This window comes from Lagopus leucura, unplaced genomic scaffold (assembly GCF_019238085.1).
Source record: "Lagopus leucura isolate 7727_CA_CO unplaced genomic scaffold, USGS_WTPT01 Super-Scaffold_100004, whole genome shotgun sequence".
Taxonomy (NCBI): Eukaryota; Metazoa; Chordata; class Aves; order Galliformes; family Phasianidae; genus Lagopus; species Lagopus leucura.
Window position 1 is genome coordinate 1 of NW_024962264.1, and position 144,179 is coordinate 144,179.

Genomic DNA, 144,179 nt, shown 5'->3' on the forward strand with positions numbered 1-144,179 from the left:
GCTAATTTGTCGGATAATGGTTTTGTTCTTTTGGGGTACAAGCACGTGCAGCTTGGCGAAATGTATGATTAAAGGTCAGGGTGTCTTGGAAAGGAATTAAGTCCTAGGATTTGTTAATTGACAAAAAAGTAGCCATTTCTTTAATGTACTTCAGTGTCACTGAAGGCAAGTATGGATTCATATTTCTGAAATCCTTTTGCATGTTTATTTGCAAGTAGTTTTGATTAGTTTTTCGGGTTTTTTTTGTTTGTTTGTTTTTTGTTTTTTGTTTTTTTTTTTTCTGCAAGAGCAATAAAATGATTATATACATTTAAGGCTTAATGTGGCCATAGCTGCAGATAAATGCACTGGCTACTTCATCTTCATCCTGTCATCTCTCTGCTGCTTTATGGGGAAAGCAGGCTGATATGGTCATTAAATCTGGCAGCTGTGTTGTATGCGCATGGGAAGCAAGCAGAGCACAGCATGTAGAAAATGAGTAGCTTTCAGATATCAGCCTTCCTTTCATTGCTACGAGACTTGAAAGGCAGACTGAAAAACTCTCCTTTTTGTAATCACCAGTTGCTGGAACGGTGTGCAAGTATTAAAAATACTGAGGCAAATGTAAGTATTCATTTCCTGTGCAGTGCTTTGATTGCTAATTGGGATTTCTACCTTTGTGTTCAGCTTGGAAAAGCAGAGGGATGAAAGCTGAAAACATCGTGAGAGTGAACGCTTCTCTGCAGTATTGTTTTGGCTTTCAGTGGAGAATCTGCTGAGAAAAAGGGATGTATGAAAGCTTTCCGGAAGAAACAGTTTGCAGTTGTGTTTGTTGATCTGGGGGAGTCTGCTTGCCACTTTGTGAGTGGAGAAGCCTCGTAAATATTATATTAGGTAATACTAGATACGCAGTGAGAAAGAAACTTCAACATTAACAAGCTTCTTGTGAACATGCAGGAGAGAAATCTACGATGGTATTTTTCACATTGAATCATTAAAAATTCATACATGCAGAACCAGACTTCTTATTAGGAATCTCAGCAGTACCTCATTATTGGAAACGCAAACAAATAATCATCGTAAGGGGCACAAATCTGACCTGCTAAGAACAATGAGCATACCGCGCTGAGCTGTGCATGTTTTTAACCCATTTTACTCTGTTTACACGTGAAGAGAACGTTTATCTGAGGTGGTTGGGAAGGAACGGAGTTGCAGGTTTCTTAGTGCTATGGCAATACCATAATGAAAAGAATCAGCATTTGGGTTTTTTTTGTTTTTTTTTTGTTTTTTTTTTGATCTCTTGCTAAGGAAGAAACAGTATCATGTTTCTTAACTTCCTTTCTGATTCAAAATTTCTGTGGTACCGTTGTCCCATGGAGTTTACGAGTAATGAATTCTTAAGCTGTGAATTAAATCTGCTTATTGAAAACAAGCATACAAGTATGCATATCAGGTAATTGCATGAGAATTACAGGATGCAGCTTTGTTCATGTTGCCATGTTGTGTTTCTTGCTTTGTTTACATGATTTGTTATTTCTTAGGCATACTGTAGGCTTTTTGTGAGCCTTGTGAAAAATGCGTTGTAACAGATAACAGGTGACATTAAGCAACTAGAGAGAGAATTGTTCTTTGTAAGGAAAGGACTAAATGTATTCACAGTACTAGTACTGTGTCCCTAATGCTGTTGTAACACAGGTTACATGTTTTGCTTACCTGTTGTCTTGAAGCTATACTTCAGCTTCATTTTGCAGACGTATACCTAGAAATGCTTATCTTCATTGTCACAACTGAAAAGAGGTTTTGGAACTTCTCTTCCTCTCGTCTCCCTTTTTCCTCATACACAGGAGAAAAAAAAAAATCAGAAATTCATATTTTCTATGAAACTAAGCTGTGTAAATGGTAATTTCTGATGACAGCTGTGGAGCTGGTTTTCCTGAGCCTGAGTGGCAGCTAGCCAACTGCTGAGGCACGCGGTGACCTTTCAGGACAATGTCTCTCACAGAAATATCAAAATGTTAAAATGGCAGACGTCAAATGCCATGTGCGTAGGAAAAGGCTTGTCAGCTGGAAGGCTTCAGCTGAAGGCAGTTAATCTACTTCTTGCCTGGATTAAACATTGAAAGCTGCCTCCTAAATCTGTACACAGGAAAGAATTCATATGTGTCCTGAACAATTTCAAAAGTTCTTCTGTAAAGATCTGGGGATGGATACACATTTTCAGAGCTGTTTCATTGAAGATCTGCTCTGGAGTGTCCAGACAGATGTCCAAAAAAGCAGCATCTTTGCCTTTTCTTCTGCACTTTGCATCAAATACTAGCTTTCCTCCCAAATCTCTCATCCACAATGTAAATTGATTTTGATCAAAACTAATCATTGCTCGTTGATGGGCAGCAGGATGCTGAAATTCTGATAGCATGTGCAGTGACTTTTAGGCATGTGCATACTGAATATTAAACAGTCTCCTGCAGTGCTTGGTGCTACAGCCCTGAGCTGAAACCTCATTTGTAATTGCATGCACTGATGCTTTGTAGCTTACTTTGAAGGCACTGAAGTCTGACCGTTCCCATGCTCGGTTGTGTCTCAGCTTCTCGCTCTGTAAACAGTACAGAATTAGATCAGTGATGCTTATTGCCAGCACTATTGGTTCTCTCCCTGCCAAATATTTCTGAGAGGTGTGAAACTGCTTCGTCCTTTACCTCAGTGTGTATCAAAACAGTATGTGTGGCTGATCAGGAAACTAACCTGTTTACCTTTTGGTTCACCTCAGAGAGTAAGAAAGGGCATACCTGTGGCCAGCCTTGTCTGGGCAGTTTGCAACTGGCTACAGTTCAAAAAATTCTTAGTGTTCTCCAACCAAGGCAGAGGGTGCACTGCTAGCACAGGTCAGAACAGTCAAACTGACTGCAAAACAGTCAACAGCCAGACCTCATGGCACAAATTCATTGATTTTCCAGTGTTCCTTTATTTCTCCTTTATTTTCAAAACAGTTTTATTGTCTCTCCGTGTTTTCTCTCTTGCTACAAGTGAACAGTTTTCCATCTGTATTTTAATGCTCTTCACATCTACTTTTAGAGGAAGCCCCCTCACTCACTACCTGTTTAAAACTCAGAGCATTGCATTCTCTGAGCACCTTCTTGTTTTGGAAAGGCTGTCTCCATATTGTTTTTTTTCTTTACAGTCAGTATTCTGTGATCACTTCTTCTTCTATTTCCCTACAGAAATTATGTAGCACATGAGGTAGGTAACGATACATTCTCTTAAACGTATTACAGAAATTAAACTTTCATCCTCTTCTTTTCCTCTTCTCTCCCTTCTTACTTCCCTCCTGTCTTTTAATTGCTGTCTGCTTTCACACAAGCATATCTGTGATGTGGGACTTAGCAAGATGTAGAAATTTTTTGGCCTTCCAAACAGAGCATTATGCAGACCTAGCTGAGGAATAAAACAGTAATTATGTCTGAATTAACGTGACCAATTACAATAAAGCTACCTAGCAAGAGTTTGGGATTTTAATATTCAAACAACAAGTCATATGTAGTTGTAATCTTTTTTTTATTATACGTGATGTGAAAGAACAAATAAAATAAAGATGCTGCTACTTCTCTGTGGACTTTGTGTGAAGAAGAAAACCAAGAAAAATAACTGTGTATATCCTGCGTCCAGTTCTGGGCTCCCCAGTACAAAAAAGACAGGGATCTCTTGGAAAGAGTCCAGCGGAGGGCCACGAAGATGGTGAAGGGCCTGGAGCATCTCCCCTATGAGGAAAGGCTGAGTGAACTGGGTCTGTTCAGCCTTGAGAAAAGGAGACTGAGAGGGGACCTGATCCAGGTCTATAAATATCTAAGGTGTGGGGGGCAGAATGGCAAGGCCGGACTCTTTTCAGTGGTGAGTGGAGACAGGACAAGGGGAAACGGCTGGAAACTGCAGCATAGGAAGTTCTGCACAAACATGCGCAAGAACTTCTTTACAGCGAGGTGACGGAGCACTGGAACAGGCTGCCCAGGGAGGTGGTGGAGTCTCCTTCTCTGGAGATGTTCAAGACCTGCCTGGATGCCGACCTGTGCAACCTGGTGTAGGGAACTGCTTTGGCAGGGGGTTGGACTCGATGATCTCTGGAGGTCCCTTCCAACCCCTCCAATTCTGTGATTCTGTGATTCATGAACCGTTATAATTTGTTTTAAGCCTAATTATACAGAGCCTGGTTGTTTAAAAACAACAACAACAACCAACCATGCAGTGTCAGATCAGCTCAGTAAACATTACACCTGATATGAAATTCTGACTGCAGCAATGGCATTATCACTTTATTCTGCATATGACATTATTATTACTCTTTACTGTTGCAGTACCAATGAACACTCTTACTGGAACAGCACTGTACAAAAAGGTGTCTATAGGTACTGTACAGAAACTTAAGATAATCTTTGGACTCAAATAATTTAGAAGCTGCTTTAAAAATAAAGCAAGAACTTAGCCATGAGGGAAAGAAGCAAGTATTTTAAACATGACCCAGATGTAAGAACCCTTATCATACAACTAGTTTTCTCATTTATTTTTTTTATCTGAAGTCAGAATACAGAACGTTATAACCAAAGTGATTCTTAGGATACCAGATATTGAGAGAATGCCTAGATGAAATTTAAAATTGTAATTAAAATAAGCAAATGACATAGACTTACTGTTACTTTATTCTAACGCTATCTTACAGGTTCACATGGGATAGCTCCCTTGGGCTGTAACTGCTTAGCTATGAAGTTAACAAAACGTATTAATTGAAATTAACTCCACTGACCAAAGCATGCTACGATTACAAGTTGTTGTGGAGTACTGATGAAGATTCCCCATAAAATATTGTCTTAATGATTTTATTATTAACTTTGTCACTGTCAATTACCGGATTAAGAAGGTTCATGATACTCTTGATCACTGGGGCAATAATATGCATTATTAGGTTCAATGAAGAATGTTTACCCAAGTTACTTACATGTTCTAAATTTCAGTGTTAATTATTGGAATGAAACAGCAGCAGTGACACTTGGCTGACAGACAGTAATGGATTTGTCAGGGGTCATGTGCTGTGACTCAGCCAGGTGAGCAGTGGGCATTACAACATCTGTGTTTTCTGTGTGGCACACTTTCCTCATTTCTCTGCTCCTTACCCATCTTGCAAGTAGATTTCAGAAGAAGTCACATGTCTATTAACATCACCTTTTCTGCTACATTTTGTTTGTTAGTATATAGTGAGCTAGGCAGTGTTTTTTATATATGTAAAGTAGGACTGAATCTGCCACCTGCCATCAGTCAGAAGTACCCTGTGATTAACAGTGCTGTATTATAATAATATTATATTTCATTCTGAACATATTTCATTTATTCAGTTCACACGATTTTTAGATCATCCTTCATAAGCAGTATTGTAGCATGTGAATACAAGCTATAACCTAACTGAGCAATGTAACTTGCATAACTAAGCAAAATTGAGTAATCAGTCTTTCTGAATATTTATATTTTGCAAACCACTATGACTTCTTAGTTCCAGTTCTAGTCTGAGGGCATAAACCTAGCTGTATATGCGGGAGTGATGCTAAAGAATCCCAGAGGATCAAGGTGCAGTTGGAAAGATACAATACCTTGAACTTCCAGGTTTTTTCTTTGAGGTTGAAACTATGCTTTGCAATAATTGTATAACTTGTAAACTTGTATAACTATGACAACGTATGCAAAACTAGCAGTGGGCATTGGTATGAATAAAAATTTAAATGTATTCTGACAGCAGCACAGTTGCCAGTTCTATAAAGCAATCATAAGAATCTAAATGAACAGAAGCTGCTGAACATGAAGTCTTATTGTACTCATTAAATGCATTATTTGTCCTTCCATACCGGGAGCAATAAATAAGTGTTCTGAAAGATAATTTGCAACCATGCAATTAATCATAAATCTAGCTTGATCTGGTTGTATAAAGCAGTGTTTTATCAATCTGGTTAGCCAGCACTTTGAATGGATTTTGTGGATCTCCCTAGTTCAGGAATATTAGGGCAGGTGCCTCATTTTATTTTATTTTTTTAAGAGAAGTTACCATGATCCCCAAATGGATAAGCTGGAAGGTCAAAGGCAAAATGATTTATCCCGAGGAGCTGTATGTATTACTGTTAAAAAGGTTCTGAAATCCTATCCTACAATTCATTCCTGAAAGAAATGACCGGATTTTGAAGATGGTAAATCAGAAGCAACCAAACCACTGCAGCTTGTTTGTCTCTTAGAAGGAAGATTAATCTTAATGTAAAGACTTCTGGACTTTTGAGCTGTTTTTACTTACCTGAGGGAGTCATTCCAAAACAATAAGCATTCTTTCTGTTCTGTTTCTGTTTGGCTTGTTTGTTTGTTTGCTTGTTTTCTGTTCTGTTTTTTTTTTTTTTGTTTGTTTGTTCTTCATCCTGATTCACTGTGAATTCACTCAGGGGGCTTCTTTAGGAACCAAGTGATCTTCCTCTGCTAAATGCATCATTAGGAACTAGCTTCTTTTCTTCTTTGGATTGAAATAAGTTCACTGAAGTATGTCTTCAGTTCAGCCTCAGCAGACACAGAAATTACTCCTCTGGGTTAGCAAGGCTGGGGTTTTTCTTTTTGAAAGAGGAGGTTGATGTGACTCCCTTGATATTCTGAGTGCTGCCGGGCTAACACATCTGAATCCATAGGCTGTTCTGCTTTGTTACATCATGTGTAACTCTCAAAGAGATTTTAGATTTGTCATTAGTTCATGCTGAGGCATTAGGTAATTGCTATGTGAATGTGAAACAATGAGGCTTAAAAACTATTGAAGAATTAAATAAACTAAAACTCCAATTATTTTAGTATGCTTGAGGTTGCTGGGACAGTAAAAATATTAGTCTTGAGACAAGATGAAGCCAACCTACAAGTGAATGTAACTCATTGCGTATTCTCATGGTAAAGTTTTACCCTAAAGAGGCTTCTAGCAACTGTCAAGTTTTATCCACAGAATGGCACAACAGTGTTTTTCTTTCCAGAATGAAGACTGTGCAGTTTGAAATGGGAAACAAATAATGTGTTCCATTTATTTTTGTTTTTAAGAGCATGCTCAGAGTTAGCAGAATGAAGTTTACAACTTTGAGGACTTTGTATCGTGCTTATAGTGAACACTGCAGCATGGACATCAGAGACCTTCGAGAAATCAATAGTTATCGATGAGGAAAGGCATTATGCTCATGGCAATTACTAGGAGGCTTGTGATGGCTTGTTTTGATTCTGACCTTGATTCTACATGTGGGAAGATGATGGCAGTTAATTCTGGTTTCTAGAAACGTTATTGTTTAGTGTCAGTACAGAACAGAGAGGGCTACATTGCAAAGAGCTTGTTGTGCTTGTATCTCAAGAATTAGAAGTTTACATTGTTGGGGCAATTAAAGGCAATGTTTTTAACAAAACAATTCTGTCCTTTAAAAGTTTTCTGAAGAGTTTTGCACTGCTTTATCTGTGAATATACAAGGGTAGTCAAATGCAGAGAGGATCTCACCTGATTCCAAATGCTGTGGAAAGCAGAGAGAAGAAAGCTTTGTGATGCTCCTTGGTCCTTAGCCAGCAAGCCCTAGGAGAAGTTAGCATGGGTGTTAAGTAGCCCTCATTTATGGAACTGGGAAAAGGTTACTCAGATGTTTCAGCATCAGAGGTCCCACATTAACCTGATCCTATCTTCTGAAATACCTTTTCCTTTAAGTGTACTTCCTCTCTATTTGTCACTGAGGCAGGTTTGAGGATGGTTAGAGCAAGAAGTAGCACATCACTGTGTTGTCATTTGTGCTCCTGGTGAGCTATCCAAATAAAGGCATTTACGAAGGAGAGCTCTAAGGAGCTCTTTAGAGAGCTTGATCTAATTGAATGTGGAAATTAAAAGTAGGTGCATGGCTGCCCGCCACACTATGGTTCCCCAGGTCGGTGAACTGTGGTCTCTTTACTGAACTGTCTGTGAGTGGCTGTGTGTACAAAGAAGTTCTTAGTAGTTTGTTTGTTTCCTGAATCAGAGCAGTTGCTCAAATAGCCCAACTTTCACGAGGGAAGATTTGATGAAGAGTGCAGCTGGGATGTGGTTTGTTCAAAAAACTCCATCCATCATTTCCCAAAAGGCACAATGAATAGCTTAATTGTTATTGCTAATGATTGTTAGCACTTTATTTGCTATAGACAAAGTACGAGCCAACTCAGAGCAATACTGTGATAGGCATTTTTCCACGTCTTGTCTACCAGGAGCTGTCAAACATAATTCTGAGCAAGGAAAGGAACACTAAGGGAATACTGTTAGTACAATATGCAAAATAAAATAAATAGTATTCTGTGCTGGGGAAAATTTACAAGGGAAATAAGTAAAGACGCTGCTTTTTGAGAGAGCCACCCATAGGAATACTTATCCTCAGATCAAAGTGTCTCTTTCCTTAGTGTCTTGCTGGTTTAGTTTGGCTGCTTCTGCTGAAGTGGATTCGGTGAGCACTGTTTAGTTTCCTTCTCTGCTGCAAGGCTTACACTGAAGGCCATTTACGGTGTAACCCTGTATAAATTTCAATGCAGTTCTAACATCTCTAGAGGACTTCAGAGAATGACAGGGTTTGTTTTTCTTTTTGGATCAAATTTTCTACCTGAATGGGATTTATATTTTATATATTTACATATATCAGTCTCCTCTTACTATCTGATTGACTCATCCTTTTTTGCTATCTTTAACCTATCCTTAAAATTACAAAGAAATATAGGTTTAAAATAATTACATTAATTCAAACAGTTGCTTAGTTTTAGCAATAATCAATGCCTCTTTCTGTGAGTCTCTTGTTTGCTTGAATCAGTGAGCCACTAAGAGCAAACAGTAATCGGTTCAGAGCAAGAATCCTCCTTTAACTATGCCACATGGCTGATCTTGACAAGCATGCAGAAAAGTACAAGAGAAATTGTCAAGACCTGCTGTTTGCCCAGACACTCAGAACCAGGCAATATTGCCTCACCACAGATTTTGTTCCTTGCGTGCATACAGACTGCAGTGTGCAAACTACAATCTAATCCATGTCATAGACAGAGACACAAAAGCCCTAGCAGGGCACTGGTCTGCCATTAGATGAAACTGTTTTAGGAGAAATCAGGGAGTCCACGCTCAAGGAATGCAGCAGAACAATCATTACTAATAGAGCAATAAGGCAACCAAATGTTGAAAGAAGTATTTTATTAACATGCTTTTCTAATGGCAGGTTAAAAAAAACCACAGAACTACAAGCAGATTCAGGTAACTGTGATTTCATATTACTATAAAATTATCATAATGACGCTGAATCTATACTACAGAGACTTTTAGTCTTTTTCTGCTTTCAGAAAACCTTTTCTTAGATAGCATTGGTATTGTTCTAGCATAGTTGTTTTTCTTTTAGTTGCTAAAGGTAGAACACATAATATCCCCAACTACTTTGCTGGTCAGCCAATAATTCAAAACGCTTTAAGTTCCTTCCCCCAAATAACATTAGCAAGAAATCTGTGTAGATATATTTCTTTGCAAACAAAAGCTACTAAGCTGATTTTATAATCATACTGAATGAAAAGTTGAATATCATCATGTTTAATTCTCAGACATGTTCTCTGTACTTCCATAGTAATTACAAGTATGTTCCTATTTGGATTTTTCCCCCTAACTTATGGTTGCTTTATCCAGATGCATTTTCATACAACCATTTTCTTAAGGCGATTGTTTTAAATGCTTGCAGAATTCTAACACAATATGTATTTCTGGAGCATTATATCATTCCGTGGATTTCTCTTCTTGTGAAATCAGTGAGTCTGTATGAAATGGGTGTTCTTCCAGTATGTGTTAGTTCGGCAGTTCTGGTTGAATCTTTCCAACCATATGGGAATTATTGATAGCATTGGTGCTTTCGTTCTGCAGTTATCCATTTGTCTCTAGACTTTTTTGTTACTTTTGTCTTTAATAAGAGCCTTTATATACTCAGTTTGCTAATGTTGTCTGCTATCTGTTTTCACCGTGGTTCTTACGTGTGTGATTGACAAAGCTCTCTTGGAGTATTTTGATTTTCACTTTTTTTTTTTTTATTAGGCTGCTGCAGTTATTATACGGTATAATTAAATCCAGACATGAGGGCAGCTTGATCATGACTGCATGACAGCTTTAGCCATATGCTACTTGGATCAGGGACTTTTATGTTTTAACTGAATTCTCTTGCCTGGATGAAGTGTTTAATGTCTCCTGATATTAAGCTCTTCCCTATTCCTGCTGTTCAAACCCCTGTAACAGAGATCTGCTTGCAGACTAGTATGGCTCTGTTTTTATAAGGAACAGGGTGATCACAAGGAATCTGACTTGAAAACACCTGGAAGTCATCAAAAATTCCCTCTTACTGTCCATTTATATGAGGATGCTTTTGTGCTTGCTTACAGTCTTCTGTAGGTGTAAACTGCCACCTTTTGAAGCTATCTTTAAAAGCATTTGTTCATTCATATGGATGATTCTGACTTTTGTTGTGCCTCTGCAGTTCCATTCCAAATATTTAATTATTAAATTGTTTCCACATGCTAAGTAACTAACACTTTCTCTAGGCTTGCTAGGTAGAAAAGCAATGCAGATGTAAACTGGGTGTCACATTTTCTTGGTATCTCACTCACGATTCAGTACCTTGACAGCTTGCATAAAACAGAGGGGTAGAGTCTTTCATTCAAGGAGAGAGAAACTGCTGATTTATGCTGAGAGTGGGAAGGGATGAGGGGGACATGTCACTTCTGCACTGTGAGGTGCAGAACACTCTGGCCATTATTCACAGTGCGTGTGAGGGGAGTTAATTCTTTTTAGTTCCTGGCTAAATCCCTGACTGACCTCACTGATGTGAGACCAAAATCAGCAGGAGTTCTCATATGCTTGAAAGGAAGGCACATATTAAAGCACTTTCCTTGAAACAAGATCACTGATTGCTAATTGAGAATTTTTCCTGTGATGGGCAAATATCTCCTTTTCTCTGAGCATTCTTTGGACTTGTTTGCAAAGGTTTGGTCCTGTGCCAAACAAGTGAGTGGAATATTTATGGCTAAGCTCACAGTGAACAGGAAGACACTGCTTTCTTGAATCTTCTAATTTTTTGTATCTACTTGTTGTTCACTAGCAAAGATTTCACAGAGAGTGCTTCTGAATATTTTCCCCAAGTTTCCCTAAGTAAGCAGGGACATCTCTACCCAGAAAAGCATGAGGAAAAAGTTCACGTTATAAAGGCCATATCTAGTAAGGGAGATGGCATATTTCTTCAAATCGCTTTTTCTGTTCCAAAGATACTGGTTGAAATGTTTATCCTGTTATCCGGAAAAGCATTTCTTGGAGATAAATTTTCTTGTGTTATTTTAAATTAGGGTGGATGTATGTGCTGCTAGTGTTAGTGGCTCCTTTTGGAAGTACCTGACACTCCGAATGTAGGTCTGACCCAAAGGCAAAGCATTTGTCCTTATGGAGTACATTTGTGAACTCTAACGCTAATCATAGCTACGGGTTGTTTCAGCAGCCTTTGAAAAATCCCACTAGAAGTAGATGTATTGTGCTGTGTCGAGATTCATTCAGAGAATTTAACAGAGAAATGGCTGTAGTGTAGTACAGCACGGCTCAAAGGAGTTCCTAGCCACCTGGGGTACAGGAGAGGTTCCTTTAGGGCACCATGGTCTCCGAGTCAGGCTAATTTACTTTGCATGTTCGATAAAAGTAGATTTTATTCGCGATTGCAATGGCGGCGTCCCGCAAGCAGGAGCGCCTATGGACACAACATGGCAGCCTTTATACCCTGTTTTCTCCCCTTGCCTCCCCCCTCCCGTTTCCCCACTGGCTGGGTACTCCAGGTTCACAATCTGGTTTACATTTGCTATTTACTTGTTAATTTGTCTTTGTTACCTGGTGTCACTCGGCAGCCGTCCTGTTGTTTCCAAGCTGTCTCGGTGCTCTCCTTGCCGTATTGATATGGTGATTTTCTTTAAAGTCTTCGTTAAACAAAGAGCACTGGGGATGATGCCAGGCCTTCCTATGTCTCTTCAGGCGCTTCCTCGGGCAGGCTCTCGTTTTGCTCTCTGGTTTGCTCTCGTGCAGGATATTCTTGCAGTATGTACAACAATACATACATCTATACACCTATATACAGAGTGTGCGTGCCTGGGAAGGTTCGTCTGGAGGATCAGTGATGTAGACTATCAGAGAGCTTCCCCGGGTTAAGTAGAAGGACTCCCAAAAAGAACTATGATAGCGGAGATCATGAAATTAATAAAATATTATCCAATTCTAATGCAGAAACAACATTTGATTCCCACACTACTAGTCACAGTGAAGTCTAGACATGACTTGAGGCTAAAAAACTCTGATTAGCAGACTACTAGGTGAGATGGGAAACTGAGGACCATGCCCTGCAAGTAGGATAGAACACATCTGAATGGCAAATAAAAGGCCCACACTAACAGTAGTTAGTATTCAAAATGCCTTCTCCAAGCTCTGTGAACCACCTCTTGAATTCAGGGAGAGAAAACACGGTGCTTTATGTCCCCAGAGTTAATCATTATCCCCACTGCATGTATTTTTGGATTTTTTTTTTTTTTTTTTTTTTTTTTTTTTTTTTTTTTTTTTTGTGTGTGTGTGTGTGTGTGTGTGTGTGTTATGTTTGGAAGGAGTGACCTCAGATGTGTCAGGAAAGTAGAAACAAAATTTACAGAAAAACTGCTTCAATTAAACTGAATGGAGGAAAAAAAAAATCCTGGCTCACTCTCCCTTCTTCTTTCTCTGCACCTTGTATCCAACAGTATTTAATTGGCTTTCCAGTCAATCGAAGTCCACATTGAAAGTGTTCTATTTTCCAGCCTACTCCTTTTGGAAATAAAACCTTGCTTACCTAGTTGCCTGTGCTTATCAGCTCTACAAAGACGACTTTCCTAAATCAGTATTGGAAACAGTAACAGTTCGTATGTCCAAAACACCTTCAATGAGTGTTTCAAAGGGCTGTAAATGTATCCACAAAGTAGTTCCATTAAATAGGTAAGACATAATATTGCCACTTCACATAGGGGTATAAAAGTTACATCCCTAGTCCACACCTAGCTATGACACCAGGGATAGTCAAATAGGATAGAAATTATCAGGCAGCTGTTGTACTTCAACTATTTTACCTTGTTTCTCTCCACACTGCTTCTACTGCTATGGTATTTTTTTCCTAACATTATAGTTTTATAGTAGTATGCTGCATTTTTGCTGCTGCAGTGGAGATAAGCAGGTCTCTGAGTGCAGTGCACCATTGTTTCCACTATTAAGTTCTGGATGGTTATCTCTAACTTGATCCTTGGTGTGGCATTACTGATGAGCATGGAGGATGCATGACAAGCCTTGAAGATATACAGACTCTGAATGGGAAGCTGGCAGAATAGGGGACGTCCCATTAAGACCTCAGTGGTCTAGGAAGGAGAGTAGTTGCAAGTCTGATCTTTCTGGGTAGAGAGCCATGAAGAGAGAGGTGCACACAGCAGTTGATTCACCAAAGCATTTGGAGCACAAGGATATTTCCTGTAGTGAGACGTCACCTCCAGGGGCTAGACAAATCTGGAGATTCTTTTCTGGTATTTGCTTGTGCAACGGGGTATTTGTGTGCACGAGGCACCACAGAAGGGTTAAAGAGCTCCGCAGTTTGTCCCTTGCTCTCTAATTAGAAAATGGTCCAGGAGCATAAAGTTCAACACACACGTGATCTGAGCTGGGACTAAACCCAAGTTCTCAATTGATTGCAGCCTTGTGTGTTAGTGTGCTGCATTTGCACACCATCTCTTCTCCTTGCCATTTCTACAATTCCTTTTCCTTTTTGTAAAAGAAAAAATGGAACAATTCGTGTACAGAGTTTCACTTTTGTCACTATCTAAAGTATTCTGTTGCTTCAGCTTGTGTGCTTTCTGGGAATAGCTTGTTGACCCACTTTATGATTGAAACCAGGCCAGTAAAACATGACAAAAAATCTTCTTGCTCCACTCTATTCTGTAGTGTCTTGGCTACTGCTGGGTAAACTTGAGAAGTCTGCTTCCAGAGGAGGCATGCAAACTGGCCAGCCTGAGCCTCAGGGGAGCTGAAGTTTCTGGTTGGCCTCCCAGAGGCCAAGAGGGGCAGGCAAAATGATGTCCAGCTGGGATGGTGTTTGGAGAAGAAAGACAGAGGGTGAGATTAGGGAAAGTGAAATAAAATAGTTTTACTGAGCAAAGTATGTGCAGTAGAAGCCAGATGCAAAGATAGCCAGAGAAAAGGTGACAAATTCAGAATGTTACTCTGTGCAGCCTGTAACATAGGGAGTGGGCAAAGTTCAGTTCTGATGATTCATAATCCAAGTGCTTTGCTTTCAGATGCAGAAAACTTACATATTTTCCTTTTTGGCCCATTGGAATCTTCCTTCTATTTTTTTTTTTTTTTTTCCTACAAAATTAATTTTTTTTTTTTTATGTTTTCAGAAACTTGCATTTAACTAAAATAGAACCTCTATTTGAAAACATTTTGCTAAAAGATTTTAGTGCTCGCTGGAGAACAAGCAAGTGTTCTCAAGAGCTTTGGGATCTTGTGTTCAAGAGTGCCGTGATGTTGCAGCTCATAGTTTTAGGTCCCACCCCAAAATGTTTCTGGGGAGAATAGCCAGGTTTCTGCTAGTAGAAAAAGAAAATGGAGATTCTATCTCCAGCTCTTCACTTCTCCTGCTTCCAGCTACAGGATGATTTCTTTCATCTGCAGGATCTCACGCTATTTGACATGGCGGACATGAGTCAGATCACTAATCTGTTTGAAAAATATATCCAGCAAGTAGAATTGTTTCTGTGAGCTGTCACACTGCTCCTGGAGAGGTACGGGAGGGAGGGGACAGGCCTGTGCAGCTGGGAACTGTGATGGTTGCCTCCAGAAGCCTCAGCCATAGCTGGCACTTGGGCTTACTCCCTTGGCAGTGCTGGTAACAATTTTCCTGTGTCGTATAAGGACAAAGAAGCAGTTTCATCCTTAGCATAATTAAATGAGTGGAGTGACAGGAGTTATGCCCAGAGTGACTTTGTTTAAATGTGCCTTTTCAACAAAGTTCACTAAATCAGCTCATTCTTGTTGTCTCTTTTGTTTCTTTATTTGTGGCTACACTGAATTAGCATCTTAAATAAATTGCCATGGGAATCAGAGATGCAATAGCTAGCTTTCTTTCTCTTGTCCATCTACAAACAGCCTTTTCATAGCAGTCTTTTCACAATTTCATGTACTCTGTTTGAGCACTTGATCTATTTCCATCAAGGCTTTTGGTACCCATTCTCTCGGTTAAAAATCAAGCAGCAAAAGATATGTGAAATATGGCATACAATTGATTGAAAATTTCTAGCACATATAATTTACATGTACTGATGGAACATCTTTCTGAAGTGACGTGTAAAACATTTATTGTTCCCGACGTTCATTCTGATACGTTACTTCTATGTTTTGTGAGATGTGGATTGTAGAAAAGAAAGATACCTTGATTTGAACAAGGAAGGTGTTCTGTGCATAGAAGACAAGTTGAGAAAAGGGAGCTTTGTAGGAAGGAAGAAGGCTGAAAAGGCAGGCCTTGTGATAAGGGGAGCAGTAGGAGCGGGTCAGTAAGAAAGGAGAAACTCTGAAAAGGCCTTGAAGCTCTGGATGAGAAAGCTTTGCTTTCATGGGGTTGTAGGTAATGTGGATGGGATATGAAACAAAAGATGACCTCATGCTGAATTTTCGAGGGACAACAATGCAGGTGCATTGGGAACAAGATCAAATCCCAGTAATCAAGGTGACTGAAGTAATCAAACACTGTGATCACACAGTGGATCTGGGCAGAGATCTATGCACTGAAAATGTGAGCAGAAAAGAGCTCTAATAAAATAATACTGTCAATGTGGATAGCTTAGGGTTAACTAAGCAGTGGATCTGGATAACAGTACCCGCGCTGTAGATTGTATGACAGCTGGTGGAGCCATGCAAGTGCACTAGAATCTCAGCTATCATTGAGGAACAGGCCTCACTGTGAAGAAAAACTTGCAACTGTGACCCAAGCACATTGTGACATGACGATATGTGCCAGAACTCACGCACAGGCTGTCAGCAGGAGCCTGAGAGCTGCGATATGCCTTCCCATCCAAACAAGGTGCAAACTTCAGCATCTGCTTTTGCAAGGGTTCAGATCCTAGACTAAATTAGAGGGGAAGGGAAATGACTATAAAGACGGTAATTAATGTAACAGCCTGACTTAATTTGCTCCCTGAAAAGGAAATCAAAATTAGGAGCTGTTAAAGCAGTTATTACAATATGCCTAGAACACATAGTAAGGACCAAATAGAAGCAGAAAGCTGAAAAATAGAATTGCACATTTACAAATTGTTACTATAAAAGTGAAATGGGAGCCTGCGCAGGTAAATAGTAAAAGCTGGATAAAAAAAAAATAACAGAAAGTAGCATGCCTTGGGAGTGCAAGAGAAGAATTAACCAGAAGGGTCAGGGAGAAAACAGTGAAAGCCAAGGAAGTGACATGGTATTTAAGAAGGATTTTAACTATTTCCACAGCAGGAAAATTGCTCAAAGAGACAAAGGCTGAAGTACAAAGAACGATATTAATCCAGGAAGCTATTACAAGAGAGTTGATGAGACAGATTTTAGTAGCAGACAGGGCTCACAGCCAAATTAGAGGCATAAGAAAGTAGGACAGGGCAGGGATGAAATGAGATCAGCAGCTGTAAGCAGAGTATTCAATTAAACAGGAACAATTCAATTCAAGCAACAAAGGAGATAGGAGCTTGGAGAGACAGGTGGGTTCAGAAATGGCTGATTAAAGATCTGAAGGAGCTTGTTTCAGAGTGCTCGCTTATGCAATAACTCTTCTGTCTCTTTGTTAAGTTCATCAAACTGACACAGAAAACTTTGCTTCTGTGCTGCGTTACCGTCCTTGAAATGATAGTGGGAGCATGAAGAGAGGAGACAGTAAATTGCTCAATCAGCTTAACTGTTTCACAAAATCTTGTGCTAATGTGCCCGGGTTGTGACTGTGCTCTCTGGGGGAGAACAGGAGTGAAAGATCAAGCAGGTAAGGCAGAGAGGAAAAGAAGCATCAGTGGGTATCAGTAAGGGCTGGGAGGTGAGGTCCAGAGAGAGAGTCAGAGTAAGACTTGTGACAGACAACTGAGAAATGACAGCATCAGCAAACTAAGTGTGTTAGGAAGGATGAGAATACGAAAAGGGTGAAAAGAAGAAAAATCAGGGACTTCTGAAGTTAAACTTCTCTACGGTGAATGTGAGCTGGACTTGTGAATTCACAAGGTTTGTTTGTTTGACCTAAAAGAAACAATGCACGGGGATGCTTGTGGATTATCTAAAGGCAGTGGGCAGTAGTATAAATACACAGCAAATGTGTGGTTTTTTTCCTGAAATTCTTCGTCCTTCCGCCTTTGGCATTTTACTGCCCGACAGTAAGCTGTCGAGCACCAGTCCTTCTTAGCAGCCCCTTTTGTTCCTCCGCTTAAGAATGAAACACAGTATCTCGAACGCCCAGAGGGTGAAGGAGCTAATCATTGGCGCGAATTGCGGCCGGCAGGGCAGACCCGCCTCTTTGCCTTGCGCTGACAAGCTGTTTGTGTCTGTGCAAGGCCGCCCTCCAACGCGGCGGCCGGATGGCCGTGATGGGACTGGCTGAGCGCTGCTCCTGCCTACGCTCTGTGGGATTGCAGTAAGTAGCCTGCTGACTCGCCGAGGCTTTTCTCATAGGACAGATGTTTTAGCAAGGCAGACAGGTGCTGTCATACAGAGAGGCAGCGATTGAAGTGCTTTCTCTGGTCTGAAGTAAGAGTGACTGCTTTGTATGCAGTGTCATGGCTACATTTCAGCCTCAAAGGAGACCTTCCGGAGAGGCAAGAGGGGAAAAGTCAATAAGGACACAACCCATTTAAACTTATATATACATATACACAAGATTTTAGTTCTTTAGCATGTTATTCTCCTTTATAGTGGTGTTTCCAGTACTTAATCATCCAGCTGTGTCTTGAAGAGTAGCAGTCTTCGCAAGGTCATAAATGACATTGCATGAAATGGCTAGATGTGAGATACAGTGAAATGAACGTTGTCCATAATGCTGATAGGTGCTGTTGAATTTGAAGATATGCTTAGCTGTAGAAAAGTCCTGTTCAGACTTTTCTGAAAAGTCCAAGTCCTGTTCAGAGATTTCAGTCTACTTTACTGGCTGTCACAGCTCTATAGAACAAAAGACTGCAGAGATGGAATGAGCTCGACTCTTGCCTCTAGTGCCGTTTTTGATGTTCAAAATTTTATGAACAGTAATCTGTTTGGATGTATGCTTCAACTTAATCCTGCATATCAAATACTGATGGACTTTTCAGACTTTCTCTCTCATCCTTTCCACCAGCCAAAGAAAATCATCACGTCTCTATCAGAGCTGAGCACCATGCAGAATCTCAGACGTTCTCTGCCCCTAAAGCTTTGATCAATCTAAATTTAATGTGTTAGCTGCAGTGCTCATCTTTAAATCTCCATTTTTAAATGAAGAAAATGAAAATATGACAGAGTAAGTGACTTTGCTGTGACAATAGAGCATAGTAAGTATCATCACTCAGCAGTCTATGGCAGCTGGACTACGGTATTTATTTTTCTTCATTTCATATGTTTTACAAAATCCTACTGCATAGTGCTAATAGTAATTTCTGGGAATGTCTCTGTGTATCTCCTGCGGTTCACATTGGCTAAGAAAGATACCTTATACTTTGGCTGCTTATCTAAACTGCTTTGAGCTTGAAACTGAGTGGAAAGCACCAAACAGACCAAGCTGCATTGTTGGTTCTGCTTCCCTTTTCTGGCACAGCTGGAATTGCCCCATATGGCACAACAACAGCAATTCAATATTGTTTCCTTTCTTGAGGACCATCCTAGTAATGTTGAATTGCTATTCTGGTCTATTTCTTCAGCTGTCATTCAGTAATACAGCCGTTGATGGAGGCTATTAATTCAGGGGTGACCAAAACCCTGACCTCTTACTAATATACTCGTGGTTACCAGGTTATGAAGCCCATGAAGTTGAATATAATAGTCTAGTTTTCTACTTCTTTGCCCTTGACAATGTCAGCTGAGCTCCTGAAACTGATGGATCTCGTGGGAAAGAACAGCTCCCTAGATTAATACAAGTTTTGAGTTGTAATTTATGACACTGAGCATTCAAATTCTTAGTGAAAACAGGAGGCTTTAAGGGCGCTTTTCCTCTGAGGGCTTCATCTTATTAATGTGTACTCTACTGATGCATCCTATATGCTTGACATTTAACAGCTAGTGTTACCGTAAGAGAGAGACATCAGCTGTTTGGGTCTGACCAGAAAAGTGAACTGTCATGTAAAAGAAAAAATATCAAAGTGCTTGAAAGAAGCAGTAGCAGCTTTCTGCCAGGTGTGGGTAGATTTCCACATAAAATCCCTCACCATCAATACTCGGGTATCTCTATCCACTGGGATAGAGGCAGGGGTCTGCAAACAGTTCCTCCTCAGCTTCTATGGATAGATTGTCCTCTCACTTAAATCTAAACCGTCTGACTAATATTCTTCTTGCTAACATGGAGGATATTAGCAGCCCTGAGGAGGAGGGTTTGGGGGAGTAGACTCACCATGAGCTGGCAATGTCCAGAAGGCCAAATGTATTATCCTGGACTGCACCAAGAAAAGTGTGACCAGCAGGTTGAAGGAAGTGATTCTGCCCCTCTGTTATGCTCATGTGAGACCCCACCTGGAGTAGTGCTTCCAGTTCTGGGGCCCCCAGCACAAGGAGAGACAGAGCTGTTGGAGAGGGTCCAGGGGAGGGCCATGAAGATGATCAGAGGGCTGGAGCACCTCCCATGCGAGGACAGACTGAGAGAGCAGGGGCTCATTGGCCTGGAGAAGGTTTTGGGGAGACCTTACAGTGGCCTTCCAGTAACTGAAGGGGGCCTACAGGAAAGCTGTGGAGGGACTTTTTACAAGGGCATGTAGTAATGTGGTGAGGGGAAATGGCTTTAAACTGAAAAAGAGTACGTTTAGACTAGATGTTAGGAAGAAATTCTTGCCTGTGAGGGTGGTGAGACACTGAAACAGGTTGCCTAGGGAGGTTGTGGATGCCTCCTTCCTGGAAGCATTCAAGTTCAGGATGGATGGGGCTGTGATCCATCTCAACCTGCATCTACACCTGTGAAAGCTTTTAATATTTTTAATTGTATATATATTTTTTTCAAACTGTTTTCCTAGGTATTGGATCCATTTCTAGGTAAGGAATGTTGTTGCTGCTAAAGAGCATCATGCTACTTGGTCATATAAAATGAAAACTATGGCAGGCATGCAGCCTTTTATGTTTAAAATAAGAAAAATAGAAAAGATTGTTGCAGTCAGATATCTCTTGAAAATCAAGAGCAGAGGATCTCTTGCTGTCAAAGTTTTTTGTTGTTGTTGTTGTTGTTTGTTTTTTTTGTTTGTTTGTTTTTGTTTTTGGTGGCATTACTCAAAGTACTGCATTTAGGAAAGAGAACAATTTTGAACCTATAACCTGCCTCAAAATTCACCTCAAAGGAAGAGCAGAAGTTTTTCAACCAAGAAGCTGCTACAAGGAAACACGGGTCAAGGCAGAAAGAAAAGGGACTGCTGTGTACTCTCCTTGCATATGGCAGAGGGAATTGCAGGGACTAAGCTGCTTTCAGGCCTATGCTGCTTTAAATGTGTTTAACAGGCTCCACTGGTCTCTTTGACTTTTCTCCCTCCTGTTCTGTGTGTATCAGGCCTTTAAGCTGGCAGAGAATGCTGAAGGAAACAGGCATCAGCAATATACAGATACTTGTACTGGCTCTGCTGTGTTCTCATGCTGGGAAGATGATCCTTTGACCTCCGCAGGCAAGCTCTGTGCTTTCTCCTTACTAGAATCGCTGGTTTACAGGACAGAGCTGTCTGCATTGTGCATTGTTTTGATAGTGTGGGAAAGGCACATCTAGCTAACCAGCTTCTTTTAGGGTACATACAGAAGTGGTATAAAATGAATCGCAGTCACCAGATGGCCTGCCCAGATTCCTCTCTTTAGCTCGCCTTTCTCAGACCTAGAAAACCAAGTGTGTCCCAGGATCTGCTCCAGTAGGCAGAAAATAATATAGATGCCACTATTCCTTCATCCACAAAGGAGCTTTTAAATAATTCAGTTTCCTTCCTTTTTGCCTGTCTAGTTGGGTCAGAGGTTTAAGAAAGCAGCAATTTGAGCTTGTAGAATAAAAAGACCTTAATTGAGTGGGCAGCATGCTGTGTTCTGTCCTGGTTGCCGCTGTCTTAAAAAATTATCATAGCTGTCGTTAGCCCTTCCCTCTTATTGCTGGTTGTTCACAGCATGAGAAACTGAGAAGCACAGTACCCATTAAGCTTCAAGGCTGGCACTGCAGTTTCCCTGATCAGTTCCTACTGGGGCTTGCTTTCCTCCTGACCTCCTTTTCCTTGCACGGTGTCTTCAGTGCACAATTTACCTAATGCTCCCGAAGGTATAGTATAATGCCCTAAATCTACTCTAATTCAGATGTTATAGCCATATAATGGCATGGAATTCTGCAGATCTTACTCTGGCAGAACTCCTGCTAATTCTATGATTCCATAATGGCAGCAGCAGACCTGGTTACTTCAGGGCTGAAAACGGACTGTGAGAATCACAATATATTATTTTGTGTGTGTGGTTTAATTTCTGCTTCTAATTGGGATGCTTAATACCCGAGCAGTACCTTTGGCCTTCTTTTCAATTAGTTTTTGAACGTGTAAGAATAAGTTGACAGCTATTTGATATTGTTAATGTGAACTCTCAGCACTGTAGTATCTGAACTCTCAGCACATGACAGTTGTTTAGACATTGCATTCTTGAGACTCGGTGTCTAAAGAGATTTTCCTCTTTTCCTCCATTTTCCTCATCATTTCTTCCTGATACTCTCTCTTAGGCTCTTTGAAATCTATGCTTGCTTCTCATATACATTTTGGGATCCAGAGCTACACCAAAACATTTTCTTGGTTTCCAGTAGCTATAGAAAATGTAATGATTTTATACTCCAATATGCAGATTAGAATATGTGAGCCAGAATTACTGTGGCTCTGGCAATAAGACTAGGAAGACTTGCTTGTGTGGGTAGGAAGATCGGGGAAACATTCTCAAATACATGCTCAAGTAAATACTGAAATACTTCGCTTAGGATAACCTCAGCTGAGATTACACCTGCTTCAAAGCCCTGCACCCCATGCTGGGCTTGCACTCTAGATTTTTGTGTCTCCTAGCCTAAAGGCCCTCACTGTTTGCCCCAGTTTCCAGTTCATTCTAGTTCAGAGCATCTAGATCTATGCTTTCTACAGCTCATGCCCCTCTACATCAACCACATAGTTCACAGCCTCTGCAGCTTTTTGCCACAACTCTTCCCACCAAAGAGCTTCATTTTTCCCCAGGCATCCCAGATCCTCTCCTCCTGCATCTCTTCACTCCATGCCGGTTAAAATGCTTATTCTGCTCACCTCACAGTCCTTAAAAGCTCCTTCAAAGCCTTCTGCTCCCTAAAGCCTCCTCCTGTCCTCAAGTCTTTCCCACTACATTCCAGTGTTTGCAGCTGGAGATACAGGAGGCTGTTTCTCCTCCCCTAGAATTTCAGGTTCCTCAGTGCAGGGATCTCAACATACCTCCCTTTTTCCTCTTGTACTTGAAGGCAGAAAAGCAAGGTAAGTTAGGGCATATAGCCCTTTCTATGCTGTAAGAATGGACGTCTCCAGGCAAGGTCTGGAGAAAGACTAAGCCAGGAAATGTTTTAGCGTGGTATGTTTTTTAGAAGAGTAGCCCTCCTTATTTCTCTTTCTAAATAAACTGTCCGGTATTCAACACTTGTCTTGTGAAGGAACTTCATCCCCCCAGGGGCTTTTAAGCTGTTCTATGTGGTTCTCTATGTGCTCGTTTCTTTTGTACTTCTGGTCACATGTTAACATTTCTGATTCTTCTGATTTTCAAACAAAAAGGATTTGGACACATTACTTGTGGTTCAGAACTTTTTATGAATGCAGCCACGTGAAAATATTTCTTGACGCTTTTGAAAGAAAGCTTACTTCTGTAAATGAAAGTTTGTGAAAAACAGCGATACTGAGACATGATGGTTTAGTAGGAGTCTGGACTGACAGTGTGCCCCAGGCGGACCCAGATCCCTGCCATCACAGATGTCAGTGAGAGTCGTGAAGAAGTGGCTTAGTGCTGTGCTTATTCTCCCTTTTTCCTGGGGACAGCCAGGGGCTACTGCAGCCTGTAGTGAAAATATCACCAGCCTTGGGGCTTCTATGATTACGACATCAAGGTTGTCATTGTCTGAGCTGTTTGTTTGCTTTATGTGAAAGAGGAGTGATACTGCATTATAAAGCAAAATACCAACAGCGGTGAAGCAGCCTACTCTGGACATAGCACTAGGAGCAGGCTGCGAAAGATTACCACAACACATTTGCTTTTCAGATCATCACCTGACAATCGGGTGCCTTTCTAGAGCTTTTCAGGCTTTTGCCAAACTCAAGTCTCTGGACAACAAGCAGAAATGCTAAAAAGAAATCCACATTAAGTGAGGTCACTGTAAATTGATACCAACTCAGCACCTGAACCTAGATCCAAGGTATTTCATGTGCTGGTTTTAAAATGCTGGTGGTAATACAATTTATAATATAATTAGTAATTCTTCTGTAAGAAGAATTGGTTATTGGTTATTGACAGTGCCGAAATCTACATTATTATAATTGATCAGCAGTAAGTGAATTGAAGCTGTACCTTAAACTTCTTCAAGGGTAGATTTGTCTCAGGTTATCTGACTTATGATTTTTCTATCTGTACAAAGCATGCCAGCTTGTTTGCATCAGAAGATTCATCTACAACTTAAACTGTGACTGATTTGAAATCTATGTAAAGCCCTACACCGAGTAGTTTACTATTAGAATGAAAGGTGAGCACACAGCTGTGGCGCATTGCTGGCTTGTTAATCTGCTATCCTGAGTTCCCATCATTTTGGCAATTTCATAGATTAAAATTTTAAGGGAAGATGCTTCCTCCACTGAATTCAGACCTTTTGTGTATCAATTTCTTGGTATTTAAACTTCAAAACAACAAGACACAGAATAAATTGCTTTTGTCTATATCTTTACAGTACAGAAATTCCAGCACAGCCTCACTATGGACTCAATGGGAGCAGAATCCAACTTGAAAGAGGCATTTTCTACCATCTCCCATGCATCATAACCAGTGTCAGTTGCTGAGGAGGGACAACTTTCCTTGCTTTAACAAGCATACGGTGTCATTTAAAAAAAATCTTTCAAAAATTAAAAAAAAAAAAGCTGAGTATTATCAGTATAGTCAAGGTTCAAGCTGCATCCTTCTCCTTATTTTGAGAAAGCAGACATATTGAAGGTTACCCAGGAGATAAGTGTAAATTAATGTCTTTATTCTACAGGGAAATAAAATGCTGTCTGCACCAGCATCACAAACCGACAGTTGTAATTTGACTCTCCACTTCAGTACCACATCTGACCAAAAATGAATTTTTATTCCGAAGATAACAGCCATTCAATCTGTCATGTGCTTTATCAGTGTGAATGGAAAGAGAGCCTGTATGTCCGTAAGGCCACACAATGGCTTCTCTGTTGCACCCTCGTGAAACATTTTTGTCCCCAGGTCTGAACTCTGCTCTTCCAGAGAAAAGAATCATAGAACCCTCAGAGTTGGACAGGACAATCCTGGAGGTCTTTTCCAACTGTAACCAGTGTCAAGTCCTTTTATTTTTGGAAAATATCAGTCCTGATAAAAAACAAGAAGTAGTGGGTTCACTTCATTTGATCACTCGGTGAGAGAAAAATAACTCATCTCTTAACAAACCCTGTTTACTGACATATCAAAAAGATATCATCTTCACTTTAGCCGATGTCTTTGCATTTCAAGTGCTTCAAATTGACGGTCTCATTAGCTTTGTGGAGCAACTCTGATAAAACAGTGAAAAGTTTTAAGCGCATATGGGAATCTTTGTATGGCTGAAGACACGTTTTAAGAATGAGAATGAAGTCATGGAGAGATGAACCCTATGACAGGATCTGAAAGTAGCAGGTCCAACTCCAAGTGTTAGCAGTGGAGGAACAGAACAAAAGAAAAGGGAAAAATGCTAGAATGCAGGCCAAAGATGTGGTATCATTTGAGTTTTAGGACACATGAAATCTGTTCTCGTGTACTTTTTGTATGTCGAATAATATGGCTGAGCTCATGTGTAGCCTTTCACATTGGATAACAGGGTTGTATTTCACTTATCTTGGATTGCTGCCTGTTTTCACAAAAGCTAAGGGGATATAATATCTTTGAGAGTTCTGGCCCTCTATCAAATTCGATTGAAATTATTCAATGACTTGTACAGCTATTGGAAAGAATTGTAACAACACAAGCAAAAATACACAAAAAGAAAATTAGATCATAGTTTTCTCTTTTTTTTTTCTTCTTTTTTTTTTTGAGGATCAATCCAATCTAGTTGTATCAATCCCAGAACCAGGTAGAGGATCATAATCATGTAAAGATGAGAAATTGAGCACATGACGAGAACTTGGGATTTTGAGGCAGACTGTTTACAATGGTTTTTATTTTGTTAATGACTCCGTGCTCTGATTCATGCTTTAATGAAAGCTGCCTCATTTAGAGATTCTCAGTGTTTAGCTGAGTGAGATTATTCCTGGCAGAAAAGGTTGCAAAAGTCCTCTGGTGAAACTGACGGCTAAATAAAACGATATTTTAAAGTAAAAGAGTGCAAAAATAACATTAATTCAGTAATGTGAAACTTCTTTATCTGACAATGAAGAAGACGAGAGGGAAATAGAGGGCAGAGATTTATAGACGAGAGGGAAATTGTTTCCCCAGTTTTTTTGTTAGGAAAAAAATGCAGTTTAGTACTGACCTTCAGCTATCAAAAAAAAAAAAAGTGTATGCGCACTTAAGCCTTTGGAACTTGAATTTAATCAGGGCAGTAGACCTTTGAATAGCTGAAAACAGTATCTCTGATAATAGCAGATTATATTTGCAATTGCAATGGTTGGTGTCCTGCAAGCAGGAGTGCCTGCAGAAAACAGCGTTGCATTTTTTATGCCCTATTACCTGATGATTATCTTTTCCTCCCGATTTCTCATTGGCTGAGTACTTCAGGTTCACAAATCTTCCCGACTAAACAAACATAAATTACTTCTACCTAAACACATATATTGCTGATTATTTAACCTCTAACATTTGCTTCCATTATTTCTGGACATCTGCTCACCCTTGGTTAGAGATAAGTTTGGGAGGAGGATAAAGGGTCTTGATGCCTGTCTGTTGCATCCCAACCTACCTGTAGAGCAAGGCAGTCTGGCCTTGTCTGGAGGCCCTGGCTTCTTTGATGTTTGTTAAGTCTGTTTTTCTTTTGCTGAGGGTCTCTTATCGAAACAGAACAGCCTTACAACCTGCTTTCTAGTCCATAGTACTATAACCATACTATTTGCAACATTTAAAAACTACTGCAGTTTAATTACATAATTCAGCAGTTATATTTCTAAAGTATGCTACTAAAATATGTGGTATTTGTACTTTCTCACATCAGCTGTTCCTAAGGGCAAATTAGAAAATACAAACACATTGTGCTCTACTTCTTCAGCTCAGTTTCCCCTTTTTCATATCTAATGCAGAAACAACATTCCGTTCCTACAGGAGCTTTAAGCCACCAGCTTTTTCTAGGTGCTTTTAGAGATTTTGTTTGTGACGCTTTTGATTAAAATGCTCGTTGTAATTAATGGAGAGGATCACCTCAGAGGCTTTCCATCAGGCAGCTCTTTACTAATTTTCGTGAGAGGAAATTACAGCTAAGAAACCCTTCCCACCTGGAAGTGTTTAAAGTATGCGAGTCAGCATTCTGTTCGCTGTTAATAAAAACCAGGTTGTTCTAAATGGCTTGCTAAACTATTGAACTGTTTTAAGCAATGTGCAGTTTATCTTGTATTTACAAGCACATGCATTTATTTTAAATTCCTGTTCCAGAAAGGCTGTTCATGCTGGGAGGGATGCTGCAGGCTCACTTTGCTTCCCTGGGGGGGGAGCGCTGCAAGCACCTCCCTGGGCAGTGTGCTTCTTGCAGGGCCTGGGGGCTGCTGGGGGACTATTAGCTAGCCAGCCAGCCCAGCCACATGCTTGATAGAGAGCAGATCAGTGTGTAGCTGGCTGTTTATTTTCAAATCCTTTGTACCTCAGGTTACTTGTAAGGCTGGTGCCTGGGAGTTCAGCATAAACCAGGCTGTGTTTGTTGCCTGCTTTGCTTGTAATTTGCAATTTGTGAAAACCTGATGGATGACTCCGTGCTCTGCAAGTTAGTGTGGAGATGGGAGCTTCTAACATAAGAGCAGCTTTTACAGAAAACACTGAGTTAAGAAGATTCAGGCTCAAGCTAGGTTGCTTCTTCCCTCCCCCTCTTTTGTCTATTTTTACTGCAATGTTGGTATGTGTCCAAGGAGAGTCAGCCATGTCACTCAGAAATACGAGGAGATAAACTTTCAACTGTTGGCTTTCTTCATGCTGAGTGACTCCAGAGAAAACGAACAGGGAGAGAAACAAGAGAGATCTCTTTAGGTGTACTTTTTTGACTGTCTTCTCTGCCAACGCCAGTGTAGAATACTGAAGAAACCGCAGCAGTCCTTTCCCAGCATTTCTCTAAGCAACGTAAGTTACCCTTTCACACGTGTCTCTAACTGTCCTTGTGCTTTTTGTGCTCTCGAGTGCTTTGGGAGTGTAGGGGTTGAGCAGCGAACCCTTGCCAGGTGCTCTGCTGTGCAGAGTAGTGAGTGCTTTGTCTTCATGTCTCTTCGCACATCCAGGGAGGCGGAGGATAAGTGCCTTGACACCACCTTTCCTTAGCAGTCATGCTAGCTTGACTTTGGGTGCCTGTCAGAACCTTTAAACCTTCTCAGAACGTGCGCAGAAATTCGTTTGTAGTTGGCAAATACAATAGCAAATGTTTTGATTGAACTGCGTGTCGAGCTTGCTGTAGGTGCCAGAGTTTCAAAGGGAACTGTGTGACACTGTGTAAAGAGGACAGGATGTGACAGGGGAAATGTTTCCTGCTCTTTAATATTTAAAAGAAATAATTGAAACAGAGCCAAGCAGCTTGCCTAGGAAGGAAATAGTGATGTTTATTCAAAGCAAAATAATGACTCTGTTAAGCTGAGAGGACAGTGTTGAGGTATAATTAGGAGGGAGAGTTTTACTTCTCACAGGTGTTAGATTTTTTGAAGGTGGCAGCTGATGCTAAAGCTGCCATGTTCTGTCGTTCTGCTTTTGTGAAGAACAAGTAAAGCTATTTCCTGACGCTTATCTCCCTTGCTAAGCATCCTTCCCCACACCCCCTCCTTCTCCATGCTACTTTAATTTTATTGCACTATTTTCAAAATGTATTCCAGGCAGACCGTCAGGCAGATTGACAGGTTTAAGTAAGAACAAAAAATTATAACATACCAATATACCAAGAATAAGGCAATAATCACCCTGAAGTTAAATATCATCAGGCCAAAACAGTTATATAAATGTCTGCTTGTATGTGTGTAACAAAACTATGGCAAAAGCACAGTGACTAAGTATTCATCAAGTAAGGATGTGATATGAGAGAAGCTGCCTCCTGTTGCAGCCTCAGACCATTTGAGGGCATTTGTTACCTGGCTAACAGTTTTGAGACCAACTATTGTGATACAATCATTAGAAGCTCTTTCCTTAAAATTTCACACTTCTCATGTAAGAGCTGAACAAGAATTGACTGGTGATGCTAACAAGAGCTTCAGGGTAATGTATATGTTTAATGCCTTTATTGCATCAGGTAAGTGGTGTTGGGTCTCAACTGTTTGTCTTCTTTGTGGAAGTTATTTTCTAGTAGAAGTTCAGCGGAATCTTGGTTTTGAGGCAAGGTATGAGACAAACAATGTCCATGGCCTGATAGCACACACTGAATTCTGCTATATCCCACAGTATGCACTGCGTTTGGAAACTCAGGTCTTGTTTGCACCAAGATGGCAATCAGCTGGGGGATTTCCCAAACTCATGATAGTATTTTTCTCTGGCAGTCTTACTCTGGAGGTCACTCTGTTTCCTGGAAAAGCCTAGATAATTGATGCTTGAAGCCATCAACATCTTAGGCTTGTCTTTGACTGATAATGGAATTTCATCAATTCATAATAAAACTAGGATTTGGACAGCTTATATAAACACAGTTTATATAGTTTATATATATATATGTATGTGTGTGTATATATATATGCATATACGTATACATATGATTCCTTTGAGGAAAATTAGATAATTAAATGAACTGGAAAGATCTGGGTGTTCTAATTCAGAGAACAAGGAGATGTACGTTGCTGTAGTAAAGCAAAAATGGAATAATCTGCATAAAATATTGAATATGCAGTTTTAGAGAAATGTAATACTGTGACACATCAATTCGTACAAAAACAAAGGCACAATGTACATTGGTATGTTGGGAGAGATCTTTGAGCCAAATGTGAAAATTTGATTTGATCAGTTGGCAAGCAAATTACCTCATCAAAATTAAGTATGCCTGAGGACATGAATACAGCTGGTTTGAACTGCATGTGAACATATAGCAGCAAACACATCTTTACTCCAGATAATAACTTCCAGTTCATAAGTTATAATCCTTAATACTGTAGAAGAACTGTAGAAAATAATCTTTCAATTTTTTTATTTTTTTATTTTTTGTTAAGGACAGTGCAGTGTTCTGTGTTAGAAAAATCCGTCAATTCTGAATCTACAAATGTTTCTTGAGGTTTTCTTTCTTCTCCTTATACCTAAAACCCCCAAAACTTTCTCCTGGACATCCACCCACCCGTAATTTGCTGGATAACATATATGAACTTGCTTCTTACGTCAGGTTTCAGGAACCGTGTTGAATAAGTCCTGTGAATCTCACAATAGAATGCACAATCTCTGATGTTATGTTTGGCTGACACCTTCAGCCAAAATTAGATATGTTGTTTCCAGAGAATGTAGGTTGTGGTTTAAGGAAAAAAAAAGCAGCTGTCCATGTGTCATGAACAACAGAAAACAAAAGGCTCCAAAACAAAAGAAGAAAATAGAAATTGCCTGGAAGTTACTCAAGTATCTACATACTGGTAGGAGAAGAACAGGGTCTATGATTCATATAAGTAGGTTTTCATCTTTGTTCCTCTATTTTTGATGGCTCATTTTTTTTTAAGATCTACTGCTTCTGTTTGGGCCTGCTGTTGTGTTTGGATGACCCCACTGGGGGTGGTCTGTTGGTGTGCTGTAAGGTCACTTGTGCCTGCAATAGCAGCAGCTGCTTGGCATTTGTCAACCTTTCTGAGCCATTTTATTTATATGAAGACCAGGTTTCATTTATGCGATTTAAATAACTGAATATTTATGGTATAAATTGTAGTATTAAAGTCAGTTGTTTACTATTTTCTGGCATGTTTTCTCCACCCCTGGAGTTTTTCAAGAAAAAGATAGGTGACACACTGATACACATGGGTTAGTGGTGATGGGCTGACGATTGTACTAGATGATCTCAGTGGTTTCTTCCGACCTTTTATGAAAAACATTGTGAACCTTTTCTGTCACAGAATCTGTACGCATATCCTGACATTGCATCTCACTTCTCTTAATAATTGGGGTGTTCTGCTGTATTTGGATTAGGAATTGCTTATTTTAAAAGGTGAAAGTAGAAATACGGTTTGAACTGGAATAGTATGAAGTGAAATAAATGACATAGCATGCCATTCTAATGGGAAGAACAGGGAATTGAGTCAGCTGAGAGGTCTGCTGGCCACCAGGCAACCTTCCTGCTTGCCAGGTGGGCGTTAGGGCACAAACTCACAAGTAAATTACATTATTTAGCTACAGTAAGGTTAAAAAAGGCACAGCTAAATTAAGAAGGTTGCTAATCACGGATATGTGCAAGATGTTAACAGCATGTATCCTGGCATCTCATGTGTTACATGTAGATCTGGTTGACACAAACATCAAAATATATCCTGTATAACCGGACTGCTAGTAGTTTACAAACAAACTGCTGCAGAAATGACTCTATGACACTTTACTGTTAGATCTAAAATCCAGTCTATAGTAACTTTAAGAATGTGCCTTGCACCCTGGAGAAGACAAATGACACAAAAATGAGCCATAATTGTCTACAGCCTAAAAGGCCCCCTGGAAGTACTGGACAACTCAGCTTTTTCTGGTCAGCACTTTTGCTCAGGTGTGACAATATTATTTATTCTCTCTCACTGTTATACTGCTGAATATTTTCAGTCTTGGATGCACGGTGTTTGTAGGTGCATCATTGTGCCTCAAGTCAGAATGGATTCTTTCTGCAAAAGAGACATAAAGATTGGAATAGATGCAGTTTCATTTTTAAACCATTCTAAATGTTTCAAATGCATGTTTCAAATGAATGTTCAGCAATCTGGTCCTAATCCAGTATGTATTTATTTGCTTTAATGGTATTAGCCTAAACATGTGTATGATCAGTTTATTTCTGGATGACTTTCTGTTTTTGTCATGTAAAGCCACTCTGACTGTTTGGTTTTTTTCTTTCCATTCTGAAAATGTAGAGTGAAGATCCTTTCTATTTATTTATTCTTTTTTTTTTTTTTTTTTTTTTTTTTAATGTGTTGAATGCTAGCTGTCCCTTTGTTGAACTCATGATTTGAAAAACTATCACGTGGAGTGATGCCATGAAGGAAAAGTATAAATTTCAGACTCTGCAAAGGTTTCTACTGTATTTGCCTCCTCCAATGCAAAGTTTAGTTGATCTGGATTATTTTGAGGTCAGAGGTACCTGCTATTCTCCGGTATGTTTTGAGGAGTGCTCAGAAGTTTATTTAGTGAGGAAAGAGCTATGGTTTAATTTTTCAGAACTGCTTAACTCTGAGTAATATGAATATGCTCCTGCCACTTCTGCAGAAGAATAAGCCCTCAAAAAAGAGGTGGAATGTTAAAGAAAAAATGCTCTTGACAGAGTAACTTACAGACCCCTTCTGGAGGGGGAGGGAAAAAAAAAAAAAAGCAAAAAGAAGAAAAGATTGCATTCAAAAGATTTTGCTGAACTTGGAAATACTCTTGCAAAGATTCCAACAATTATGTTTAAGGCCTCTAAATGCCTTAAATTCTACAGTAGTCCTTGGAGAAACTTAATACGTGTACCATGTTTAACTCATGGACTCATGGTCTATATTATTAGAGAATTTGCCTGCCCTTTAAGAAACACATCTTCCAAGAGCAGATGCTCTTTTTTTTCTCCAGTTCTTCTGAGAACAGTTTTATGTTGTACTTACTGTAAAAAGATGTTTAGAAGTTCCTCAGGAACTAGAACGACCACTAGGGATAAGAACTCAGAACTGAAGAATGAGCCTTTGCAACACACATAGACTGGAGGAAAAGAAAAAGGAGGAAAAGTGAATCTAGTTTGTGTGCATTTACACCATGATTTTTTTCCTCCTCTTCCAATGGGGAAACAGAATTAATGAAATACACTGTTACAACTTTCTCTCCTTTAATACTCATGTTGGCAGAAGAGATAATGTAAACATTCAGGGATTAACTCTCAGGAGATAAATCTCTGTAGGTGTTTCTTGTTATATTTAGAGCTTAAGTAGTTGCACTCTGTCAGAGCTGAAAAACCTAGGACCCAAGAAATCAGAACCTGAATGTTGCTGAGCCAATACTATCGTACAGCTTAGTGTGTGGTTTTCCCAAAGTACTTGGAGGGAAACAGGAAAAAAAAAAGAAGTGAATATTTTTATAAAAAATTTCTTGTGTTTGTTTCATCAGAAGATGCATGTTGCACAGCCTTGATTCCATGTAAGAATAGCAGGAAGGCTTCTTCCCACATTGAGCTTCCAGGATGCATATCTGAGGTGTGCAATGGTTGCCTTCACCTTGTGAGCAACCATCATTATTTTGCCCCAAAGTGTGTACTTCAGAAGGCATGCTCTGTGCTGTGCGCCCTCTGTGCAGCAGCTTCTGTTGGGGAAGGTGGACAACTTTGAAATGAGAAAGGGCAGCAATAAAAGCCTAGTTTCCTCCAGATCTATTGCACTGCATTTAGAATAATGCAGAATACTTCTGCAGAAAAGCAGAACAAACGTCAGTCTTAAGGAAGTACTACTCTTTTTTTTTTCTTATGGATGAGCTATGTTTGAAAAGGAGGAGGTGAGGGGAAATGCTGGGTTAGTATTAATTTACCATAAAAATGCTCTGTCTTTGAGGTGATGACCAGTCAGTCTCATTGTTGGTGCCTTGTTCATATGACTCAGAAACTTGCTGAAGATGTACTGTGGCCCTCAGTGACGTTTTCCATAAACAGTAGTGTATTAAGGCAACTGTCTGATGGTTTAATTTCATCTGCTAATCATAAATGTCAGGGCTCTGCTAAGCAATAGGAACAGCAATAAGAACAGCCCTGTAGCTCCATTATTATCCATTTGCTTTGCCAAAATGGAGTGGCTGCTATGGCAACTCGTGTGATATCTACACCAAGTATTTTGAAGCTGTGTCTGGGTCAAGTCAGAAGTAAAGCTAGCTCAGCCTTGTAATTTGAGTGGTGGCTGATGGTAGATGCCTGCAGAAGAGCATAAGAATAGATCAGACAAATAATGGTACTCCCCAGAGCGCTCTTTCATCTTCAGTGATTTGTGCTTCCAGCTCTGCTTCTGGTAGAGGTGGTTTCTCTGTAGTTAAAATTCTTTAATCAGTTTATCCTTCATGAGTTTGTCATTCTTGCCCGGAATGAATGTAGTATATTAAAAGCTGTATCATCCTGGGGCAGTAAGTTGCATAGATCACAGGATGGAGTAGTATCCAGTACCTTACTGGTAGCCTTAAAGGAGCTTCTCTTCTGTGGCCAGTAAAAAGAAAGAGTGAAATGCAACAAGATACTGATTGTGAATAAGAATTAAATTGTGAATTAAATTTAACTCGGTATACAAGAGTGTTTTTTTGGAATGTATCATAACAGTCCCTCACTGTGGTACTTGAGCTGGACAAGAAGAACAGCTGAAATAGTGCAGAGGCTCTATGCTGTATCTGTAGCTCATTTCCCACAAAGATTTCTCTATTACTTCTGATAATGGTGCCTACAGCTGGTTACTTCACATACTTCTCTATCTATATTGATGTTTTGATGATAAGGTGTATCACCTGTCTCAAAAACAGCACAGTACATCTTGTCAGAGTCATCGTGAGCATTGCTTCTAAATTCTCAGGCAGCACTTACAGCTCTTCATGGCATCCGCAGAGAGAAGCTGCAAAGGTCTGATCCTATTTTCTGACTCCAAAATATTTGAGCTGCATGTGCTACTGTCTTGCATCTCTTTCCTTACAAAAATAGCCCTCATCCAAACTAATGGCTTCCTACAAAAACTTATTTCATAGCATAGAAAGGTACTTGGTCAGTTTGTGCTACTGTGGTTAAACAGCAGTACCTGAACTGTAAACTCATGGACTAAGCTATGCGTGCACAGGCTGTGTTCTGTTGTAGCTGTGGGATTCTGGTACTTGAGTGAGACTGCCGGGTGCTGTCATAATCCAGATGATATCACAACTAATTTAAGACAATACTGCTCTTGTCCTGAGACCAGTGTTTTTTCCAAGTGCATTTCTAATTTAAAAATACACCTGTATTCACATGGTTAATGTTTGTGAATCTTTCTTCTAACTTCTGCTTCCAGTATTTTTAAAGGTACTGGATTTCCCAGAAAATAATAAGGATGTATTTTGATATAGGAATGTATATACCATGTATTGTATCTCAGCTTGAGAATCTTAAAAACAATGTCATGTGAGTTGTACTACTTTCCTCGTATTTCGTTAGCTATTTGTAAGTTAGGAGGAGTAAGTCAGTTTTAAGAGACTAATATAAATGGAGAAAGGTACGTATGAGGGTCTTTTATGAATGTAGTTTTTGCAGAAGTCTGGCATATTGTCAAGTGTTGGGAATTTGCTTTTGATCAACCTTTCAGTGCCCCTGTAGGAGGCTTGGACATGGCAGCATCTACTGTGGCTGTAGTGAAACTGCCATGGCAATGCACATTGAGAATTGGTGCGTTTCTTTAGATAAGGCACAAGACCTGAGGAACACATCGTCTGTGCTGTAGGGAAGTTTCTGCTTTTTCCCATAACAACAGTTCTTTAAATAGAGCGCTGAAGTGCCATCAGCAAACCAGTGTCCTTGCTACAGGCTTGTTTACTAGGTGTAGTTCAGCCACTGGGTGTTCCCAAGTCACGAAGTGCTGGAGCTGACTAATGCTAAGTCAAGTGGAGTGACCTGTGAGTGTGAAGGAGGAGACGGCAGCTGACAGGCTCGGAATCTGTGTCTTTGGAGCTCCCCGGGGGGAGCCATTGATTGCTTTTTGTTATTGTGGTTTGGTCGGTTTAGCTTCCGTGTATACAGCCATTGTTATAAGGAGGGAGCTCCTCCTGCCAAGGTTATTCTGACACTGCTGTACTGTATCTGGTGCTGCCGGAATACCTGTGTGTGCAGCTGCGTGCTTACCCAGTGCTGGGAAAGTTCAGTTGTGTTATTACAGGCATAAGGATCCTGCCTGGGCAAACCTCTGCCTGCCACTTCATGCTTGACTGAGGGCTTCCCCGAATGCAAGGACAGTACGTGTGCTTAAATGTACCACTGTGTGTTTGAAAGACATCTTGGTTCAGAAGACTTGGCAGACATAGAAGGTAACACTGCTGTTGGGCTCCAAACAAGAAAATGAGGTGAACATTGTGCAAAAGTTCAGGTATATGCAGAGATGCAGACAGCAGTATTTTATCCTTAAAACAAGCACTGCGGGGTATGTGAGCCTGTGCAGGGGTTGGAGAGGGGCTCTTTTTGCCCCCATCCTTCCCAGTCCCTCTCCCATATGTGCAGAAACCTATCTGCTCAGGCAGCTTATTTTCCCAAACTGTGCGCTATGGAGAAACTGTGTGCTTTCTGCTTCTGTTGTTTACTTTTTGAATGTTAATATTCTATCCACTGTTTCTTGCTGTGAAAGATCTAATTTTTCTCCCGATTTATTTTCCATACTCTGTTTCTGCTGAGGTGTGACATTCTGAAGGTTTCAAAGGAAAAACAAATAAACAAAACAACAAAAGGGCTGGGAGTATCTGTCTTAATTTAGTGTACAGGTTGTGTGGCATATGATGAGAGCTGGGTGCTGTCCTGTCCCTTGCTAATTTGAACTTTGTGCTAGACCACCCAAATCCAGCAGAGGTAAAAGGAAACGGAAGAAGAGGAGAGGTCAGCAGGGAATTATGTGACTGAATTCGGGTACCTGGTGGGTGTCATCTCTCCTGGAGGGAGAAACTGCAGAATGGTATGATTAAGCAGAGATGCAGTGTGGGTTAGGTCCAGACCAGTGCTTCAGGACAGATTGGAGTGGGTGGCCTTTGAGCAGTTCAACCTTCACTGCTCAGGTATCAAACGAATCAAGCATTTGCATCTACCTTTTACTTTTCTGGCCATTGCTTAGCAGCTCTGAAGAAAATGCCTACAGCATTTTCCAATGTACATTATATCTAACAGTATGTAGAAAAGTCCATGGATTTCTTCCCAAAGTGATTCCTGCTCTGCCTCTTGCTTTTTGTTTGTATTGCCTGATGTCCTGTGCCTGGAAGTGGTTAATAGTGATTAATATGGAGTCTCCACGCAGCAGTTTTATTTCAAGTAGCATTTCAGAGCAGCTGCTTATGGAAGCGGCAGTGATTTGAGGAAAAGTTTTTTTTGCCAGCTTAGCTTTTTTTTTTTTTTTTTCTTTTCCCCCCCAACTTGCATGCATATAGCATATATGCTCTATCTGCTCTGGGTGTCGAGTGTAGAATTTAAGATCTTTTTACTTAGACCATCACAACCTTTAGTCCCTCAAAGAATTACTTCAACCTGCCTTACTGTGGATTTTTACTTTTAAAAATAGCTCACCTGAGAATATGATGTTTTACAACCCTTTCTATGTTTAATAAACAAAATATCTGAGGTTGACATTTGACCTGACGTGATAGTATTTCTTGACTTGCCTTTTTCCCCTCATTTCTTGTCCCTTCTGTCTGAAATATTTGGAATAACTGGTCATTTGGTTGGGGACTCCTGGACTTCCACTCCATGCACTCGGATCGTCCTTGCAGGCATAGTAAACCCTGGTGTACTGCTGTGGGAATTGATTGTGCTAGGCCCTATCCTACAGTGAGGTATGAAGAGCTCAAACAGTCAGATTGCCTCGAAGTTAAGTACCACATCTCAGCTGTGTGATTAACGTGTGATGGCATGACTCTTAACTTGCCATGTTCCTGGATGTGTGCACAGCAGCTACCAGAAAGTCTCTTAGATCATCTAAATTTGGGTAGTGGGAACACCAGGTCTGTAGGGATGGAAGCAGAACTGCCAAAGGGCTATAGGGGTACTGTAAAAGGAGGCAGAGGTTCTGGGTGGGGGGGGAGAACAAAAGGAAAGGGGTCTTTAAATGCCAGCTGTTACGCTTCCCTTCTCTACACAGGAGGGTATTTTTGTATGTTGGAAATATCCAAGTAATGTTTGTCAGGACGGTATCTCTGATAAAAGCAGATTTTATTCGCGATTGCAATGGCGCAAGCAGGAGCGCCTATGGACACAACATGACAGCCTTTCTCCCCCTTGCCCCCCTCCTCCCCTGTTTCCCCACTGGCTGGGTACTCCAGGTTCACAATCTGGTTTACATTTGCTATTTACTTGTTAATTTGTCTTTTACCTGGTGTCAGTCAGCAGCCGTCCTGTTGTTTCCAAGCTGTCTCGGTGCTCTCCTTGCCGTATTGATATGGTGATTTTCTTTTAAAGTCTTCCTTAAACAAAGAGCACTGGGGATGATGCCAGGCCTTCCTATGTCTCTCCAGGCGCTTCCTCGGGCAGGCCATCCCTTGTTCTCTGGTTTGCTCACGTGCAGGATATTCCTGCAGTGTGTATGACAAAATATACATCTATACACCTATATACAGAGTGTGCGTGCCTGGGAAGGTTCGTCTGGAGGATCAGTGATGTAGACTATCAGAGAGCTTCCCCGGGTTAAGTAGAAGGACTCCCAAAAAGAACTATGATAGCGGAGATCATGAAATTAATAAAATATTATCCAATTCTAATGCAGAAACAACATTTGATTCCCACACATAGGAGGCCTACTCAGTTATTTCAGGCTTGCACCCTATTACAGACTTTGATTATAAATTCAGGAAAGTAAGGAGGAAAAAGCATTAGAACAGTAAAACTGTCAAGCTTTTGTTTATAGCAGTGGCTTCTATTCTTGTTATTCTGGTCTTTAGCAGCTGAGAGCTTTTAAAGAAACCTAATTAATGGCATTGACTTGTGATAGTACTCAAGGTAAGCCCATTGCTGTGGCTGGCACTCCCATCTCAATGGCAAATACCCAAAAGGGGAAAGAGAATAACACAAAGAGGGGAAAAGCAGTTTGTGCTCAGTGCAGCTCTTCTTGTGACATCAGTGTCAGAAACAGGCAGGGAGTGCTGTTGTGTGAGTCAAGTTTGCATTGGCAGAGAGGGGAAACCAGGCTGTTTCAGCCACTGCTCTGAGCAGCCTGCAAGCCTTGGCAGGCTGAGCTGTGCATGAGCAGAAGATAGGAAGAAACAGAATAAGGTGGCAAAGGCAGTAGCGAACATGCAGTGGGGCTGTGGGTCTGTGAAGGTCTCCAGTAACCCAGCATTACATCCCTGGAAAACCTTTCAAGTTCTTTTCCTCCTCAGTTGTGACGAGCCATGTGCTGGGTCACGAGCTTTGAGGAAGAGCATCTGCTGTACTAGATCACGAGATGGGGGAGTGATCGTGGCTCGAGGCTATGGCTGGGGACAAGCATCTGAAACAGTCGCCCTCTAGTTGGGGGGAGCTTACAGTGGAAGGAAGCCCTGGCTTTTCTTGCCAGTGTGAACTACAGCCTGGGCTGGTTGATTGTGTGAGTTCAGGCTGCAGGCTGTGCTTGCTCTGTGGGAGCTTCTGGGTCTGCATGCATGCACAGCTCCAATAGAAAAAGGTGAAGGTGACTCTGCCACCACCATCCCATCAAGATGACTAAGGCCCCATGATTCCCGGTGTGGCCACAGTCCCACAATGACAGAGCTTGGTTGTTTCACCCTACCTGCTTTCCTGGCGCCAGGGTCAAATTAGCGATGTGGAGCCAGATGAGGGTTGGAGCAGCCCATTCTCTCCTGTATTTGTATTCCCAAGCTAGCCCCTGTTCCTAGCAGGATGACTTTGTGTAATTGATTTCTGGTCTGTCCCGTCTCATATTTTCCAGTCAGGCTTACTTCCTAGAACTGTACTATTTAGCCATTTAGTCTGGGCTAACCCAATCATTTTTTTTTTTTTTTTTCCTGCTGACTTCAAAATCCTCTGTACAACAGACTTGAGTTAGACTGCTTTTCCCTCAGTTAATTTAAAGTAGAGACTAGAGTTCAGACCATTAATCTTAAACTACAGTGTTTGGATGACTTATTTAATAGTAGGGGGAGCATACAGCAATCTATAGAATGCTCTGTAAAATAGTTGTGGGTGGGGTTTGGTGTTTTTTCTTTATAACCTGCCAATTATGAGATCTCTCAGAATGTAAATTCAGGTTATGCTTAGAAAATGAAAAAGAAGAAATTATTTAAAAGACAGAACAATTAAAGGAGATGCTAGCAGGAGCTAAAACACTAATTTCTGCATCATTATAAAGATGGCATATGCCATATATTTTCTTCTGAACTTACTTCCAATGAGTGCTGTAAACTTCTGTGGTTGGGTGGCATTTCCTCCCTTACTCCCTCCCTCCTCACAGATTTCCCTTTCTCCCTTCCTTCTTTTTCTTTCTTTCTCTTTCTTTCAAAAAAAAAAAAAAAAAAAAAAAAAAAAAAAAAAAACCAACCAAACAAACAAAAAAAAAACCCAAGCCCTTCCCCCAACTCAAAACACACACACAATAAACCTATTTGAAACAGGCTGGTAATAACTGTTATGGGGTAAAGTGCAAGATTGTTCACTGAGCCACAAATCCATTTCCTCTTCACAAGGGAGAAGAAACCCACATGTTAACATTAAACATGCAAGAACAAAAATCTCAAGGGAAATGAGATCTTGTTTTCTTATTTTTTGGTTGTTTCATTTTCCTTGCCACAGTCCCATGGTTTTGTTTTGTTTTGTTGAAGAAGCAGAATAATTTCCAGCATTTAAGATCAGTGTCAGCAGGCAGCTTCCTTGGAGACAATTGTATAAGAATTGCACTTTGAAGCAATCTCTCATTTGGAGCTGCAGCTCCCTGTGAGTGGATGCAGTTCTGACTCCTGCAGTCTTCTTTGGCCATGAGGTACGTTATGGGGTCGGCTCCGATTTGAGGGGTATGTAGTCCTTGGGACGGACTGTAAAGAGAAATGGTAGGTTGAGCAACACTTGTCATTTTGCTTCAGTGTATGTAAATAGGATGCTAGAAATAGCAAGGAAAAGCAAGAAGCTGAGTGATGCCGGTATGCTTCTGTCTGAGAGTCTTCCACCTTGGATTTGGGAGTTGCAACTTGGTCTCAATTTTTTGTTTAAAATGTGGCTTTGTTCAAGTGGCAGGAACAAAAGACTTTGGTTCTTCTGGCTGTGGGAGTTAAAAAAAAGAATTTTTTTGCTTGTTCTTTGGAGTGAGGTTCTCTAGGCAGTTTAAAGGAAAAAGGAAAAAAAAAAACAACCTGAAGAAACAACAGTAAAACCCCACCCCCTTTTCTCCAAAAATGTGTCTGAAACTCTCTGGCCTTTTTTTAAACTGTGAATCCTGCTGTGCAGGTTCCTGCTTCTTTCAGCGTGCTAAAACATGGAGCTAAAATGAAGCATGCTACGTTCTCTTTGACAGAGTCGAAGGGAGTGAGAGGAGCAGTATTTTGGCACAAGTACCCCAAATCCTAACACAGGCATGCATGCTGCCTGATGTTTCATTTCAGGTTATAAACTGGATTACAGCATGCTTTTGCCCTGTGCGCATTACCCAGGGAAACCAGGCCGGATCTGCGTGATGTATGAGCAAATCTGGTGAAAGGATTGCCAAATGGGAAATAAATGACATGCAGAGATTCTCTATTTTTAACAAGAATTTAAATTTCATTCATGATAAATGACTATCAGTACTGTTTACCTGGTCAGTCAGTCCAAGATTCAAAAAGTACATTCGGGAGCCTGCATTTTAAGAGTGTTGAACAATATTTTAAACTGTGATTTTAAAAATAACTATATCTGTTCTAACTAAGAGTAGCGCAGACCAACATTAAAACCAACATTTGTTTATTCCTGATGTAAATGGGCTTTTGTGCCTTTTTATTTGTGGGAAGCTTTGTTGGACTCACTGAACTGAAATACTTGCATATGATTTGTGTTTTTCGTTTTGTTTTCCAAAAGAAAAGATTCACTGTATTTAGGGACGCAAATAGTACCTTGTCTGCAAAACCCACCAGCTGTAATACTGGAGGACAAAGCTAATTCTATGTTGCTTAGCTTCAGTAGCATCTGTGTGTTCAGAATTGCATAGCTGAGAGTAAGCACTGACACCAAGGATCTGTTTATTTCCTTCGGTAGTAGTCTGGTAAAATCTAAACCAATCTCTGATTTGTTATTTGAAGAGAGTAGATAAAAGGAATGCAGCTCTGTATTAATGCTTGTACGAACGTTCAGCAAGTGGCCAGCTTGGTCTCTCTTGGTCCCTCAGCATGAGGTCACCCATTTTGCTGTGAAGCTTTGAGCTGGTCTGGGTTAAACACGCTGTTCCGTGGCATGAGGCAATGCTGCTGGTTTGTGTGTCAGTAGCGCAGCTTTCTGAGGGGACTCCTTGGCTCTGCTTGAAACATCTGCACAGACAAAGGGCGCTTGTTGGGTCTGTTGTTGCTGCTGGAAGTTGAAGCAGGGGAGCGCTGCTCTGGGAAATGCTGTGACTCCTGGAAAAATCAGAAGGCGCTCATTAAATGCTGGGCTTTATCTGCCTCTCTCAATGAAAGTGCTTTAGTTCCGCCTGTGGCGATGGTTCCCATAGCAGGGTTGCGTAAGAGCCGCCCTCCCCGTGGGAGTTAACCCCCCCTTCCAATTTGCGAGTAATATTTGCATATGTATTTCTCAGCTGCATTGCCATGCCAGATGCACAGTGGTGGCTGTCTCTGCCAGCTAATCCTGTAATAACATTCTGGTGACCGAATTCAGTGGCCCTGTGTGGAGCCTCCAAACAGCTGATTGCTGAGTAGGGAGGGAGAAAAAATCACCCAGCGAATCTCGTCGCAGCTCTCTACTGCATCCCTATCCCACAATCCCTTGCACGATTTGCTGCAGTCTTTCCATACAGGCTGAGTGAGAAAAAGATGTGCTAAATAAAGATTGATTGGTCTGAATCCTGAAGGGGTCTCCCACTTGTAAATGACCTGGGGGAAAAGAATTCATGACGACTTCACTGGGCCTCCTCTCATTCTTCCCTTTTTCTTTCCACCTGTCCTCTTCGTGGGATGAAGCATCATTCCTCAGAGCACAAAATACCTTGTGCCTCTCATACTGACCGTGCTGTGATAGGGATCCTTTACCAGTTTTACGTGTGAGCCTTGAGATACTGACAGATGATGTTTTATCCGTTTGGACTCCTGCGGAACTGCAGCTCCATCCCTGCAAGGATTTTGTCCTCAGCACTGCACTGATTGAGCAGTTTTTCGACAAAGATGGGTAGGTCTAAAACGCTCAAGTTTGCTCAGTGTTGTTCCTGGTGGCTGCTGCTGGGTTGCTCCTTCTGTTTTGGCCCCGAATGTTTGTTGTGTTTCTGCATGCTGTAAGAGTGAAGAGGGTTGCTGTATTTTAAACAAGGCACCAAACTGGTTGCAAGAGTGTGAGAGAGAGGAATGCAAATGTAGCTTATCGAGCCTTCTCCACCAGTCGTCTGTGTGGAAATTCTGATTATTAATTTACACAATGTGTTCTGTACTGGCTGATTTCGGTGTGCTGCTATAAATGCCTCGTACCTGTCCACAAAAGCGTGGACAGGCACTGTATCTGTTTTAAGCAGTTTTAAACCCCAGCATTTCAAGCGACATTATTGAGGTTCCCCACCCTTTCTTACAGCTCCCAGGCCTGACTTCCTTTGCAAACGTTGCCAAGGGAAACCTGTCCATTCATAATGCATGAATAGACCCTCTGGGTTGTGAATACCATTGATAAGAGGAGGATGAACAGGCTGCAAGCTATTTGTTCTCCTCAGGCTAGACTTTCAGGCTTGTTGCAGTTCTGGCTGGGTGGAGTTCAGTGATAGCAGTGTATTGGCAGCAGAGGGTTCTGCTCTTTTAGACAAAAATCCTGTGAGATATAGAGTTAGAAGTTTTCCAAGAGTCTCCCTCTTGGTTGGGCCACAAAAACTGAGAATTCGGTAATGGCTCAAAAATTGTAGAGCTAATTCAAAGAGACTTGTAGATAAGGGGCATTTCTCTGTTACATGACTCAGTTAATATGAAGCAGCTCTTCTGGAACTGTTACTTGCTGTTCCTGAACGTTTTCCTCCCTTTCTCGTATTGTATATTATGGTGTTCTTTCACAGATGCCTCGGGCCACACCCTGACTTCAGCTCCTGAAGGCATGCATGCGTAGCAGGGCCAGGCTTTATGCTAGCTTGGAGATCCATTGTTTCCTCCTTTCTTTGCCGTATAGCTTATTTTGAATGGAAATTAACAGTGAAGGAAAAAAGAATAATGTCAGTGTTGGGGTGGCTGGAAAAATGATGCTCCTTGAGCTCAACAGAGTGACAAAGGGGACACTTTTCCCAACCCCTTTTTGCACTAGATTTGGCAAACCTGATGTAGGTTTCCAGTGTGTTTTTCTTAAAGATAAATGGGTGGGGTTCTATGTCTGGTGTGATGCAAGGTTTCAAAAGCCTTTAGCTTTCCATTTTACATTCTGAAGTGTAAATATAATGAAAAGTGATTCTCAAAGTTATTTTCAAAGGTCGTCTTTTGGCTGTGTTTTTGGACTGTGTTTTTGGATGTGTGGCAAAGGAACCCCTGAAAATCAACTGTGGCAGGTCCCAAATCCAGAAGATGCTACTAAAAAAATATGTTTGTCCTGTTAAAATAGCAGTCATACTTGATAAAAGCTCCCATTGCCATCTGAAACTTACGTTCTATTTTTGAGGCATTCCAGTTAATTATAATAAATGCTGCCATTGTCTAAATTCAAATGGATCATCTAAAATGTGCAACCTTTCCTCAAAGAGTCTTTGGTTATATGATTTTTTTCATTGAAACAATAAGTAACATCGTCATTTCCATAACTGCATCACATTTAGCAAAACTGCATCAAAGGTGAAGTTGGCTCAGGGAGGCTGCAGCATCAGATGTTCAATCCTGGCAATAATGTACTTAAGAAACTTTGTAAAATGAACTACTTGTATAGTTATTGTACCATACAGAGGCCACAGCTTGAAATGTGCTGATGAAATTCTGTTTTCAGGTGCACGATTGAAGCTTGGTTCATGTCAGTGTAGGGGGTAAATGACAATGATGGCCTACTGTGATCCAGACAAAATAACAAATATTAAAAATGTTTATTTCTGAACTCATGCTAATGCTCTTACACTGGTAGTGTGAACATCTGAAAATCAAGGTGGCTGCAATCAGGCTTACAGACGAAAATGCTATGAATTACCTGATTATGCAGTGAGACTGGGGGAATTTAGAAAACAAGGATGAAGATCAGATGAAATGCGCATGAAATTTTACAGGCAAAAGCGAGTTCTCATGTAAACATTTTTTGCTGGTGTAGCTGTATTTGATAGCTGAAAAAGAAATTACAGAAAGTCATATTTGTTTGCTAGAGAACTGCTATTAATGATAGGCAGCTACACGGAGAGCTTTCATATCTTAGGTACATTTTTTTTTTTTAAATAGTCTGTACTCAATGCATAACAAAGAGAAGCTGCACTGTTCATAACTTACTGGTGACTGGTTTGGAAACTGTGCTTCTGATGAGAAGTCCTCCTGATTCTGATTATCTTGCCTGTCGTGTTTGGGTTCCCACCCCTCTCCCTCTTGATAAGGAAAGTGCAGCTGCATCAATAGTGAAAACATTTATATTTAGAAACACATCGCTGCAGATCCAGCTGAATGCATTAACACATATTGGATAGTGTTCTCTTTCTACTCCCATCTGTGAAAGCTGAGCATTTTCATTCGTATTCTTGTAAAGCCTTTTTTAACTCCCGCTTTTAAAATGTAGCGTGGGTTCATAACTGACACCTCAAGGTTTAACATGTGTCATTTATGGCACTTAGATAGCTAAATTAATTTGTGTTTATACAATATTCATATTTTTATCTTAGTGTGAGATAAGAAATGGAGAAAAGGAAAACAAAGGATCAATTCTGAAGTTCCATGTTTTTAGGTCATGAACAAACATTGCATTGCAGGAATATTATAGCTTTTTTTTTTATTATTATTATTTTTTTAAGCTCTCCGGTTTCACCATTTTTCAGGGGGAAGTAAAATGGCACATAAGGGCCTCCCATCAATTTTGTGCATGGAGTTTCACATTGGATACTGCTTTAGGGTAGTTTAACTGTGATTAACTTTGTGCTGCTAGCTGAGAGGTAGATCTCCAGGGCTCTGTTAGCAGGAGGTCAGTAGAAACTGCTCCTTGGTCACCTCTGTTTTCCTAGAAATAGTCACTGGTGTCTTGCAATAAGCAAGTTGTACCTGCCCTGCTAAATACACAGCTCAGGGAGAGCAGCTTAGCCCTGGCAGAAGAGCAGGCTGTGTGTTCAAGCACTGGAAGATCACATGTGTCACTGCTGATAAATGTCATGGGCCACAGAAACCTTTGCAGAATCAAGTGATCTTTAAATGAGCGTGATCAGCACCTGCAACAGAGGGCTTGTCACTTCTGCGTTGGAAAGCCTGAGCTGCTTAGAGACCAAGTATTGACTTGAGCCTCCTTATATTCAAACCTGCTGTATCTTTGGCACAAGGGGCACTTATAAGTGGGGAAAAGTGTTAGGTGAACCATTTTTAAACTCTGTGTTGCAGCCATTTGGCTTGTGCAGTTTCATATTAAACATTTTGCCAGCAGTACTGTAGATGTAAGAAATCCGGTGTTTGTTAGTACTGGCTTCGCCTTCTGGCACAAAACCATTTTTGTTGTGGTATGTCTTTAAAACCAGACAGCTCTGTAACTGTTAGAGTTCAGAGGCAACATGCCTTTCCAGAATGCCTACTCTGACAGAGGTGGTATAGGTTGTTTCCCACGCTCTCATCAGCAGTAAGATGTTTTAGAAGTTGAATTCTCCCTTGCATCCATCTTATATGGAAATATAAATTCCTGCATCAGGATGAAATATGGGTGAATTTATTGTTGATTATGTTATTTCATGGAGACTGTAAGACATCTTTCTTCTTGTTTTTTTTTTTTTTTTTTTCCTGCCACCAACTGCAGCAGTGCGCAGGGTAGAAGGGAACAGGACCCATATGTCAGTGGTCTAGGATGGCCAGTGAAGGCTCCAACATCCCAAGTCCTGTGGTCCGTCAGATTGACAAGCAGTTTCTGATTTGTAGCATATGCCTGGACCGCTACAAGAACCCCAAAGTACTTCCCTGTCTGCACACTTTTTGTGAAAGGTAAGTCCCTTCTTTGTGCTTCTAAATAGGCATTTGTCTTGTAGGGGGAGCAGTGACTTTTTCCTGGTAATGGACACGTAGAGGGACAATAAATTCTGGGAAGGCTGGAGAAGCAGGGATGTAGCAACTTTTATTTGCATTGGGCAGGACGAAGGGACATATTTGGATTATGTTCCCTTTATACTGGAGTAAATAGAAAGGAAATGCCATGAAAGGCATGAAAGTTGCACCGGTATGTGTAAGGTGGCAATCAGAATTTGGATCTCTAATTAATAACCTTAAATTTATACTGCTTAGTTAGAAACAATAAAAGCCTTTCTTTGTTGATTTACTAATTATAAAAAAAAATTATCCCATCTTTTAATGTCCAAGGGTTCGACACGTAATTTACATTATTAATAACTCGTGATTAAGTATTCTCATTATTTTGGAACTTGGTTGAATGAAGTAGAAAACCTCTCTGAAAAGCAGTGGGGGAAAATACTGCAGTCTTATACTGTATTCAGCTGAATGTAATGAACATACCTGGTGATGTTTTAATGTTATATTGCCCATTCAAATAGTGGAGAGAATACAGCATCTGCAAGATTTATTGATTAGAGGTCTTGATTGAGGTGGGTTGCAGCTGTTTGGGTTATACGTTGAATGGTAGGAAAATAATAGTAAAAGATGCTTTGTGTGACCATTAGTTTACCTTCTTATAATTACAATGAACATATTTAATTTTACAGGATGCAAGAAAAATTGTGGGGTTTTGAGTGTATAAGACAAAATGGTCTTTTGTAGAAGAATAGGAGATTGATTTTACTGAAGTCAGCAGTGCAACTCCTGCTGCAGTCAATGAAGCTAAGATTTTTCACCATCATGTCTTTCTTGACTTTGGTTCATGTGTAAATCCTAAGGTCAGCTTCTGGTTTTCAGTGTAACCCTTTAACACTGATCTGGTTATGGAGAGAGGTTGGAAGAACTCCTCCAGCGTACAGCTGATGTACAAAGCCTAAGCTCTCCTTTCACAGAGCCCTTCCTGGGGGTCAGAAGAAGGGCAGCCAAGGGAGGATGAAGAGTGGTGCAAGCAAAGCCTTTGGAAGTGGATGAGAGCCACACAGCTCTGCAAAGTTGCACTTTCTTGATTGGCATCTTGTGAAGAACGTGGTGTAGCACTGCTTGCTTTTCAGACTCCCCAAGAACTGCTTTCTGCAAAGCTTCCTGTCCTTACAAGACTATAGGGAATTGCCAGTTGCAGTCAGATGTTGCACATGGCACAGTTGTTAACTTGATATTCCAAGGCAGGAGTAGAACAAACCGCTGCATTTTTATGGCTCGCAGAATTTTTGTGTCAGATTAGTATTCTGTATAAATCAGTCTTCCTAAAACAAAGAAAAATAAAAAACTCAAACACAAAAATTCTCTTAAACTTTCCTTGACATAAACTGATAACTAACTTAAGGCATGCTTCTCTATATAGTAAAGAGCAAAGCAGAATGAGATCTATTGATTCTTGCTAACTGCCAAATAACATTCCCAATTGAAATAAATGGAAAATTTTCCACTGTCATCATTAGGACCAGGTTTTAGGTCTGAAAAGACTGCAGATAGAAGCTAATAAAGGAGATTCTATTGGAAAGACAAAGGTCAGCTATTGGCTGATGCAATAACTTCTTGTCTGTCAAATTTTATCGGATAGTTTATCATTTTTACTGTCTTGGGAGCAGTACACATCTCAAAGAATGGATCCACTCAGCATGAATGTCTCAAAGAAAGTGCATAACTCTTACGATGATGTCCGCTTATTGAACATTTTTTATGTGGCAGAGAAAAAAGATTTAAAGGTTAAAAAAATCCCTATAATACTTTACTTCTGAAGCCAAGAATATGATTTACCTTTCCTTTTATAAGTAGAGACAGTGCTTTTCAAATGATTTCTTAAATGAAGGAAGGTTTTTTTCCTCTTTGACAACAGCTTCCCTCTCTCTTTCTCCCCTTCCACCTCCTGTTCCCATAGGTGCTTACAGAATTACATTCCAGCCCATAGCTTAACCCTTTCTTGCCCCGTGTGCCGCCAGACTTCCATTCTGCCAGAAAAAGGGGTTTCTGCACTCCAGAACAACTTCTTTATCACCAACCTGATGGATGTCCTGCAACGAACACCGGAGAACAGCATTGAAGAGTCCTCCATCTTGGAGACTGTCACTGCTGTTGCTGCAGGCAAACCGCTTTCCTGCCCCAATCACGATGGAAATGTAAGTGAGACGAACTCCTGTGAGATGCATAGGGATTGATATGTACTGACTGGTCCAGTTTACCATGGGTATTTTATTTTGAATTAGAGACAAGGGGAAGGATTGAAATGAAGTGAGTTATTTTATAACTTTTATAATATTTCAGTAAAGACAGGTGGCTTCTTAAAATTAGCAGTACTCAAATACATTTAGTGGAGTAGAGGATTGCATCTTAAAGTAGTCATGATATGGTTTGATTTTATCAGCTATTTTGGATGAATCTGCCTTCTGGCTCATTTGGGTCATAATTGCTCCTCTACAAGCATCAAGCCTTTTGTCTTTGGGATGGGTTTCCATAGCTCTCTGACTTGTAGGCTCAGAGTTGCTGTGGGAACCTGTGGACTTGTTTTGGCAGTATGAGGCAAACACCTTATAAGCACAACTGACATGCATATTTGCCCAGTAAGATCTGAGGCAGGCCCCAAAAGCCATGTGAGCATATTAATACAGGAGCAAGTAAAAGGGTACTCCAGCTCTGGGTCAGCAGAATGAAAACAAGGTGTTTCTGTTTCACCACTGTGCTTTATGCATCTCATGTACCAGACCTTGTACCAGACCCTGTTTTGTTTTGTTTCTTTCCTCCACCTACTTAATTTGCCCAGCATCCCCTCACATTCACCCGCAAAAAGTATCTGTCACTGGCAAGTGCTCCCAAACTGAGGAGGTGCTCCCACATTGCAGTAGCAACTCTGCTCTTCAGCATTTTCAACATTAACCTGTGTGACTTCATGGTAAGCGTATCGGCTCCTGTCTCACAGCCAGGCTTTTGCAAGCATGGAAGTACACCATATTGCAAAGCTGAGCCACACTGCCTGCAAACTTCTGTGCAAACCAAAAAATGTATGCCAGTATTTTAAGACAAATTCCTCAGAACTGTTTCATTTGATACTTAGTTTAGGTCTATAGATTGTATAGGAATATTTCAGTTGATAGGTATTGGTTGCTTTTAGAGGGACAGCTTGTTTCCCTCTCCTTTACTAACCTGCTGCAATTGGGTTGACTTACAGAACAGATATGCTGTACAATCCGATTAATGTGTAAGTGATGTAGCTTTTTTTAATGTGTGCTATACCTGTATATGTGTAACGGCTATTGGTTAATACATTTCTAGTTTTCCTTTGCATTTTAATGAATTGCCTTAAAATGAAATACCATTCTTTTTTGATATAGTGGTTGTGACAGGAGCCATTTGATTGTGAAATGCGTAAAAACATCAGAATAAGATGTTGCTTGTTTTGCATTTTGCATTATCAGCTGATAATTCTTTGGCTGTGCTTAGAAAAAAAAAAGCTTGTCTGCAGTGAAAACAATTTTCACCTTCTACCTCTCTGAAAACTGCTTTCTAGGGAAAGTTGATATAATAAGTCCTCTAAAATAAACTTACTAGGCTTACCTTGAAACACAGCGTGTCTCTTCAGGTGCTGATATTGATACGATGGAAGTATCTTCTTGCTCCAGTAAGTTTTTGTGAGGGAGTTGAGGGGAGTCTGAAGGCAACTCCAGATTAAAGCTTTTGCTAGGAGATTAAAAGTCAACTTTCCCACATTCCTCCTTGTGATAGGAGGAGCTAAGTTTGTAGAAGAACTGATTGAGGTTGGGGGCCCTCAGACTGGCTGAGGACATGGGCTTTTCCTGCCTTCACAGGTACACAGCATGAGGACACTATATGTCAAGGAGTAAGTGCCTGGCTGCCAGCAACTGTGCAGGTGACTTTGGAGATTGGATGAGGGGGACTGAGATGGTAGCTGGACAAGAATGCGTGCAAGGAACAGACAGTCATTCTGCACTGATGTCTCCATTCATTTTTTTTAATTGCTTTGGGTATAATTGTATGTAGTGTAGAGTCAGATCCATTGTGTTTTTACTATCAAGGGAAAAATGTGCAAGTACATTTTATTTAAATACTGCTAGATTTTCTTTGTGTTAGTTTAGAAATAAGTTTGTGTTTAAACAAGCTTTTTCAGTCTCTCTAGCCATGCTGGCTTTAAACCTCTGTGAACTGATGCAGTTATTTTCACATTGACTTTCCTATCTGCTTCTGTCTTGGCCTTCCTGAGGCCCTGTAAATTAGGTACTTTCCCTTCCAGTTGGTCTCCTGGACACCGCTACTGTTTTCCATCCTTGTGTGCACATCCTAGTCCTTCTGTGCACATCCTCTCACTCTGTTGTGGCACATTTGTGTGTGTGCTTATGACGAACGAAACTCGGCTTGTAATACCTTAACATAATGACTTCCTGTGCTTGAACTATAAACCAATACTTCCTCATTCACCCAACACTGAGCACAATAGCACATCTTTGTGAAATTGGGGTAGTAGGGCACATATGCAATGGAACTTCTGAACCTAAGAGAAGATTTTTATCTTCTGTCTTCCCATGGAAATAACATCAGCTTTATTCTCAGTTACTGAACACCTACAGCTCCTGTTGTTTGTTTTTTTCTTTTATCTGAACTCAAAGTGAAACGTAGCTTAGATCCTAAGATCCACACTTCTATGAGTGCGATTTATTTTCTGATTATAGAGTACAACAAGAGAGCATATCCAATGCTAAATTAAATGCTTTTTAACAGAAGTGCATGTCTTATCCGACTAGCTTTTTTTCTCGAGATATCAGATAATAGCTTGATGTATTGACACAATATTGTTGCTTGCTACCTGTGTACTACTAGAAAAATGAGGAATCACCTATCCTTCATATTCTGAAGTCTCTTCATAAGATTCCTTTTAAACCTTTTCTTTCCTTTTCGCTTCTGTACTTCTTAATATCTCACTTGTTTGTGACATTCAAATCTAGTGTTGTTTGGGGTTTTTTTTTGTACTCTGTAAATAATATTCAGTGTGACTTTGAGATTAAATGAAGAGTCAGAATATCAGAGTTTACCTTCAGTGAGCAGTAGAACTGATAAACTGAGCTAAATGCTGGCAAAATGTTTTTCTCCCTGACTAGAAACAGAAATACAGTTAGGAAGCAGTACTGTTACTTTGATACAATAACATTTGATTAAATTGGAAAGATCTACAAGGGATTTGGGATGGTTTGCTTGCATGTAAGCATGCTATTTAAGTCATGAAGGTTTTACAGAACTTTTCTTTTAAATCTGCTTAAAGCATTCAGGTTTACTGCACAGATAGGCAAAAGCAAAGACTTAGAACCTGGGCTTTCCTAAATTTCACCAAATAGTCAGTGAGGAGTCCGTGGGTAATCCAGACTTGTATTCTTCCAAGAGCCAAAGCATGCAAATGTAATACACGCACTGGCACTGTGAGATAGGAACCAAGTGTGTGTGAGAGATCAGAAAGAGGGCTGGCAAAGAGCAAATAGCTCCTTTTTACTCTGGGCTACTATTTTAATTCAAACAAATCCAAAGCAGTAGACGAACAACACGATTATTCAAATGTTATTTTGGATAAATGAGGCTTACAATTGCTGAGAGTCTTTTCTTGAGACTTGCGCTCTGAAGGGCTGGAATTAATGTGCTTTGGATTTGTGAAATCCATTTTAGAAGTATGTGCAGCACTGATTACGCAAATGAAAAAAAAAAAAAACCAACCTGTAAATTCAGTTAAATTACAGTGGAGAAGACATGCATGGGTCTCTAATTAGAACTTGGTTCTGAAGAATCCTGTTCTGGTTTAGCATGTAGTCAGTAAATGGGATTTCAGAACACAGTGGGTATTAACTTATGTTCCATTACAGCTAGTGGGAATGTTTTCATTGATATGTTTCATGACTTCTGTAGAATCATAGTGGAAACCAGTGTTGGACACCATGCCTACCCTAGAGCTCCCATCCACTTGGGAAAGAGAGTTCAGGCAAAGCTTTTTTTCTGACAACAAACCTGTTAACGTGAGCAGCTTGCAGGGAATGTCACAAAATATGAGGCTCATGTTGGGAATGGAGGGGAGAGAAGAAAAGCTAGCAGTATGTGTCTGTCTGTATGTAGAAATTATGAAAAAAGAATCTTAGTTGATTAAGAAATGCTTGAAAAAATCATAGGGAATCAACTTATCAAAAAAACTTCAAGCCTGCATCATATTAATAATAGCTTTTCTTTCTCCTTCAACTATGGCACAATCCAAAAACTTTTGTGGGAAATGGGAATCATTTCACTCACACCATTTTGAATGCGGCTGAGACAAAGACTACCGTTTTTGTGTGCAGACATATGTCTTAACTCTTTGTGGTCTGCATGCTAATCCATTTTGTCTTCTGTTTCTCTAGCACTTGAATATATGTTGCTGTAAATGTAATGATGCTTGTTACAAAAATATTTAATAGGAAACAGAAGTACTGCATTATTCTTTCATTGTGTCCAAAAACAACAAATATTGAACAAGTAGGGAGCTTGTTAAAGTGTCCTGTACATGAGCATTACGCTGTGAAGAGGCAGAAGGATGAACTTCTGACACAGATTTAAAATAAATGAACACTTACGGCCATATAAAAATACTTAGCTTCCTAATAATCAACATTTTATTTTCCAAATTTTTGAAGCCTTTGTAAAGAATTTAAATCAAAAATTGTGTTTAACTGACTTCCTCTATGCACTGTGAGACAGTACCATATATTAAAGCCTACCAAAGTAACTGGCAGGACTTGGAAGATGTGGTACTGTAAGACTCCTAAGTTCAGAGTTAGTGGAGTGTGTTGATAGGAGTTGCCATTGTTTAGATCTACATGTTCTTTTCTTGCTGATGCATTCTGTCTTATCCAGTTTATTTAGGACAGTTTTTACTTTGTCTCTAAAATGGCTTACACAAGTGACCATCAAATAACTAACCCCTCACTGCATGTGCATTTCATATCTTGTGAACTGTGATAAGACAGAAGAATGGGAATATGAGGGAAGGGAGCTTTGATAGGAAAAAGTCCTATTAATGCTAATAAATAAGCCGTATGCAAATGGTAGTTCTTCCTTCACCCTCCTAATTCTCAAGATGAGAAGAACCAGCTCCGTTGCACAGAGCTGTTACAGGTCCCTCTGCTCACCTGAAAACAGCTGGTTCTACTCTACCTGTGCAACCACCTAAAGTCAACCAGCATCTCCAGCACACCTCACGTAGTGTGAGGTCTGAGTGCCAAAAGCATCAACCAAATTATTGGAGATTCTGATGCTATGTTCTGAATGCAAGATAGCTGACAATTGCTTTCTTTGAAGCAAATATTGCAAGATTCCTTACACGCTCTGAAATAGCCCTAAAATACTTTGTGTTCAAGAAGTTTCTAGTTGTAAAAGAATTCTCGTGCTGAAATCGCATATTTGTGCATTATTTGGACTAGCATATGATTTTGGGCACAGACTTTTCTGTCACAATCTTCTGTTTCAATTGTAGATCAGAATTCTAATTACAATCTTAGATATAGGGTTTTGATGGTTTTCAGGGGTTAGTAATAGGATATGGATCTTTCCCCCTACAGCACATTGGTTCATTGAGGATGCTTTTCTGTAGCAAATAAACATGGTGTTTGGTAATCTCAGTTGTGTTTGTGTTGCACAGGTGACCCTGTTAGGAAAAAATAGCTGAAGCTTACATTTTCTTTGGCAGTCCGTTATGGAGACTGAGGTTTGAATTCATGAGGGGACCTGAGTTCCCTGATATTTCGTGGAGAAATAGAGACCAGAACATAGTATTGTATAAAGACAATGCTAGAGCTAGCCTTGAGGTCTGATGTTGTTTCCTGCGCTACTGATTTGATGTTTTCCAACAGAATAAAATGCATTTTAAAGAGTGTTTTGGTAGGAAATACATATGAATAACAGATATCTTTTAAGTCGTAGATTATTGACATCTAACACATCTAACATAGCAGAAAGTTTGTTTCTTTTTGAACCATAAGCTAAGAGCTTAGATAATAACATGAGTTTAAGACCCAGAAAGATGTGCTTTGAACTGATTTTACTGCTGCAGCTGTGTTTTAATCTAGAATTGTGCACTTTTTCAGGTGATGGAGTTTTACTGCCGGTCTTGTGAGACAGCCATGTGCAGGGAGTGTACAGAGGGAGAACATGCAGAGCATCCCACAGTACCACTCAAGGATGTGGTAGAGCAACACAAGGCTTCTCTTCAAGTTCAGTTGGATTCTGTCAACAAACGGTATGGAGTCTCCCCTGACTGTTTTTCTGCTTTCATTTTTGCTACCAGCTTCCTCTCTTACTCTCAATAGATGTTTTAATGTGCTTGTGCCATGGACCTTTTCTTAAAGAATAGAGGTAGTGAGGATTGCGCAAAGAAAGAAAAAATATTGAGTATACCATACCATTGAGTATGATGCATTGAGGGATTAGAGGAAAGATCTAAAGATTCCTATCAGTCTTTTGCAAAACAGAAGCCATTAGAAATTCAAGTGTTCTCCAAAGAGAGAGAATAAAATGTTATGGAGAAAAGAACTAGCTCATCATTATTTTCATAATAAAGAAGTTCTACTGTATGCTTAGAATACAGCACAGACTTTACTCTGTAAGAAGATATTTTTAAAAAAGTTGTAGGTCTGATTCCTCATTATTAGTAAATACATCTGCATAAAGAAGAGAAAATCCAAGGCCTCCCTGCTGAAACTTCCTGAAGTCCAAAGGATTTCCACATGTGAGGGCCCTAGCTTAGCCTTATTTTATCAGACTAAAATTATAACTGTGTGGTTATAAAAGGAATGAACTTGCTTCTGTGAAGTGGGGGAGTTTAAAGACAGACTGGTGATAAGTTCATTTCATCAAAAATTTCAGGACAAGGGCCATTGTTTGATGACTTTTGAAACAGCAGTCTTTGTAATTTAATCCCTCCCTCAGGCTTCCAGAGATCGACTCAGCACTTCATTTTATATCTGAAATCATACACCAGTTAACCAACCAAAAGGCTAGCATTGTAGATGACATTCATTCCACTTTTGATGAACTCCAGAAGACTTTAAATGTACGAAAGAGTGTGCTGCTTATGGAACTGGAAGTGAATTATGGCCTTAAACACAAAGTAAGACGCATGTTTTGTTTTAATGAATAACTATTAATTTAATCAGCCAGTTTTTACAAATGATTCAGGATGCCAGTTTGACAAGCTGTGTCTGGGATCTTGAGAATGTTGTCTTCCTGAAATCAAGTGTTGCACAACCTTGCTTGTAGGTGCCCAGCCTCCAAAATGGAATCTAGACTTTATAGCCAGCATGCTAAGCAGGAGTCTGCTTAAAGCCCATGTTTTATGTGCAGATGCCAATAAGGGAACGCCAAAGTCAAGTCTGGATCATTGGGTTACAGCTCCATGACAGTCCTGTGTATCTTCTCCCATGAGTAATTTTTCCCTGAAGGAACCAGGCAAGGTTCCTTTCAAATACTTGATAAGGTATTTCACCCTAGAATTCAGGGATTGAAATGCATGGAGTGCAGAGGCATCTCATTTTCTAAGTGGAATGCAGAGAGCAACAGATTTCAGAGTTGTGTTCTTTAACTTTCTATGTGGATGATTGAATCTTGCATTTTTCCCCTGTATTGTGGACTAAGCTTCAGAGGAAAAAAACAGAAATTTGCCCCTTTTTCAGAGAGAAGCCTGTACCGTGATGGAAAGAGCTTTTACTGAGGAATAAGTCTGAAATACTCAAATTGAAGACTTTGTCTTCCTGGGCATCAGTTGGCTGTTTTATGTAAAGGGAAGATATCTCTCCTCAGAATAAGAAAGTAGCATGAGCAACTGGAGTTTCAAGAGTGCCTGATAGTAATGACATCTTTGGACATTCTCCGTGATTACTAGCAGCTTCAACATCACCAGGTGTTTGAAGCTGAAGAGAGATGTATTTCAGGATCTGGAACAAGCTAGGTTGTTAGGATGGGCTGGGCTGGTGAAAATTGCAGAATTCTAATACATAGACAAGTGGTGTGCTTTCAGGGATGCAGGGAGTCCAGAATCCTCGGGGCACAGAATTTACTCATCACTAAAGCTAAGGAGCTGCTGAGGAGGTTTTTAGCATAAAAAATTTGGACTTATATCTTAAGTTCATACAAACAAATCTAAGATGTCCCAAAACCTTATTTTCTCAGCAAGAAAATATAGTCAGCTGTGTGTACAAAATTTACACAAGGTGGTATACAATGTTAAATTATCATATGGTTGTTTAAGGGCACACTTGACTTTTTAATGTAGAGAACCAAAGTTTTATGAAGTTGTACATAAGCAGTAAAAGAGGTATTTCCTGTTAGTACAGAAAGAGTGATTAGAATAAATTTTTGTTTCTGAGTGAGTAGAGAGCCTGCAAAATGTTACAAATCCAAATATTTCCCACTCAGCTTTGGTTTTAAATGAACTGAGAGAGGCCTCATGTAAAATGCAGTAAACACATCTTAAATATTAGTTATGGTAGGACTGAATACTTTCTGTGTCTGTAATGAAAGAAAGCAATACTAAGAGTATAGTTGTTGTAAAATGTAGCTGCAAATCATCCTCCTTCGTGCTCTGTGGTTTATCCCGAGTGTATGGACTTTTATCATCCTGGGACTTTAGTAGTCATGCTATCTGTTCAACTAGTTATTTGTGTTCTGGAGTAAAGACAAGGCAGACTGGAAATGCCTTGAAATGAGTCCTGAGACGTTTCCAGGTGTCTAGAGAAACAGATAACTTGAAACTTAGTGAAATGTTTAAATCAGCCTACTTTCTTTTGCTTGCAGTAGATTTCACGCTGTTATCACTTTTCCATATGAATAATTTGTCAGACTTTTTTCTCCAGTAAGTAGAGAAAAACAGATAGTTTTATGCAAATCAGAAGTAAAATGCCCTTAAGAACACAGCATCGTAGCACAGTGTTCATCAGCAAGGGAAGAGTGTCTCACAGTAATACAGCCAACAGTTTCCAAGTTTAATTAGAACAACTGAATTATTTAAAAAATGCTTACTTTACAGTAGCAGTCAACAAAACAACTTCTGTGATTAGCAGTAATGTTTGTGCCCTAGTTCTTCTCAGTAGGAAAAACATACCATATGTATGACTGAGTACTTTTTGGGGACTTTCTCTTTAAAGATGTGGGAGCAAATGGAATGTTTGAGCTTTCCAAACTCCCATGAGCTTCTCTGTTAGGCTGCTATAATTCAAGGATCATTTTTCTAATTCACTGCGAAAACAGTTTCAAGAAATTTTAATCTTGTTCCCAGCCCATGCCTCACAGTTTTGATGTCAGTACCGCTCTAAGGATTTTAGACTGAGGGCCAGAACTGAGCCTATAATGGAAGCTCTCTTTCAGTCTTGAATATAGAGTAGCTACTTGCTGCCCAACAAAATTGCAGGATACTCAATCCAACTCTTTCCAGTATCCCCAACACAATACCTTCATATTCTTCCCCAAAAAGGAGTAACCCAAAGTTTCCCCTGGCCCTGAAGAGATAATTTTATGAAACTCTTCTTATAGCCTCCCTTATTGATGGGCCTGATGACTGAAAATCTCTCTGCAGGTACACACATTACAGCTTGCTTTTCAGTAACTATCTCATTAACTGTGAGGGCTAGATGGAAGGATGCTTAAAATTCTGTGTTTATTTACAAATTAAAAAAAAGAAAATGAGGAAAGTGAGGAAATAATTCAACCTACTGAGGCAGTGGATGTGTAAAGCCATGGTGATCCAAATGGGGTACATTTTTTTCTGTTGCAGTGTGATATTCCAAGAATTTGTAGAGAGGTATGTTTTCTACAGTGAGTTACACTCAGTAAGTAAGTGAGTTACACTCAGTAAGTCAGTAAGTGAGTTACACTCACTACAGTGAGTTACAGTTAGGTATGTTTTCTACAGTGAAACTTAAAAAAAAATCCACAAAAAACTTTAAAGTACTATAAATGGTATTTCTATAAAGGCCTTCAGGGGTGAAGCATGCTAAATGTTGCTAGCATAAATCCTGCCATGTGATGCTGATGTGGTGTTTGGCAATGCATGCAGGTTCTCCAAACCCAGCTGGATACCTTGCTTGAAGGACAAGAGAGCATTAAAAGTTGCAGCAACTTTACAGCCCAGGCCCTCAACCATGGCACCGAAACTGAAGTGCTGTTGGTGAAGAAGCAGATGAGTGACAAACTGAATGAACTGGCTGAGCGGGATTTCCCCTTGCAGCCCCGTGAAAACGATCAGTTGGACTTCATAGTGGAAACGGAAGGCCTGAAAAAGTCCATTCACAATTTGGGCACTATTTTAACCACCAATGCTGTTGCCTCTGAAACAGTTGCCACAGGTGAGGGACTGCGGCAGACTGTGATCGGACAGCCCATGTCCGTCACCATCACCACCAAGGACAAAGATGGGGAGCTTTGTAAGTCCGGGAACGCTTACCTCACTGCTGAGCTGAGCACGCCTGATGGAAGTGTAGCAGATGGAGAAATACTTGACAATAAAAATGGCACTTACGAATTTTTGTATACTGTTCAGAAAGAAGGGGATTTCACATTGTCACTGAGACTTTACGATCAACACATCAAGGGCAGCCCATTTAAACTGAAAGTGGTCAGATCGGCAGATGTATCCCCTACCACTGAGGGGGTTAAGAGACGTGTTAAATCTCCTGGCAGTGGTCATGTGAAGCAGAAAGCTGTGAAAAGACCTGCAAGCATGTACAGCACTGGAAAAAGAAAAGAGAATCCCATTGAAGATGATTTGATCTTCAGAGTAGGTAGGTGACTTCTCTGCTAACTACTGCCATAAGCTAAAGCAATTCGGGGAAATTGGATGAAAATTTCCCAGTGTAAAATTATTTTAAGATTAAGGTTCTAAGTAGAGCAACCTGATAATACTTCTAGGCCTCTTAATTATTACACATATACATTTTAAAAGCACATGTTTCAGACATTCTACTGGCAAATATTTAGTTAGAATTGGGGTTGAGAAATGCATACATCTCATTATCATAAAAGATTTTACATGGCAGAATAACAAGACCAATGCTGCAGATTTGTATTGAACTACTACTTTTAAAAATTGTATGGCAAGAGACAAAGTAGGAGGATTCTGTCTCTAAAATGACTGCCCTAGACGTTAATCTAATTAATTAACCAGGATCTACATGTTAAAACCTATGATCAAACATAGTTATTCCTTGATGTCAGCATAGGACAAAACTATGATTTCCTTTATTTGTTGTTTGTTTCTTTAAAAGTGTCTTGTATTTTTTCCTGCTATCTAAACATGTTTCCTCCTTCATATAATGTGGTAGTGTCTCGAAGTTTGTGGGTTTCTAATGGTTTGTAAAATATAGATGCTATTTATTCTGATTTTCTTTCAGCTCTTTTGGGGTAATCTATTTTTAAGCTACCATAGTTTATACGTTATACAAATAGTTAACTTATATAGTTAAAAACAGCAACAACAACTTTTCACTTTGCACAACTAAAGAAGAAAACGAAGTTGACTTCCGGTATTATACAAGTCTGTATATCACATTTGAGCACTTATCAAAAAAGTAGCTTCAGCTTGAGCAGAGCCTCCTCAACAATAGGCACTTGGTTGTCCAAAGCTGGTAGGTGCCTTTTGTTAATTTAATACCCAACATTGCTTTGCCTCTAGCAGGAGGGTGTTACGATCGCAAAACCTATTGATGAGTTGTTAAGGAAAAAAGCCTTGCACAGAGGCAGAGTAATCAGGTCTGGACTCCTGCAGGAATGGAAAGAGACCTGTGGCTTTTCCCAAATATGATTTCACTGATAATGCTGGTTAAGAGCTACAGAGAGTATGTATAGAAGTTTCTGAGATTTTCTGGGCACCTTGTTTTAAGACAAGGTAAAATGAGTTTAGGATGATGCCTGAACCCTGCCTGAAAGAAAACGTTTCTTTGATCTCTTCTGGAAGTGGTTGTGCCACATCATACGATAGAGCATATGCTAGGTTGGATGAGCAGATTTGAAGTCCTGAAATAATTTTAAAACCTTTAGCATTCTTATTATAAAGCTTTCAGTATGGCCTAACATGATTTCAGGTTGTGATTTCTACTTCTGTATCCCTTGTTTCTAGTATCAGCTTCTAACTTAACTGCCAAATAGTGCTATGGCTCTAGTTGGTTGCTGTTGTTTTAATGATTCTCTCTACTACACAGTGAACTCTAATACAGTCCTGAATATTTTCTGAAAAGTGTGGTGCCTTTTCATTGTGATGCAATCATGACTGTGTGCTTTATTTTGGAGCTTTTTCTCCTTCCTTTTCCCTGTCTTTCTGTGTCCTCTCATTCTTCAAAGAAAAAAAGAGCTACAGCTGCACATATCTCACAGCTTTTCCTTGAGGAGAGCCCTCAGGATTTTCCACATTTGAGATGTTATTGAAAAACTGAACTGAGAATAACGCTTAATCTCACTCCGCATTTTGTTCTTGGCTTCTCATTTCACAAAATGATCCTAGATAGTGATGTTCCTGTGGGATTATATATGCATCATCTGAGCAGTCTCTAAGGAGTTGTAGCTGTAATGCTCTAGCTTTTTCATACTCTTCCAAAATCTGTGTGCTTAATAAACTAGAACTTCTGACATTTGCGCAGGGATTGTCTTCAGGAATTTAAGATTTTGTTTGGCTCCAGTTTCTAATTACTCAGGACACTTGAGGTTTGGTTCATTTGTTGATGAAGTTATGCAAAATGAAGTTTATTGCTCTTTTCCAGCACAACTGTGTATCTGTTTGGATCCCATTGTTGAATTCCTCTGATAGCCCTGGCCAAATGTGGATTTTTGTTTAAAACTACGGAAGATAAAACTTGCACTTGGGTTCCAGAGGTACATATGGCTGTGCTGGAGAATCATACTGTAACATTCCTATGGCATCCGAGTATATGGAGCGTGCTATTGTACGTACGTTGAAATACGGGCTTTTATGCAGACCTTAATCAATCAGCTCCTAGCAGAAGATCATTCCTGTGTGAATATCAACTTTAACACAGTGTTAGTGCAGATAAATGTTTTCATTCATGGGGAACTAGGCATTGTATCATTTGCCAATTCCATAATATTCATTGCTTTTAAAATGACGTATGGTTCTGTTCAGACTTTTTAAACCTCAGGGTATTGACTGCATTCGTACAGTTGTGTAATGCATTAATTAAAAGGACAGAGCATTTCTTGCTTCCTTTTCTTTCAGTTATTTACATCCTCAACAAAAACCAGGCATGATCTTTAAGAGTGTGTCCATGCAGTTCTCATGTTCTGAATGTTTCAGCCTGCTGAACTTAGTACGTTAATGAAAGCATGGAATCGTAGAATGGCTTGCATTGGAAGGGACTTTCAAGATCGTCTAGATCTAACTCGCAAGCAAAAAAATCTATCTTTGTGGCATGTAGTAAGTTTGTGCAAACAAAACCTGTTTGTGATTTCTAGAAAATAATTGTTGCATATGGTGTTTACTTCTACTGCAAGGGGTAGAAAGCATTGAAGTGAGAGGAAAAGCTCTTCTGTTGCTCTGCTCGTGTGCCTTAGACCTATGCTGAGTAGAAGTGAGGGATGTTTGGTAATAGCACTTCCACCCTCCCTGGTAAATCTTGGCCATGTTCTCCAAAGGAGAATTAAGAGCCATGCATGGGTGGCTACTCTTGTCCAGAGCCCCATCTGGTGCTCTAGCTCTGTGCTTTGGTATTTTTTTTCCGTCACTTTTCACGACTGGGTTCTTTGACTGCTTAGCAGTAGTGGTGCCATTTCCCACTTCAACTGCATTTTCTCTTTCTTTATTTATGCCTGGAACTGGCATCAGGCTCAGCCAGATGGAGAATTGGCTCTCTGCTGGAAAGTTCCATTTTTCTTTTCCTTAGCGTGTGTTTAGTTGTCTGTTCAGCATGTAACTGAGCATCTAAATTTAGCTAAATTTAATGAGTAACTCACTCTAATTTTAAGGGGGAAAAAAGCACCTTTAGCAGTACATTCTGTCAGCTTCCTTACTAGGTATGAATGTCGTCATCTGGGCTGTTATCAATACTGAAAGTGAAGAAGAGGCTGTGAATTTACTCTGTGAGAACTCATGAACAAAGCCTGTGTAATAATAGCTGTCATGTATTTATGGCTGATAAAGTCTGCAAATTCAAAGCAGAGTTAGGTGGAGCAGAGGTGCTAGACTTAAATTTGACAAATAATAAATGGTGAGCTGTGTGTAGGTTTTAGGGAAATGTTTAAACTTTCTAGGGCTCATACTTATTATTAAATTTTCTCTAAAGACCTCTTGCTGACACTCTGTAGTGATTTTTCCTGTCTGCAAGAGATGGGGCTGTCCATGAATATGTACTTTTTAAGCAACTACAAAAACATAAATAGGTTCTGTGCGTAACCATCTTGAAAAAAGAGTGAAATTTTCTAACTGCAGTTAGCTCCCTTGTATGCATGGTCCAGAGGAATTCTAGCTACTCAGCAGGAAACAGCTTCTTCTCTTTCCATACCCTTAACTCCTTCCTTACTTTTCCCTACCCAAGCCACCTTACAGCCTGGCTAAGGGCATTGGAGAAAGAATGGACGTATAGGTGTAGCTGGTTGGCATTCTGAGAAAAATCAAAGCCAGGAAACAAGAAGACAACTCTGTCATACCCGTCTGTGCAGCCTATATGTTGATCTTTCCATACTGTTCAGTTTTATCTTTTTTTTTTCAATGTTATACAGAGAACAGACCCAGAAGAGTTATTTGATGGTGTAGGTAGGAAAGAAATGGTAGCTATACAATATGCTATGGGTACTGCATCCTCTCAGCTCTCCCATTAACCTCTAATCTTTCTGAAGGATTTTTGTGTCATTGAAGACAATCCCTTTCTAATTGAGAGGGGTGGTATGCTGCTTCTGTTTTAGGAAGCTGGTAAGTCTAGTTTAGCAAGCAGAGACATCATTAGCCATATCAGCGAAATTTAGAAAGCAAAACCACTTCTGTTACTATGAATATAAGGAATGTACATTGTTCAACAGGTTCATCCAGATGGCCAGCACTTACAAAGCAAAACTTAGTTGCATGATATAATTTTTAAAGTTTCCTGTAATTTTAATAGGTCTTTTTATTTTTTTTTTTTCCCTTCTTCTTGATGAGATTCAACCTGGCCTGTACTATGCAAGAAGACTGAAATTGTGAAGTGTTCTGGTTGTGCTGCATAGTCTTGAGCTGAAAATGGCTGCCCTTTTGTTGAAATCATATCTTCAAAGCAAAATTAATTGGTTTGTGCAGGGTAAGCTGAATAATACTCAAAGGAATTAGATAGGGATAAATCTAATCTGATTGTTTATTTAGAGAGCTGTTTACAAAAACAGTATAAAAGGAACTGTTCCGCAGCTTCCTAACTGCTCTGCTTGGCCTTACCTTTTGAAAACCCTCCTCTCCCAGTCCCATACAACTTGCTGCAGAAGTTGGAGTAAAATGTCTTTTGTTCTGTTGTGTCCAAACAGTAGCTCAGAACAAGAGAGAGACGGGTCTGGATGAAGACAGAGACAAAAGATTCAGGCTTTCATCTCCATGCCAGGCTTCCTGGGGAGCCCTGCAATACCCCAGACCCTGATTTGGTCCCTAGATTGTCCTCTCTCCCCAGCCCTGTGCATATGAAATGTCTCACCAGGCTAAGGAGGGATGGGTGACTGTCCAGAGAATAGAGGACAAAGCATTGGTTGCCTTGATAGAGAAGGGAGGTATCTTGCAGTAAAAGATGCTGATGTATCTCTCAGGCAGGTATGTTTATAAGGAGGGAATCTTGGCTTAAAAGGAAGGAGCTGTCATCCTTTGTTGTAACAGACATGGTTGCAGGATCCTGCTTTTCCAGAGTGCTTACATACATTACCATAAGATTTCCTCTCACATGAGATACTGGTGTAGTGAGTTATTCAAATTAGAAACTTCAGAGTTTCCTGTTCTCTTCCTGAACTTAACTTAGGACATCAGGTGTGTTTCACTGGCCTCATCTTTCTCCAGAGAGATTTGTCCCCTTGTGGAAGGGACTGTACAGAGGTGTGCAGAACCTGTCATGGTCATGGGTTTAATAACTGCAGAATGCTGTTTACGAGGGTATTGTGCATGGAGCTGATTTTCATCTGCACACTGTTAGTGAAGTACTGTTCCAAAACTTACTATGAAATGTGACTATGGCATTCCTGGGTGATTTCTTCTTCTTCTTTTTTTTTTTCTTTTCGTTTGGTGTTTATCTGTGAAGTCCCAGTGAAGAAAACTCTGGCCAACTCTTTGTATAGATCTCTCTTACCGTTAAAAATGAATATTTTTCTGAGGAGGAAGAGCATACATTCCAAAATGGCTGTGCTAGTTGGTTCCAGATGCTCTAGCTTATGCTTCCTCTTTTCTAACAAGTGTTTTTCCTTTTCTCTCAGTAGTATAAGGAATGCTTCTCACTTTTCATCCCTTTTCTTTGGCTAAATGGCAAAAAGGAAACTCACCATTAGCAAATTGTGGAAAGAAAAATAACTGCATGCATCCTTCAGGCACTGCTCAATAAAACAGTACACAGAAATGGCTCAAGTGTGGGCAACATAATTGGTGTGTAACTCACTACTTGCTTAACATGTAGTTTCTCCTTGTGCTACAAAACTGAAAATTGCTTTGCTGAGAAAGAGGGAAGCGTGCCGAGTTCAGGAAAGTAAGTCTTGAAACAAAGAAAACTTCTCAGCACCAAGTGCCAAGGAGTTAAATGTTGTTTCTAGCCAGCGACAGAAAATATGCACCCCACACTCAGAAAGAAGGATTTTTTCAGAGCATGTGCATCCCTGGTGAAAGTTAAGTGCAAATTAGAGCTAACGAATGTTGTATATTGGGAAGCACAGTCAGAGCAGTTTTAATAATTGGACTCCAGAATATTTAGATTGACTAAAATAAAGTACAAGCTTTTCAGTTGAAACCATATATTGAAACCAATTAATGCCTCATACACAGATGGTGAACTATTGTGAAAACACTTAACTATGGTAAAATAGCTCTGCGTGCAAGCCTCAGAATGAACTGCTTGTGGAATCTTTTTTTAAAAAAAAAAATCATTCATTATGAGTAATTTTGTGGTTGAAGATTGTAACTGCAAGCTTGTCTAAAGACCCCTGAGCCTTCTTTATGAACACAGCAGGAGTTTGAATACTGTTAACGTGCTCTATGTGCAGTTTGGATCAGAACTTCAGTGCTGACCTTTTAAACACATCAGTTTGATTTGTGACTGTCCTCAGACTGTCGCAGAGCAAACAGCTAAGTAATAAGGCATTTAAACTTAATGAACTTTTGTGAACACTTGTCTTTTTGTAGGTCCTTATCCCATTAGTCCCCTTGATTCTATATAAATCTCTGTTTAATTTGTTCTGGATAAAAATGAGACCTGTGTGTATGTATTGCTTTGTAAGAACAGTCTAAAGTCTCTGCGGAAAGATTCAGTCACCAGATTTTGGTCTTCATTGGCATCAAGTCCTAGTCATTCAAAAACAGTTTTTCATCATGGTTTTCTAAGAAAACTTTTGCAGACTAAATCAAAACTGAATAGCAAAACTGAATGGCAAACCTGTCTTGAAAAGGCCTCATTCAAAGCAGTCACTAATACATTTTTTTTCCTCAATTTCTTGACTTCACAGAAGAGATTTAGGAATTGGAGTGAACACTTGTCGATCACCCAGGTTCTCGGCTTTGTCTCTGTCTGTATGCTCCCTGCACTGTACTGTACTGCATCATCGCCTTCTCACCTGAACAAAAGTCCATATTTAAAAAAAAAATCCAGAGCTTGTGAATAAAACGTTTTCCTTCTCTAGCAAGAAGCAAATTGTGAAGGTGCCTTGTTTTGTGAAGGCCACGGTAATTCCTCTGTTGAGGGTTAAATGGCATACATGCTAAAGAGTAAGAACAATCTCTTGTACTTAGAATTGGGATCTGTTACTGCCATGGTTCTGTATTGGTGATAAGAACTCTTGAAAATAGGCATCCATAGATCAAGGATGTAATAAATAACTGTACTGGCTTTTAGTTTCTAACTTATTTATATGCTACCTAGCCTGATTTATGTGCTTTGTGTTCAATTTTAGGCACCAAGGGAAGAAACAAAGGGGAATTTACAAATCTTCAGGGTGTAGCTGCATCTACAAATGGAAAAATATTAATAGCAGACAGCAACAACCAGTGTGTACAGGTATGCCACTGTCAAGTATTTGTCTGGTTTTTTTTTTCCCCATACCTTTGCCTTATTTATTTTCAGATTTTGTGCAACACAATGCCAGAATGCCCAAGCTGCTTATTGTCTATTGTCATTCCATCCTCTTGACTTGTAGCTATCTTCTTCAGCTCTACACTGTATCAAACATGTATGTCAGAGTTTATTTTCATTCCTTTTTATGCTTGGCAGTGAATGAAGAAAGTAGACAGTGCAATAACCTGGAAAAATGTATTTTTGTAAATATTGCTTCACACTGTAAATTCATCAGTTAGTGTTTCAAAATATAGGACAAGATGCCACAAATATAATTTCTTAAGTGAATACAAGTAAAAAAAAAATACACACATAGATACTATCTTCAAATGACTTTTAGTCTGCGTAATGGACTTTTCTGTGTGATAGCATGATAAAATCATTTCTGTGTTAGATCTCAAACACCCAGGATTTCTTGGCTTCTTTAACCTGTGTGAAAATCTAGCTGTGTTTTCTCCTGCCCGTCATACATGTATTCATGTTGACTGTTTTTTTTTTTTGTTGTTGTTTTTGTTTTTTTACAATTAACAATTTGTTGTCACTTCTTAGGCTGCTATGTGGTAGCAGTGAACAAAGCAGTGGTGTGTGACTTGTTCTTGAGTATGTCAGAACCAGAAAGCCACCTGCAGTAAGAACTTATTACCAAGCATTTTCAAAGAGAGTTTAATATTCATCAGTGCCCTCAAAGGTTGTGATTTGTGGCCCTTTCAGAAGAAGTTCAGTGTCTAATTAATTGTCTAAGGAATGCAAGTAGTGGACTAATTTTTGAGTAGCTGAGATATCTGTCAGGAAGTGGCCTGGTTTCTGAAGTCAAATGATTACATTTTAAAATACTCTTTTAGCTTCTTATCTTTTTATCTTCAAAAAACTTCATTTCTGACTGTGGTCAAGACAGTGCTTCAATTTCCTCATTTCTAACGCAGGAATAACACCACTTCCTTTCAACTGTCTTAGAGGGATATCATGAACCATAGTTCACTAATGTTTGTAAATTACTTTGAGATCATTCAAGAAACAGTGCAGTGTAAGTGCCGAGAACTTCCTTTTTATAAAATCAGGGTCCAGGTGGAGGCCTCTTCTTACATTGGGCATATTGCTTTGAAATATGACTGTGTAAAAGCACTGAACGTTCCTGACTGTCTGCCTGATCACAGTGCTCATTAGTGAATTCTAAACTGTGAGCTCCAAAACATAGATGATGCAGACCTACTTTTAAAACTAATGTTTTCTGTTACAGATATTTTCCAATGATGGCCACTTCAAAAGTCGCTTTGGCATAAGAGGAAGGTCTCCTGGCCAGTTGCAGCGTCCAACAGGAGTAGCTGTGCATCCTGGTGGTGACATCATTATTGCAGATTATGACAACAAATGGGTTAGCATATTCTCATCAGATGGAAAATTTAAGGTATGGCTTACCATGAGAACTCCCCTGAGATTTCTGTCTTGCAAAGGAATTCAAAGTACCGTTGTAGGGATTTTTTGTGTGTGTCAGGAAATGGCACTGTTTGTTACTTAGTACAAACTCCATGGTTGTGATGTGTAAATGCATGGCACATCCATGTTGTATAATAATTAGGAAGACACCTCAACTGTGCTGCCAATGTAATATCAAGTAGAGAGCATATGTTCCATTCTGCAGTCCTGAGCACTAGGTATTTGTCTGCCCTTCTGCAGCTTACAGTTGAGAATAGCTAATGTAATCAAGTGTAGGTGGACTAGACAAACTCATCATTAGTAGTTTGATTATGTATAAAGCTGTGTGTGTATATGTAGGTACACACAAGACAAACACAAAAACTTTTGAGAAGTCTTCAGTGACATATGGAAGGGAAATGTAAGGCAACTGACTGTTAACTGTGTCCTCTATTTTCTCCATGCATATCAACAAATCAAGTGCATAATTTATATATGGTCCTGTTAGTGAATGCAAGGAAGGGGCAATCCAAGAGATCAGTCTGGTCCTATAGCACAGTCAGGAGTATCTTATGTAGGGTGTTGTGCAGTAGAAAAGCTGAAGGGCAGGAAAAGAATTACTTATTTTCAAAAAACAAGTTCTGAGTAGCGTGTGCTTATTTTCATATGAGCCTGGATGCTTTTTGTGGCAATAAAATAAAACAACAGCTACTGTTCTACGCTAATGCTTGTAAACCTGCAGTATTTATCATGTCTGGGAATTGGGTACAATTCCAGAATTAAAGCTTACCTCCATTTGGTGCTGTTGTCTGAATGCATATAACCAAATTGAGCGATGCATGCTGGGCATAGCTCTCTCTAGCAGAGATTAGCATCACTCTGGCAAGTTAAAAAAAAGAACCTCCAGAGATATTTCTACCATAGTTCTACCATAGTTCTAGAGATCTGTTTTGGAGAGAAACCACACGTTTAGCATTTTCTGGCAGCCTAATGACAATGGGCTCGGATCCTGATCTACTCACGTGGCTGTGAACAGATGCCCTTCTTTTATTAGTTTTCACAGAGTGACAAATGCTGTACCAAATAGCAGGTTTTGCTTGCAGAATCTCCCATTTGAGAAAGACACTTGTACACTTCTAACTACACAGACTCAAAGCTAAAATAAAACAATACTAGTATGCAATGCAGTTGTGTCAATGGTTTACGGGCTGGTTCGGCCCGGTTCCGTGACGAGCGGGGCGGAGGGATCCGCAGATCCGCGCCTCCGGAAAAAAAAAGGAAACAGGAGACCCCAGAATAATTAAAACAGCGGCACCGATCTGAGGAGAAACAAACTAATTCACTAAGTATATTATCGGAATGCAAGAGAACACACTATAATACAATATAATCAGAATTGAAGCTAATAAATCAAATATAATGAGAGAGAGAATGTCCGAAAGGTGGATAGGCCTCACCACAATGCTGAGGTGAGATGCGCAGTCCAGTTGAGCAGCAGGGAGAGGGGAGCAGTGTCCACGACGAAGGGCAGGCGAGAAAGAGAGATCAGGCGACCTTGCCAGGAGTTAAACCTCCTCTCCCTGACCGCAAGGTCCCCTGGGGAATGTAGTTCTTCTTCTCTTCAGGGCAGGTACCCAGGACTTGAGCATTGACAGTTAAAGTCCCAGTGCCCCACATGATGTTATGATGTGGAATACCGAAAGCCAAAAATCACAAAACCATGACAAGTTGTTAAAAAAAAGATTTGCATTTGCAGGGATGACATGATCTTCCTTGTTGAGTAGTTTTGAAAGTGTACGGCTACTCAGGAACATCTGTGCTTTGGCTGAAAACAAAACAAAACAAAGATGTAGTTATTTAAGAATCCAAACTTTCTGAGTAGTCCAAGTGTGATATAAATAATTATTCACATATTTAATGTGGACTGTTTTGATCTGCACATGGAGGAGGGAGGGCTCATTTTCCTTCCTTCTCCAGCTAGGCTGTAAATCCTACATTGTGGATGATGTCAGCTCTGGGGGAAACAGCCATGGCTGTGGAGGAGCCACCTCTCTCTGTCCAACTGGGAGTCAAAGTATTGGGAAAAGAAAAGACAAAAAAAAGAATTGTGGTAGTTCCTCCATCTTTGAGCCTAGCTTTGGTTTTAGTTAATATATATATTTTTTTGTTAGACTGTACTAGCTGTGTAAAGTCAGCAATGTTTGTGTGCATAGTGCATTGGACTTAGCATTTCTTGAGACCAGAACTGATTAATAAGAGATGAAACACTGATGATAGAAAATACTACTTTTAGATTTCATGCAACAGATAACATTTATCTGAAAAAAAATGAGAATATTTGTAGATGCATCTTTTACATGGAGGGCAGATTGAAGCACAGGACATATATAACAGGTCTAGCCTGTGGAAATCTGGGAAAAACAACATACAAGGTCCCTGTCTGATTAAAGTAGGCAAGGTCTGCTGGAATGCACAGATACACAGGAATAAGCTTCACTTCAAAGGGTAGTGCCCACAAGACACTTTGTGTCATTTGAGATATTGATGGCCTGCTAGTTGTTCACTAAGCATTATCAGGGGTCTTTTTTGAACTTATTCTATTTAGTTGTTGTCTCCTTCTTTCTTTATTTACTGTCCTTTAGCTTCACAGCTTTTTAATACTCATGTGAGCCAGAAAGCAAATTTCTCCTGGAGCCAAGCCCAGGCATTTTCCAAACAACAGAACTGGGCTGACTCATCCCAGCAGTTTCTGCCAGGCAGAAAAGTGTCACCTTCCTCAGCTGCTGGTAGCAACAGAGGCAGAGCTCTGCTTTCTCAAGGCTATGAAGCTGGCATAATGCAGAGTTTGGCAAACCCTAAGCTAAGATTGCACCAAAACATGAGTCTCTTAAAATGAAAGGCTGCAGTATTGCCTGCACAATGAAGCATCATACAGGGTCTTAGAACTGGAGGTTCTGTTTCTGGTTTATGCCATAGGTCTTACAGGTGCTGCTGATATTGCATTTAATTTCCCAGTGCTGTATTTTCCTCATTTGTAAAAGCTGGATAACAGTGGTGGCTTCCTCTGTGAATTACTTTCAAATCACCTAAAAAAACTGTTACAGAAAGCATTAATTGCTAGGCTAAAAAGAGAACTGAAGCAACAGTGTCAGCTGCTGTGCCAGTGAAGTTCAAACCTAATGAAGGAAACGGAGACAAGGGGCACAGAACAAATTGTGGTCCGCTGAGGAGAGAATTATTTTCTTTCACATCTTAGGACTCTCTTAGACAACACCTAAGATTGCCTGTTGTTAGCCAAACAGAGTTGTAAGTTGAGCTAAGACATCAAATTATGATGGCTGGGAAAAGATGGAAGGAAATATTTTATCTATCAGAGTTTCATTTTCTTGTCTTATTAAAGGGGTTAAGAAGGGAGCTGCTTGATGCTGGCTGCATATTTAGATAGAAATAGTTCTGTGTGGAGTGTGATAAATGGTCACAATTCAATTAAGACAACCCTACAAATGATAAATCCATTTATTGTGTGACATCACAATGCGTGATGATGGTTCTATCTCCACATTAGGAAGTTGCAAAATGGGGAAAGAAGGCATATTTCAAGTCTGTAAATTAGTTTCTGACAATTGTGAACTTTTCTGACAGCAACAAGATGGGTGGAGTTGAAGCTAAAGCTCTAACACACCTGCATTACAGGGGAAGAAGTTGGTATAATTTGGATTTTTTTTTTTTTTTTTGAACTCTTGGAATATCTCACAAGAGAATATTTTCCATTCTAGTACTATGATTTTATAAACATGTATTTGAAAACCAATCTGAATTCATGAAAGTCTATAAAACATGGAACAAAATGTCCTTGACTGAATTCGATTATTTGTGTTAAAGATTCAGATGGTTCATCCTACTATATTTATTTCTAATGGCAGAAAAGTCTGAGAATACTTCCATTCACGTACTTAACAGCAGTGACTGGGTTTCATAATGCTCTGTTTTAAATAATCACACCTGCAATTCTGAGAAACCTGAAATAAAAATTCACAAAGCATATGTTCAGCCAGACCCAGTGATGTGTCATCAGCTTATTTTCATCTAAACTGGAGACAGAGATTCTTAGTAAAAAGAAGACTTTCAGACTCCAGCTGGGCGTGATTTATTGCTTACTGCAAATTATATTGTGAGTTCTGTCCCAAGAATAGTAATTTTTATTACTCTCTTCAGTGCTGAGTGTCCATTAACACAGTATGCGATTTATTCGTTTTTTTTTTTTCCTCTCATATATATTTATATGATCAGAAGGACACTGTACTCATAAGTCTGAGTTATTTTTCCTTAGGAATCCTGGAAGGCTTCCTAATAATCCTGGTGAGGAGGTGGTGCAGTGCACAAGCAGGCACTCAGGTATCCCTGAGGAAAGAAGGGAATATTTTATTTAATCACTGCAAAGGAAATAAATCTGCTGCTTTACATTTGATTTATGTTGTTGCCGCTTTGTTGTTATGCAAACCTGAAGGTAGATTTGCTCATATCTTTCCCTTGGTGATCACCGAGTCATTTTTAATAGTGTTTTTTTTTTTTCCTGGGGTTATTTTCGTGTGATTTAATTAGGTGTTCATTGTCAAAATATTGAGCAATTTAAGAGAGCATATGTATCTGCACATAAAACAGACATGACTGTTGCACTTCGGCTATGCATAGTCTTGAAGCTGCAAGATTTGCTCCCTGGAGTTTTCTTTGAGACTGAAAGACTGTGTAATAATGCTGTTGACTTCAGAGTAGACAGCCGCAGGTTATCTCCTTTTCTTTATTTTGAGGTGGCTCCTGCTTTTATCAACCCCACCCATGAGAATGTACTGTGGAATAGGAGCATGGGGTTTCCTGAGGATAGTTGAGCTTCTTTAGATACTCACGTAGTTGTCTGCTTTGAACACACTTGGAAACTGAACAAAATGAGTTATGTTAATGGATTTTCACCATGCTGAGTAATCTGTCCTGCCTTGATAATCAGGGACTAACACAGCTTTAGCTACTCACATACACTACGTAAGGATGGAATGGCCCACTGGGTCCATCAGGACCAGCCCCAGCTCCAGCAGGGCCACCTGTAACAGCTGCCCAGGCCTATGTCTGGGCAGCTTTGGGAGATCTCCATCCAAGGAGGAGACTCCACAGCCCATAGGCTCTCTGGGCAGCCGGTGCCAGGGCTCCAGCATCTACACGGCACAGAAGTGCAGCCTGACGTGCAGAGGGAACATCATGTTCCAGTTGGTGCCCACTGCTTCTTGCCCTAACACTGAGGACTGCTGAAAAGAGCCTGGCTCTCTCCTCTTTGAAAGAGAATACAGCAAGTGTGACCTCACCAGTGCTGAATAGAGGGGAAAATTCCTCACCACTTGCATCAGGTAAGGAAGGGAGGCAGAAAAGGCATCAATGTGTCTCACCCTGTAAAGGCAGTGCAGTGAAAAATTGTATTTTCATAATGAAGGTGAATACTTTAGTGTCTGTTTAACTATAATTCAGTTGGAAACAGAAAATTATGTCATGCACCAAAGAGATAGATGCAAGTTTGTAGGATGTCTCTGAAAAATTACTGCAGGATCTGGAAGCTGTGGGATCCATCGTTTCAATACAGTGTGTTCAGTGGACTGCCTGTGCAGAACCATAAAAAAGCTTGCAGGAGACCTGACTTTTGGAGCCAACTGGGTAACTGTTTCCAAATTTGCCTGTCATTTAATCTGCCCCGTTGTGTGTTTCTCTGGGAGGAGAGGTGCAGACTGTGGCTTCTTTTGGCTGTTCTTGTGCTCAGAAGAGGCACCTAATGTTCACCAGTTCTGCTGTAGCTTTTCAGTCAGATTGCCATCTGCAGATTGAGGAAAATTAGCCATTTACCATCTCCATCCTGCACATTTATATCACACCCAGCATGGTAATAACTGCAAGACTGCGAACAGAAATCAATCATGCCTGTTAGAAGCCCGTTTTCCCTGAATAGTGAGGGAAAGGGAACAAGAAGTCTTCTTTGTGTGTCAGCCTACCCTGTCAGTATGCTAGTACTGACTGCATAGCCATTTGTTTGGATTCAGTTGATGAGGTAGCAAATTTTTCACTCTAGAAAGGACATACAGAAAACAGTCTTTCAGCTGAAGATGAAATGAAAAAGTACACAATATGAGCTTATAAAGCAATCACTTCCCCCTGGCAATCTTTTGATGACAAAGTTTCTCTTCATGCCTGTAATACAGGGCAGCTTTGAACTGTACTAACTTATTTCTATCGCATGAATGCGTTTTTCTGTTTTATGTCTTCTGTTTTAGGCCAAAATTGGATCTGGAAAACTCATGGGCCCAAAAGGCATTTCTGTGGATCGTAATGGACACATCATTGTAGTGGATAATAAAGCTTGCTGTGTGTTCATCTTTCAGCCAAATGGGAAAATAGTCACAAGGTTCGGTAGCCGAGGGAACGGTGACAAGCAGTTTGCAGGTACACTTGATGGTAATATGTAAATCCCCTCTTCTTGCCTCTTCTGCTCACATTTGCATGATGTCTGAGCATGTTGAAGATGCTAAGCTCATTTTTTCTTTTCTGAGAGGGGAAAGTTCTACTAAACATAAAGCTTGTCTTTGCTTTGTCATTTGTTTAATTGGCCAGGAAGTCTGCAACCTATGTTCTGCAAATGTAGGTGTAACTATCTTGTTTTATCTACCTTTCTCTGCCTGGAAGCATTTCAGATCAGTGATTCAAGGAAGACAGACCTTAACAAGCATTTTATAAATGCTCTGTAATGCCCACACTAAGCTGTTAATTATAATCAACTCAGACATCGTGCTTTGTGTCTCCAGTGATCAGATACACATTAACTCATGCCCCAGGTAGTGTCTTCCCATTACAAAATGGGCATAATGGGACAGTGTTAATACTGAGATCAAAAAGACTCACAAATGCAAATGGCAAATGCCAGTCTGGGGAAGCTGCCACTTATATATTCAACTGTGTGTAGGCTGCATGGAGCAGATGAATTATCATTACTTGAATGTTTTCAGTGTAAAGGCCTTCATCCTGTTTGTACTGATGATTTGAGAAAACTGAAATTGAGTTTTTATTTGCTTAATAACTTAAAATGGCACCAAATATTTTTATTCAGGTGCTTTCCTGTTGTCATGTTTGTTTCTTATTCATGTTTTAGTACACAGTTAAACACACAGGAAAAAGAAATGCACTTTTTTTTCCCTGACAGTATTTTCTAAGTAACTTTTGCATTTATCCTAAGCTTCTTTGCTTGAATGCTTGTAAGAAATGATCAAATAAAGCATAAAAGATTTTATTTAGGCTTTACTTTTTGACGGCTACTTTCATTATGTACGCTACTTTATTCCAAACCACTACACATTTTCTCTTGTTAATCAACATATAAGTATCTGCATAGTCATCCATATATAAAAGGAATAAACAGTACTTACTGATAACACTAGCTGACAAATGAAATAGTTTGTTTACAAGAAGGAGTGCTGAACTTTTTAAAACAGGAAATGAAATTAAGAGGGGTTTGAAATTGATTGTCCCTTTTTGACAGAAGTCAAACAGTGGTATTTTCATTTAGTGGCATTATTATTTTTATTATGATTCATTCTTCTTCTGTATTGCAGGTCCTCATTTTGCAGCTGTAAACAGCAACAATGAAATTATCGTTACAGATTTTCATAACCATTCTGTCAAGGTACCATTAGTTAATAGCAATTTGGGAAGCTTTTTATATTTTTATTTCCTGGGGAAAATAAAGTATTGTTAAAAACATAGAGACGATTCTTTCTAAGTGTGAGGCCCATTTAAAAGGCTCGTAGATCTTTGCGCGCACTATATTTAATAGAGATGTAATCAGTTGCTTTAATAGAGATGTAATCAATATTACATTCTGTAGTTCACTTGCTTAAATATGTGTATGTTATGCCTGAGATAAATAATAACATCTTAGTTATTTTTAATTAGCTGTCTTTTGATATTTTAGATAACTGATAACTTCTTTTGAATTTCCCATTAAAAACTTCCCACAGTTCTAGTTGAATACGAGCACAGCTAAGTGAAGATATCTGACAGGATCCTTTTATAACATGATACTCTTAACTGTGTAGGACAGACCACGATTTTCATCCAGTATAGCCTGCACAGAGCAGAACTGTCCACTGGCCATTTGATCAATGAGAAATCTGACCGGCCTATTAAACAGTTGTGATAAGATAGGTGGTAGATTCGTTTGTCCTAGTAATAAACCAGAGCAAGGATGTATGTTGAGATGTCATGTGCTGGAAAACACGAATTGAAGAGTTGCAGGCCATTTCAGAAATTAGTCACCTGTTTCTCTTCAGGCCATACCAGCCCTTTCAGCCCTTTCTATGCTCCTTTTTCCTCCCCCACCATGCAGTACCCCAGGAGCAGCAGATTTGCACCTAATGGCCGCCTGTTTGAATTGAACACAGAGATGCACTCTTGGTTCAGTTAACCAATGTTTGAACTTAAATGATGTATCTTACAAATGTACCTGAAACATGAAATGTCTGTCTGCTTACTGGTGAGCGTAAACAGCCTGATGACCTTAATGGTGCTGAATCATCCAGCTTCTGAGTAGGGACTTTGTTTTGTTGTGCTTTTGGAATTAGAGAGGAAATGTGTTTTGGATTACTGCAGAAAGACCAAGGCTGCTGCAGAAGCCCTGAAGCAGACTGTTTAGGTGATTTAGCAGCAGGTCTATGTATCCATAAATCACCTCTCCAGCAGCAAAGCTTATTAAAGAATGACTGGAGAGAGTTAACAAGGGCCAGCTATGAGGAACAAAAACAAATGAAGAGATGTAAGAGTGTGGCATCTTAGCAAATTAAATGAATTATATTGCTAATGAGAACAGAGCATCCTGTCTGTGTCTGGTGTGACTCAGTGGAATAAAAATGTTATTTGTTGCAATTTGGTACTAACTGGAAAAGATTCTTATTTTTGTAGCATTCTGTGCAGATAACTGTTGACACTTTGGAGAGTAGGTGATGCTGTCCTTTTTGGTTAGATAGTAAGGGAAAGAGCAGAGAGTAGACTTTGTTTCAAATAGTAAAGTACATTTATAAGTAAATGATTTTCACTCTTACGACTCTCAGCTTTTTCCTGCCACCAGTGTCTTGAGTTATACATCTTCATTCTGCAAAACATTCTTCTGCCATTAATCTTCAAGCATTTTCCTCACTTCAGGCATCTTCTGTGGAAAATCCTACTCCATATAGGCTCCTCTCCTTCTGTCACTGACCATCCCCATTTTAACCCAGGAAAAGAGCAAAATATCTTTGCCTGTTATTTTCTGATTAGGTGACCCTCCCTACTATTTTTTGTCATCTGAGCTAAAATTGATTTCCATTTCAAAACGCCTTCTGTCCTTTGTGGGTGCTAGAGAATAGGATGATTTTCTTACCTCTCTCACCTTCTTAGCACTTGTCAGTTCTTGGTATTTTCCTGCTTAGGCCACAGCTGGTCCCTTAAGAACACTGTTGGACCTTGTGGCAGAGCTGTGTCTGGGTCCAGGACAAACTTAAATGGAGATGGCTATGGAGCCATGCAAATGAGGCATCGTGTCTCACTCAGTGTACTGAGATTCTTAGTACTTGTTAGGTTATGAAAGTCAAAGAACAGTGCATCCATGCTGTCAAGGCTCACTGCTGCTATCCTATCAGTGCTTTGCTCTTAACTCAGGATGCACAAGTTGTGGAGGGACTCCTGGGGCCTAAGTGCTGCATGGTGTAGAGAAGGCACCTTTTTTCCCATCTTCATTCTGAGGCCTTTACTGAGGCCTAGTAAAGATTCAAGACTGGAGACCAGTATTTTGCACTTATCTCTTTTTCAGACCTTACAAATATTTTGCTATTTAAATTATAGAAATGCTGCTAATTTTGCTGAACTTGCTTTAAGGATAGGCTGGTGCTGGTATTGCCAGCGAGTTCTTTGTTCTTTTTTTTTTCATTGTCTGATTTCACCTCGTATTCACAACTCAAATTTTCATCAAATTTCAATAATGCAAACACACTGAAATGCACTTACCAGCTATTTGAGAATGCAGATCTAAATGACCCTTGCTACAAGCATTTTTGTCTTAGTAAATACTTTTGCCTTATGCAAATATATAATTCCGCTAAGTATTTCTAAAACAAGAAGGGTAAAAATGAGAACTATAAATGTCCATGAAAAGGCAGGAAGGGGAATAGTGAGGGGGAAATAGTGCTGGATGTGGGGGAATGTTGCTGGTAGATCTCCAGTTCCCTGTTAATAGGTGAACTGGTTGTAATAGATTAGTAATATTTGATGTGATGCCATAGTCAAGCTTTTGTTTTAACCCTTACAGGTATTTAACCAGGAGGGAGAATTCATACTGAAGTTTGGATCAAATGGAGAAGGAAATGGACAATTTAATGCACCAACTGGTGTTGCTGTAGACTCTAATGGAAATATTATTGTAGCAGATTGGGGAAACAGCAGAATACAGGTAGAGATTTGTGTATTTCAAAGGAGCTTGATTAGGAAAAGCAATGGATTGATAACTGGTTGATCAGTAATGCTTTCAGGCTTCCCAAGAAGCAGAACAGCAGCACTAGAAGTGATGTGTAGCCTTTTGTATACCTCACTGTGGATCTGTCCACTTTTAAAGTGATGGTGTCAGACTGTGGCCTTTGCAGTGTGAGCGCTGGCAAGTCTGACGGTTATTGTGATCAAGATCCTTGTCTCCAAGGAGCTTCCTACAAACTATTTCATGACTTGAGAGACTTGCAAAGCTTTACTGAGATGACAGTAATTGATAATAATCACCATAACAGAAGATTGCCAACGTGATGGAAAATACGAAAAAGCAAGTAAACTGTACAGCCCTTGAGGCAAATGAGGCAGATTTTTGGCATCTTTTTTGAATGTTGCGAAAATATTCCACTTTTATATTGAGAGTGGCTTTTTATCTTTTGAGTGTTAATCGTGGTCCTTTCTTGCAAAGAAAAAAAAAGAATCTAGTGAGTAACTAAGCGTATGCATTAGTTTCACTGAATATAAAAATAAGGGAGCTGCTCATCAGTTGTTCTCAGGAAGCACTGACAACAATGCAAACAAATTCCTGGTTTTCTCTCTGGGTGGAAACTTAAAGAGTTGTTCTAGCCACAACAGTAAAATTTGTTAGAAAACAAGGTGTTGGTCAAGTTCCCAATTGATTTTGATTTATTCTAGCTGCTTATTTTTTTATACCTCATTGAATATCAAATTCTTGCCAAAAATCCTGGTAGCCTTGATTAGATCTTTTTAGTAAGAAAATATATTTGTATAAAAATTTGCCTATTATGAGAATAACAGATCAGATTCTGTCCATGTTTATTGTAATATATGTCAGCAGTTTCAGAAATAAGAACAATGGTATAACTGAAAGTAGACATTTGTCCACTAGATCATTTTTCTATTCATAACTTTTCTTATGTGCTTTCTCGTACCTAAAGGTTTTTGATGGAAGCGGATCGTTTTTATCCTACATTAACACCTCTGCTGACCCACTTTACGGCCCCCAAGGTCTGGCCCTTACTTCAGATGGCCACGTTGTAGTTGCAGACTCTGGAAATCACTGCTTCAAGGTCTATCGATACTTACAGTAACAGTGAGCTCTGGAGCTGGATAATTGTCCACCTTTAAGCAAAGACTGGTCCCAGAGATCCAAGGCAGGATATCTCCTACTTCAAGTTCATTTTTAACAGTGAAAGAGTCTACTTTGAACTTCTTATGTTAATTTCCAAACTTAACCTTGTTTACATAGAAATTGCACCTCTTACGTTCCTCACTGAACTTTTTGTTCTAAGGGTTAATACACAGAATCCTCTTTAACTGAATTCATAAAGACAATGTGATATTAAATAAGAACTGCAACTTACGGAACTGCAATTAACTAGTTAGACAACAATGAGAAAAATTTGGGGAAAAATCCCCAAAGCTTTTTGAAGACTGTGAAGGGTAGCTCCCATTCAGAGCTTCCGAATTTGAAGAAGTATCATTGTTACACATTATTTCACCCAAAGGTGATCCTGGGAATCATTTAGATCTTGTTTTCATGGTAGGTATTACACTTTAAACATTCTTAAGTCTTACTATCTGTAACAAGTAGGTCCTTTTAGTTAAAAAAAAAAGAAAGGTGAAGTCACACAAAATTGGTCTAGTTCAAACTGTCAGATTTAACTCAACATTTAGTGCTATGAGAATCAATGCAAATTTCCTGCTCATGTGGGATTAATGAAGGATTTTTTCGTATACCTGTTGTTCACTTTTTCTCTTGCTCTGTGTACTGGAAGGACATTTCAGAAACTGTGTTTCTGAAGCTCTGGAAGAGCTGAACAGTAGTGATACATTAGTGAGAGCTGAATTTCTGCACAACAGCAGACTTTTTGACACCAAACTAGTTCATTGGGATCAGGGTTATTGCAATGTCAACTCAATTAACCTCGTGCATGCCACCCTTTCATATATGTTCATTGCCACGTTTCCTTAAGGCAACTCATTGTATTAACAAATACAAAAATGCAGCAACACACAGGACAGAAAGCCAGAGAGGTACCCCAATGGAGGACCTACACTGTACAACCAATGGAACTGTGGTAAACAGAGGTTGTATAGGAAAGCCAAGGGTTACCAAAGCTATTTCTTTATACGTGAGAAAAAAATACATTGCAAATAAGAATGAATTTGAACCAATTCCTGAAGTCCTTCATCAAAGGGAATTTTGTTAGAGGATAAAATAAAGACTGTGAGATTTATTCTGATTTGTTTGTATGTATGTATGTTTGACTGACACAAATATTTTAAAAAGTAAATGTAGGTTATTTCAGCAAACTGGAACATACGTATGCCATATGACAATGGTAGTACTCTGAAAAATGTCCCTCTTCCTTCCTGCCAGATCTCTTTACTGTGTTGTTTACTGAATTATTAATATATACATTCATATATCAATGAATATTGATATATGATCAATGAAAACTTACAATCTTATGACTTGGTTCTGTTTATAATGTTATTTTTAAGTGTTTGTCTTTTTTAAAGTGGCATTGGCTTTATTCTTAATTCTAAATCCAGTGGTCAAATGATGAGTTACTACCGTAGGCTAATAGAGATGGAGTGGTGCTCACTCTAAGCCTCATTTGAGGAACTGGTGAGTGTGCTGCCAATGCCAAAAGCAGTTTGGGAGGCAGTGTGTTTCTTTTCTAATTTTTAAAACCTTGAAACGAAAGGGCATCGGGTCAGTAATGGGAGAATGTTTTAAGCATATTTGCAAAAATGAACGAAACCTTTGTTAAATTACTTGCTACAAATATTAGATTTATTTCTAAAAAGGTAAAGATTGTTTCAACAAATTTAAGAAAAAAATGTTTTTTTTTTTTTTTTTGTAAAGATGCATTTGACTTGTAAAAATGCAGACCTCCAAATTCTTAAATGTAGTGTTTGTCTACTCTTTTTAATCGCTGTTTCTTCTTCTCATTTCCAATTTACAAACTCACACAAAAATCCCTTTTCTTATTTCATTGGAACAAATATTTTGTGTATAAGGCTTGAGATTTGAACTTATGTATACTGCAGCTAAGAAACTGGTGGTAACATTTTTGGAATGTTAAAAATGAAGTTTGTTCTTACCAAAAGAAAAATAACCTTTGCTTAAACTGAGTTTGTCCTAAAATGCTGAAGGTGAGTTACCTCAGATATTATATAGTAAGATGTCCTATCAAAATTTGACAAAGTTGTCAATCAAACTTTATGACGATCAATTAATTTTATTCTAAGTGTCCTTATAAACAACCTGATAATTTCTAGCACTGGAATGCCTTTCAATGGCTAATTTATCAATGAACAAACGTATGTAGCATTTTAAATGCATTCTTTAATGAAGAGGTTCTTTGAGATAAGTAAATGAGAAGTGTACGATCACCATCAGTTATGACAATACTAACAAGATTTAGTTCAAAAATTGAATTTTTGTAATAACATTTTACTAAACATACATGCCTCCTACTGAAGAAACATTGCCAAATTCTTCATTGCCAGGTAGTATGAGAATTGCAGAAATCAGACCCTAATCTATATGTATCAAAATGTGCACTTAAGATTATACTAATCCATGAATCCATTTTTCTGCAGATGAATTTCTGTTCATTCGGCTCAGTATTGTTCATCAGGATTTTAGGTAACCTCTGTCAGCCCATTGCATGTCTATATGGAATTCTGCATGCAACTCCCTTGCTACCATGTATTAGGAGTGATGTGGATGCTTTCTTAAGATTGAATAGTCTGTATTGAGGCTTCCCTTAAGGAAGAGCAGAGCAACCCTTAAGGCACCTGGAAAAAAAGGCACTTATGTGGATTTCCTTCTGATAGATAACAAATGCTGCCAATTTGTGGCACGGGGTATTTTGTTTCCAAAGGCTGACCTTATCTTCTTGGCACAGGAAACTGCTTTGGCAGTGTGCTCAGCTAGAATGCTTGACTTACAATGTTACAAAGAACAACCAAAGCAGGAATTCTGTTCTAAAAAAAACCTGGCAGATTCTTTTCTCATTCAGTTAGGTGAACATCAAAACTGCACTACTTGATTTACTGAGTTGTTAGCATTTATTAAAAGCTTATAGGCATTCTGCTGCCAGATTTCAGGTATAACCAGAAATGTTGCTTCAACTTCCCTGGAATGCTGTGACTAGAAGTGTAGCACAAATGACAAAAGTATGTGCTTCATTTAACTAATTTTCAACTCAAAAGTAATCTCAAAAGGTTACCGGTTCTTATGTAATTTGGAGTATTTTAGGACAAACTAGCTAACTGTATTTTTATTATTTTGTGACCAGAATAAAGGAATATGTTCACATAAATCCACTACGAATAGGGGGTTCTTACGTTGGTATAATGTAAGAATAGCAGCAATGTGGCTGTGTAAGAAAAGGAAAATGGCTTGAGGCAAAGCATTTGTCTAATGTAGATGGAGAGTTATTTATTAGTAAATGCTCTTCTGGTTCTTAAAAGCTAGAGGGTTTTCAATTTTAGACCAGTTTTTTTTTACAGTTAAGGATCTGTTGTTGCTATAATGAGGACTGTAAGTGCCCAATATGTTGTGTTTGTTATGAAGAAATGACTTCCAGCTGTGGGTGACAGCTAGTTATAAAATCATGATGTACATTGGCAATTTTCTTGAATAACTGTGAGCAGTGATTGCTTTGGACTGTTGGTGGAGAGTATGAGAAAGGTATTTGTGCTATGGGGTAGGAAGGTTCCTCACTGGTTGTGTTCTTTCTGATGAATGTACAGCACTTCGGTTGATGTCTGTGAGCAACACGGCCTTAACCTTGACACTTTTTGCTTTGGCTTTATGACATGGGAATGTTCCCCAGGCTGCACAGCATATGGCAGTATCCCCACATTAGAAATTTCTACCAGTTGATACACTGCAGCTTTCCGGTTCCAAGACTCTATCTTTCCTCTTCATTTTTAAAAGTTTTTTTGTACATTCCACCTTTTTAAGTCTGTTTCATATGTTTTGTGTACACGTAAGTCTTGCACTCTCTTGAAACTCATGATGAAATATTATTCTCACTTGTCTTTGTTTCATTGTTTTGCTTTCTTTTTAAATCCCTGTGAGGCTAAATACAACTTTGTCTCTTTAACACCGAGTATGAAAGATGCACATCAAAGTGTTTGTGTGTGTGTATGTGTGTGCATAGTTTTAGCTTCCTGTGTGCCACGGCATTCTTAATGCTTTAGCCGATGATAAAAATAAAAAGTACTCTGTCTTGGAAATGTAGGAAAATCAATCAAATATGTACCTTTACCACGCACAAATTTCAAATGATAATAAAGCTTGTTTCCTCTGTTATTTTTGAGAATTTATTTTTCACGTGTTTCGTACTCTCTGTCCCTGAAAATATCTCCATAATGCAGCAAGATGGAAACTAAGTTAGTACAGCATAGGTCACAAGCCAAAAAGAACCCTGCAATTGCTTCATGGGTGGTTAGCTTCTATGTAAAAAGGAAAGAGGGACCTGGTCCTTCTTGGGAAGAAGGTGGAGAGATGGGCTTACTTGTCCTCCATGTTCTTTTGAAGTTCAATAATCAAAATGAATATTTTCATAGATGATGGTAAGATTATGAGAAGTAATCTCTTCCACTTTTATCATGGAAGTACATAGTGCCTTTCAGCTATGCGGTGCTACAACCGTCCCAGGGTCTGCTTCAGAAAACCAAACGTCAGTTGTTGTAGAACACAAAATAGGACTTAGTTCACTCCCACTCTTTTTCTGAAAAAGCAAGACTTGAATTCATGCTTTCTTTTTAGATAGTAAACGTATTTTCTTTGTCACTGGTGAGCTCTCTAATCCTGGATTCTTCGATAAATTAATGTGAGTTCTCACTGACTGATCAGAAATGTCTTCTGTCCCCTGGATTATTACACCAAAGATTCTCTGCCGTGGGGCAAAATCAAACATGCAGGCAAGCCGAGAGTAGAGAATGCTGCTCTCTACCTGGAAACCTGTGCAGTATGGCCAACTTCCTCTTTGGCCTTTCTCTGGTACTTCAATTCCGCTGCTGCTCTGGGCCCCACACAGAATCATTCTTCTTCTGTGTCACCTGATAAAGGGGGCTTACAATGAGGCTGTAGTTTGGAACATGCATTCTCCAAAAACCCACTACGCCCAGAAAAGATTGTATCTCTTTCTTATTAGTGGGCAGAGACATGGCAGTGATTTTGTCGATCACATCTGTTGGGGTGTGATGACGGCCACAGACAGCTGCTTAACACCTTCTGTATCTACAGCAGCTATTCCAAAAGCCATCAATACACTTTGGGATCCTTGAAATATCCCCTTCTGAGGTAATCAATACTAAGTTTACACAGAGCCCGTGGGCCAGTCGCAATAGGGTGCTTTGCCAGTCTTTACCAGTGAGGTTTATTTTGTCCTCCAACGTAGTCAACTTTTGGGAATCCCCAGTCACCCCATGAATACAAACTTATTTTGTCTCTTGGTGACTCGAGGGCATTAGAGTGCACTGTGCACCAGTATCCACCAGGGCCTTATATTTCTGTGGTTCTGATGTGCCAGGCCATCTAATCCACACAGTCCACTCTATTATCCCTTTCCTCCCCCCTGGCTGGGGGCAGGGACCCTCTATTTGTTACCGCGGTTGTCCGCAGCAAGTGGAGCAATCACCTTTTTGGAAAAGTTCACCTTGGTGGTTGATTTGTCTTGTAATTAACAACATCTGCTTCCAGAGGGTGAAGGACCCATTCTGGCATGTACTAATACCTCTGGCAACAACTGAGTCCCTAGCAATGCCACCCAGTTGGCAAGCTTCTCTACTATCTAGCCACACACTGTTGGCCCCATTATCCCAACATTGAAGTAACCAGGTGACAATAGGTTCATTTGGGTGATATGAGAAGTTTTTTCTCAGACTTTGAATTTCATTCATTTTCATTTTCAATCAACAATGGTAACGATATCTTGCTCACCTCTCACTCTTTCAGGACTTCTTGTTGCCCTTGTAGGAGTTGGTGACCGCAGTCTTGTTGAGGGCCCTTCCCCTGGATTCAGGAGCGCTTCTTCTGGATCTCTGAGCCACTCCTCTGGAACTCTTTCCTCCTCTTCTCTTACTGTGACTTCCTCTACTTTAGCCTCCTCCTCTTTCTTCTGTTCTGAGTTTAGTTTCATTTTCTGTCCTCTTACAGGGGCAACTGACATTGATTCTGGTGCCTCCTGTGGTTGATCAGGTTGGTCAGTTCTGATGTTCTCACCCTCCAGCTCGGCTGGGAGTCTATCTTGTTTGATTATGAGGATATTTAGTTCAGATTCAAGCATGGCTTGATGAGATTGAATTCTGTTCAGTTCCATTTGGAGACCAAATTTTGCGTGCTGGAAAGCATCTCACTCAGTTCAGAGTACGTCCCATTTGGACTTGAGGATGTCCCTCTCGGACCGGAGGGCATCTTGTTTGGACTAGAGGGTGTCTTGTTGAAATCGAAGGTTGCGAAGTCTGGATTGTAGGGAGTCTCTCTTGATTCAGAGGGCATCTCTCGTATCTCTCTCAGATTGGAGGTATTTTCTCTTGACTGGGAGACTCTCTCCCTCAGCCTGGAGATTCTTCCTCTCGGCTCAGAGTCTCTCCTGGAAACTCTTCTTTTCAGCTTGGAGACTCTCTCCCTCATTTTCAGAAACTCTCTTTGTCTGTGGGACAGTATTGAACAAGGCCTGATAAGCATTAGCCAGGCCCCAAATCATTTGTGCCTCCTCAGACCTGCCTGAGCCACAGCATTCCTGTCTCAAATATCTGTTTAAGCTCTCAGAGTCTTTCAGGCGTTCAGGAGTAAAGTTCCATTATATTGAGGATGTCCATCTCTCTGAAGACTCTCCCAAGCCTCTCCACACTCCCTGCCACTCAGTATTCTCTGGTTCTGGCGAAGGCTTTCTCAGAATATGATAAATACAAATACTGAGTGAAATGATGAGCAGTACATTCAGGGAGATTAATAATGTGATCAGATGAGCATTCAAAAAATGATAAAGGATTCAAAGGAGAGACTGTGAGCCTGCTTAAAAATCACAAGGTCTGTAAAATCAGCAGCTCTCTCTGCAAACACGTTTAAAAGAGAAAGCAGTGTCTTTTTTTTTTTTCTCTTTACAGAAGCAAAATAGCAGTATTCAAAGATTACAAATATCCCAGAATGTTGGCAGTCTGCCTGGACTTTTAAGGTCAAGTTTTCAGTGAGCACCTGTGAAAGAGATAAACTTTCCCAACGAAGCTCTCCGACTGCACAGAGAGATTCATTCTAAAAAGCTAAAAAGCAGCTTTTGCCTGCATTCTCCACCAAGAATTTTATGGGCTGGTTTGGCCCGGTTCCGTGAGGAATTTTGCAAAATCCATGCCTCCAGAAAAGGGGGACAGGGGACCCTGAAATAACGAAAAACAGCAGCAACAATCTGAGGAGAAACAAACTAGCTTACTAAATATGGTATTGGAATGCAAGACAGCACACCATAATACAATATAATTAGAACTCAAGCAAATAGATCAAATATAATGAGAGTGTCCGAAAGGTGGATAGGCCCCACCACAACGCTGAGCAGAGACGTGCAGCCCCGCTGGGCAGCGGGCAGCAGAGCCCGGCGTCCGGAGGCCCATTTCCCCGCCAACACGCCGCCGGCCGCCGGCCGCTCGCTCCCCGGTGACGCCAGGTGGCGCCGGAGCCGCGCAGGCGGCCTTTCTCCTCCTTGTGGCGCCGAAATCAAACCCGCCCTGGAGGCCACGATGGTAAGCGGGGCGGCGGTGGGGTCGGGCGCTCTCCCCTGCGCTCTATTAGCGCGGCCGGTAGAGAGGGCCGGGCACGAGCTCGCAGGAGCGGACCCGCGCCCGGGCCCGGCGGCCATTACGGCGGAGAATGCGGCGGTGCTCCGCGCGGCGCTGCTGGTTTCCTGTTGAGCCGGCGCGCGCAGCGCCATGAGCTTTAGAAAGCTGTACGAGTGAAGGTGCTTCACCGCCTTTCCCAGCAGTGTATCTAGAACACGAAATCTAAGACTGGTTCTAAATACTGTTGCTGAGAATAGGGATCCGGACGTGCTTCTAAGCCAGTAAGGCAAGGCAGTCGGCTGGATAAGCCCAGAAACTGGGACTGGAGCTGGGTTAGGTGCGATGAAGGTGCAGGCTGGGAACTCGGGCTCGCTGCGCTGCAGCGGCTGTGGCTGGGTGCAGCCAGCCCTGTGGGAGCCGGGCTTGGCAGTAAGGCTCTGTAAGGGGGCACAGCTAACTTAGAGCTGGTGGGGGAGGAATTCCCAGCAAGCGTTATTCTGCAAGCGATAGAATATGTTTGTTTGTTTTTCTCTTGTTCTAGTCCAAGAAAAAAGGACTGAGCTTTGAGGAGAAGAGAGCTCGCATGATGGAGATCTTTTTTGAGACAGTAAGTGTCTTGCTGAGAGTTGCCCTGAGTTTATGCTTGGTGGGAAGACTGGTCCTATGAGGGCGTTGTTGTAGAGGCACTGCGCAGCTCCAGCTATGCTTCTCCTCCATGCCCTGTGTCACCACTTTATAAATTACAGCACTGGTTTCATGCAGCATCAGCTCAGGTGGCTCCTTGATGGAGGTGTGAAGCTTCTCAGTGTGATCCTTCTTCTTGGAGCCACATCTTTGTGTGCCGAGTCTGTTACACGAAGTTTCAAAGGTGGGAGAAATCCCAGCATTTTCATTAAAAAGCACAGATGGAGGGAGGAAACCTGGAGATCCAAAAGCAGAGCTACGGATATACTGTTGATGTGCATAAAACACAGTGTCTCACCTATTACAATATTTATTGTGGCCCTTGAGTATTTGAGCAAAGCAGTGCATCCAGCACTGGCAGCTTAACCTTGGCACAGTGTGCCCAAAGGGTTTTCACTCTAACTTTAGACAAAATTCTGTGATGTTATAGTCAGAAGCACTGCTCTTTTCTTTGGTGTCCTTGAGATAATAGTCCTTTTTCTCATTTCTCAGAGTGTTCTAATTCTACTGAGAGATATACAGCATATTTCTCCAGCAAAATATAAACATACAGAGTTTTCCTAATTGCTTTTGTTGGCATTAATGTAGTGTAAAAGCTGCATGGGCTGAGCAGAGCTTTCGTTTGGAGCTGAAGTGTCTTTTATGTTTTATGCAGAAAGATGTATTCCAGTTGAAGGATATAGAGAAGATTGCTTCAAAAGACAAAGGGATTAGTAAGTGTTTGCACAAATTATTTATTTTTTGTCACTAATGATTTTTGGAACCAGTCAAACAGTATAAATTTTCCTGCCTATAAAATTATAGGCTTGTGATTTTAATAGTAAGGGGAAAAATAATTAGAATGGCATACAGTGGCCAATAGCGGGAACACAGCATAAACAGTAACATCAAGAGAATATTCCTATTTCAATTTGCTCATGTTTGTCACTCAAATACGATGGCACTGCTAAAATGAGAGATTGCTGACATGTCACAACAAACTTCAAGTTAACCACTAAAACTTGGGATGGAATTTTTCACAGGTTCTGAGGCTTACCTTCCAGGAGCTCTCATTCTGTGAAATCATTGTGTGTACTCAGAGAATAGGGGATACGCAGATATGCCTGTAATGTCACACATATCATAAAATTCCATTGTTCTGCTGAAGAACAGAATGGCTGGATAAAGGAGAAGTCTTTTCAGTGAAAGAAAAAAAAAATCCACTGGTTTTGGATTAGGTCTAAGATGATTTATCTTCACACTGTTGAGTTGCATTGTGTGTTCTTCATTCTGTTTTCCTTTGTGTTTGTGCAGTGTTTGTGCAGTTGCCACTGTCCTTGATGAGCATGTCATCGTGGCACTATGACAGTAAGGAATACACAAGTTTGTGGAAAAAAACATGGGCATGTTGAAAGATTCAGGTTATGTCAGCAGCCTGCAGAGATGCTGAACATCATCTCCAGAGCTATGATGCTGTCTTGATTGGTTTGTCCAAATACCTCTTGCATACATTTAGTTGCAATTTGTAGGAAAAAAATGCAAAACAATGGAAGCAAAGGAATTTCATGTTTTAATAGATGGAGTTTCTAACACCATTTGTACCTTTGAAGAGTCCAGATTCATCCTGCCTGGGAATGTATGAATGTATGGGAACGAGCATTTAGCTACATCAGTAGAGTCTGGGTTCTTCTGGAAAGAAAAACTCAGTCTATGGAAGTACCTCTACACTGGCGTCCAGCCTATATCTTCCAGAAGATGGGGTGTTTCAGGTCAGGGATCTCCTTTAGGCTTGAAATTGGATGTCAGACACTGAAAACTCATATCTTGAAGGTATTTAAATTTGCCATGCTTGTGGATGATTCTATCTAATCCTTTGCTTGTTGAACTGGTGTATTTTTTTAAATGCTGGACTGTACCCATGTTTGGTAGAAAATGAAGAAACAGTTATTACACATATCTGATGTTACAAGTACTTTCTGTATTGGAACTGAATGTAACCAAATGTCAAATCTACCCCTTGTGAGCCAGTAGGGAGGTGGCCTTCATGCCCCTGCTGCTATTTAATGCTTTGGTAAGCGCTGCAAAGAGAAATGCAATTACATTCCTAATTAAGCAATTGTAGGTTAATGGATATTATAGTTAAGGTTGCAGGACAACTTCTCGTGAGTTTGTTATGACACTGTGCTGTAATGCACATGTACGTTTTATGATGGTTGTGAGCAGTTTACAAACATCTTGTAGCAGACTGTGCTAGGGAGCAGCAGCCTTTATGTTGAAGCCACTGATTTCAGAGGGATTTGTTTTTGAAGTGGCGCATCAAGCATAGCGTCTTCCTAGCTAACACTGTACCGAAGTATTCAGACAGATGGTTGTAGATGATGTCTTACAATATTAATAGTTCTCTGTGGTTCTAAGGAGGTGCTATGCAGATCTAATCTCATACTTTTGCTTCTGTTAGCTTCCATGTCGGTCAAAGAGGTTCTGCAAAGCTTAGTTGATGACGGCATGGTGGACACTGACAGAATCGGAACTTCCAATTACTTCTGGGCTTTCCCAAGTAAAGCTCTGCATGCCAGGAAGCGTAAATTAGAAGAATTACAGACTCAGGTAAATCTGCTTTAAGGACTGAATGGACTTGTTTAATTCTTATACCCTATTGTCACTCCTGCTCATATCGCTTGCTCTTACGCATGGGTACGTGCACATGCACATATTCATGGTGCAGAGTTTGCTGTAGGAAACATTTGAGAAATGTGGTGGGACATTCTTTCTTTTTATCTTGACAATACCTTGGAAGAGTTTTGGAATCCAGTTTTCCTGGGGCTTAAAGAAACTTTTTTGCCACTTGCTGCTGAAAACATGCTATTCATGATGAACAAGATCATTTAAGGACTTCATCTAAATAATTAGGCTCCGTATGCTTTCAAGTGTCGTACATAGTGTAGGCCATCATGTGGTAATGATCTAGAAGCCATGAGAGGTGTGAAATGGATATCCCTAGTAAATGTGGCTGTGGTTTCTACCCATCACTGTTGTTCCTTCACATCTGTTCTTGATAGCTTAATTAGGGAGCACTTTTGCAATCCAATATTGCACTTTTATTAGGAGAGAAGAACAAATTGTCATGATCTTCTGCAAAAGAGCAAGATGTCTTCTGTTCCCACACTGCTGTTCTTTCGATCTGCTACTTTACTAGCTTCTTGGAAGATTTCCTGAAGGGTTTCTAAATCCAGTTTCCTCTTGTTACCTCTTCAGTGTGATCCCCTTGTGCAGACATACGGAAATTAAAGACACTGATTGAGTTGAAGTTACTTCTTTTGGCATAGCTGTTTTTGTGTTCTTTTTTGCTTTTCAATTTGCTTTGATGGGGCAGGTGTTTGAAGAAGGGGTGCAACCCCCTGTACTGACACACATGGCAAGTTCTGTGCTGATTCATGAAGTTAGTGCTGCTTGGTAACCAAGTGTTGGGTTTTCCTGTTTTGCTGAAAAGCAGGGACCTCAAATATCTTTGCTTTCGTGTGGCTTCTGTTGCATTTTTTTGTCCTCCATAGCTCAAGGAGTCAAAATTGCTAGTAGGTCTACTAATGAGGAGCATGATCTATGCAGTATAAGCAGGAAGATCATCTCCTATGGGTGATTCTGCTGCCTGACAATGGTATTGTCTGGTTCAGGTAAGGTGAATTCATGCCTGTTTGCATTTTTTTTTTTCAGTGGAGGTCTTTCTTTTGTCAGTGTAACTGTTGGCAAAACTGCAAGTACTGTAATTCAGTAGCGTGGGGAAGCAAACATTTTACAGTCTTTTCTCAGGATGGTTTTGTGATGGTTCATTTTACTCGTCAGCTCAGAACAGTTCATTTCACTGGTTTATTGCCTGTTGCAATTTACCTTGTTTCTCGTGATGTTGCTAGGCTTTGTGAGGCCAAGTTTAACAGCATGCTGTTATTGCTGCCACTCCTGCTGGGGCTGAGATGGCATCACCTTATATTGCAGCAAAGATTTTGGTTACTCTTTTCAAAGAAGGATAAGGGATGGACTTTTTTACACCGTTTTGCGGCTTTTACACCGTTTTGCATGATCAGCAGAGATGGTGGACAAGTTTCTGACCTCTTAATTTCTCCCAGTCAGCATTGTGTTGGGCAAGCATTAGCTGAGATGGAAGAGAGTAGGTGAAGTTTTGTTCCCTGGGGTTGGTAAGAGGAGGGATTTTCATTTTCCACTACTCATGTATTGAGCCAAAGGAAGAATTGAGAAATTAATACATCCTGACTCCCTGGCAGTTAGCTTTCTTTAAAAAAAAAAAAAAAAAAAAGAAGTTCTTTGGGAATGAACTTGTTGAAGTAGTCACTTTGCATTTACTGGATTGTTTGTACTTAGGAACACTGAAATATAAAACGAGGAAGCATTTACTTCATTTACAATATTAATTTTTTTTAAAAAAAGAAGACTTGGAGAATGCTATATTAGGAGGTGCAGTTGTTAGGAATGCAATTGGTGAGTAATGTGACTCAAGGCCTCCTGGACTGTATTTGATAACAGCTAAAAGGGATAACCTTATTTGTTCAGAATACGCACAGAAAAAAAAATGAGTACTAAACATCATCAGATATTTTTTCAAGATACAGATGAGTTTACTTCTATCCCTTTTAGATGGACGTATGTCTCTTCCTCAAACACTGTCTGGGTTACTGCATGGAAGGCTGTTGGACAGCAACTGCTTGAGGCTGGCTGTTGGCTGAAGCCAATAAACTTCTGCTGCTCACCTACTTGGATGTCAGAGGGAAGTTCTTTACAGAGAGAGTAGTGAGGTGCTGGATCAGGCTGCACAGAGAGGCTGTGGATGCTCCGTCCCTGCAGGAGTTCGACACCAGGTTGGATGGGGCCCTGGGTGACCTGGTCTTGTACCAGATCTGGAGGTTGGTGACCCTGTCTGTGGCAGGGCTGTTGGAACGTGATGATCCTCGGGGTCCTTTCCAACCGAAGCTGTTGTATGATTCTTTTGGTCTGAGAAGCTGCCTCCTTGTCCTGAGTGCTGATGGGTTGTCCGTGTGCCTTCACGCAGATATGAGATGGGTTCCTGGCTGCATGATATACAAGTGCTCAGAGTTGGCTGGCTTGGAGGCCTCAGTGCTGAGCTGAGGTTCACCAGGGATTTGCTTTGGTACTTTTGCAACTAATACACGTGACTTATGTTAGGAATTACTTATCTAGATGTTTTTCTGTAATATATGTGCTCATAATTTTGTTTTACTGGGTTGCAGAATGTGTACTATTTGTCTCTTTCCAGGAAAAATAAGTCTCGTTGTCTCTTTAATGCCCATTACAATATATATGCAGGATCCCAACATGCTGACTAAGCAGTTCTGGTAGTCTTTCCATATGCATGCTGAGTTTTCTTTCCTCCTCATATTTCAGGGTATCTAATTTAGCTTTCTACTTACTTATTTTTTTTATCCTTCCTTGCACTGGCCCAGCCATTGTGACAGTCTGCAGTCTCAGCCCCTCTGGACGATTCTGCTCCCTTCTGGCTTGCATTACTGGTTTGTTTTTTTTTCTTAGTAGTAACGGCTGTCCCAACAGAGGCAATTAGAACGACTTCCCTCGTTTTCAGCTTGAGGGTTTCACAGACCTATATGTTTTCTTTGAAATTAAGGACGAGACACATCAAGAAGCATCCAGCTGTGGAGCTGGTGTAGTGTGTCTAGCTTACATCTTCATATTATCCAGTGGGAGCTGTAGTATCCAAAATGCAAATGGCTGAGAATCTGCATTGTTTACATGGCAATATATTGATTATGGCTGTGCTAATTGATTTGCTGATTCTGTACCATAGTTTCCCTGAATGGGTCTCCTGGAAGATGCTAATAAACTTTATTTGAAGCATTTCAGGTTTTTTGCTACCTGTTTGTATCTTGCACTTTCAAAATTTTTATGTCTTGAAATGATTCTGAATTTATCAAGTCTTAAAATGTCTAGCAGAAAATACTCTTCTAATGCTGTAATTCATTAGAACTTTCTGGATTATGTTTAATGGCATGCTACAAAGCCCTGGAGATTATGCTTAGTTACTGCTGTCATGGCAGACTTCTAAAAATATGGTGCTTTGGTGGCTTCTTTTAGAATTAAGCAACCTCATAATTTGGTGCTCATTAGCAGAATTTCATGCTTTTCCTTCTTCTGCCTGTTAATATGGAGCTAGACTGCTGGCAAGTGTGAGGTGTAGGTTTTCCTTTCCCACCCCCTTGATGAGCATAAGCTAAAACTGGCTTATTATGATTTAAGACCTTTTATTTTTTTTATTTAAAGCTGGCTCTGTAGTAACTGTAACGATTATAAAATAGGTTTGAAGGAAGAATGTTGCCCTATTGAAAAGAAATGTTGTTACTATGCCCTGATATATATATATTCATTCTGGTATAATAAAGGAAAAATACTACTACTATGATTTTTTTTTTTAAAGGTAATGTCATCAGACCATTTACCTTTCCTTTCTGAAGAGGCTTGTGTGCTGGCTGCAGATATGTAGTCCTGATCCTCTTACTTCAGTGAAACTGTTGATCTGAACTGTGAAGAAATTGGAAGTAAATGTGGAGCACCCTTCCCAAAAAGCCTGTCAAATCTGGCAGAGATGCAGCCTTTTGCCTTCATGTCCAGTCGAGCCACACGGTGGCCACGGCCAGGGTGAGAGGCAGAGCAGTACATTGGCACATCCTGGAAAAGTTCCTTGCTGTTTGGCAAGCATGCAAATTCACCTCTTTTGCAAAGCCAAGAGCATCCAGCCTGGGGATAAGGCAGCTGCAATACTGCCTCTCAAAGCTGGGTTTGATGGAGGCGTGAGATGTGATCTTAATTAATTGGAACTCTGACCTTAAATTCTTGTCATTTGATTAATATTTAATTCAGAAATTTGGTATCCATGCAGAAATAAAAATACTAGGGTACACTTAAGTCTCACTTCATAGCATTTGTTGTTCTGGAGGGAATGAAACAGAACCGACTTATTCACCGGAGTGCAGAATCAGAATGCGTGAAGTCAGTTTGAAGCAGGAAGTCTTTCTTGTCACAGTTGTGCAGTTATCACTGAGCACACTGTAATTCCATCAAAGAGCATTCATTGTATCTGGAATTGGAGATGACTTGGTTATCTGTCTGAACGTTGCTTGAGAAATAGGAAATTGGCATAAAGAGTGAATATGAAAGAGTGCTGTCAAAACTCTGGAATTTGATAACCTATGTTGCTGTTAATATCTCAAGGTAGAATTTGGGCTCTTTAAAAGTTTACGGAGTAATGGTTTGAATTATTTTTTGTAATCTTTGGGCAGGACTTGAGTTTGGGGAATATGAGATGAATATTGTGTTTTGACTTGGACTCTGTGCATAGACCCTGCAGACCTTGTCAGTGTAGGGCCCAGCTGGTTAGGATAGCAAGGTTTAAAAGCTCTTCAAGGACAATTTAGAATATTTTTTCTTTCTTACCCTTTCTTACCAAGGGAAAATATTTGTCAGTGTTCTGTCTACTTTGAACAGACTTGCTTACTACCGCTTTGGACTTTGTAGGCTTTGTAAATACTCTTATGAATAGTAACAAGCATCCTTCATGTTGACATTTTTAGTCTTTTTTCTGGTTCATGCATAGGTGTTGTTTTATTCTGTTGCTTACCAAATGGCACTGCAAATAAATAACACAAAAAACAGAAACTTGTGGCAAAACATCTCTGAGTAACCATTAACAGTTAAGGCAAATATAGATGGATCTAAATGGAAACAAGACTGAATTAAGAATCGTTAAATATACAGTGATTTACTCCACACGAATGACCTTTTAAAGAGCTGCAGTTAGCAATGTAAGATTTATACACAAATGATTGCAGGTTCCAATCCGTTCAGCTTTCCTTATGCAGAAGCGAGCATGGGAAGGGCTCTTCTCATACTCAGTGGGACTTTCTGAGAGAGAGCCATACCTGACTTGCCATGGGATGTTTCAATCTCATGTGTAAGTCAGGATTATAGGCCTAAATTTAATTTTGAAAGTTATGTTTGTGGGAGTGGCGAGAATACCTGTATTACCTGCATGAATACTAGTGCAAAACATGTAAGCATTGCTTATGAGAACACAGATCTAACTTTAGAATTTTATTTTATTTTTATTTTTTATTTTTTTAATCATTATAGTGCTTCATCAGCCAATTGTATGGTGACTTGAAGCTTCATTTGGTTAAATCTCCAAAAATATGGTAACTTAACTTGAGTTTCTCATACTGTTTTTAGTCCCTGACATAAGATACAATCCAAATTTAAAAAAAAAAAAAAGAGTACCCACTCATTATAGCTCATTATAAGTTACACAATATCATGATATTTTAGAAAAAGTGTTCTTTACCAGAAGAATCCATGCTTCAGCCTTTCATTTTAAATAGCATATATAACTTCTATTGGGGCTTGGGGTCTGCTTTTTCTCTAGAAAGTGATATTTATTCCCAATTTTTTTGAACTGATTCATTCAGTGGTAGCATTGAGGTAATCTTGTATGATCAAATTTGTAATGTGCATTAAGAGAAGAGAGTTCTTATACTGAAAATTTCTCCACACCTACAGTATATACCAATAATGCAAGGTTTAAGAAAAAATACTTTTTGAGTACAGAAATACGGTGGGCTGTCTTCTCTTTTTTTCTACAATCTGCTGCCAATCCTTTTTATGATGTTCTTTTGCTGTAAAAACCCTGCTGTCTATTCTTTGATTCCTGGGTTAAATGTTCTTACTCTGTATGGTTTTCATCTCTGCTCTTGTTCTTGCCTGTATTTCTTTAACTATGACTGTCTCCCAGGTGCATCTCTCATGCTCTGAGTTCTGCAGCAAATGTGATTTGCTGCCTTGTGTTGCTCAAGTAACTTGTAATGACTCAGGGTAGGACATTACACATTCAATTTTCCCTCCTTTCCACGGAAATCTTTTTTAAAGATTAAAAAAAAGAAGAAAAAGGAAGAAAAAAAAAAAAGGTTGTTTGGTTGTATTTAGGTAGCAAGCGTGTACTTTCAATGTGTTTCACCAGAACTGCAAAACAATACTGAAGCCCCAACAAACCTGGGATGTGCTGCTGCTGCAGCCTGGTTCGCTGTGTGGGATGGGTGCAAAGTGGCATTGCACAAACGGTGCGCATGCGACCTGAGAGCAGAGTGTCGGTATTGCCGCTGACTGTGGGTGCTCTGCTGTGCCACAAGCACGCTGGTATGACCAGCCAGCTTGATGTTTACTTCTGTGTGTTTGGAGACCCTGGCAAGTGAGTATGTAAAAAGCAGTTGCGTGTTTGCTTTCTGCAATATTTTAGGAAACAATTTTGCGCATTGATGTGCCTTTTTATTCTTAAGCTTTGCTGTTTCAGTCAACAGCAATTGCTGAGTGATTTCCTTTAGTGGAACTCTGTGCCTTTCTTTTAACACAGCAGGTCTGTTTTCAATATGTTCACATTGTTCTTTGGCTGTTAATCTTTGCATTATCAGTCTTTTTTTTTTTTTTTTTTAATCATTATAATCTAGAGGAATGCTTTGAAGTGCTTTCTCTGTACGCCTTCTGTCAATTCCACTTAATTTTTTCAACGGTGAGATGGATTTAACATAGGAAAGAAATATACCCCTCAACTACAAATGTCACCTTAAAACTCTTGAACTGCTTTTCTTAAAGCTAAAAGCACACAGTGTTTGCCTCTGGCCTGAAAAAAAACGTAGAAAGCTTCAAACTTCAAATGAATAATTTAGGAAAGTTATGAACAATTAGAAAATGGATGTCTTGAATTCTGCTGCAGTGCTGCAGTTTTGTCGGTTGCACAAAAATAATAGTTGTTCATACCATTTTTGGTTACGTATTCTGACTGCAAGAAGATGGTGCATCTGATATTGCTCTGTAAGAACATAATGGCAGTGGGTAGCAGCTGTGAATGCTCATGGTTAGCATGTAAGACCTCAGTTTGGACCTTGTCCACTGCAAGGACCTGCCTTTGCATGGCCAACACCAGGTTAGAGATGCTTTAAAATCCTGGAGAATAAGACTAGTGTTGAGCTTGAGCAGTATCAGGCAGATTTTGGGGAGGAAGCGAATTGAAATCTGCTGCAATCGCATGTCAGGTTTAAACGTTCCTCTTCCAATTGCACATCACTGAGTTACAACAGTGGAACTTGACAGTAGTGTGTGCACAAACACATTATGAATTACCTAAGTACATCTAATCTCTATTCCTTGGCACAAACCACACCCAGGCTAGGGTTGGAAGAGATGGTTATTTTAGTTATGTGGCACTTAACATGCACAAAGTGCTGCACAAGCTGAGCATGGCAGGACATTGGCAAAGTAAGCATGAGCATCCCTCCGGGCACTTGGGACTGAATTAATGGACCAGGCCAGTGGGCAGTCAGCTGACCACAGCGGTCTATGAAATGAGCAGGATCATCTCTTCTCTTTCTACAATTCCTTCCCTTATACCCATCTTTTGTTGTCCATAGGAGTACCCGCTTTGACACACACAGGCTATTTTATTTTGTAAAAAGAATTCTGAAATTCTCATTTTTGAACACACACACACACACACACATAAAAAAAACTCCATATAGTAAGAAAGAAAATACCTTCAGTAAAGTTGTATGAAAGTTGATTGGTTTTAGTCAGAAGAAGGCCTTCTAACCTTGTGGCATGGTAACGTTATACATTACGCAGGTCAGAATCTAGAACTGGCCAAGAAATTTCTCAGTGTTTATCATTACTGTCTCTTTCATAATTAAATGCCCTAGAATATAGAGGACCAAAAAGCTGGTAACCAGCTTTTGTTATTTAATTGCAACTATCTGAAAGATTTGTGTTTCCATCTTAGAGAATGTAGACATGTTCCTAAAGAGCTTTATAAATATGGAAAACAGACAAATGAACGATTTTATGTTCTCCCTGTTCCAGAAAGCATTGTCTTATTCTTTGCATGTGTAGTATGTACACCTATACAAGCTCTTTGACATCTCTGTTTTCTAGGTGAGTTTAGTTCCAGCTAAATTCTTTCTTCAGAGATACTGAATGATATGTGCTCTGGTATTTTTTTCCTTCACAAATGACAAACTTCACCTAGCTATCTATCCTCTGCTGAACTGTATGCTTCAATCTAGTAAGGCATAATGTGGATACTAACACACTTCATTTTATACGAGTTTTGTGGAAAACCCAGAAAGAGTGCTGTTGTTCAACTCTTCACCAAAATTGAGATGCTGGTGTACTTCAAGCCACATACTGAATCCCAAGCTGCCTGTGTGGTTACTTACACTGACAGCAGTGAGTAAACAGCTGGGCATATTTTTCCCAAAATCGTAGTAATTTCAAAGTGATTTCTCTATATAAAGTGAAGTCAAAGTAAAGCATTGCTATTGAGAGCAGACCTTATCTGCATGTATGTGCACACATGCATGAACACTTTTATCCAGGAGCAGGAAGCAGTTTTGAAGAAAGGAATCTTCCCTCTGAACCAAGTTAACTGAAGTTGGGCTGGGGCCTAATCCTTAGAAAGCACCACTATGGAGCTTTATTTGTCTTCACGTCCTGTATCTTAAGACTTGGCAATAAGCTCTGCATCATATTTTTTCATGCATTTATGGATGTATTTCTGAACATGTACACACTGAACATGAGTCTAGGTAGAAATTGGCTGTGGCTCCAAACCAGCTCTGTTTGCACTGTACGAACAGGTTGAATTCTTGCAATCAAGCTGATTGTATGTAGTCTGCCTGGAAAGAACCATGCTGCAGAAATGATTTTTCATGTAGAGGCCGTTGTAGTCTTGTCAATTCAGTTGCAAAAGAATATGAATATGGTTAAATTATCAAGGCTAAGAATTGCAAGAAGTATCTAGGAATGCTCTTCCATTCAGTGGGATCAGTAATGAGAAGAATGAGAATGTAGAAGCAGAGGTGTTGTGTGACTGTTTCTGGGGAGGGCTCAAGGTAGGAATTTGGTTTCTTTTTAAGAATGAAATGAGGGCTTTGACAGCCACCTCCATCGTACTGGTGATTAATCTGTTCTGATTTCTACCTGACTGATACACAGAACATCTTCAAGTTAAACCAGAGTTTGTACTTACAAAGAATGCTACCTTTTTTTTCTTGGTAATGATTTCAAATGGAGTAGCTAATTTCCAAACAAAATGTTTATAAGACTTTTTTTTTTGCATTCCCATTCATGTTGTATTTCAAGAAGCTCTAGCTAACACTGAGTACTGCCCCCGAGGAGCAGGGGATGCGTCAAACATCCGGCTCAGATTAAGGGCTTCCAAAGTGTCCCTGGAAGACTTGCAACTGAACAGGATAGACTTGGTTAAACATGGGCAGCAGGCTATTGGGGAGAGATCTATCCTGATGGTAATTCCTCTGGAGTGATGTCTGTGCCAGCCCTGTGAGATATGGCTTCCTCTGAAAGATGCCTCTGCTTCAGACCTGAAGGAAGTCTAAGTCTGAGTGCTGCACAGAAGGAGCCATGGCTTTCCATGCCTTTGAGCCATAGAGAACTCTATGCACCAATATACTAAAAGGATTGGGGCAGCACCAATGGCATCCCGAGCCTTGGGAAGGCTGGTATCAGCAGCTGAGCAGGTGGAGCTGCTGCAGCTATTGCCACTGCTTCCAGTCAGTAAGGGAATGGCTATGGGAGAGATTAAAGAGTTGGAAAAGGATGAAAAGAAATCATCTAGTCCAAAGCCTTCCTGTTGTGAGTGCCTTTGCATAGACATGCCAGGTTATGGTATGAAAAAGGATTTTGCAGCATGCAACATGATTATGTGGCATGGAAGTTAAACACGTGCTTCCTGTAATTCTTCTCTGTGGGTCAGAGCCATGATCTTATGCTTGGGTGTTTGGGTATTTATTTTGAGTTTATTTTTATCACACAAATTATATATATTTAGAAGTTTATATGCTGTTTATTTAAGTATTTTATTTATGTATGGACTTTTATAAGTGTGCATGTATGTGTTTTGTATGTTAAATGTGTATGTCACTGAAATAGGTTGATTTTATTTTTTGTTTCCTTCATCAGTTTGCAGAAACCAATCAGAAGAAAGAGATTTTACAAAAAGGCATTGAAAAATCAAAAATTGGACGTGAAAATACTGTAAGTTGTTTGCAGGGGGAGGGTGACCTGTTAGGGAAAAGGGATCCAAGTGTTCAGAGTTTGCAAGTAGTAATGAGTCATTGGAAATCCGTTGAGATTTCTAAGTGCTGGAGGTGAGGAAGAGAAACAAATCAGATGCTCCTAAATGCTAGAATCTTCCTTTAGCTGGTCATGCACTAATGAGGAAAGTAGTGATAAGTAGCTGCTCCAAGTATGACAGCTTGGGGTTTAATTGTCTAGCCTTTTTCATATTTAAAGATATTTCAAGTTAAACTTGAACTGCTCTCGTGTATGTGCCAAATTTTCCAGTGGCTCCTGAACTGCCTAATCAAGTAACTGTGAACTTACGTGTTGGGGGATCTTATTTTTTGGTTTATTATTATTCTGAGATGTCAACTAATATTGGTGCTCTTAGCATGCTGAAGCTGTTTAAAGCACACTGCTAAATAACATTTGGCTTCACATTTAATATGCATGTGAAGTAGTGTGTTTGAGAAATTTTGTAGGGTGTCGTGAGTTGCTGATTTGCTTTGAGGTGCTCAGCATGAACTGGTTTGAACATTCAGTAAAAAAATTTGTTGGAATTCTGTGAGAAAGTGCCATATCTTAGAATCTGAAATGTTTTACAGAGACGTTCTGGTTTGACCATAATCAGTGAAACACAGGCAGGTTTCACATAGAGTTCTGCCTGTCAGGTTTCCAGGTGGACTGTTAGAGGCTTGGCCTTCCCTACCACATGGCCTGCCCTGGTTGCAAGAGTCTGTTGGTCTTGGAAATCCTGTTCTGCTGATGCTTTCAAAACTTCGGTTCCAGCTTAAGCATCAGGAAAAAGTCCTGAGAAATCTGGATCACAATGTTGGTCTCCAAGCAGCTGGCCTCCATGTCCCCCCAGCATCTGGAAGCCTTTGATTTCCATTCTGCTTTTGCAGGATGGGCTGAATTCAGGCTGTTGGCAGAAGTACTGGGAATGCTGGAGTTTGATAGTACCTCAAGCTGTTAGGCTGCTGCGGGGATTGTAAATTGTCAGGTTTTTATCTGGTGTTGCCTAGCTATTTGAGGCCACTCGGTGCCCTAGCAGGAGTTCTTTGAATATCCTGGTTCTCAGCCAGGTGCAGAGGCTGGCTGTAAGTACAGGCTAAAGTAGAAATCTATGCTGAGTTGGCTGTGGAAGTGTTCGTGTTGAGTCTTCAAATTATTATTAATAAGTAGAAAATCTGAGGAAAGTAGTGCATACACTCACAACATAAATATTTGAATATATTTTCGAGATCACTTCTCTTAAACAGCGTGGAATAAACAAGGAGAAAAATACGTTATGAGAATACTCATGTGTAGTTGGTATTTCAGATATGTGGAAATGTAGATGGCAGCTTTTTCTGTAGTACTGTCTTTAATCGCAAGATTAGTGCTTCTGCTTGTCCTTTAACTGTTAAGCACAAGAGCAAAGTGAGTGGTTGTAAAACTGCTCCGAGTTCAAAGGCTGTAGGAAATTGTTCTTTTGATCTTCATTTTGATCTTCATTTTCTTCCTTCCAATTTGTATTCAATATCACTGAGTGTTGCTGAGAGTTTTGTATGTGCATAAAATGCTGAACTAGTTAATTGATGGAAAGCAGTAGTGAAAACAGCTTTTAAGTTTTTTTTTTTTTTTTTTTTTTTTTTTAAACATGTTCTATGCCATGTTATTGTATTGTTTTTATTCTTAATGTGTATCCCAACATACTTTGACTCCTCAGGCAGAACGTGAAGCTCTGGTGAAGGAACTTGCCGCCCTCCGGCAGGAAAAAGAACAGCTAAGGGCAGAAATAGAAAAATACAGGGAATGTGATCCAGACGTTGTTGAAGAAATGCGTAAGTTGTATTCTGGTTTAAAGTGAACTTAGGAGAAGTCTGCACTTTTTAGCTTAAAATCTGGTGTGCAGAGATTTGCCTGTGTGTAGCTGCAATTTTTTTTAAAGCTGTAAGCATTGCAATACAGGTACTCTAACCATTTGTTTTCATGTTCTGTCATATTACATAAGGTGAGAGCTTCTTTAATTGATATTTAGTCTGCCAACAGCTGGGCAGTTAACAAACAAAACTAACACTGAAACATTCTGGTACATTAGAAGTAATATTAGGACCATTTTTTCTATAACCACGCTAATTCTGTAACTGGGATCCTATCATGCAGGAAGAGCATTCACTGGCTTTCATTTGCTTTTAGTCCCATACTGGCTCAATAAGGTATCACTCTACTTCCTTTGTTTTATCCATTTAACACATAACATTTCATTAGATATGTTTAATTTTTATTTAGTCAGTGGCGTAATAACTTATGTATTGATGTTTATACTGACTGAAATGCTGGCTTTTGGTTGAAGTTTTTACTTCAAATGAAATACAGGGAATAATGAGGAACTTTTATTACTTAATGCAGAATTGAGCACTGAAGTGTGCTTAATATTCTGATCCTTAACATGAAAAATGAAAAGCATGCATGAAATTTCTTTGAATTTTCTCTGCTTCAGATGTAATGTTTTATTTATTAGGCTTTAGATTGTTACCCAAACACTATCGCATATTCAATTGCTGTAATGCCGAAATGCCATCGCAGAGTGATGAGAAACAGGCACAGACCTTTTTCTGGGAACATTTTTGACCAAATCTGAATCTTTCTCTTTCCTTATTCTTCCAGCAGAGTCTGCATCTTTAGAAATGTGCTGTGAGAAGGCCAGGAACATAAACGCAATTGGCAGCACGCCCCAGAATTGGACAGATATTCTTTCTTTAGTGAGACCATGACTTTTTTTGTCAGTTACATTATCTTTCCCTAAGGATGTAATGATATGCAGGGGAATATGCAAACTTGAGATTTACTATGCTGTAAATCCTCTCCTGTGTGCTCTCCTAAGGACAAATAACAGGCACACTCGAGCTGCAAAAATGAATACATTTAGGCAGAAATTGACAACAGAGGGATTTGTAGTGACAGGTATTTAAAGTGCTGAGATAGTCTTGCAGTGAAGCACTGCACTGGAGCAGTTGAGGAGCCTCTCTTTTAAAGGAGTTGCTGTGAGCATGTTTCTAAGTACTAGGCACAGAGAGACAAATTACAGCTCGAATGGTAGGACATCCTCTAATAGATGGCAACACGTGAACTGATATCTAGAAAAGAGAGAAATAATTGTAATCATTAATTGCTCCAGGCATGGCCTGCCCTTCTTTAAAGCATGTGGAAGTTCCATGTGAGCTTCTGCAAAAGAGAGGTGAGCATTTAAGGGAACTGGTGCCAGGTGCCTTGTTGGGCTACCTGTAGGCTTCCCAAGGGATTGTGCAGCAGTGCTCTGAAAATAATTTGTTGCTGACCTTCAGTTAAAAAGTTGCTTTGATGCTTTGTTGTATGTTTCAACAGTTACTGTTGCACTGTCTAAAGTTGCTGACAGCATAAAAATAATTAAATGGAAATATCACTTTGAGGTAGTTAATATCCTTGTCAAAACTGAATGGAATTTCATGATATATGGAAAAACAAAACAAAACTGGGAGAGAGGTGAGGTTGGGGAAGAGACTTCTCTTGCTCTGGATTGTGGGGAAGCACAAAGGCAAAAAAAAAAAAAAAAGATGCAGGAAATTGTAGCTTTTAGTCTAAGAAGATATAAAGAATCTCATTCAGTGGAAGATATTCATCTAGACATAAGCGCTAGTGCTGTTGTTTCTCAGAATAACCTTATAAACCAAGTTGTTTCCTCAGATTTTTAAATCCTTCTCACACTGCATGAGTGATACGTGATTTTCCACGAAATATGCGATTTCAGTAACTTAATCCTTGTGAGTATTTTCAGTTGGATTAACATGGGGATTACCAAATCTAAATTAATTTATTTTCGTTTTGAGTCAGAAATCAGAGATGGCTGTTGTGTTACATAACAGTACTTTTAAAAGCTGGATTTGTTGTTGTTGTCATTTTCTGCACTTGAGTTTTCCCTTTCCTTCCATAAATAATTTCAACCCATAAGGGAAGCTCTCTGATATTCAGTATAAAATTTCATACTATTCATTGTCCGTCCCGTATTTTTGTATGCCTTGATTTTATTGTGATGCCTTAGAGGTGTGTGTCATATTGCCTTCTGATTTTATCAGCACACGGATTTTGTGATGTGCCTCGTTACTCTTTCCCTCAAAAAAAGCATTGCAGAAACAAACCTAGTGTATTTGTTAGGTTTACATCCTACAGTGATAAGCCTCATTAAAAGACACATGCACACATATTGATTCCAGTGTCAAAATGAAATTTGGATGGTTCATAGTAAATATCTGAAGAAAATGAAAATTGAACATCTGTTTTGTTCCCCGTGTCTTAAGATGAGAAAGTCATGCTTGACCATGTAACTAAATGTATTAGAATGCATATTCAGAAAGGGCAAACAAGTGCTTAATACTGACTCTGTTTTCTGCTGACTTTGCTGCTTGTCCTTTTTATACTAGTAACAAATGTTCTGCCTTAATTTTCTTGGCTTTCGTATTAGAGTATGTATTTGAACTCAGAAATTCAGCATTTGTATTTAAATAATTAACTACAGTAAATGACAGCAGAAACATGATTGGCCACTAGAGGAAGCTACATAATGACCTGGTTTTGTGGATATATTTGGATAGTTACATTTTATTGATAGCACGTTGTGAAAATATGCCCACATTTGCAAAATGTAAGTTTTTTTAACAGCCACAGTAGTTCAGTCCTGCAAGCTTGTTTGCCTCTTGGAAATGCTGTTTCAGCCAACTAAGCATGATTTAGCATTGAGTTACAGATCTTTCCACAGTATTACAGTCGCTGGCTGGTAGTAAAAACAGACCTTCTGTAATTTTACACTTCTTTGTTGAGCTTGTAATTCTGCTTCAGTTGGTGCAGGACTGAGCCCTGGTTTCTCAGCTTAAATGCAGATTTTTGAAGCTGGAGGGTATTCTCATGGGGAAATGGGTATTGTGGAAAGTAGAGTCCCTGTTTCTCCCAATGAAAGACTGCGTAACATAACATGTATGTATGTCTGCAGGACTGGACACACGTAATGCTGGTACATTCCCTAAAACTTATGGCAGAGAACAGAACCAGAGAAAACACAAAGCTTTCAGAATTTTTTTTATTCGTCCAGATTTTTATAAGACTGACAATGAAAAGCTCTGCATAAAGCTCTTCAAGTTTAACCTGTGCAAGTTTCATTCTTTCTGCCACAAAAAAGAGGTTAAGGAGCTAAAACAAAATCTGGTATTTTATAGAGAGGCATATAAATCTTGTTTTCAGTTGCTGTGCAGTTTAAAACCAGAAAGAGCTAAATACTTCTAGAATTTAAAACTTGTTCTTTAATGAAAGGAACATTAATTTACACTTTCTCAAAACATAGCCAGGTCTAAAGTTAGTTATTTTTTTCTTAGTTGTTTTTCTTAGTTATATAATTCGTTATTTTTTTCCTCGTAGTTGTGCCTCGGTTTATTTGTGCATTTGGACAGGATGTGGTCTTAGAAATCTTATATACTGACTGCAGTTCATGTGCTTGGTGGGATGTGAGTGCTATTATTTATGGGGTTGGCTTTTTGAAGAAATTCTGGGAAAATACCTGGAGTTCAGTGAATACCATAAAAACATAATGATCTATGAGGTATCATCATAGAATGGCCTGGGTTGAAAGAAATCACAGTGCTCATCCAGTCCCAACCCCCTGCTATATGCAGGGTCGCCAACCAGCAGCCCAGGCTGCCCAGAGCCACATCCAGCCTGGCCTTGAATGCCTGCAGGGATGGGGCATCCACAGCCTCCTTAGGCAACCTGTGCCAGTGCCTCACCACCCTCTGGGTGAAAAACTGCCTCCTCATATCCAACCTAAACCTCCCCTGTCTCAGTTTAAAACCGTTCCCCCTTGTCCTATCACTATCCACCCTCACAAACAGCCATTCCCCCTCCTGTTTATACGCTCCCTTCAGGCACTGGAAGGCCACAATGAGGTCTCCCTGCAGCCTTCTCTTCTCCAAGCTCAACAAGCCCAGTTCCCTCAGCCTTTCCTCACAGCAGAGCTGCTCCAGCCCTCTGCTCATCTCAGTGCCTCCTCTGGCCCCGCTCCCAGAGCTCCACGTCCTTCCTGTGCTGGGGCCCCAGGCCTGGACGCAGCGCTGCAGATGGGGCCTCACAAGAGCCGAGCAGAGGGGGACGATCACCTCCCTCTCCTGCTGGCCGCCCCTTTTTCGTGCAGCCCACAACACAGCTGGCCTTCCGGGCTGCAGGCGCACACTGCTGCCTCATGGCCAGCTTCTCGTCCACCAGGACCCCAAGTCCTTCTCCGCAGGGCTGCTCTCAAGGAGATCTTCCCCCAGTCTGTATCAATACCTGGGATTGCCCCGACCCAGTGCAGCACCCTGCACTTGGCCTCGTTGAACCTCATTGGGTTCACACAGGCCCACTTCTCCATCCTGCCCAGGTCCCTCTGGATGCTTCCCTTCCCTGCAATGCATCGACTGCACCGCTCAGCTCGGTGCCATCTGCAAACTTGCTGAGGCTGCACTCGATGCCATCATCTGTCATTGATGAAGATGCTGAAGAGCACCGGTCCCAAGACCGACCCCTGAGGGACACCGCTTGTGACCAGCCTCCACCTGACACAGAACCATTGATCACAGCCCTTTGGCCGCATCCAGCCAACCAGTTCTTAATCCATCAAGCAGCCCATCCTTCAAATCCACACCTCTCCAATTTAGAGAGAAGGATGTGCTGAGAGACCACGTCAAAGGCTTTGCAGACGTCCAGGTAGATGACATCCACTGCCCTTCCCCTGCTCGACTTCTTCTGCTGGGGGATGGAGAGCCGTTGTGCTCTCAGAAGGGTGCTTTTAAAGAGCTGCCAGCTCTGTTCTGTACACACACCCTTAAGGACAGTTTCAGGGGATCCCACTCAACACTTCCTTGAGAAGCCAGAATTTTGCTCTCCTGAATTCTGGTTAACGAACTCTTGTGAAGAATTATCTAAAGAATTTACATGCAGAATGAGAAAATAGATATGGGTTGTAACAGTTCATCTTAATATCCTGATGCTGAATGATGAAAAGGTAATCTTTTATTCACATGCTGGATTTTGTGGGGTGAGTGGTTTAGGGCGCTTGGTATGTTTCAGGCGAGCAAAGCTGGAAGTGACATGTGGGGCTTTTGATAGAATCTGGGAAGCTGAAGTTTAGGAGGGTCATTTGACTTTCAGCAAAGGCCCTGATTTTCCCTCCATGTTTCATAGAGTACCTCTGGAAACACTAAGTTTAGCCTAAAATTTGGATTCCAGCTAAGTTTACTCTGCAGTGAAAAAGAAACTGTCCTAGTTGTATAGGCACATGCATATTTATGCTTTTATACCTTAAGCACGTTGTAGCAGGATTACTATTCTTTCAGAGCTTGAATTTATGCTGACTTGCTTTAAAATGAAGCTGTAGTTTAGTTGTTTCAGCCAAAAAAAAATAAAAAAATAAAAAAAATCAACCAAACAAAAAAAACCAAAACACCACCAACCAACCCCCCAAAAAACATAAAACAAATTTTTAAAAAAATCATTTGTGTTTTGTCAGTGGAATTTTACTTAGAGATTCAAGAAAAAAAAGCAGTTGGAAGATTGGATGTTTAGCTAGCATGTGCAACATCCTGCTTAAATAAACTGGCTGCTCTGGCAAGTTCCCAATTCTAGAAATTAAATTCGAAAGCTCATAAGATTTAGTTTTGTTCTGTTTTTCTTTTCTTTTTAATAGTGTAATTGCAGGGAAAAAAGTATGCTGGATGAGGGGCAGACAGGTGAAATATGTGAGAATTATTTTAATGTCTAAGCTAGTAAATCTTTTATGGTGAAAGTCATTGAGCCACTTAGGAATGGGAGACACTTGATAAAATTTGTGATGTGGAAAATGGCTGCTTCTGACTACATTTATGTTCTTCCTTAATTTAGAAATGAATTGCCAGCAATCCATTTGGGCCTGTTTTAAAACCATGAAGACAACTTCTAATGGAAGTGATCTATAGATCACTTTTATTGAAGTTGAAAAGGCTTTTGTGGGCTGATTATTTTGCTCATCTTTTGCGGTGTTGGGTGTACTTGGTTTGTTATATGTGGTACTGTTCATTTAGACTTTTTGGATAAACTTACGGTGTTATTGAAATGAATTTTTTAAAGTATTGATTTTCATTTTCAAGGCTTTCACATGGCAGAATGAGGTCAGGAAAGATATTATGGGTTTTTAATCTGTTGTCTTCCTTATGAAATTGAAGGTCTGTCAAATGGAGTCTTCCTTGGCCTTGCTGAAAGAAAAAAAGAAAACAGATGCCAGTCTTCCATGTGTTATTGTGTGGTAGGGTGTGTTTTCATTGTAGGACTGTATATCACCAATGAATATTCTTCGTGTAGATACCTCATTCAGTGGTATTTAACTGAAGATATCTTGCAAGCTGTGTGGTATCATTGCAAAAGTGATACTGGTGCTATATTTGAGAGCATTTCTTTTGTTTCCCTCCTCCTCACTTGAGCATCTTGCGAGCTGTTTTACTGGAAAGAATGGCACATTTGAGGGGAAAAAAAACTGGAAAAGAAAACAATTTAGAAATATATACAGGAACACAGGTTTTATCCTTGCCAATGTAAAAGACCTTTGTAGAATGGGACAAGTATTTCCTTTGTGTTTTGACTCTATTTTGCCCTATGCTGTTGTAAGAAAAGAACACAGTCTAGAAGAAACTGCGGTAGCATGAATCCTAGGCTACTTTGTAATCTAGATTGCTTGGGGAGGTGACACTAAAACCTTTCAAACAGGCTACAGATGAACACCTTGGGAATGGCAAGGTAAGCCTGGACATGTTTTCAGTCTTGTGCATAGGGTACAGACCTCTTGAGATACCTTACAGGCATTTCTCTGCAGCACAAGAACAAAAAGCTTATTGCTCTGTGATGGACCTTTGTGAGAAACACAGTTCAGCAGCGCAGCTGAAGTCGTACTGGTAAAGTGGGGGGTGAGGGGTTGTCCACTAAGAGAAAAGGGGGGGAAAAAAAAAAAAGGAAAAAAAAAAGAAGTGTTGGGAGGGAGCCCTGAGTCAGAAGGCTTGTGTGCTTGTTGTTGTGTGTAAGAGCATTGCTTCCCTCTTTTCTCTTTGTCGGCTAAGAATAGATGTATTTTGGTTACACAACTATGAGTTCAGTATGGGCTTTCAGGTAACATACAGAGAAGATAAACAGTCTTTTTCTGTGGGTATGTGAATGCAGTAAACTTGAGTACAAGAGCATCTTAAGCATCTTATTTTGCATAGATGAATCTTTTGATAGTGATTTTGACAAATTCTGTTGGATGTTTTTCAAAGAGACACTGTACATCCTGATACAATTTGACAGTGTGACAGTTTTCATATGGAACAGTGGGAGCTTTTGCTGATGAGATGACACTTTTTTCAAACAAAAAATATTGCAGACCCTTTAAAAGATCTCAGAGACATGGAGCAGCTTATTGGTGGCTTTTATATGCACTGCTGCGTCTCAGCACATATTAATACTATTGGACACATATGCTTAGGTTTATTTTCCAACATATAAAATGAATGTTTTTTCCATCCTGCCTTAGCATGTTGTGTTCCAGGCTTTCCAAAATAGTTGTAAGTAGCTGTCATAATAACAAGCACTTTTTTTTCCCTATAGCTCTGAAATATCTTTAGCAACATGTCAGTATAGTTCTGCTGAGTGTGTGATGTTGTCTACATGAGAAATAGTGTATTTGCATTGACTTGAATTCAGTTGTTATGTATTCTGAAGCGTTGTGACTTGTTGATTGATATCATGGATACAAGTGTTATGTGGCATGCTGGTGTATGGGAGAAGAATAATGATTCTTCCTGACTAGTCTTGGAAATGTTTACACATAAAAATATTGCTTATAATAATATATAAAGTTCTCTTGAAAATTCCAGAGTAGAAACTAGAAGGGAGAAGAAGGCAGCAGTTCTTTCTTTGTTTCCAAGACTACAAGTGACTGTGGGCTACCTCAGGCTCTTGAGATTTTTCAGTATAGCTGTTGGTACCTTTACAGCCTGATTCTTGAATATTATTCAGTGACTGCTTCCATTGCATTCCTTTACATGCATGACTTAAAAAACAAAAACAAAAAGAAAAGCTTTTAGAAATAACCTGGAAGTAGGTCTGGCAAATGCTTGTGGAGTTCTTATGGTTATTGACGCATTTGTGTAACAGTCATGGAAATATCAGAGATGTGTAGAAGGAGTAACCCATCCTCCTGGAGCACGCATATTGCATTGATGAGGCATGTAGTGGTTTTCTGACCGTGGAAATTTGTGAGATTTTAAAGGAACCTCAAGCGGCCATTCCACTCTGGAACACAAGTAGGAACGTTAACTTCCAACATCACATTCAGGAGAAAAGCTGTAAATCTGTGTGAAGGAGCAGAAGAGAGGAAAGAGGCAGCTGCGGTTCTGCATGATTCTGAGAGTGGCCTGGGGCTTCCAGAGTTGAATCAGAAGCAGCACAGCTTGACCATGCTGACTCTTAGCCGATGCATGCCACCAGCTCAGATCTGACAAAGGCATCCTGTGCTGCCAGATGTCACTCCTGGCCGGGAGCTGTCTGTTTGCCCTGGATGGTTTTTTGCTTGCTATTCCACACACTCTTGTCAGGTTGGCTTCTTTGGTCTGCTCCTTCATCCATCCCTGTCTGGATGTCACTTGCCTGCATTAAAGACCATGAAGAGCATGTTTCTTCACTTTCTCTTTAGGTATTCAGCACTTCTGGATCTTCCTTTCCATAACTGGTTTTGTTTGTCCCTGTGTTAAGAAGGCTGCTTAGGAAAATGGTTCAGTTCCCAAAATCTAGGCTTCCTGAGTTCCCTGCAGCTCTGCTAGATACCTGGGTTTGAGGGAGGAAGAGATTCCTAGGAGGAGTGCTCAAAATGTTTTGACCCTTACCCTTTCAGTCTTTATGACTTATTTCCAGGTGTGTTTTGCTGATGTAGCAGTCTAGTGCTGCACAAGTCATAGAATCATTTAAATTAAAAACCATGCTGGCCGTGCTGCTCCTGGGCCTTGCGCTTCTGTATGTGATGTAGTTACTTTCATTTGGCTCAGGAGAGAATGTACACTTCCATTTACTGCTTAGAAAATGCCAAGAACTGGTCAGCCTAGGACACAAGAGTGCAGCTCAGCCAAGTGAATGACGTGTATTCTGCAAGGAAGTGTATTGATGTATTGTCACATGAATGGAAGTAAATATCTACTTCACCCTTCTGTGTGGGAGGCTGATGGGTGTATGATCCTGTGCAGAACAGGCAGTCATAAGCAGCATAGCGTTGAATTACATCAGTACTTTGGGTAGGTGGGTGGGGGATTTCTATTCTACTCCTCTTTGTGCACTCACACATACTCATGACACAACTATTGAAAGTCCCAACAAGCAACTACAGAAGATTTTGGTAATGTGGTCCAAGTGCAGATTCCTTCATACCTCTTGGTTCTTGTGATGGAGTGGGGGACCTCTGGAAGATGCTGGCCATAATGCAGCTATGCAGCTGATGTCTTCAGGTGATGCATGTCCAGCTGTGTTGTGTTACATGCAGCCAGCAGATGAGATTCTGCAGTGGAACTATAGGCAAGAATTGAGCCAGACCCCAGGGCATTTTCACCTTGCCTTCAGATAGGTAAATTCTCAGTTCGTAGGCATTGGGAATTTTATTTTCTGAAGATGGATAATGTGTTTCCAGACCCTAAATAAATAAAATAAAATAAAATAAAAAAGAAAAAAGTGATGGAAAAATATGTGAAGATTTTACCATAAGTGAAGAAATTAGTGGTTATGCAGACTGCAGTTCTATCCTGCAGTAACAGCAGTGACAGTCCTGCTTGCTGACAAGAGGTAGTGCAAGCTGTCTTGTGTGCATCACCTTGGTCAGGCTGGACATGAGGAGCACATAAGTGGCTTGCAGCTTGCCAGAAATAGCTGCTGTTGGTGTTGATATCGTACGCCTGATGGCTTAAGCAACTTCGCACATGGCAGGATAAACCCACACCTGTACCCTGTGGTACTGTCACATGCCTGCCAGGGTAAAATGGGAAACTGCAAGCAATAAAACCTTGCCCCAGCCTCTTGTGAATGCATTTCCTGGAGATGTCACGTGCCGGAGGCGCTACAAGTGGCTCTTGTTTCCCCAGCCCTGAGCCTTCTGTCAGCAGAGTAATGGGGGGATATGTGCTTCCAGGGGCCTGGAACAGCCCTTCCTTTGACACTGGCATCTGGCCACGTTGTTTGAATGTTACCTTCCCTGTCCTGCAGTTCTGCCTCTACTTACTGTCTTTCCACACTTTGAACGTGGCATTTCTCTGCCATTCTATGATTAATCCCAAGTGGTGCATGGAAAGAATGGTGTAGTTAAAATCTTTCACTGTTTTGTTTCAGTACTTAGACTCTCGGCTCTTTCTTGGTGGTTTTTGTTGTTGTTGTTTTTTTTTTTTTTTTTTTTTTTTTTTTCCTGTTATTTTAGTAATTGAACGTGCTGCCCACTGTGGGTTTTCCCCATACAGCTTCCTCCCCTTGCTACCATGATTTCATTTCTAGCCACAGCTCTGTTATCAACAGCCACTGTCATTCTAGCCACTCAGTGGAGTGAGTCCAACCTGCATCTGTTGACTACCTCTGCTTTCTCTTTAATAGATGTAGAGGTCGCATTTCTAAACCGCATGATTGCACATGTACATTTTAACGTGTTAAGCAATGTCTGAAGGCTGATGAAGCACCTTGCTGCCCCCATATATGCACAGTGGGTGTGCTTTAAGCATGAGACCAGTGCTGCTACAAGCTGCAGGAGCTGAGAGCTGCTGCATGGTGCAGAAGTGCCTGCTCAGCTGCTTGGCTGCTTACAGAAAGCAGGTGCTGTGGAGGCAGTCTGCTCACCCTGCTCACCCTGACCATCAGGGTGCTGTTACTTTGCAGCCCCAAACCTTTTAGAGTTGTAACTTTGTTACTTGAAGTCAGATGCAATTTTACAATCAGACTTTAAAAAAGTGCTGAGTGCAGTATCAGTGCTTTCATGCAATGCAAGGTCTTGGCAAACAAAGGCCCTTATTCTGCAAACTTGATCTGTGTAGTGTTAGGTGAAGTACTGTTCATAATGCCCTTGGCTGTCAGTGTGTTGTCAGTGCTGCCATCTATGGAACTAAAATAGTGGAGTTAGCAACAAGAAGTGAGCAAAGGAAATATGGAATATCTCTGTCAAGCAAGGAATAGTTTGCATTTCTAATGCATGCAAATGTGTAAAAATTCCCTCTTCCTACCCACTCCCTTTTTTTGCCAGTCTTTTTAACTTCATTTGTAATATGTGGTTGGATATCAGGACAAACTTCTTTACAGAAAGGGCTGTTAAGCACTGGAATGGGCTCCCCAGAGAGGTGGTTGAGTCACCATCCCTGGATGAGTTTAACAACCATTTGGATGTGGTGCTCAGGGACAGGATTTAGTGGCGGATTGTTAGAGTGAGGTTGGACTCGATGATTTTTAAAGTCTTTTCCAACCTGAGAAATTCTATAATTCTTTCTGATTGTAGACCATCTCTAGAAACTGCACTGTTTTTGAGACTATATTCTACCAGCATTTAACCATTACTCATATCACTAACCAAAACATACTGAAGGGTAGAATAAAGAGTGATTATCTTTCTGAGTGCTAGCAGATAATTTTGCAAGATAATTTAACTTTGACTGAAGTATAAGCCTTGTAACAATGGATATCTGATCATATATTCATTTCTGCAGTGCCTCTGTATACAAATCTCATGCTGACCATTCCAATGAATATTATCATGCGAGTACTAACAAGACTGACTGGGAATAACTAAGTTATGTGTAGGTGTGAGAACCATAATGATTCTGATGAATTCCCACGTTACAAACCAACCTGTTTGATTTGATTCACTGCTTATTTTCGTGGGAGCAAGAGGATTTATTTTCTTGATACTGTTTTGCCTCATGGAAGCTGTGTAAATTTACTACAAATAGCTTTTATTATTATGTATTTAAACTGGGAGAGGTGGTAACTGAGAGAAGCCCAGTATAATGAGCAGGAGCATTGTCTTTATGTAATCAAAGGGATTCTCAAAGCTCAGGGGACTTTCCAAAGCTATGTGATATGTTTGTGCAGACTCCAGTGGTTGACTGTTCCTCTTATCATTTTCTTGATTTGTATAGTCATACATACTGATGTAATGCACAGTTTACATACAGGGAGCATTGCAAAGTATTTTCAGTCTCATTTTCCTCTAGTATCTTCAGGCTATGTATGTACAATTCAATCTCCACGCAAACCAAACCAAACATCTCCATGTCTTGAAACTACTGCTATTATTTGACTCTGACTTATGTTTTTATTTTTATTTTTATTTTTTCCCTCTCTTTCAGGCCAAACAAGCAAAGTAGCCAAGGAGGCAGCCAACAGATGGACTGGTCTGTATGCACTTATTTTGCCTAGGGCAGCTTCACACGAGCAATTTGAGTAAAAGACCTAGTTATTGCTAGGAAGTTTTAAGACATGATGCAGGATAGACCTCACTTACAAAAAACATCCAGAAATTTATTTTGTGTGCACTCATGATTCAAAAAAGAAATGTATTTTCTCAGTTTAACTAATAACTGTGGTTAATGGATCTATTCTTTGCACACCTTGTTAAAATCTGCAACTCTTTTTTTTTTTTTTTGGTTGAATTAAAATCTCTTAAGATAAGGAAAACTTTAACAGAAAGAGACCAGGAATGGCAGTGGCTACTTTGACATTGCCATGATTCCAGGTATTCAGAAAATTTAATTCTTCTCTGAATTTTCATTTGTTTCTGAAGAGTAGAATGCTTTGTGAAGCATTATCTCTGCCCTCATATAATGGATGCTAATACAATGTAGGTATTTCTTAACCTTATTCATCAACTTGGACATGCAGGAAATGTGCTGCACAGTTTTGAAGAAGCCTATTGCAGTGACATATGTGTGGAAGTTTAACTTAATTTCCTGTTGTTGCTCAGCTTGACTCTGTGGCTTTACGTTTCCATTTTGCATAGCAAGCAATATGTCCTTAATTTTTTTTCTTTAATTATTTAGAACATTATTTGTAATATCTTATTTAGAATTCATCTACCATTGTATTTGAGTCTACAAGCCATGCTTTGCTAAACATTTAAAACGGAATGTTTTGCATTCTGTTTACAGATAACATCTTTGCAATAAAGTCCTGGGCCAAGCGTAAATTTGGATTTGAAGAGAGCAGAATTGACAAAAGTTTTGGAATTCCAGAAGATTTTGATTACATTGATTAGTTGTTCAGCAGTTGATGTCTGCCGCAGTTGTACAATGTTTGTCACTTAATTGCCAGCTGAGCAATATTCACGTGTCTGAATTTGTGTGTCTTCACCAAATGACCACCCTGTAATTTACAGTTTTTGTTAGAGTTAATAAAATTTGAGAAATGTTCACATTTCAATCTTTCCCTCCCACTATTTGGGCGATAAATTATTTCATTACTTGTGTGAGACAGACTAAGAATAAACAGAGCTTATAGGGACTAATTATCACAGAGTCCTGAAACTTTATTCTTCTGTCACTTAACTGGGAGTGTTACTAAGACCTAGAAGCTCTAGGGATTTATGTTTAAACGGGTTGAAATTGAGTGGGAATAACACAGGGAAATGTGGAGTCGAGTGGATTTTTCCCTCATCTAGATAACAAAATATATAAGAGATATAATTCTTAATAGGAAGCAGAGATGTGCAGAGATCAAGTTTGATTTGAAGTTGTTCTCTGTTGTATTGCCAAAGCTGCTTGGGAGTTTGGTGACATATCAGTGCTATTTGGGTTTATGTACATTTTCTGATTCCATGCTAGGAAAGCAGCTCAGCAAAATGCAAAGTTTCATAATGTCTCAGTCTTGTTTGGTGAACTTTTACCAGCACTTCACTTCTTATTTTTTCCTATTTTCTAGCTCTGGTCAGCAGATAGCTACAATAAGCGGGGTGGGAGGTATTGCTCTTGTACATATTGCTCTTGTACCTCCCAAAGCTATGGATGGTGAGACTTTATATAGCATTTCTGCTATATAGCTCAAGGATATGAGCTATACCTTCTAGAAGGCAGTTGGATCTTCTGCAAGGTGGAAGCACGTGTCACTAGAAGGTGTCTGACTTTTTTACAACCACTGATGAGAGTACTGGTGAAAAGGTGAGGTTTAGCTAGAGGTTTGCTCAGAAGCCTGTCTCCTGTGATTTTTCCAGTTAAAGAGTTTCCTAGTAGTTCAGTATATGTTTAAATCCAAGAATTTCAGGTCTGCTCCTGGCTGCTGTCATTTCACTTCTGTGAAGACAGTGAAGTTACTGGGAAATTAGTGAATAGAAAACTTTACTCATGTACCGTTAGAGCAGTAAGGATTCTGTATGTGATGCCTGACACATAGTAAAATGTCACCATGCTTACAGCAGTGCTGCAATGGAAACATTTTCTTCTCTGTGTTTGGAAAGATGACATTGATGTTTTAGAAATAAAATCAAATGTATCTTATTAATTGTGCTGGTAAAAGCTTAATACAAATGGTTTGTATAGAGTTGAATGTAGTGGTTCTTACCAGATCTGTTTTTCACTCCATAAACTGAGTGCAATCCATCCATGGTAAGTGATGGTGTCAACACTAAGTACTGACACTCATGTAGTTTGGGTAACGCTTCTTACCCTTGGATTTTGTGCTGTGAAACAATGAAGTGAGCTTTTTTGTTATGCTTTGTTGTTTCTATACCATCTCTCTTAAATGATTTTTTTTGATTAGTTAAATGTCTTTTTTTTTTTAATTTTCTGTTAACCTGTTCTATACCGCCTGCAGGTGTGAGAAGCTCCTTGCCACATCTGTATTTGAGAGTATAGGTTTGCTGCATACAAGGTGATAATGACCCAAAAGACTTGTTCTTAAATGGGAATGCTAAGTGCATGAATCTGTTGATGGAGCTTACCTTGTAGAATCACTCTTACATGGAGGAGCTTCTGTCCATCAAGAAGACTCAGGTAATTTGTAGCCTGGAGATGCTGGTGCACGAAGATTTCCTCAGGTACCTGGAACAGCTGCCTTACATTACAGGGAAAGGGCTTCCTTACAGATTTTTGCTGTTTTGGCTGCTTTCCAAATTCAAGAAAGAAATGAAGGTGACTAGCTATGTAAGTTAGTTGCAATATTATGGCTTCCTGTCTGTAGAATGACAGCATGGTGGGCTGCAATAAAGTTATTGAATATAATAAATAACAAATAGATGACTTACGGGAGAACTGCTTAGAGGTTATGCAGCCAGCCAGCATGAGCAAGACTTTCCAAAGATCTAATGCAATTCTCATGCTTTGGTCACAAAACTTTAGTTCAAGAACAAGGAATTTATGGTGATATTTATTTTGTAGAGTTTTGGTTTATAGTAACAATAGAACAAAGGTGTGGTTGTACTCTGTTTTCTACTCCTGTCTTTTACTTATGCTGGTTAGTAGACCTGGCAGGAGAATATATCTCCTCCCTTAAGGATCCCAGAACGGAAATTTCTCAGTTAACAGGAGGCAAGAAGAAGAGGTGCCTTATCAAAAACAGAAGCTTATTCCCCAAGTGGAGCTGATTTATCTTGTAACACCATTCTTATGATTCTATGTTTTTTTCATTCAGATGACATTCAATGGGAAAAGCAAGCACAGATCCTTTCTGAGACAAACAGAGACAATCTGTATCTCTAAAATATTCCAAGATAATTTCAGTCTACTGAATCTGCTCATTCTTGGAAGTTATTCTTAGGAAAAATTTTCTTCTAAATCTTGTAGTGTGAAATTTTGTATAATTAGGTGGTTTGGAGATTGTTTGGATTTCTTTTTAGGGAAGCAGAGAATTGCTTTCTGCTGAGTTACAAATTACCAACAGTTAAAATGATTTTCCTTTTCCTGAGATGTTATTGGCTAATTGGCTATTACCTTATAACAAAAACAAACAAAAAAAAAAACCCAACAACAACAAAAAAGAAAACAACTGATCCAACCTTATGTCTCAATTTATATCTTTTTTTTTTTTCCCCTGAGATAGAATCTGGAATATTTTTGAAGAGTCAGAATGAAAGTGGTGGTTTTACAGTGCTCTCTTGTGCTGTCACTCTTGTGGTTATGTCACTGCTATATTATATGTATGTCTTCCTCTTTTTTTCTTTCTGTGCTGTAGCTTTTTTGCCCATGTAAGGTAAATATTTTTATCTGTTGCAGCTGAGACAGGAGGCAAGGCCTTTACTACAGTCCAGGCTTATAAAATGAAACGGCTTCTAGCTCAAAGTGTGCAGAACAAAGATGACTTCTTAGCAGTCCACAGCTCTTACAGGAGCAGTGTCAGGTCCAGCTTTTCAAAGTAATATCATGACGATTTTACAGCTAGAATACAAGGCTGAGGTGTTGGATAAGTTTGGTATTGATATTGATTGGGCACTGTGAAGCAAACCTAGATCTAGGATGAAATATTTGTTTGCACTCACTTTACTTACAAGTCTTTTCTGTGTAAAGAAGAGCCCACTGAGTGTACCTGCCCTTGTTCAACTGTTCTTTTAGCTAGCCACATGCACACCCTGCACACCACCACACATGAGCCCTAGAGCTCCCTTTGTGGTGCTGGGCACAGCAAGGAAATTACGGCAGTCAGAAGGCTCTGGACTCTGATGTAATTCAGCTGCTAAATCTTTCATTAATGCACTGTCTGAAATGTCATTGCTTTTCCTTTCTTAAGCTTAGAGTGCTTACTGGGAAAATCCAGACTATGAAGCAAATGGCACAGTGATGCCTTGACTAAATGACAGAACTGGAAGTGAAACCTTCTGGAAGAGCGATTAGAAAATAAACCCAACCTGTCACAGTGACTGAGATGCTGGATGCAAGAGTTCCTTAAAGCAGAGAGTTCCTCTCGCCTAGCATGTTCTTAGCAGTCAGATGATCTGGCTGGCGCTTTTCTTTATCTTGTTTCTTGCAGAGGTAGGGTTTGTATGTTTAAGTCTGCCGTCATTTGTCTTTTTTCTCTCTCCAGCATTCTTAAATTTTGCAGTGGATTTTGGCCAAATGTAGTCAGAGGGGCTGCAGCGCAAGTTCACAGTTTGTTCTGCTTAGCTGGCTGCCTGATAAATAAAGGCTTTCCCTTTCCCGCCTGCTAGTTTAGGGACTTCAAGGGATGGAGTGTGCTGGGGGCGGGAGGAGGAACAAGAAAGGTCAGTGAAGGCTGTAAAAGACCTGGAAGCATTTGGTGCCTGGTGGTGATTAAATCTGTGGCAAGCATCTGGCAGTAGTGCTGGGGATGAGGCCGGACATGCATAATTTCAGGGAAGGGAATGGGGATCTAGGAATCTGGTCTCTTGGCAGCCAGGCTTCATTGCTTCTGCTACTCAAGGAGTGGTGGTGGTGGAGCTGGCTTTCATGGCACTCAAAATTTACAAAAAATTTTAATTGAGGCAGCAAAGGGATGTCTTGCCTGCTGTAGAAAGTCAGCATGGCCCAGTAGTGTGCATATCTGCAGTCTTGAAGAGCCAAGTCCTTCATTAGCACTCAGTGTCATGTGAGTGGCTCGATTCTTCAGTCTGTAATTGGTTGCTGATGAAAGGCAACATATGCATACACATTCATGTGCTCTAGGAATGTACCTTGGCAGCAGCCTTTCCCTTCAGCTTTCTCTTCTCCATGTTACTTCTGCTTATTCCTTTTCCATTCTTCTGGTGTCATTTTCCTTCGAGGCATGCTTACAGAAAAGATGTGCAAGGCACTACAGTCTGTGCAGATGGCTGTCTTATTCCTCTCACTAACACACATCAGCACATGCCTCCTGTGCAGCCACAGAGGACAGCAGGCATCTATAAATTAGGCTTGCCTCTTGAAGGTGTATTTGCAGAAAGCTGTATGTCAAGAAGAGGAGAACTGTCCAAACACTACCAGTGTTTCTGAACCATTGAGGGTAATTTTAGAAGATTCATAATGCCCGACAAATACATGAACATTCTTCACCCTCTGAATAATTAGGTTATCTGGTCATTTCTTCACCCAACCGAGTCAAAAGTATTTTGCTTTTGGAAAAAAACTCATCTCCATTCATGCATTCATAACCAACAGTTTTCAACCAATACCTGCTGGTTAATTTTCTTTCTTATTCTAGTTCCAACTCCCTGCTGTGTGCAGGTTACCTACCAGCAGCCCAGGCTGCCCAGAGCCGCATCCAGCCTGGCCTTGAATGCCTGCAGGGATGGGGCATCCACAGCCTCCTTGGGCAACCTGTTCCAGTGCCTCACCACCCTCTGTATGAAAAACTGCCTCCTAATATCCAACCTAAACCTCCCCTGTCTCAGCTTAAAGCCATTCCCCTTGTCCTATCACTATCCACCCATTCCCCCTCCTGCTTATATTCTCCCTTCAAATACTGGAAGGCCACAGTGAGGTCTCCAGCCTTCTGTTTCAAGAACTCTTACTAGTGTATTGGCAATCATATCTAAAGCAAATCCTCTGAACAGTCTGAGGAGTGCCTTTGTCAGATGATAAAACTGGACTGTGTCAGTGCTGATGCTCAACAGGGGAACTGTTAAGACTGATGGCCCTGAAGAAAGCCAAAAGAGGAAGGAGGTTTGTTGGGAGTGTAGGTGGTCTGAGCTACTGCCCACACAATGAAACAGGGTCCTACAGGGATTCACCTGCAACTGGGCTTCTTCCCCCTGCACCTGCCTTTGGGCTGAATGCCTGCAGAGCTCTGAAGATGAGCTTTTTATGCTGAGGGGCAGAAATTGGTTTATCTCATTTCTACAGCCTACAGTGAGGAAAAGGATTATTGGTTGGTTTTTTTTTTTCCTTTCTGTCTGTTTAAGAAAAAAAAAAATGGGGGTTTGGGAAAAAATTTCATCACCTCACGTTTTCTCACATTACCATTGCAAAATAATGCCTCCAGCTAATTCTAGTGAGCAGGAGGTTTGTTTTCAATTTTACAGGAAAAGTACTTGGCTATTGAGTCATTGTGGTTTTGCTTGGGTTCATTTGTTTGGTAAAAACATGATCCCAGTGGTAGGAATGCTTTTTGATTATTTTTTTATTTTTTGCATGGACCTCAATTAATTGTAATAAACAGAATTCTTCAATAGGCCTGTTTCCCTCATAAAATACTTTCTATGAATTACACATTTCAGTATTCTTAAAAAGACAATTCCTGAGATCAGTGATTTAAAAAAGAGGGAAGGGAAGGGAAGGAAAGGGAAGGGAAGGGAAGGGAAGGGAAGGGAAGGGAAGGGGTCAAGGCTTTGTAGCAGGCCTGTGTGTTATTCCCTGATCTTTAATATCGTATCTGAAGGAGAAATATATATAAGAAACAGTACAGAATAAAGTGATACCATAAACTTCAAAACAGCAGTCTCATCTGGTGAAAGCAGTTGAACTGTTTCTATTTCTCCGCTACGCACTGATTTTCATAGGGTATATGTCCTTAGCATCCCTGGTTATTAAAGACAAAAATTAAAAACAAAAAAGGAAAAAGTTCTGCATGCATTTTGGTGTAACTACCATGAGAAGTTAAACCAGGAAGTACTCTTTCTGATCAGATATTTGGACCAAATGAGCTTTGTGTCCACCAAATTGTTCTAGTCCTTTAAAGGAAAGGTGCTATAACAGCACTCTTACTGTTCTGTCCTTAGATTGGAGTTGAGATAAAATAATTTAAAGTCAGAGCTTCAAGTTAAAATGTTTTATTAAAGTTACAGCTATGAGGCTTTTTCTTTATTCTTTCTTTGGTATTTAAGCTATTTACTGAAGCAGAGTTTTTTGTCAAGTGCTCATCAATGATGTGCAGATTTTGCTCTTAACCTGATAGGAACTTCAGAAGTAGAAAAAAAATAAGCTCAATTCTTTGATTCTTTTTAGGCCTTGTCCCTCTCAGCCTGAAGCCCAGGGAGTAGGTATTGTCTGATCCCTGCCTTGTCCCAGGTTCCAAATTAGAAAAGTATAACTGAAAAGCACTAATTCCTGACTTGCCGAGTGCATTTCCTACATGAACCCTCCAAGCAGCAGCTTTCAGCTTGGCAGCTAAATGATTGTACTCTAGTGTGAGTGCTTCTGCTCCATAAACCGTTATCTAATGACATAGACAAGGTTTTAGAAGTAGATAAAAATCAGAGGGGCCATCTTGTATGTGCCCCCAGGAAAGAGAAAGAGCCCCCAGGAATATCTTATCTCTACCTGATGCTTGAATCCCAGATCAATGCAAAACAGACTTCTTCCTCAGAGTGGATGGGTGTTATCACTTGCAGCCTCACATGGTTACTCCCAGGACAGGAAGTCACTTTCATTTGCTTTCAGTTATGTGCAATGAGCATGAAAGTTTTAGGTGCTAGCAGCCCCATGCCTGCAATGGCTGTCGTTATGGGGCATGCAGTGTGCCACATGGCTGTCCTTGGGCTTCCATTGTCCCTGTGGCAGTAATGGGAAGAAGTGAAACAAAAACATGGCTGAAAGCCCATTATTAATTAGGAAGAGGCTGTCTCTCTAACTTCAGCCAGCCAAGTGTGCCTTTTAATTTGGCCACAGTCAATTTTCAGTTGTAGTAAAACTGGACGAAATAACAGGCTAATGGAGTTGTGCTTGAATGTTGTTCACTGGCCTGGCATTGGCACTGGGCGATGCCCTGCCACAGCTGTGGCTCGAGATAAACCTTCTTTGTAGCACTCTGCCTATGGTTTCAGAGGCTGTACAGACACTGTGATAGGATGCTGCTGCAGCTCCAGATGCCTTTGCTGCTCCATACCACTTTGACACATTATTGTACTTGTTTGGGCTATCTGACCAAGTCATGAGTTGGAGAATTACATGCTACTCATTTGCTCTTTAAAATAAGGTCCCTACTAAAAATGTTTTCTTGTTATTCTTAAAATTAGTTTCTACAATAACACTGCTACTGGAAAAAATTGTTGTCAATGAAAAGGATGAAAATAATTTCCTTCAGCAGTCCTATGCCTTGCCAATGGAAATTCCCTATTCCTTTGAGTCTTTACTTCTTGAGGACTGGGACTATCACTTCTGTTCCCTGCCACCAAGAGGTTCACCACTGCTCCCATCCTGTTCGTCTTCCTCTCCCTTCTCTTCACCAAGTGGGAGAAAAAATGGGGAAAAATCCATCAAGTTTCTGCATCCCTCCATTTGACCTCTTGGCTACAGCTACTTAAGTTGTGACATGAAGTGAAAGGACTGGCCTGATCCTATGTTCTCATAAGCATCACAGGAAGCACCACTGTTTTTTTCTTTGTGTAAACTAATTACTGCTTCCCTCCTGGCAGGTCACTGAGTGTACTCAGAACTCACTTGGTGTCCCCAGTGCTCAGTGCTGACCTGCTTGATCCATGCCACGTGCTTGTGGACCTGCGGGTCTGCTGTAATCACTCCCAGCCTGGGAATCTTTCTGCATTTGTCCCAAGCCTCGTCCCTAATGTGCTGAGATGAATTCAAATAAACAAGAGGCTTGGCAGTATTTTTCTTCACCTCAGCTTTCTGTTGTCAAAGTCAGGAGGAGATTGAATCATCATTATTGTAGGAGCAGTTGAGTCTGGTTCTGAGTACAGGAGGAGTACACAGTCCACAAAAAAGTCACTTTTTTAACTGCTTCCTTGCAGAACCCAAATCCCTTTGGTAGAATCAGGAATCTTAACAAGCCAGGCAGGAAAGCAGATTTTCTTCCAGAAAAAGCATTCCTGGAGTTTACCAAAATCTCACCCTTTTCCAGTTTTGAATTCATCTTTTTCAGCTTTCAGTGCTTTTGATGGACAGTTGCATTGCCTTCAACTATTCAGCTACTTAAAAGAGAATTTGAAACAAACCAGGTTTCAAGGTTTTTTTTAGAATATTTACCATGAGTCTTAGAGATGAGTTAGCTCTTGCTCTTTTTTCCTGAGAAAGTTGCATCAGGCATCTTTTGATTTCTTTCCACGTGTTTGTGCTAGATGGCAAACTCTTTTGATTTGCTTTCAAAATGCTGAAGTGCTTACATTTCTATAAAGCAAAGAAAGAAGACCTTGCTGTAACTCTTTTCCTGAGAACTCATGAGCTGGCATAAAACCTGGATGAAACCTTAGTATGCTAAAAATTAGAGTATGTGCAAGCCAACTTTCTACCTCTGGCTTCTAGGACTATGGATCACAATATATGTTTCCGATGTTTTCAATACCTTTTAGAAATATCAACTTTTTTTCCTCCTTGCAATTATAAATCATATTAGAATCTAAGTATAATATAAATATAATTTTAGAGCATTTTCTCCTATGACTCTTTTGACTTTTAGTTTCCATGTGCATTCCATTGGTGAAATCATTACTTAACATATACTTTTAATGGTTTTTGATTGTCCACAAGATAAATACTGATTGTCCATAGATAAATCCGTGTGGCAAGGCACCAATTCATGCTGAGCAGTGATCTGCTTCATTGTATGCTCTGTTAGGAGATAAAGTGCTATGCCAACAGACAATATAATCCTTTTAAAGTACGCTTCTCTAGCTCCAGTGGTATCGTGCCGTCGGGTCCATGTGATTTACTGTCCCTTTCTCTCTAGTCCTCTAGTTCATACTCTTCACACATGGCAATTTCCAAATCACAAATGTGTTTTCAGGCTGAGGCTTTTTCGCTGTAAGAAGACTGTTTGCAATCCCCTTTTTGCATTTCAGGGAATTATGACGGTAATAAATCACCTCTCAAGATTTCTGTGTTGTCTGTGTCTAGCACATTTACAAGAGATTACTACTAGAATCAAGTTTATGTACTTAATGACTTAATGTACTTAATGTGTTCAATCTCGTTGTAAATGAAAAGGGAAAAAATGTTAAGATTTGCTTCTTCTTCACCTGCACAGATGTGCTCAGGACAGTAAGTTGAACAAACCTGCTCCAGGTCCCAGAGGATTTGTAGGCTGATCAAGAGCTGGGTTAGCAGTGGTTCCCATGTGTGCTTCTTCTCCTGTGCAAATTTGTTCAAAATCAGGAGGCGGCTCATGTGAGAGGAGTCAACCATACCTGACTGTGCTGACTGTTGTTTTCCTCCAGGATTTAGATGAAACTGCTGAACTGAGGTACCTCTGTGGCAGCCAAAGAATAGGCAGATGGAAGCTCACTGCCCAACAGAGCTCTGCACACAGCTTCAGTGAGCCTGTACCGTATTTCCGATGGGCTTTTCCTTTTCCCTTGAACTTGCTTCTCAATTGTAACAACTGAACAGACCTCAGAGCTCCTCCAAGCTGATTTTGTGCCCACAGCCTCTGGCACTGGCAGGTGCCCTGGGAGCATGCAGCTGCTCTCCATCCTTGCTGCTATTTTCCAGCAGCCTTCAACTGACTTCCTCTAAAATTAACTCACTGAAAAAAAAACACTGTAGCCTTAGGGATATGCTGTAAATTTCCTCCCTTAAAAATGAGCTAGCACTCTGGTGGCTTGCAGGGACTGTAACTCCAGCTGGGGTGAAACAGGGTGCGCGTTGTTGCTTGTGCTTCTGTACCTGGGAGTAAGCTCGTGGCTTGTAAACGGCACCTAGTGAGGGGGAGAAGAAAAGTGGCATTAAACCCAACTCCAGCAGGGAGAAAACTGAATGGAAAATATGCATTTTTAATATGCCACTGGGTAAGTGTATAAGAGCAGAACAACATTTGCTGTAACCTGATATCCCTCAGGAATGAGGGAAAAGCTGACTGCTTGTTCCACTGAGCCAAAAAATAAGGAAACATGTAAGTGCAAGTGTGCATGAGAAGTAATGCTTCAGAAAGCCACATGCAAAGCTGCAGCACTGAATAGTAAAAGGTGAACATTTTTACACTGAAATGTAGCTTATTATTGTTTGTATGATGGGCTTGTACCCTGTAGACAGCCCTGATCCTTCTGCATTTGCACAACCGACTATTTGCACAACCAGCTATTTTGGCAGGCCTTGAGGAGATATTGTACAGCGATCTAATTTTCTTGCTGGAACGTAAACAAGTTTTGGTTGTAAACACGTACGCTCTTAGAGAAGCCACCATTGGGATGGATGTGTTGCTGTCACAGGGTGTGCTGTTCGGGAAGCGGCCCCGTGGGCAGTGCCACAGCTCAGAGCGCGTTCTCAGCACCATATGTGCAGTTCTGAAGCAGCCTCTGTTTTTTGTGCAGCACTTCTCTGCGTTAGCGCCTGAAAGGCAATTAAGATATTTCAATTACCTAGGCTACTCCAGGAATGCATGAAAAGGTTGCTCTTTTGCGGTGGTTTAGACCTCCCCGCCGTGTTGAGGGACCACAAGCTTCAGCAAAGGCTCTGATGGAAAGAAACCATCAGAAAGAATGAAGGTGGGATGCAGTTTCAGGCTTGGGACAGAGTGCTGCTTCCCCTGGCTCTCTCCTGTCTGCATGTTGGGGGCCGTACGGTGCCCCCGAGCTCGAAGCTCTGCTGCTGTCCACCTAAGGGCTGCAGCTTTGTGTCATGCCACCCACTTGACACTTACTTGTAACTGTGAGGAAATAACTGTCCGGCTCCTCTGGGCAACACGTATGGAAGCCATCGGCATGGCATCATGGCTCGTGGAGTGGCTGGGGCAAATCCCGTTGGCAAATCCCTCATGTGCTCATGTGGGAGTGCAGACGTGCTGTTCTCCAGTGTTATTGCTGTGAGAGCAGCCCCTCAGGATTTCAGGAAGAGCTTCAGCAATGTTTTGCTGTGTCAAAGCGATCTTTTAACAGCAGCATTTCCACTTCAGATGTATTTTGAAGCCATTTTAGCTTTGTGCTGTGTATTTCCACTCAATCAGTATCTGAATGCACCAGTGCTGTCTCCCTGTACAGCCAGGCTTCCCAACTTACTGTGGCACTAACTGCTTCTAGTTGCTCTATGGCTTTATCTGAGTTTAACCCTTTGGGCTCCCATTTCCCACGCCCCTTATCTTTCCCCAGTGGGTTTATTCTAGTCATTCTTGGCTGCAGTGTGAAACACAGTCCAGTAAGTAGAAATGAGCCTGTATGAAAACCTTTTGGGGTTGAAGATGAAATCACATGGCAGCTCCTGCATCCCCTTCCCTGCTAAGCATCCCTCCTGCAGCTGGGCCCTGTCAAAGGACAGAGACCGCAGGGCCAGCAGCAGGGCTGGCTGTGCACAGAGCAGCTTTCATATGTTTATCCGTAAGGACCTACAAATGCACACAGCTCAGAAATCACTGCAGACTCAGACAGTAAATATGTACGCATGCTAATCTCAAAGGGCAGCAGGAATTCAGAATGCAGGACGCTTCCCCTATTCCCATGCATGACCTACAGGCATACAAACCTGGCACCAGCCCAAACCTCTGTATGTTGCAGCTCCCACAGGCCCAGCCCTGCGCTGTGCTTTCTGTGTGATGCCATTCCTCCAGAACGCGTCCTGCACCGCAAGCCTGGCGACATTGTCTCTGAAGCTTTCAAAGTTTCTCTTTAGTTTTAAATGCCTCTTTAGGCACAGACAATGCTCCAATAGGTTCTCTGAAACCAAATGAAGCTTATAAAGCTTTGAATGCTATTGTAACACAGCAGGTCCCACGGAAGACTGCAAATCCTGCTGTGTGCAAGGATCCACTGCGCTTTCAAGTGGATGCACTGTACGTGCTGAAAAATGTGGGCAGACCAGGGCAAGAAGAGGACAGTGCATGTCAGCATATTTTTTTGATTACCTCGCGTTTGGTGGTACCGCAGCACTAACACCGCTTTGTAACATAAAAAGGTTAGCTGTCTTCACTTCTCTTTCTGTCATCTGCAGGGAATCCGGGACTAGGCTCCCTGCTTAAGTGCAATGCCACAGAAAGTAGCTCATTTGAAACATACTGCCTGACAAGAAAGGGCAATGCTCTTGTTTATTGCAGCCTTCCCTAGGCTGCTCTACACTAGTAGCCCAACGTCGTCTTGTCCTACACTGATCCAGCCCACAGCAGGGCCCGGCAGCGACAGCCAGGTACCGGCAGGCAACACCCTGCCCGCGTCGGGATTTCGGAGCAGATCCTCCTTCCTTAACCACACGGCGAGGGCAGGCTTTGGGTCCCATCGGTCCCTAAGGAATGAGGCCGAGCCACAGCCCCATGGGGTGAGCAGGCGGCCGCAGCCTTCACACAGAGGAGGGGAGCAGCCCTCGTGGCACCTCGTTCTCTATCGGGGCCGAGGAAGGGGTGTCCCCGGGACCTGCAGCCTTATCGAGGGGCTCGGTGACTGCTGCCGCGCCCCGATAGGGCGCTGCCGTCAGGCGATAGCGCTGGAGCGGGCGGCGTACCGCAGCGACGGGAGCTCCGCGAGGGAGGCACGGCGCGCCGATCCCGATTTTAGGAAAAGCCCATAGGTTAAACCGTTTCAAACTAATAACGAAGGCCGAGAGCGCGCTTCAGAGCTTCACCGAGGAGGCGGGGCGGTCGGGCCCGACGCCTCCCAGGGCCCGCACTCAACCTGCGCGTCCCCCGCGCGCCCCACGCGGGTCCGGGGCAGGGCGCTGCGGCGCAGGGCGGGGCCTCCCGAGCGCCGCCCCTCCCGGCGCTGCCCCCACCCAGCCGCAGCACGGCGCGGAGCGGCTCGGCATGGCGGGGTTGTGCTGCCCGCAGCAGGGTGGCTACTGCCGCGCGGCCGCGGCCATGAACCTCCTGCTGGGCGTCTTCCACGTCCTCCTGCCCTGCTTTCGCCCCGGCGAGGCGCAAGGGCGAGGTGAGCGCGGCGGGGGGCGGCCGGGGGCGGCCGGGGCGGGAGACGGCGCTGCGAGCGGGTCTCCGGGGCGGCCGCCGCGGTGGCGGCGCGGGGACACAAAGGAGCCGGGCCGCGCTCCCCTTCCCCACCCTTCCCGGTGCCCCCGGACCGGGCGCGGCCGGCACATGTGTGCTTTCTCTTTCTGCCCGCAGCCGTCGAGCCCATCCCCGGAGTGGTGGAGCTGTGGCAGGCCGAGGAGGGCGAGCTTCTGCTGCCCGCGCAGGTGAGGGGGCCGGGGGGCGGCTGCGGAGCGGCTGCGGGGCGGGGCGGCGGCGGGGCCGGGCTGTCAGGCGGCGTCCATGTTCCCGGGGGCTGCTTCCCCTGCACGCCTTCCGCCCTCGGCCCCGGCTGGCCGCCTTCTGCCCGCGTGCCCTTTGTCGTTTTGTAAAGTGTTTATGTTTCATTTGCGAAGCCCGAGCGTGCCTGTCCGAGTGCGCCTTTGCGTGGTGAATGCCGAATGGTCGCACGGTAATTGTGCGTCTGTCTGCGTTAATCAGTCCGCTCAGGTGAAGCCATTTTCCGCCCTCCCGTAATGACGCATCATCTGTGATGTCACTCCCCGGACCGTGGTGCATTTTGGTTTTGCTGAGCTCCTTTTGTCGGGTAGTAACAGAATGCGTTGAATTCCGCGCAGACAGAGGAGTGAGAATGGTAGAAGCACGGGGCCGGGCCTGGGAGGGAGTAGCGCTGACAGCGAGGCAGAGCTTTCGGCACCGCAGGCGGTCAGTGGACACCGAGGGAGCCAGCTGTGCACTGAGCTCTGCGCGCCCAGCTGCATGGCAGCGGGCTGGGAGCTGAGGAGCAGTGGTCCTTGGGGGCATCTCCTGTCTGAGGGGTTGGCAGGGCGGTTCTTTTCTTTGGAGCCATTATACAGTGCTTGGTGCTCAACCACTGGTAGCCACTGATGTAGAGGAATGCAGCAGAACTGTCATTTTGCACCAAAGCTAGCTGGCATTGGGAGTTGCCTGCTGATGCCCAGCTTCCCATAGTTAATGTGTACTGCTGTTCATTATGTGCCTGGTGTTACTCAGAAGCGTAGATGTGCTAGATGCTGAGAGGGCCAGAGGTGCCTGGCAAACCTGCCCTTTGCTTGCTCAAGTCCTTACCTTGGCATTAGGAAGCATTGAGCGTAGGACCATGTAATGCTGTCGTTCATAGTTACTTTTTGTTGCTGAGGAGTGATTATGTCACATTTACATCCTGAAAAGATGAGATCCTCTTGGAAAGTGCTTTCTTCTCTGAGCATCCCAATAGAAATGAGCTCTGGTGTGGCTGCAGTTAAATTGGGTGTGAATGGCTTGGTGTCATTCAGTGCATGACCCTGCTGTACCACTGAGGCAGCGAAAAGGCCGAGGCTGATCTTCTGTAGTTTCAGAGGCCGCACTGTATATGCTGGAAAGCAAACAGATCTAGTTCCAGTTATGACAGAGCAAGAAGTGAAAATCACAATAGGCTTGCTGAAATGCAGCGCTGGCAGTAAAAGCCAGATGAACTAGAATCTGTGAGCACTAGTGGTGCAGAGGCTGCTTTGCATCGCTTTCAGAGCTGGAGGCTCAAGCAGCATCTGCCTAGTGTGAGGCTGCTTGAACTACAGTGGGAGGGCCTGGGTTCCTCACATAGGTTTCAGGACAAAAATTCAACCTTCCAGGCTCAGTCTTACTGCTCACATTTCTACTCCCCTGCAGGCTTTGGCTTAGCACCTCTCAGAATTTTCCATTTGGCGGAAAGAGAGGAGACCTCTCCGCATCCCTGTAGATGTGAGGATAGACTCCTCAATGAGGAGCAGTGCTGCTGGCCTGCTGTTGCTGTTTGTAGCTGTCCTTGAGCTCCTGACGGAAGGGGTGTTGCTCTGTATCAAGGGTCTTGGCTAGTGAAAGTAGTTCAGTGTCATAGCTCTGCTGCTGTCTGGTTAGTACAGAGCTTGGCAAAAGTATTAGCAGGACTCTTCTGATTCAGACAGCCACTTCACCTGGTAACGTTTGAGTTCCATTCCTTTATTTGAGAGATGGTGAAATTCGTTGGAGATTTGCTGCGTGTTGATAGCCACTCTGCATGAAACAGAGATCTGACTTGCTTCTGCAAAGAAGCTGCTGCATTCACTTATTCGCAAGAGCAGGCTTTCCCAGTTAGACACCCAGCTTGTTATTGCCCAACGTCCCTGCACCAGTATGGTGGTGGTGTACTGGGGAGGTAAGGGACTGCTGGAATGAAGAGCTTCCTGCTTTTGGGTCAGTAGCAGACCTTGTTTGACAAAGAGGTCTCCACATGTTTAAAGATAGGCCTGGGGGAAGGCATAGGGTGCAGGAAATGTCCTGGTTCCTTGACCAAGTTCTTCCTCTTCTGTTCTGAAGGAAGGTGGGAGGAAAGGGGTGCAGCACAGTAACGAGGGCTTGCACTGCAGAAGGGAAGAACCTGAAGAGGGATCCTCCTAGAGCACCAGCCTGCATGTCCTGAGCACTGAGCAGGATAGAGATGAGCTTGCCTTGTCTGTGTAGGCCTTTGGCCTTTTGTTGGCAGCTTATCAGCGCTGTCTGATGCTTTTCCCTTTCTGTAGTGGCTTTGCACTATTATCTTATTTTCCATGCATCATCAGTTGTCTGTGACATAGCAATTTTGAGCGTTTCTTGCTGCATGCAGCATTTGAGAACGACAGTCAGATCGTTCAGTTGCCCAGTCAGCTGCCAAGTTGCCTGTGCCTGCTTTTGTTTGTAAGGTTGCAAGCGGAATAAAGACATCAAGCTAAAAGGAAAGGGGAGGCATTTCAGTCTTTGTAGCCATCTCACAGTATCACTGCCAGCTTGCGCTGCATGTGTGCTCACTGGAGCACAGCCGCCGAGGCCTGCACGCCTCCTCCCTCCTCGCTCTACCTTCTGTTTCCTTCTGCCTCCCTCTCATTGTTTGTGGGCCCCCTCCCAACTTCCCTCCTGTGTGAAGTAGCTTCATGCCTTTTTTTCCTTCTTTTTTTTTTTTTTTTTTTTTAATATCTTTCCCTCTCCTTGGGATTAATGTCAGCATTGGCTTTCTCTGCAGTTTGGCTGCAGAGCGGTGGGCTGGTGGCTGGCTGTGGCTGTGATGCCATGCCTGAGCCTGAGTGATAATGGAGTACGTGAGCCAGGGAGAAGCTAGCATGCTTCCACCAGTCCTCTTCCAAGAGTAATGACTTTGTCCTGGGTTCCCTTCTTGCTTTAAAATGGTTCAAATGGTCCCAGCTGGCAGTACTGCTGATATTCCCCTTGGGCCCAGTTTCCCTTTTTCTACAGAGGTGGTGTCAAGCATGGAGTGGTTGCAGAGCTGCTGCTTTCTCTTCCTTCTTTTCCTCAGTCTCCTTTTTATAGCGTGGTGATGTAAAATGTCTCTGAGGTGGCTGGATTTTGGTTTTGCTTCCTGTTAGTTGTTCTTTAATTGCTGAAAAATGTGAAGCTTTGCCTGCCCTGACAGCTGGTAGATGACTGGAAAGTCAGTGGGATTTTGGTGCAGGAAGTATCATGAAGTGAGAAAGCCTTGGTTAGAGCAGTTGTGATTTTTATTCAGGTATTGTGTGGATTTGGTTGGCTTTTTTGCAGCTTGTTAATATTAACTTGAATGAAATGCTCAGGAGAAGTCCCTTTGTCCCTTGACACTCAAGCCCTTCTCTGTTTTGCTAAAGAGGGGAGAAAGAGCTTGAAGGGGAGCATTGTGAGAGGGTCAGGGCTTCAGTCTTTATGACCACAAAAAATGAATACCATCCGTTAGTTATGGTGGGCACCACTGAAAGGAACTACTGGAGAATTGTGGCAAGATTATCTCTATCAGAAAGTGCTCGGGTAAGTACTTGGAGAATCTGAGGGCAGTAGTGAACTGGTTAGTTAAATATGGAGATGGGCATTCAGTGGTTTCTTTGTAGCTCATGAAATCGCTGAGGTTGGAAAAGACCACTAAGATCAGCAGATCCAGCCCCAACCCATCCCCACCATCGATATTCCACTCTTTAACTCCCAGTGCCCTGCATGACAACATGATGAGGAACACCGGTGGAGAACCATAGAACTTTAACACCCTTGAGCTGTGTTCCTCAGTGCTATGATTTCATTTTTAAGAGAAATAACGAAGGCCATTTCTGGGCCTCATCATGACCAAAAATGGCAGTAAGTCATCAAAGGGAGTATAGATACCAAACATTCCTTTTATCTTTTCCCCAGTGTCTGTGTCATGTCTGTATGATGCAGTGGGTTTTCTGCTTTCCTTGGCTGCTGCAGGTAGGATGTGGACAAAATGGCTCTTAAGGGAATGGCTTGAGTACATTTGAATTTATTTGCAGGTCTTTAGGAAGCTACAGTGACTGCTTGTTTCAGATACTGTGATAATGTTTCAGGCATTGAATTTTTGAGAAAGAGGCAGATGCCGCAATATTTGCTGTATCTTAATTGATTACAGACATGAGGGAAATACAGAGCTGCGTGGGCTTTTGCTATAAATGTTCTGCCTAGATCTGTAAGATTTTTTTTTTGACCATGTAGTAGAGATTTGTCTTTAGTTCTTTGGTGCTGCTTGGACTAACTAACGAGGTTCATTTCTCAGCTGGTTTTGAAAGCTGGTGAAGACCTTGATCTAGTGTACGTACCTGTGATATAAGGCACTGTTGTATGTCATTCAGAGTGGCATGTTCTATCAGCTATGCTCAGATTAATATGTGTAGTCACCTACTTCAAAGCAGGGCTTGTCTGAAGGCACATAATTTGTGTGAAAGCCTGAGACAGGCTTGGGGTGGGGATTATTTCTCTGGGCTGTAAAAAGGCCCTTCCAGCCTCCCAGTTAGCTGCTGGATGCTGCTGATATGACTTAAGATGGGCTGGCCATGCAGCTTATGCAGGAACTGTCAAGCCAGGCTCTACGCACTGTGTGACACGAGGGAGGCTCTTTCAGGGCATGAGATAAGCACCTGCCCACACTCAGGATGAGGTCTGGAGGGGGGGGAGATTTCACTTTCCTCTCAGGATAGGCTTCTGTAGCCTGCATTTTGGCCTCGTGAACTGCTCCCTTGTAGTGCTTGTTTGGAAGTACTGTAGCTGGGCAAGCCTTGCTTGCTTTGGTGGTAAAAAAAAAAAAGAAAAATTAAAAAAATTAAAAAAAAATCACATCCTCAGTGTAAGTGTATGTGTAGACTGTTGTATAAGGAAGAAGGTTGGAGAATGCTGGAAATGGAGCCTGGCATGTGTAAGCACAAAGTCAGGGGTGGTTTTATTTATTTTTTTTCTTGCACAATTGTATTTTCATGCTGTGACTGAAAAGTAGATTGGGAAGGCTTTCTTCATCATTGCTTAATAAGATTGAAGAGTAGTAGTCATCACTAAGGTATTGATGATTAGGAGTGAACACCGTAATGACAGTCCCAGGTTTCCAATGCCTGACAGATGTTGAGCCATTTAAAATAAGGATAGGTTGCCAGTCTGCCATGAGAGAGGTGAGGAGCCCTCTGGTTTTCCTCAGCATTGTACAGAGGTACTGGAAATAGCTGGGAGCTTGGAAGAACTGGAGAACAGATGGTGTCTGTGTCATGCCGTACCGGAAGAGGCTTGCGGGCACAAGGGTTGGCTCGATTCTCAGAGGCAGAAGGAGCGCTCTTAATTTTAAAGTGGATTATCTTTTCCCCTATTATTTCATTGCTAATGTTCATACCTGGTGTCTTATGGAACTACCGCCTGCTCCTGCAGGAGCTGGAAGAGCTATTCTTGAAAATGTTAATCTCCCTAAAATCATACCTCATTTCATTAGCACATATTGGGTTGTAATCTGTTTCGAAATGTATCTACAGCTCTCCTGGAAATTTCAACTGGTCAGGAACACAGTTACCTGCTTGTTTTAAATGGATTTCCTGCAGGGAGCTTATTGAACCAGTGCATGAGTTCATTTCTGTAGGCAGCTCCAAGTGTTCAGTGATGAACTGCAAGCTGGCAACATTTGTTTCCTATGTGTCTTGGAAATTACCTTTGTCCGACCATTGAGCTGTGCTTTCAGCTTACGCTCCTTCCAGTTTTTGTGTGTTTTGCTGGTGGTTGGTCTGTATTTGGGATCTGTATTTGGGATTTGTAGATCTGTATTTGGGATCTGAATGCCTTTGTTGGAACTTGCTGCCTTGTGCTTGCTTTTGGCATTACCACGTAACCTGAAAGTTAAGGCATTTTGCATCGTCTTGTCAGATACTGGAAATGATGCTTACTGACACAGGGAACGTAATTGGAAGGTGGAAGTCACCAATGTTGCTGTAGTTTGGAGGTGGTGGATGTTTTCAGACTTAAATTGGTTGTGTGAACAGAATTTGGGAGGGACACATTTGTATAAATGGGAAATAAGCCTGTTAAATCAATGGCTGAAAAAATAATGGAATAGCCACGATAGCTCACCACTTATTTGGCAAAATGAGCTGAGACCTCAAAGGAAATGGTCAGTATCCACCTTATTTGGATCACAAAGGGATTTCTGAAGGATTTGATTTTTTCTTTTTTATCCAGACAAGTCAGAGTAGTCCAACTCCAGCAGAATTATAAATAGCACTAAATAGTATATCCTGTGCATGCTGTAGTAATGCTGAGATCCTTACCAAGTGCTCTCTTTCTTTGGTAGGCTGATTCTGAGGAGGATGTAGAAGAGCATCCAGAAGAGCAAAGGTAAGCAAAACTCAAAAGAAAACAAGAGTACTGGATCTTATATTTTTTTGTTTTTGGAAATACATATTTTTTTCAGTACTTGTGACTTACTGGTTTCTAATACTGATATTACTTTGTTAGCAAATCCAGGAAGCAGCACATATGAGGCTAAAATAGCCTCTTGCATCTGTTTCTCTTTATTTATCTCTAAGCTGTGTTAAATTTCATTGCTTTTGCATGCGCGCGCACACAAAAAAATCCCATACTTATCAGTTCTGCTTTATGGTATATTTTATAATTCATTTCTTTAAACAAGAGGATCATTTTGATATCCAGAACATGCAAACGTAAGTAGTCTCGGAGTGTTAACGTGTACCAGGAGGATAAGGAGAACTTAAAGCCAAAGACTTCTTATTATGTTGCTGTGGAACAATAAATAGTCCACTTTATTCTTTGAAATCAGATAAGTAATAAAAGTGTTAAGAAACGTGGCCTTCAGCTTTGCTGTTTCTATTAGTACCAGGCCTCCTCTATTTCAAGGTGCTGGGTAAATAGTGTTGCAAGATTATTTCATTTTTTGAATACACATTTTGTTTCCTCTGAGTGTCCAGATTAAAATGCTTGGACATCTACCAGTGAAACACTTCCTTCCTTTGCTATGCGTTAATGTGGGTACAGCTTTCTGTGCCGTGCCAGTCACAAAGATCACAGAACTTAAAATAAACATGTAATGCCACTGTGTTCTGACGGCTGCTGTTAGCCAGAAATGCTTTGCTCGTTTGTCTCCTGTCTTTGCCCTTAGCTGGGGTTTGAGAGCGAGTAGATCTGATAAAACACAAGTGCTGCTGGGGTTGGCAGCAGGGGTACACACAGGGATGGCAGTGATTGACCTGTTCTATGCTGGAATGCTTCTTCCCAGAGTTTTCCTCCCCCCCCCCCCCCTTGCTGCCTCATCAGGAGCCTTCTTTTCTGAACCCAGTATCAGCATAGGGCTCTTGTGGCCCATTTCTGTGGAGGTGACAAAATGGCATGGAAAGAGGATGGGAGTGTTCCTGCTGCCTCTAACAGGTGTTGCTGACAGTTTGTGCTTAGTTACATCCCCTGATTCATATCTGTAGAAGGGAAAAGGAATCATTTTTTCTCCTCTTTGAGAAAAAGGGTGGGTGAGGTGAAAGCTGGCATTATCCCTGCATAAATACAGGACCTTCTGTCTTTCTTCTTGGGATTAGTATGGTTTTGATGCATAATTTTTACTACCTGCCTAAACATGCTCTTTTTCTTGAGATGTCATCGGCCTCAAATGCTGTTCTTAAGGTGGTTACTGAGAAATAGGAAAGAATGATTTGACATTTTGTCGTTCAGATGCTTAAAGACTCTAGTAATTACTCATTTCCAAAAATGAGGGTGTTTTATGGAAATGCAGCTTCTAAGGCTCACTGGTGCATGGATGGAAACATTCCTCTGTCGTCATACTCAAATGCTTGAGGAAACTTGCCTAAACACGTACTCATTTGTGTGCACCTTTCAAACAGTTCTGGCTTGCTGCAATGTGTAAACACTGATCTATGCCTATAATGAAGGAATGTAATGAAGAAGACCTAGCAAGAATCTGTTGGAAAGGCTAGAACTTGCTAGGTTCTTTCCAGATTAACTTTGATTCCCTTGACTTACGTCACAGTGTGCTGAGGTCATGGGGATTTCCTTTTCTTATAGCAGCAAAACATGAGTGCTCACAGAATCTCCCATCTTGTTGTCTGCCAACGTGCCCTAGGGAAGTCAGCTAAACATGCTGCAGTTCCCCAGAGCACTTGAAGCAAAGGATCTGGAAGCAGCAGTGTGAATGGAAGTTGATGGAAACAGAGAATTCAGAATTTTCCCCAGAGCTGAAGAAAGCAGAATATTCATTCATTTTGGGGTATGAATGAGAAGATCTCTTCCCAAAACGCTGTTTTATTCATTTTTAGATTCTAGGCTAATGGGCTTGTTAACCTACTTAAAAATGGTAAAGCGTGAACAGTCTGTTGGCCGACTTCCTGCCTATGTGCATCATGGGGTCTTCCTTTTTGGGCGGTCTTCCTTTGCTGCTGTTTTTTTTTTTTTTATGATTGTGCTAGAGGAATGGATGTTGTCGCATCATTTATGCCTTTTCTTTTAGTTTGCTTTTCTCTGCTTTCTGTCTCCCTGGATCAAACTCAACAGCGAGAAATACTGGGCGACAGATACTTGCCTTGCTGGATGTACTGCTTCAAGCCACAGTCTTTGACAGACTGAGTCATGCTTATTTGGTCTAACCTGTTAAAAGAAAACTTCACATTTCTTTTAGTTTTTTCTTACATTTGAAAGTCATCGGTGAAAAGATGTCTACTGGAAGGGTAACTTTGGTTCAAAATACTAGAAGAGTGTCGGTGATAGGTGTTGACAAAAAAGACTCTCTTCCCCCTGTGCTGAGGAACAGCACAGCTGGGAGTAACAGGATTTGAAAACTAAAGTGCTTTCTTTATTACGCGTACGCTAAAGCAGAATAAGTCAAAAGGCACAGATGAAGGTACAGTACTGCTCACTGATGTGCACAGGTGATTCATTTGAATCGTCTTTCCTCTTCAAGAAAGCAGACACTGAGCTACCAAAAGAAAAAAAGAATTTTCCAAGGTATGACATTCTTCATCTGTCATTTTGAGGAATTGAGTTTCTAAGCTGAGATAGTAAATAACACTTGCAGTAGTCCAAATAAAGTTGCACTCAGTAAAACAAGCCAAGCAAGTGCCTCTGTGTGTCCCTAGTATGCGCCATCCACCTCAGGTGGGTTCTTGCCTCCAGAGTTGCAGCAGGCATTCAGCACTTCCACCTCTCCTGATCCTGCAGTGGGATTGCTCCTTCTCTCATGGTTTTTTTTGCTGTACCTGTGCTTTGGATGTGGGGGGAAATGGGAAAGTAAAGATAGCAAAGGAGTAGTGTACTGACACATTGCTGTGTCCTGGCATTGGCCAGCGAGACGTTTAACATTGCGGAGGTGTGATAAAGTTGGTAATCTGGAAGGATTTAAGCTAACAGCTTGGAACTCCAGGGTGTACTGGTTGTCTGAGACAGCAGTGCAGTCATGGTACACATCTGCAAAACGACATGGTCAGCGCTCCTGCAGGTAGTTAGTAGGTGAAGGTACTGTGCTTTGTCTGGGAACTAGCATACTTCGCGTTGCAAATTTGAGTGTCAGTTTCTCACTGGTGACAATTTCATCCCTTCTGTGGTTCAGAAGCACAGATGAGCTTGGTACTACTATCTGCTAAGTCACTTTGGAAATCTAAAAACTTACCCAGATGACTCATCCTCAAAAAAGCCTATGTTTTGACAGTCCAGTTCTTGGAAAGTAATGGCATGGAACTGATATAAAGCTTGTGTGCCAGAAATTTGGCTTTGGTGCTCAAGTCAGGAAAAAAAAATAGTTTAGGATCAACTTAATTTTTTTTTTTTTTTTGTACTGAAAACAATGAAGATTGATTTATTTTTTCTTTATCAAAACAAATCATAGAGTCATGGAATCATAGAATTGCACAGGTTGGAAAACGCCTTCAAGATCATCAAGTGCAATCAAAATTCAAAAAGGCAAGGGGAAAAATTAGTGTCCAAATACAAAGTACTGTTCGATGTGGTATTTTCTTATTAAGCATTTTTACTAAGGCCAAAGTTGAGAAAGTTATTAAAGTGAGGAGCTAAAAAGTCACCTGGGAATGTTGAGGTATGACGTTTAAATGGTTTAAAAGGAGCCATCCTAAAACAGTGTTTTCAGCCAAAGCATCAGTCCAGTGCCACTAACCATTTAGGTTCCATTGGGCTTGCAGTTTCCCCCAGTATTTGAAAAAATTGTTGTGGGCTTTTCCTGGAATATATAATTCTGTAGTATGCCCTGAATGGGTGTCTTCACTGAATTGTACCAAAAAAAACACTTTGATATTGGTTAATTTTTGTTTTAGATACTTTTGCATTCTACTTACTACTTCTCCAAATCACCAGGGGACTTGTCATCTTAAGCTTTATTGGGTGCGTGAAGAAATGAATGTTGTGTTTCCTGCTTCCACTTCTAACAGTTACATCTACCTGCTGTCTTTGCATTCCTCATAGGTAACACAGGGGATCCTGTGAAGCTATAACAATAAATTTTAAAAAAGCTCACTGAAGGAAATAGTGGGAAGGTCAACAAAGTTAAGGAATCTTGTGGACGAAGAAGAAACAAATGGTTTTGGAAGGAACTATTGGCATTACTCCCACTCTCCTAGGTTTCTGTCAGGCATGGCTGGGGTAGCATACTGAATTCCTGCTTCTTTAATCTCTTTATCTCCATTTTATAAGTTTCAATTCATTCGCTGATGAACTTTGCCTTGATGAACTTTGCTTTTGTTATGGACAGCTGTGCTCCTCGTGTGTTGCTCCTTCCAAAACATGGGTTCTTCTGCAATTGTCATGCAATGCCATGTAATGTGTGTACATGCAATGCCATGTGAAATGCCATGTAATGAACCAATCGAAGAAGAAATACCATGCTTTGGGTTGTGGAATTCTGTCTTTTTTTAGCTTCTTCCTCATTTCCTCTTGCTGCTTTGTCTCTCCCACAGGTCTTTTCCATACTTCTGGCATTGTTTCTTTCTTCTCATGCTTCCTGTACAGGCCTGGGATGGCTGTAGTTCCAGGCCACGTGGCAAGTCTGCCTTGCCCTCTCTGCTGTCTGTGTGCTATCCTCTGTCTTTGGCAGCTCTACAAGTCAGATCAGAAGACAACTCTAGTTTCAAAGTACTTCTTTGCCTTAGTATTTGCCAGACTAACATTGGCTTGCCATCGTTCTGTTTTCTTCTGCAGCCTCCCCCTCCTGCCCCCTTGCTTTCACACTGTCCACTGCTGAGCAGAATGCTGAAGGTGTGTGTGCATGCCCAAGCCTGGTTGTACACCATTTTTATTTCTTTTAGGCTTTTGCTAAGCTGTACGTAGCCTATGTTTTGGGATGGAGTCTGCCCCAAATACACACTCTTTAGAGCTCAACCAGGCCTTATCTGAGCATATGGAACAAGGGTGCCAGGCCTCCTGCTCCGTTGGTTTTGGCACTGGTGCTGAAGCTGGAAGAAGTGGTGGCATGGGCTGCTGGTGCAGCTGTGCCTGAAAATGTGTGCGTGGATTTGGAATGGCATGCAGCCCCCCTCTGCTGGTGCTCCCCAGTGCTGCTGGGGAACTGGGCTGCCTTCTGCTTCAGCAGAACCTGCCTTGCCATCACTCAGGACAGGAGGGCACTGTGTGCTGGGGGGGGGGGGGGGGCGGAAAAAAAAAAAGCAAACAGCTGCTGTGGCACATTTGTCATTGTTGTAGTCATAATCTCAGTGTGGCTTTAGCCAGTGTGTTAATTCTGTACTGTAAGTAGTTTGGAGTAAGAACTTTTTACACTTCTACTTTTATATTTTAATACACTTATGATGACTTCACATGCTCATTAATCTGAAGATAATCCTTCTGATTTGTGGACAGCAGGACACAATATACTTAGCTTTATAAGTTTATCATTACTCAATTAGTTTTACTTCCCTAATAGTTGCCATTTAGTTCTCTTTTTTTACAAGAGCTTTATTCTTAGTAATTGTAATCACACTATTATGCAGTTAAAAGGTAGGCATCTGGAATAATTTACCATTGTCAGCAGTCTCAAAATGGGTACCCTGTAATTATTTGGAGTTTTAGTTCTCCTGCTGTTACAGATTGGGAAATCATTATAAAGTGGGAAAAATAAAGCAGCTTGTTTGGGGATTTGCAGAGTCCACTTTTGAATCATAAACACCAGCGTGTTGGTTTGATTTCTTTAGCTGACTATAAAGTTACCTGAAATATCTCTGTGTGGCACGGTAATGTGTTGGCAGGCAATGCTGTTACCTTTCTCTCGTCTTCCTAGACAGAGGCAAAACAACTCTAGCTTCTAGCACCTCACCTATTTTAATCTGATGAGGAAATGTGCCCTGGGAAAGCAGACTTCCCACCCTGGCAGGTGTCTGCGTGGCATGACTTGCAGGTAGTTGGGTGAAGGATCCTTCTTGGTAATTTTGGTATTTGCTGTGCCAGTGTAGGTAGAAACACAGTCAGAAAATCAAAGCAAGTAGCTCATCTGTGCCACTTTCGGTTCAGTCTTGGTTATACATTCAGACCCAAAGTGATGTAGAAATAAGGCTGCATTTTTTTTTTGTGTGTGTGTGTGTGTCTTGGTATCTTTTAGAAAGTGCAGAGAAATACAAATTAGGCAATGAGACCTCGGGGCGGTGGTTTTTGGGGGGGGGGGGGCGGGCCGGGGGTATACAAAACAGACTGTTTTCTGGAGAACAACTGGGCCTTGTGTAAGTTTTAAACAAAACAATTTCTCAATCAGAACCCATCACTGTGAAATTTTACTCTCAGAATTATGAAGGAACATTAGAGAGAATGGAATAGTGTTCCCTGGGAGGATGGTGGGAGATAGCCTTCTGGTTGTCTTTGTGAACTTGTTGGCTTCTGGTCTGCTATGAGGGATCTGCTGCAGTACCTGTTGAACAGTAGTTGGCAGTTCGCCGTCTCAACCACTTGGAAATCCACAGACATCAAATTAAGAAACTTCAAGCCCAGGGTAATAGGTGTTGTTACCATGCTGAAAGCCAACTTTTGCTGTAAAGCTTTATGAAGGAGCTATAAAGCCTTGGAAATAGAAAGGAGCAAGTTAAAATAGTGTAGAATGTTCATTGCTGTTGAAAGTGCAAAGTGTCTTATCCGTGATTTGTGGTTTTCTTGCTTTTTGTGTAGAAGCTGAACTTTCTGACATCGTATTTCTTGGTGTTGTGGTGTTTATTCACAACAGCACACTGCTTCAGCGAACGTGAGAAATGCAGAAAACAGCTCGCTGCTTCTTACGCCTAGATTGTTCAGAAACTGTTCTTTCAGACTGTGGGATGGTGACTGTCACAGTAGTGTAGCTGAGCCTTTGTTGTAAGTTACCTCAGTTCATTTGCAGTCCTAAAATTTGAAGCTGACTGGGCCCCTGCAAAGGCTTGTACATCAGTGGATTGATAACTTCACCAACTTAT

At 40.8% G+C, this 144,179-nt stretch overlaps 3 protein-coding genes across 16 annotated transcripts in view; all 3 read left to right on the forward strand.

The window, feature by feature from the left end:
• Window positions 1-345: 345 nt before the first annotated feature.
• TRIM2 (tripartite motif containing 2) lies at window positions 346-101,646 on the forward strand. Of its 9 annotated transcripts, none has more exons than XR_006178784.1 (13): window positions 17,648-17,732; window positions 46,563-46,744; window positions 48,747-48,984; window positions 54,970-55,121; window positions 55,811-55,991; window positions 58,932-59,655; window positions 66,974-67,077; window positions 68,372-68,539; window positions 74,856-75,036; window positions 76,188-76,258; window positions 78,914-79,054; window positions 80,043-80,647; window positions 101,629-101,646. XR_006178784.1 is itself a non-coding variant. In XM_042870583.1 (13 exons), the coding sequence occupies exons 3-13, from the start codon at window positions 46,611-46,613 to the stop codon at window positions 80,193-80,195; spliced, it is 2,247 nt and encodes a 748-aa protein (XP_042726517.1). In that variant the 5' UTR covers window positions 27,571-27,769; window positions 42,611-42,815; window positions 46,563-46,610; the 3' UTR covers window positions 80,196-84,442. The 9 variants fall into 9 exon arrangements, 7 of the variants coding, with proteins under 7 accessions (XP_042726520.1, XP_042726516.1, XP_042726522.1 ...); XR_006178783.1 differs by lacking the exon at window positions 101,629-101,646 and adding an exon at window positions 82,720-84,442; XM_042870583.1 differs by lacking the exons at window positions 17,648-17,732; window positions 101,629-101,646 and adding exons at window positions 27,571-27,769; window positions 42,611-42,815 and having other exon boundaries at window positions 80,043-84,442.
• On the forward strand, window positions 87,798-117,196 carry MND1 (meiotic nuclear divisions 1). Its single transcript, XM_042870589.1, has 8 exons — window positions 87,798-87,873; window positions 88,451-88,516; window positions 89,249-89,306; window positions 91,031-91,179; window positions 101,629-101,703; window positions 103,439-103,553; window positions 116,136-116,180; window positions 116,934-117,196. The coding sequence occupies exons 1-8, from the start codon at window positions 87,871-87,873 to the stop codon at window positions 117,038-117,040; spliced, it is 618 nt and encodes a 205-aa protein (XP_042726523.1). The 5' UTR covers window positions 87,798-87,870; the 3' UTR covers window positions 117,041-117,196.
• Window positions 117,197-130,306: 13,110 nt separating this feature from the next.
• The window catches only part of TMEM131L (transmembrane 131 like), a 67,428-nt gene continuing 53,555 nt past the window's right edge, over window positions 130,307-144,179 (forward strand). For all 6 annotated transcript variants that reach the window (XM_042870721.1, XM_042870722.1, XM_042870723.1 and 3 more), the window contains exons 1-3: window positions 130,307-130,438; window positions 130,630-130,700; window positions 137,078-137,121. In XM_042870721.1, the coding sequence (XP_042726655.1) occupies window positions 130,315-130,438; window positions 130,630-130,700; window positions 137,078-137,121 (239 nt within the window). In that variant the 5' untranslated portion in view covers window positions 130,307-130,314. The remainder of the gene's footprint in view (window positions 130,439-130,629; window positions 130,701-137,077; window positions 137,122-144,179) is intronic.

Coding starts and splice junctions, on each gene's coding strand:
- TRIM2 (XM_042870586.1), top strand. CDS start 46,611: ATGGCCAGTGAAGGCTCCAACATCCCAAGTCCTGTGGTCCGTCAGATT. Junction 46,745..48,746: donor CTGCACACTTTTTGTGAAAG/GTAAGTCCCTTC, acceptor CTGTTCCCATAG/GTGCTTACAGAATTACATTC. Junction 48,985..54,969: donor GCCCCAATCACGATGGAAAT/GTAAGTGAGACG, acceptor GCACTTTTTCAG/GTGATGGAGTTTTACTGCCG.
- MND1 (XM_042870589.1), top strand. Junction 101,704..103,438: donor AAATTGGACGTGAAAATACT/GTAAGTTGTTTG, acceptor TTGACTCCTCAG/GCAGAACGTGAAGCTCTGGT. Junction 116,181..116,933: donor GGCAGCCAACAGATGGACTG/GTCTGTATGCAC, acceptor TTCTGTTTACAG/ATAACATCTTTGCAATAAAG.